Below are 124,315 nucleotides of genomic sequence, written 5' to 3' on the forward strand. Positions count from 1 at the left end.
GTATTGATCAAGACTTGATCATCAGATTCACGCTACTGTGAGTTCAGACAAGACCATTTGTGATCAGCAAACATTTTTTTTTAATTGCTAGATCAAAGAAAATTTGACTTTTGCATAACTGAAGTGTTTATTTCAATTTCAGAAAAGGGAAAAACGTGTTAAGTACTCGATAAGCGGTCATTATTATTTTTCACGAAATAATAAAAGAACTCCATTTGACAGGCCTTGATGTAGAGTGCAAAGTAATTACTTTTTTTTCTTATTCATTCATTCTTGGGGTAATCTATTATTCATAACCCTTGACTCTATTTTTCTTGTCCTCATTAACTTGCGTACAGATGAAGGGAGGAGAATGTATGGTCATAAACAATATCACGGGCAAGAGAGCCAAAAATGTGAAAAGGAAAAAAGGAAAACATGAATTACTACATCATTTTCTAAATATCGTCGAAATCTATCAAAAAGTAAGCTTGTTTTTTTGTGAAATGTCATTTCTTTATTCACTTGCTACACTCGTTCGCATTTTTTTTTTTTTGGGGGGGGGGCTTTTGCTCCATCACCATGTCCGGCCCCTTCAACATTTTGGACCAATTGCGCCATCCTCCTATCTCGATAAAGTGTACATTGACTCTAATTAGTGAAATAGTTTTATTAAATTATAGAACGTCATATATAATTATAGAACGTAAATATACAACTTTTCTATATTTCTAACATATCAAACAGACACTTTTTTTAATGTATCATCAGAATTGCTTTTTAATTGTTTAAATAACAGGACCCAGGTGCCAATTTTCCCCCAGGAAATACTTATAAGAAGGGAGGGTTTAGACGTGGTTCTGAATTTCAAGCAGTGTATTATTCAAGTTAGAATCGTATCGGCTGCCTGCCATACCTCGAAATACCCAAGGGTCCACTACAGCACTTGCAGAAATCCTTTAGAGCTTGAATTACTTTCTTTATTTCAAATAAACTATGATTCATTAACATTCAAATCATTCTGTGCTTTCCAATTTGAATTATCGCCAATTATTCCATAGGAAAAGAAAACTTTGCCTTTTTCGTGCTGTATAGCGTTGGGTCCCTCGCGGATTATGCTTTGAAAATGTTAGATGATGCAGACGCACTAAATGCTATTTCTTTGTCCTACTATTTCCTCTTTACTAAAACCTCATTTCCTATGGCTTTGGAAACAGCAATCGTTTTTAGAGCCAAAGGAAATTAAACTTTGTTCGTTTTCAAAGCCATTGGAAATGAACGTGTTTTTTAAGGAAATGAACATAAATTGTTGATATCTTTGACCGTCTGACAGAGCAATGTGGACCGACATACCCTTCAAATTAATTTATTGAAAAGTCAGTCACTCGCTTTGTACCATAGGTCAAGGTTTTAAGCTCGGACATTGATGGTTCGCCGTATTAACAAAAATAAATCTGTAAACTTTTTGCAAATAATGGTCAATGAATTACTTGGTTTACCTTTCGTTAACCAAAAGAATGAAACGTGAAGCCGATGTAGTAATAATAGCAGGGCCCGCTGGGAGAACAGTTTTAAAAACTGAAATGGCTTTCCTGGGTAAATATAACTATATCATTATTGATATTATTATTATTATCATCATTTTCATTATTATTATTATCATTTAACATGAAAAAACTGTTTGGTGAACAGAGTTCTCGTGGAGTTGGAAGTAATTATTGCTGTATATAATAACGTTGTAATGTTTAAAATTATATCACAATAAACATATAATTACAGCTGATATTGTTTGGCCGAGTATTTGGGTGTCGTTTAAGAACTAAGAACTAAACCTCTATGTAAAGGGGTTGTGAGCTTAAAGGGGAAGTTCACCCTGAAGAAAACTTTAATGTAAAAATAGCAGAAAAAATAGTAAAAAAATATTGGTGAAGGTTTGAGGAAAATCCGTGAAAGAGTAAGAAAGTTATTAGAGTTCAAAGTTTTGGATTTGTGACGTCATAAACGAGCAGCTGCCCCATGTGTTATGTAATATAAAATGCATGAATTTCAAATTTTGTATGGTTCCTGATGACTTAATTTTGTTTTCTATTCATGATCGGGTGTGAAATGATTTGTTTATTGATATACAAAAGGTACAGTGAAAACCATTTTCAATTTTCTGAGAAAATTACATTTTATTGATGTTTTACCATTCGCTATGTAGGAATGATGCTCGCATATGATGTCACAAATCAAATAATATAAAATCTAATAACTTTTTAATTATTTGATGAATTTTTCTCAAACCTGCAGCAATATTTTTTATTATTTTTTCTGCTATTTTTACAATAAACTTTTTGTCAGGGTGAACGTCCCCTTTAAGGAGGACTGACAGTGCCATGGGAACGTTTTTTTTTTGTTAGTAAGGTGATGAAGTAAATTTGAAAAGCAAAAAAAAGAGAGAAAAATTGGTCGCATTGTTCCCAACAAGTTTGAAAAAAAGGGGGAAGGGGGTCCACTGCAAAGTAGAGATCAAATTGGTTCCGATAAATTCAAAAAGCAAAAAGAAAAAACGGGGGTTTCCACTACAAAATGGAGATCATATTAGTCCAGAGAAATTTGAAAAGCAAAAAAAAAAAGTTTCACTACGAAATTATGGTCGCTTTGGCTACATTTTTTGTACATTGTTGCACATTCGATACCTGGGGGTGCTGCCTATAATGAAGAATAATACACGCAGCCCCGAAGTGATTTTCTTTGGGGGTGCTACAGCAATCCAAGCATCCCCGTCTCCCAGGGCCATAAGGACTGACTCATTTTTTGTACGATTTAGGTGGTTTGAATACTTGAGAGTGATTACATTAGGTTTGTACACACTTGAAATGTTTGGAAACCAACCGTCCACTTTGTTGGGTTATGTATGTTCACTTGGTAAAAGAATGTATATAGTGTACATAAGTATATATATATATATATATATATATATATGCATTCTGGGCAATTGCTATCCAATCGAGCAAATTTACTAACCAATTCTTAGTGTTTCTTATCCAATTTGGACAGATTTTAACCAATAGTTGTGTGGACAGTATGTTGCCCAGTGATGATTAAAAAATTGACCATTTTTGCCCAGCTTTTTTTTTAGAGTGTAGTATATTTTGTATCGTAAACATCATTTCACGTTGTTGCTACACTATATACCCTGGAGTCATATTTCCTCTTCGCAGCAAGAAAAAAAAATCATATTTATATAGTAACTTCCGACATTGTGTACGGTGTGGATCCCTTGCAGCATTGTAATGTGTATAAATTACATCAATGGTTTCAACAACTATTGTGTGCGTAAGAATACTCTGTTAAATTCAAACTTATTGAATTTTACTCTCATCGTACTCATATTTAAATTCATATACCTCTCTCTCTCTTAGAACAATACCGTATGTCACAGTTTTCTCGTGTGGCGGGAAGTGTGTTTTGGTGATTTTGTACATTTTACCCGTCAATCGGGGACGTCCTATAACCAGGGACGCTTGCGATCCAGACAACCATGTCGACCGCATCCTGACCTCATTTTAAACATTTTCATAATTCGTGATTTTTAAAAAGTCCCGTCCTGCCATTTAATCTCAAGTTGTGTGTGTAGGGTGACACGAAACCTCCTTCTTAAAGAATAAGTAAATTACTGCCCCTGCATAAAATTTCAGTATAGCTCCATCTTGTGCCCTGAACTCATCGATTCAGTCACCTTTAGATATCCCGAAATGCACCATTCTGCTCTCAAGAACACGTAGTCTTACAAATCATAAACGCTAAAATTCCTTCAGTTTCAGTTGGCGATATCTTTTGCTACATCAAATTAAAATGCTACACAATATTATAACACTTTATTCTATCTACTTGAATTTGATTTTTTATGACTTATCATTGACTGAAAACGATATTTCTTGACGCATCTGATGAAAAATGAGTACAAGGTATTAACAGTCAGACTAAGGTCGATCAAGGGACGTTGGGTCCTATCGCAATCCAATGCTCTCGTATGTACGAAAATCAGCCCGCTTAGTGGATGGAATTAAAAATATTGAGAGTGTATGAGCCCGCAGATACACGTCCCCACTTTGGCGATTAATGATAAGTGAGTTCCCGATCGTCAAAAATAAAAGGCTGTGTGTGGCGATGTGTGTGCATTTATAACTGAGTGTGTGTTGTCCACATAACACATGTGTTACATAAAGTAGACACTCGTCAACATCCGCTTACATATATACATAAACACAAAGTATGTGTGTATGGGTACCTCATCAATTCAAATGTTCATGCAGATTCCAAAATTATGGTATACACATTCTGATGACGTTGTAATTTATTGAAAATTGAGTGGAATTTGCTAAAACCTATAATTTACTTTAATTTGGGCATGGTCAATTTAAGTTTTCACAGAACTATCATTTGGTCCCCTCCTTTAAATGATGCGCGAATTCAGCAAACGATGTCGTTCGAGGGTGATTAGGGAGTTTTCGATTTGCACGTCGACTAGTGGACTGCGACGAAAGTACGTCATAATAGTCTGCTTTGTGTTGGTGGTATACAAAGTCAGTCAAGCCCATGATTGGACGACACCGAGCATGTCCAAGCCATTCCTGACACGTCAACTTTATGATGACAACCATGGATTTCGCTCAGATCACGCTCGTTCGAAATGTAGTAAACGAACAATCAAATCCTTGCCCATTGATTGAAGCCACGTGGTGATTTACTCTAGCGGTAAACACAAAGCAGACTATTATGACGCACTTTCGTCGCAGTTGACTAGTCGACGAGCAAATCGAAAACTCGCTATTATTATTATGGACGATGATGGAATCCCGATGAAGATGACAGGTCTTCTAGTGAAAGTCAACATAAAACAGTGTGTTTAATCCCGGCGCAGATGAAGATCGGCTTAGTAGAGAACATCTGGCCTCTTAAGAGCCAATCGATCAAAAAAAATCTCAAAACGGTATATCCCAAGGAGACAGAGAGAAATCGTTTTAAGTCCCCATGAAGGTAAATTGCCAATCCGTCCATTGTCAACTCGTACACTCATCACATGGTCTATCTTTATTTAGCAACCATTTTGTCCAATAACCACTTGGTCAAATTATCGCTTCGTCTAATCACCATTTCGTCTATTACCATTTCGTCTATTACCATTTCGTCTTATATCCAGTTGGTCTAATACCCATCTTTTTTTATTAACAGTTAACATTTCAGTTTAATTAGACCAAATGGTATATGGACTAAAAGGCTATTGGACCTATTGGTTATTAGACGGAATGACATTATATTATACTAAATGAAAGTAGACCACTTGGTGAGTAAACGAACTGATGATAGACTAAATGGTAGTAGACGAGTTGGAAATTAGACGAATTGGCATTAGACGAATTGGAAATATACATCCATGAATACGACGGATGAATTCACTCCTCTGGTAAATTATGTAAACATATACATAAACAGTAATAACCTCATAGGGCTGTCGCATGCAAATTCATGTTATAGGCTTCATGGAATATCGGCTCCCGCCATTAGTACAACGATCAAAAACTTCAACTCTTGTCGGATCGAATGGCAGCCGTGGCGGATCGGGGGGGGGGGGCACATGTAGCCCGTGCTGTAGGTGCATAAACGATAAAAAACAAAAACATCTGAATTTCAGACAATTTGAACCCATTGATATGGACTTGGTTTTTGTTTTCATTCATACATTAAATGTCGGTTTTAGTTCCAGACTTTCATGCGACCTATCTGGAACAGTCCCGATTTATTCCTGCACAAAAAAAGAGTATGAGTGCATCATTGATTTTAGATGGTTTGTGTGTGTGAGGGCAGGCGCATATCCAGCAACAGATCTCACAATTCATTTCATGTCAGGGGACAGTAGTGACTCAATTATATTATGCTTCTGCATGGGCCCACACATTTCTTTGTCATACTTGTCATGCTGGATACGCTATTGTGTCTGGGTGTGTTTGGGTGAGTGTGTGTGTGGGGGGGTGAATGTGCGGGGGTGAGGGAGGGTGTGTGACGTCGAGGGAAATTCCCTGATATCATTGGACATAAATATGATTGGTACGACCTTCATAAAGTCGTGGATTTAAAGAAAAAGACAAATGCCAAAATATCGCCGTCTTCAGGTATAGCTCCGAAATAGCTTCCCTAAGGGCAGCCTCGAACAATCACGAACTGAAAATGGAAACATAAATGTCGATCAATTTATCAAATAAGTACGATCATTTCCTTGGTTTCCACGAGGGAACAATCCTTTGAAAGAGAGAAGGATCACTATATGGGACCTTTATATTGAACGCGATATCACAAGGTGGAGGGTTCCATGACATTTGCTTCGGCGACAATCGCTCCGCTATATATCCCACGCAATACCCTATTCTAAACTTAACTCTTAGCCTAACGTAAAACCCTACTGCAACCCTAGCCATAGTTGGACGAAATAAAGCCCCGATAAATTGTCGCTGGAGCCAATGTCTTGTCACCATCACGGGGAACCAAGCAGTCACCCAGGATCTAAAGACAACATTGGCGGAATGCTGCGTGCAAATGCCAACGTGTGAACAAAACGACCTAAGAACTAATGTCATTATGAACTGTGTGTATAAATAACAAAATATGTGCCAAATAGCTCTGGAAGCAAATGCATAATCGCTAAGAAATGTGCAAAATAACCGCGGAATTCCTTCATATGTCGGGTATTTTTCGAAGCAATATCAATATACTGTCCCATGTATGCTTTTCTTTGTTAGATCAGAATGGTCGATTTTCAGCCAAGATTTCATGATTTTACACAGATACGTTTCCATTAATGTACCAGATCTAGATGAGATATAGTAATATTTTGACAATTAACCTTAATTGATAAAAATTACTTTCTCGTGAAAATATTGTTCGCTGCAACAAATTTCTTTTACCTTTAAAAGACGCCCATGACCTACTGCCCCGAGGCCCTTGTGTGCAATGTCCAGGTGCAATAAAAATAATGGAAAGGATGTGCGGGAAACGTTCTTAAGTTCACTAGAAGGCCATACATGGCAAATCGAACTAAGATTTTTTGTCATAATAATCTACTAGTTGCCCCCCCCCCAAAAAAAAAGGAAATCTTTCCGCCATGGGTGTCAACGCTTCGGTCACACCAGATGCGCCGTGTCAAGACCGACAGAAGCTATTGCGTCGTCACAAATGCCAGAACGTTGGGATGTGTGAAGTCTGTTTCGTTGGTACGACTGCGGCATAACTCCGTCTTTTTCAATTCGCAAGTAGGACTGATAGTGACATTTGGACAGTAGACATTCAAATCTACACAAGCCTAAAAAAAATCATCAAAAGTTGTATGACATTCTCAATATACACGTACCCGAAGAGTTCTCTTCCGAAGTACAAAGTTGCAAGGTAAAAATGTTTGGGTTGACCCTTCTTGTGAGTGATCCTGACCGATATCACGATGTTTTTTCCAATGGTTTCGCGCGGATCGCCATGAAGGAAACTGTCCTACGAGAGGTTTCTCAATACTTTGATGAACATGTGATGACGAAATTGACTGCCGCATTTCCAGCTGACGATCGGTTTAATCTCCTTGGCGTTGGTGTAGGGGAAGGTTTGTAATCTTTCATTCCTTATCCACGTTGCCATAATTTCATTTGATGAATCCCATGGTGTATTATTCTATGAGGATTTGAGGGGGAAAACAGAAAAAATTAAAATATTCTGTTGGCAGTGGGAACAGCGCGGAACACAATATCAATGTACTTTACACTGTTAATTTTTAGCATTTTAGAATTTGAAATACATTTTACATGATACATTCTGTGAATCGAAACTTTTGTTTGTACCTCTAAACGAAGAATTTATTCATAATTCATTACATAATTTATGTCATATTTATCTGAAGATCAAAATACATTTAACGGTTTCTTCGCTAATCTCTTACCTGACTTCGATTTTCCATTTTTCTTACAAAAAGGGTATCTTAAACTTGAATGTCTTACGTCTAAACCATATCTATTTCTATTAAGCCACAATTCATATATCATACACCAAAATGCGATTGTCATCGTCATATCCGTGTTTTATTGATAATAATTTTATATTTTTTTAGTAAACAAAAAATTATTCACATATTTCGACGTTAAAAGTATACATCACTACATTCAATAAAAGCACCAAGTCTTATTTAACATAACAGTGCCGACAATATTTGTTGTCAGCAAGATCCCATTTAAAAAAAATAAATCTAACGGGCAGAAAGTTCTATATAAGTTTTAAATCAAACTCTCTTATAAAGCTCACCCATGCATGTAAAAAAAATTAAAACACAAAAACATTAAATATCAGTCCACAATATTTTTTTTCCAAAAGACGCATCTATTCGTAAAATTCGGTATTAAATCAGATTAAAAAATAAAAAGTTTAATACTCGACACTTCGACACAGTGCGAACACTCATCACACCGCCGAGGTGTCGTCCAAAGTGTGAAAAATATAAAGGTCAAATCTACCCCTAGAAAAATGTTGACTTGAATCAATTGATATTAAACAATCACGTGTAATTCTGGAACAGGCGAGCATACACAATCACATGTAAATTCGTTTTGGGCACTGAAAATGATCTTTCTTTTCGTCGAAATTATTGTAAGTTAACAAAAAATTGAGATTTTGGATCCAATTTTGCATTTTTCAAGTGCCTTTTGGGGATTTTCATCGACTCGGTCCTTACAACACCGGTGAAATGTACGGGATATCCAGATCCAGATCATGAAAACCTTTCTTAAACAAATGTCCATTTCATTTTGTAGGTCATCATGAACAACATTTTCTGAAGACTCTCGGTTCCCATTTCTCATCAATAATGAATGTAGCTGTTGATCGTAACGAACGCTTGCTAGAATCGTTCAAAATCAACGCATGCGGGTCGACACCGGATGAGAAATCGCATTGTGATATGCGATGGTTCAACGGTACTCTCCAGCAGTTCTTCGACGAAAGTCCTCTGGCAAATTGCAAGTACAACCTCATCAGCGCTATACATTCGATGTACCACGTAGGTGACATTGAGACGATCTTCACCCGGCTGGCTTCGACGCTGAAAGACAATGGTGTCATTATAGTCGTACTTTCAGGTACAAAAACTCCTTTTATTCAATATCAATACGATTAGTATTCAGAGAATAAGTAGAAACTACAATGAATGATATCAATAATAACCATAATGACCATAGGCTTGCCAAGTTATGATTGATAAAGCTTAAAATCATTTTGTTGTATAGATTTTGAGATTTTTGTCATGAGGATCTGTATACCTGGGATAATCTAATTACTTAACACACACGCGCTCACTTATTTTCAACATGTTTTTATTAAGGATTGCATTCAAATAATTTACATACACTGAAGGTAAATGATTACAACGAAATAAACAAATCTTCATTTATATTAACAAGAATCTGCAAAAATATTTTCCCCAATATTGAAGCAAAACATGATGAAATGAAATTCATAAGAAAACTAAACCGAGCCACGACATTCTATGTAAACCTGAAAATGAAAATTAATATGTCAGTGATATGCAGGGAAAATAAAGAAGCTGCAAATCAGAATATTATAAGGGAAGGGGAAATGGAAAAGAACTGGTACAAACAAAAACTTGCACCCCACAACACCAATTACATTTAAACAAACATTTAAAATCGCACCATAGTATACACATCATACCTTTTACACTCTCTGCATTCAGTATATCCCATTTATGTATAATCTTACCTTGTTTGACTTCGTTGCCAAGCGACTTTCTTCGTCTATACAACCCGTAACATATTTTTGCATTTTGATGAACGAGTGTACCCGGCTTCTAGTTTTGTAATTAAAATTGCATCGTTTATAAATAAAATCACCGAATTAACACATTTGTTTATATCAGAATTTCCAGGTAACCGCAAGAAAATATCCCTCCAATCCATAGTTCTTAATTCAACTACACAAAAACAATCAATAAAAAAATGGCCCCAGATATTTAACTTTCATGATAAAATTCATGAGTATACGAAAGTATTATTCTGTGTACAACAAAACGAACAGTAATTACATACCACAAAAACAAATATCTTCAAATTTTGTTTGTATATATTGCCATATGCAGAAGCATTAAGTGAAATTTCCTTTTGTTTTCTATTAGAGTCTTACTCCTAATATGTCGTCAAAACAAATACAAATTTCTACATCGGTAATATTAAAATCAATGTGACTATCCTTGAGTGTTAATTTATACAATTCTTGGTGATACACAAATTTATAAATTGTTCTTGACATGATTACCTCGAATATTGTTTCATGTCTTCCAATATTCAAACTTATCGTAAATTCTACACAGTGGCGTAACTACAGAGGGGGCAAGGGGGCACGTGCCCCCCCCCCCCCCATCGTCTGGCCCAAAAAACGGAAGAAAGGAGAAAAAGAGGGAAAAGGAAGGGAAACGTGGTGGGGAAAGAAGAAATTATTGTTCATTTAAGAAGCATTTTTTTCATAACTTTATGAAACATTATTTGCTTCATTGTGTCTTCATTGTTCCTGGTGCTCGCATAGACTATTTAACGAGTTTATCATGATTACAAAAAAAATTGCTTATAATATCCCTTTTTAGCTCTGAATATAAAAAATTCTCAGCTCGCGCTTCGCGCTCGCATTATCTAATCAGTGAGATACATATCCGTTTAATGGCACTGCATGTCCTTAAAATATCTATATTAGGTCAGAATACCTGACAAACTCGAAATTTTTGCTGGTGCCCCACCCCCCCCCCCATGCCGTGACCCACGGTACGCCACTGAGTCTACAAATCATTTTCTTAAAACTTGATTGAACCAGTAGAATGTTTCCAACTTCTTGGTATAGCGCGAATGATATTATTTGGAGAAGTTGATTTGCAGTAATACCCAAGATTTTGGGGGAATGAGGTCACAGGCTTAATGTGTACATTATCACAAATTTGATTCATCCTATAGTCCTTTATTTAAAAGATCATTGTCAACAATCGTTTTACCTTTCATACAAATATTTTTTTATTGAATATAATGGGATTCACCTCCTCTTCAAATGTAATTTAGAAAAACTATTTAACGCGCAACGCACAGACACCCTAAAAATATAGTTGCCTGAAGAGCGCACCTCACGTAGCTTGCGTGAAACTCCGAGTTGCAATCAAATTTGATTGACCTCGAGTTAACCTTATGATCTTGTATCTATTAGTCAAAACTCTTCCTGTGAATGACATCTAGCACCCTATACAAGGATAGATTGAGAAATCACCACTAATTATAATGTTTGTCAGAAGGTTCCTCATGTCTAATCTCCAAATGGTAAGATATCTTGCCAAAGGCTCACTTTGTCAAAATCATATAAAGGTATTAATGAGAAAGGGCGCTAACTACACATCTAACAATTAAATTTCTAATGTCTCAAAGAATCACCCATTGACAAGGATTTAAAATCCACTCCAGTCACACAGCAAAAACTGTGGTGTTAACCGGTGTACATAGAGGACCACACCAGTTATTTTACAACGGTGTTAAATTTGTGGTGTTAGTTTTACACCTATAGTTGTTATTACAACACCCATGGTTGTTACATTTACACTCTTTGGTGTTATGTTCAATCTCTAGGGTATTATTTTAACACCTCAGGGTGTGGTCCTCTATCAACACCAATTGGTGTTAGTTTTAACACCACAGTTTTTACAGTGTAGGGGCCGCGGAACGTTTTTTTTTTAAGTGGGGGAGGGAGGCCTGACCATGCAAAATCACACTCAGGTTGTCATTTTTACGTTTTTGTGTACTGTTATGGGAAAAAAGTAGGATGAGGCTGAATCCCAACCCGGCACTGACCCCCCCCCCCCCCCTCATCCACAGCCCCTGCCACTTTCTTAGTTTTGTACATGTTAGATGATACAGCAGTCCTACCAAACAAACATTTACATTATAGGCTGCTGTGTGTTTATTGCCGGCCAGTTGATTTGTAGAAAAGAAATTTTAAAATGTGTGGTAGTCCGTGAATTTGCTTTTCTCATATTCTCATTCTTGTTGTCATTTCCTCTTTCCAGAAACAACACTGATGAGAGAGACTCTACTCCGAAATACATGGCTCCCTGCAAGTCACGGTACTCATAAGGAACCAACTGAAGACAAGGTTATCACGTTTATGGAGCAAAGGAGTTATACGATCGATGTAAGAAAGATAAATATCAAGTGGGATCTCACTGACCTATTCGAAGAGAAATCCGAACTTGGTGATAAACTTGCCGATTTCTTTACCTCAGTGGCGCACTTCCGGAGAACAGCCCCCGCTGAAAAGCTAAACGAATTGATGTCGTTTTGGCGGTCTTTTTGTTCAGAGGGTGAGGATGGCCGTCTATATGCCCCGGCAGACGATCTTATCATAACTGCATCAACATGAATATTGTGGAATTTGTAACACAAGTTAATGGCCCGAGCTGATAAAAAGTGGAGGGAATTATTAGACTCCCGCCGCACTGAAATTAACACAGTTATTTCCCATGTGCGCTCGTACAATGCATGGGTCATATCAAAAGTGCGCCAACTCATAAACCCTTGGTGAGATTAAAGCTAAACGTAAGTAGTTGATCTCGAACTGCTTTTTTAAGCCAATAAACTTTGTCAAATCATGAAATGTATTGAATCTTAAAAAAAAACCATCATACTGTAGATCGTCAACGCAAATAGGCGCATCCATGACATATGGGACAATTGGTCAGATGCATAAAAACTGCCAATGGCTCTTGCTAGGCTTTTGCTTGGCTTTTGTTTGATTCCGTATACATAAAAATGAGCAAGCAATAATACTTTTGCTAGTAAGTTCAAGCAATCGCTAATTGATTGTTGGCATTTCCTTGACGATTAAGCTGTTGCCAAAAAGCGTATGCATAAAGCGAACATTTTGCTTGTGCACTTCCTGTTTTTTTTTCAAGCTTCGTCAGAGCAGCTTGAACGTTCCCTTAATCTGGGCGTTCCCGTTTTTATTAAATATTTATGCACCTGAGAGAGAACCCAAAGGTGTACCGTAGCCTAAATGTACATGTTTTCTTCCTAATAAGTGAAAACCAAGTTTGAAATATCTAATTCATAAAAAAGAGTTAGTTTGACACCACGTCTTGGGAAAAGATTTTAAGGGAAAGAATCGGCAATTTGCACTACCACACATTTGCCTTCGAGTCCTGCCTTGAGTCGTGTTCGCAAGCAATCGCTGAATCCTTATCTTTTGCTTGGCTAGCTATTGCTAGTGCTTGAAGCAGTTGCATTTCCTTGATTTCGTATACATAAGCATAAGCGAGCAAATACTAGCACTTATTTTTATGCATACGGAATCAAGCAAAAGCCAAGTAAAAGCAATTGCTACTTTTTATACATATGACCAATTGCCAAAAAGCGTATGCATATAAGAGAACATTTTGCTTGTAAGTTTAAGCACTTGTTGGGTTTTTTGTCAAGCTTCGTCAGAGCAGCTTGGGCGTTTGCTTGATCAGGGCGTATGCGTTATTTAATCATGCATGTTTCTGCAAATGAGAGTGAACCACAAGGTGTCGTACTGTAGCCGGTTACACTTCGTAATTCCGAAGCTTCGTAATTCCGAAGGTTCTTTATTCCGAAGGTTCGTAATTCCGAAACACGTAAATTGCCTATACCTCGATGTTCGTTAATCCGAAAACGAAAAAGGGTTCGTTAATCCGAACATTTGTGGCGTAATTCCGACGATTCGTTATTCCGAAGGTTCGATAATCCGAAAACGAAATAAGGTTCGTTGTTCCGAAGGTTCGTTAATCCGAAAACGAAATGAGGTTCGTTGTTCCGAAGGTTCGTTAATCCGAAAACGAAAAAAGGTTCGTTATTCCGAAGGTTCGTTGATCCGAAAACGAAATAAGGTTCGTTTTTCCGAAGGTTCGTTAATCCGAAAACGAAATAAGGTTCGTTTTTCCGAAGGTTCGTTAATCCGAAAACGAAATAAGGTTCGTTAATCCGAAAACAACATAAGGTTCGTTAATCCGAAAACAAAATAAGGTTCGTTAATCCGAAAACAACATAAGGTTCGTTAATCCGAAAACAAAATAAGGTTCGTTAATCCGAAAAAATGAAAACCGGGAAACCAGAGGCAGAGGCAAGGGTAGGGGGGCGGGGGACACTGTTGCCGTTCAATTATCATATGAGGATGGGAAGGCAAGGGCGGCCGAACGAATTTTCGTTAGGGGTAAAGCCAACAAATGAAACTCATACGTCAAAATGGGCACTTTGGTCATATTTTCACCTTAAGACTATCATCTGCTTGAAGTCATTGTGTGTTTGATAGTGATTAAGTAGAGAAAAACTTTTTCGAAGTGACTTCTTATTATGGCAAAATGTATATTTAGGCTTTATTTTTCGGGAGAGATTATAATGAGCGAGCGGCTTGGTAAAACAAATTCAAAGGTGAAGTTGTATAACGTTTTTTTTGTGGTCAATTATTCTTTAAATGGCATTATTGCGAGGTGTTGCTAGCGTGAATCACAAGCTAAAACTTTAGGTTATTTCAATAAAAAATGAAAATTAGTTTTTTTAAATCCGAGCAGATTTCTGCTGTCATTAAAAAGATGTGCATCTAACTAAAGAATTAACACGAGCGCAAAACGCGAGCTTAAACATACTGACCAGAAAAGGAACCTGTTAAAGAAAGCATTTAGTGACCTCTTTAGGATGCATATTTCACCAATCGAATGAGAGTGCGAAGCGCAAGCTGAAATTTTTCAAAATTCCAGCCTGAAAACTTAACTTAACTTGTATACTTTAAAAAGAGTATTTTATTTCGAAAAAAACATGAAAAACGGCATATTTATTTTTGAAAAAGGTACTTTCCCATTTTGGAAAATATTAATTCCCCAGTTTTTTTTATTTCATTTTGATGCCCCCTGCCTCCCTCCCGGCGGATCCAACTTTCGTCAAATAGAGGGGGGGCAATTTTTTTAGCCATATTTTCCTTGATCGGCAGTTTAAAGTTGATATTTTTTGTTTCTTTGAAAGGGTAGTCCTACACTCTAAAAAATGAAGTGCTAATTTTGCTCTTAAAGAGCGTGTATAGTGACCGCACTTCGAAGTGCTGATTTGTCTAGTTCAAATTTGAACTAGACAAATCAGCACTCCGAAGTGCAGTCACTATACATTTGTGATCTTCAAAGCGAGATGCCTATGTAATTAAATTTAGATAATAACTGCTAGCAAGAAGCGCGAACAGAATTTTTAAATATATAAGCTCTGACCTGATCTAAAGGGGACATTTTAAGAACTTTTTGCAGTTAGCCATGAAGACGATGCGTGTTTTAACCAATGGCGGCGGAACGTATTATTTTTTTTGGGGGGGCAAAGCAAAAAAAAGGGGGCCAATAGGGGCAATTTGGTGCAAACGGATATTTTCACCATTAGATTATCATCTGTGTAAAGAGGTTGTGTGTTTTGTAGTAACTAAATTGAGCACAATTTTTTAAGTGATCACTAAAGTTATATATTTACGTTTCATTTCTGCGAGCGTAGAGAGCAAGCGGTTTGGGGGAAAAGTCAAATCTGAAGATGTAAAATTCGCCTTTTTGGTCAATTACTGTTAAAAGGGCATCCTTGTGAGATGTTGCGAGCGAATCACGTGCTCAAACTTTTGGAAATTTCATGTGGGCCTAGAATGATAATATTGATATAGATATCATTTGCCCAGGGAAGCCACTTCAGTTCTGAAAACTATTCTCCCAGCTATTATTATTTTTTTACAAGAATTCTTAGAACACGTAGAATGTCCAGTTTTCAGGTTTGAAAATCGGAAAAATTTGGCTCACGTTTCTCGCTCGCATCAAGTATTGTTTATTGAGGAACTCATTCTATTCCTGGTTACAAAAAAAAGAAGTATGAAATGTTCAGTTTTCAGGTTGGAATATCACAAATTTTAAGCTTGCGGTTCGCGCTCTCATTATTTAGTTCGTGAGATATCTATATTCTATTCATGATTCACTAAATGCAGTCCTTAAAAGATTACTTTCTGAAGCCTGTTGCATAAAACTTTTTACCTGAGAAAACTCTGGTAAAAACTAAAAACTATAAGGTTAGTCTGATTTCCGCCATTGACTTTAGCACAGGGCAAAAACTTCTGTAAAAACAACCTGAGTTTTCTCAGGGAAAAGTTTCATGCAACGGGCCCCAGGTCAGTATTTCAACAAATTACAGCTCGCCCTCGCATTAATTCTTTAGAAAGATACACATCTTTCTCACGATTACAAAAAAAATGCTCCGAATGCTCACTTCACGTCTTGTTACATGAAATGTCTACTAGTTTCAGCTTGCGATTCGCGCTTTCAACATCTCACAAGGATCATTATTAGTATTATTTTTATTACCAGCAGAAGCTGTTATTAAAAATGACATCCCCTCCAATACAAATCCTATTATCTAGAGGTTGCTCGCGCGCTTCCAACACACTTGATCCCCTGCATCTTTAATTCAACCATTTGCTTATAGGCAGCAATTGCTCAGATAAAATCGAAATTAGCCTATGCTTGATCAGGGCGCCATTCTTAATGAAATACATGTTTTGGCCCCAACACACGCATGTATCATCGATCATTATTACTATCATTGCATAATATCGTGTAATCTTGTAATGACAACATCGTTTGTGTTACCAAAATGAATTGTTTTCATTTTCGGAAATACGAACCTTATTTAATTTTCGGATTAACGAACCTTATTTCGTTTTCGGATTAACGAACCTTATTCCGTTTTCGGATTAACGAACCTTCGGAATTACGAACCTTATTTCGTTTTCGGATTAACGAACCTTCGGAATTACGAACCTTATTTCGTTTTCGGATTAACGAACCTTCGGAATTACGAACCTTATTTTGTTTTCGGATTAACGAACCTTCGGAATTACGAACCTTATTTCGTTTTCGGATTAACGAACCTTCGGAATTACGAACCTTATTTCGTTTTCGGATTGACGAACCTTCGGAATTACGAACCTTCGGAATTACGAACCTTCGGAAATACGAACCTTCGGAATAACCGAACCTTCGGAATTACGAAGCTTCGGAATTACGAATGTATGCGACTGTAGCCTACATGTCATGATATGTAAAATGTTGCGCAACATACAGTCCATACAACAAGTGGTCAAAATTTTATCCAATTCTCGGTAATTCTAAACCAATAATTAATGTGTGTTTCGGTCGGAAACTACACAGTATTGGTTGAAAACTACCAAGAGTTGGATAAATATTTGACCAATCGGTGTAACAGTATGTTACCCAACATTTAAGAATGAAGTCAGTGCAAACCAAATGTCAAAATATATATATTTATTAAAAAGAAACAAGTTAGTTTGACACCACGTCTAAGGAAAAGCTATTAGATGAAATCATCGGTAATTTCCTCTGCCAGACCTTTCCGTTCGAGTCCTGCCTTTTCTGTGAATCGTGTTCGCATCAGCGTGACGTCGCTATTGTTCAAACAGCTAGAAGGCAAAAAAAGGGTTCAAGCACTAGCAAAGGGTTATGCATATGAAATTAAGCAATTGCTGAAGCATGCTTTTATGCTTGGCTTGCAATAAGCCTGTTCATGGTTGGAAACTGCGCACGAGCAGAAAAGGGCCACTTGAGATAAACCATGAAGGTGGCTTTCAAATTCACTGACATAGGCATTTGTGATTTGATGATTATTCATGTATTCCTTTCAAAATATTCATTTTATCACATCCAAGCTGAAGAGTAATAAATAGAGCCTTCATAATCACTGGTATTTGACAGAAGCCTAAACAATAGTCAAATGTGCAAAAGGCAGACAAAAAAAAAGATTTTCAAACTTCAGATGTACTATTCTAGTCACCTGGTCTATACAATGCCTTTTGTTCTTAGAATTTGAATACTCTACCGGTAAAGCTTACGCAACATCTACATTTGAAAATGATAGTGCTTATCCTAATGAAAAATCACAAAGGTCATTTGAGAAAAGTTGATCATGAGCTAACTGTGAACTGGCTTATTGCTTGCCAGCAACTGCTACTTTTTATGCATCTGACCCAATGTATTATTATTGCAAAGATAAAGAATCGACATTTTGCTAGTTTCTCAGCAATTTCTTCCACAATCCCCTGTAATATTTTTTTATATATAAACAGACCGACACTTGGGTTGTTATTCCATGTGATTCTTTACGAAGTGATTTCGAAATCGTTACAACTGGAATTTATTTTTCACACTTCATTATCAATTTGGACCAGTAAACAATAATTGGCTCCTTGATAATAACAAAGAATCATACGCTTTGGCCTTACCAGTCAAAAATTATTTACAATTTTCTCTTTTTGTTTATAATGTGAAGATGTTGTATTTTTGGGGAGTCTGAATTTAATTTTATTTCCAGCCGGAAGTAGTCCTTAGCGCATGAAGCATACTGGCTAATGTTTTTATGAAATAAAAAAAAAACGCTTTGGCCCATATGCTGAAGTCAGGTTTTACTTAGACCATGGTCTAACTCTGTGCTAGAATTATGGGAAGCCAAAAGTGTCATTTTTTTTTATTAAGTGGTATGTTTCTTATATTTACTATGCTCTTTCCTGATTCACCGATGGTGAAGACAATCATCTATTTATACTTCCTATACACAATTATGAATGATTTGAGAGCCAAATGAGCTGCAATATGATATCTCTATATACTGCCAGTGATTAATGTAGCAATTGGCTATATATCTATACTTAAACCACGATTTCAAACCTGAGTTTAACTTTAACCCGACTTCAGAATACGGGGCTTTGTGTATTGTATATGTCGACTAGTGTTAGTTATAAGTAGATTTAGAAATTATTCGATGTTGTGCGAACTTATTTATTTAGGTTATATATTGAAACATGTTAACATAGTATAATAAATTTGAATATCGACAGTTTCAAGAGTAAAATAAATGCATTGAATCGAATCCCCTCCTCCCCGGTATGGAATCATGTTCAGTTTGTGTACTCTCTAAACATGATTTACAGTCAAAATTCAGAGCCATTCTGTAAATCATTTTATAAAACGGGTTAAAGGATGTAGCCAATAGTGAGTGCGTATTCAAGTCACGTGTTCATGCTTTAATTATGCGCAACCTTCCAGTCGTGCTTTTTTCGTGTAGCACTGCATTTTTTGCAGCATTAGTTCCAATATAGCACGTAAAAACTGATACGCGTTCAGTAAAAGAGGCTGGCTAGGATTTTGATGCGCTTAGTCGCGCATAGTAGATACGCCTGTGATGTCATAATTGACAGTCTTGTGATCTCTTCTTCTGTGCGATCGTACACAAGTTGGAGGGATTTGAACAAGATTTCCATGAAAAATTCATTATGCCGACCCGTTTTATAAAACAGTTAATGCACATTTTAAGATTCGTGATGTTAGTGACGATGCGAGCAACTCTCGGGCATTCACAATATTATGCAAAAGCACTCGGCGCAAACGCCTCTTGCTTTCGCATAATTGTAAATACCCTCGAGTGTGCTGCATCGTCATAACACACTCATTAATGTGCATTAATTGTATGGTCAGTTCCCCCATGTCTTCGCGGTCTCCCAAGTCTGCGCACCCGCGTATCTGCGGGATTCTAGTAAAAGAAGATACGCAACGAACACGAACTTTACACATGCAATACATAGACAGGTATTCATTAAAAAATCCGACTCAAAATGGTGGAAAAATAATGAATTCAGTGCATTTCATGTGACAGCCTCAAAATGCAGCCTTTCTCATCAAAATCCCCGAATCGTGTGCAAAGTGAATGAGTGCGCAGACATGGTACCATTTTTTTTTTCAATTTGAAAATGACTGCCCGAGGTTTTTTTTTCCAAGAAAATCATATATTTCTTTCACATTTTTATGAGATATTTGGCACACTAACTCATGATATGATGTAAAGAACATTATCAACTGAAAGATTTTGTGAAATAAGAAATTCATGTTAAATCTTAACTCAAATTGTTAGGTGCGCAGACTTGGGGCCCACCATCATATAATAACATGAAATGTACTGCAAATTCAAAGAATAGGTCAATTAAAAACAAAAGATGTGTAAGGTTACATACCTAATATACAAAATGTCTGTATTGTTACAAATTGTAAGATACATCTGGGCCCTGTTGTACGAAGAGTTACGATTGATCCGATCAATCGCAACTATGGACGGCCAGCAACGTCAACATCTATTATGCATGTTTGTTCAAAATATTTTCTAGCTGTGATGTATATTCATGCATTCATTGTTTTCTTGAAAATTTACAGAGATTCTCTTTGCATGAAAAGGACATTGTGCACATTTTTCGTAGAAAAAATTATGACACTAATGGATTTCCATAGAGTGGCGATTGGTGGGATCAATCGTAACTCTTTGTACAACAGGGACCTGGACCCCGTCTTGCAAAGACTTACGATTGATCCGACCAATATCAACTGTATGGAAATCCATCCATACCATATTTTTTCTCCTGAAAATTCTCAGTAAGTAAAAAGAATCTCACTGAATCTTCAAGACAATGAGGAATGCATGAATGTAAATCACATCTATAAAATGTTTTCAACCAATTTGCATTTTAGATTTTGGCGTTGCTGGCCGTCCATGGCTGTAATTGATCGAATCAATCGCAACCCTTTGTACTCTTTTGAAGTATTTTTAAGGAAAAAATGTTCTAATAGTGCAGATTATATCATTTGGTATTAAAACTTAATTCTACACTATTCTACGTTATATCCTGAGTTCAGTACATTGCGGCGGGACCAAAGTTATTGCAGACGCTATAGAGCCCTTTATTGATTTTTATAATTGCTTGGAATTTTTATCTTGATTCTGATTTTTTATTCATCTTCCTCTTTTGTAACACAACATTAAGACGTAGGTTAATGAAGGTATTGAATAATACAAAAAAATGCATCGGAAAAATCACCCACGCGATTGTCTTTTGCAAAAGAAAGAGAGAGAGACAAAGTGATAATACAGAGAATTGGGTCGTTCGGTCCCGCATACATTCGTAATTCCGAAGCTTCGTTATTCCGAAGGTTCGGATATTCCGAAGGTTCGTTATTCCGAAGGTTCGTATTCCCGAAGGTTCGTTAGTCCGAAAACGAAATGAGGTTCGTAATTCCGAAGGTTCGTTAGTCCGAAAATGAAGTGAGGTTCGTAATTCCGAAGGTTCGTTTGTCCGAAAATTGAAATGATTAACGAACCTTATTTTGTTTTCGGACTAACGAACCTTATTTCGTTTTCGGATTAACGAACCTTCGGAACATCGAACCTTATTTCGTTTTTAGATTATCGAGCCTTCGGAATAACGCCACAAATGTTCGGATTAACGAACCCTTTTACATTTCCGGATTAACGAGGTATAGGCAATTTACGTGTTTCGGAATTACGAACCTTCGGAATTACGAAGTGTAACATCAAAGGGGACAGTCTCTTGACATCTTGAAGTGAAAGGGGAGAAGGAACGCTGAGGGGGCAGTAAAGACCGTAAGTAACGTTATAGTACCCCAGACATCTTATTGCTTCATCAAAATAAAATATCAAAGATAATAATATCCAACAAACATGACAAGGACCATTTTTTTACATGTATCGAACTATCGCAGTTGTAGTTACAATGTTTTCACCAAGACATTAAAAGATTCCATCATAATTTTGGAATTTTCACAATACTAATCAGGCGCTTTCTGGAAGGTAGATAATGTATTGTCAAAAGCCCTTCATGACGTACAAAGAAAATCGGTGAATCAAAGCAGCAGCTGCGACATAACGAACGCAATAATAATTGCAATTTTTCGTCAGCTCCAAATCTTGGAAAGATCTGGGGAGCGTTCCATCAATATTTTCATCCGACATGTTGTCAGATCTGACATCTTTCTATGATTTTGATTGGCTAAAAGGCACTGTTCCTATGTTAACTGTCGGATAAAATGGGACTTGTCGGATAAAACGTCCGACAAGTCCTTTCATGAAACGCCCCCTGCTCTCCCGGTTCACCATTTCTCGACAAAGACATCAGAGCTAATCATAGTTACTGTGATTTGACAGGCATTTCCAAAGTATTTATTATGCTCTTGAAATCCGTCCCCCACTGCAATTGCGAAAATTCGCTAATAACATTCAAAACGTGGTATCATTAGGACTGGAAAGAGTTAAGGTGGTTCTGACTGCTGACACCGCATCCAACTTCTCCTTTAGTCAGTGGCGTAGCTACGGGGGGCATGGGGGGGCACGTGCCCCCCCTGAGATTTGGCGTGCCCCCCCAGGTGCCCCCCCCCCAGAAAAAATTGGCAGAGCAAAAAAAAGAAAAGAACAAAAAGGAAAAAGAAAAAGGAAAAGAAGAAGAAAGACAGAAGAAAAAAGAAGAGGAAAATACGAGTTGGAAGACGACTGAATGAAATAATGTGAGGGGAATACTTGCAATTCAAAAAAATCTTTTCATTACTATATAAAATTTTTGCTGGCGCTTCGCGCCATAATTGCCTGTTCGATGGGATCCATATCTTGCTCAATAGGCTGATGTGGAGCAAGTTTTGAAGTCAATATGCAAAACATATTTTAGCTCGGACATCGAGCTTTCATTATTTATTTTTTTTTCATTTATAAATTTAAGTGCTCTGTAAAATGTCCGTTTTATGGTCTACATATCAGCATTTTAAGCTCACGCTGCGTGGTCACATTGTTTGGTTTGCCAAGTTCATATTGTCTACGTGTATTCCATAATGTTCCATTAAACAAATGTATTCAGAATGCCCAGATTTTAGGTCTAAATATTTAACATGGGCGATAGCGTGCATGTTCTTTATTTAAATTGTACTTAAATTATCCAGTTTTACATCAGAATATCAATAATTGTCTGCTCACGCTTCACGATCGCATTATTAATGATACCCAATTGACTATATCATATTTATGACTTACAAAATATGAATAGAGTGTCCCGCTTTTAGGTCTAAAATCTAAATTTTCTTCCTCTCGCGCTTCGCGCTCGCATCAATTGTTTAGTTACATACCTATAACATTGATTAATACAAAAAGTGCTTAGAATGACCATTTTTTGAAGGTGGGAATGTCAAAAAATTTGCTCGCGCTTCGCGCTCGCATTATTGAAATATATACCGTCTTCGTGGGTAACTGTAAGCAGTCCTTAACAGGTCCCTTTCCGATAATGCTAGAACAGTTGATAAACATTTCTGTTCGCGCTTGGGGGTACATACGAATCTTGTTCAGGATCACACATAACATTGCCCAGAAAATTAAATTTCCGGAAAAAATACATTAAAGTAAAAAAAAAATCGCTCGCGCTTCGCGCTCGCACTTTTTATAAGGCTTATGAGATTATTTTATGTTTATGTTGTTTTATAAGAATAAAACTAACAAGTGACTGATATAGGTGAATATATAATTTCGGGCCCCGTCCCCTATTGGCGAAAGTCGGATCCGCCCTTGTGGACACATACACACACACCGGAAAAATGGCCGGTGCCCCCCCCCCCTGAAAAAGCAAGGACCCCCCAGTGCCCCCCGGAAAAAAATCCTAGCTACGCCACTGCCCGGATGGCCCCTAGAAATTTGGGAAGTCAAATATATTGATGTACACACGTGTGACAAAAAAACGCGTTTCAAGATTCAATAAGTTTAATTTCATTTCCATAACAAATATAAATCAAATACAAATAAAAATCAAAGTTCGAATACAAAATCATTTCAACTTAGCATAATTATATAACAAACGCTTGTATAAATAGTAAAAAAAAGCATATATGGAAATGAGGGGATCCACTAAAACATTGCTTGTAGAGCGTGGATCCCCTATAGCAAGTTGAATAAAAAATTTATATTAAGCAATTGAGACAAGGTAAAGCAATAAAAATTAAGTAAATATGGAAATTCATTCGAATGTACAAATATACAATATCATAAAATGGGAAAGCAAAATGTGATAAATATGATAGGAAAACTATTTAAGAGAAAAGGAAATGATAGCAAAAAGTGGAAATGAGGTGACAGAAATACGGGACGACATGCATTATCAAAGACACACACATACATAGACACACGAAACAAAGAAAAAAATACAGTGACATATTAGAGGATGAAGGAGAGAAAATAATTAGGCTGACCGATAGAGGGAGAGGGAGTGAGAGAGAGGTAGAGAGGGGTGTGTGTGTTCTTTTAAAGGGGTGTGGTTTTTTTCAGTTTTGGACGTGGACTCGTTAAAGATATCAAAAACACCGGTTTTCTAGAAAAAGGGTGGTTTTGAAAAACCGGTCAATGGACAAACGTATTTAGGGTATGTTTTCCCCCAAAGCTTTTTTTTATGACTAGCCAATATCCCAGAAGGAAAAACCAGTTCCACTGGACCAGTTAGACCAGTAGCTCTGGAAATTGGAACATCGGTTTACTGGTGTAATTGGTCATGCTGGTCATACTTGTCCAGTTAAAAGTGTACTGGTCCAGTTACAAATGGAACTGGTATTGAGTTACTGGTAGTTGTTACTGGTCTCATTGATGTTCATACTGGTATCCAAAAAACTGGTCGAACTGGTCCCCGTACTGGTCTTACTGGATCAATTTATTATATGCATTTCATTTTGTATATACCATGGTCAGTGAATGTGATGGAAAAGATGGTTAGTAAGTTAATCTTTCTACTGTTACTTTAAATGTGACATATGAAATTACACATTTTCATTGCGAATTAGTTAACACACATTTAGAAAGTTTTTAAACAACAATGAGTGCCATTGCAGGGATATTCTATTTTAAATCCTGATTTATTTTTCAATAGGAAATATGGAAATGAGGTAAACCACGTGATCAGCATCATCAGAATTACTGGTCTTGACCAATTCAATTTCAAACAACGAATTACTTTTAGACCAGTTGACTATATCAGAGGAATATATCTTGCTTTGATCTTAATCATGATTAAACGAAATGATTATTTCAATGATAATGTTAATACTTGATAATTACGATAATATTAATAATAATAATATCAATAACAATGATAACAGTAATAAGAATGATAACAACAATGATCATCATAATAATAATTATAATAACACTAATAATAGTGATAGTGATTATTAAAAGAAGAATGATGATAACAATGATAAATGATAACGATAATAACTTTCTCTGAATTGCAAGATTCATTTTCCGTAATTCGTCAAATGATCTGACTAAATATAAAGTCATTATTTATTGGACCAGTAACACCAGTTACAAAACAAACTGGTATTACTGCTTGTTTCAACTAGAATGCAATTGTTTGAACTGGTCTCAAGTTGATTTTTACTGGTCCAGTTAAAAAATCAACTGGTACAGTAAACATATACTGGAAACCAGTAAATATCTACTGGAAACCATTTATTGGACCAGTTACACCAGTTTGATGAAAAACAATTAAACTGGTATTACTAATTGCTTCAACTGGAATGCAATTGCTGGAACTGGTCTCCAGTCGATTTTTACTGATCCGTTTACAAATCAACTGGCCCAGTAAAAATAAACTGGAAACTAGTAAAAATTCTTACTGGTCTTACTGGTTTTTTCTTCTGTTTAGGCTATTTTTTCCCCAAGCTTTTCCCCGAGGTCATATTTTGGCGACATCTTGTTTAGGGGCCAAAATGTGTAAATAAAGCACGCTAAAAACATTTTAGGGGGTTATTTTGCACACAGAGAAAAACTCGATATCGTTCAGGGGGTGCTTGGAAATTTCTTGGTCACGCGTGTACAGCAATATATTTGACTTTAAACAACCGGGTCTGGAAAAAAAGACTTTGGATTTATATTATGATTTTTTAAACAACCGGGTCTGGAAAAAAGACTTTGGATTTAAATTATAATTTTTGAAACATCTGGGTCTGGAAAGAAGACTTTGGATTTATAATTTTTGAAATAACCGGGTCTGGAAAAAAGACTATAATTTGTTAATTAACCGGGTCGGGAAAAGAGACTTTGCGCTTTTGTGCTATATGAACGCATTACTATAGGATTTTACTTTAGAACGGAGTTGCCAAAAATCCCTTCAAATTTTTAACATTTGTGGGTAAAGTCATTATTACATTTGTGGGCGATCAAAAATTATTAAATTTGTGGGTAAACTGCATTACATTTGTGGATATTATTACATTTATGGGTAAAGTGTTATTACATTTGTGGGCGTTATTACATTTGTAGGTAAAGTGTTATTACATTTATGGGCGTTATTACATTTGTGGGTGCAACAGGGGGTGTCACACCCCCTACCACCCCCTCCCCCCTCTAGCTACGGCCCTGATGCTGTTAATGCTATAGTCACACCGTCTGAACAGCATCAAGACCGACGGAAGCTATTGCGTCTGTCTCAAATGACAGAACATTAGACGGTTTGAAGTCGGTTTCGTTGGTATGACTGTGGAATACTCCCTCTTTCAAAGTAGGTTTGATATTGACATTGGGACGGCAAACGTTCAAATCCAAACGAGTCTCAACAAATCGGTCTCATGACCTTCTCAATATACCCATAGCCTCTAGACGTTATCGTGAAATTAGTCACCTCTCTTCTCGTGTGTGTCGGTGTGTGTGCACTCGTGTACAAAGTCAATGAGAGTGGAAAGAAGTCACCAGCGCTGACGAAATAAACGGCAGTGAATGGACTGGTGACTTATTAAAACCCTGGAGATCTGTGTGTCGGTGTGTGTGCACTCGTGTACAAAGTCAATGAGAGTGGAAAGAAGTCACCAGCGCTGACGAAATAAACGGCAGTGAATGGACTGGTGACTTATTAAAACCCTCGAGTTCTCTTCCGAAGAAGTAAGTTACAAGGTAACACCATGTCTGGGATGACCCTTCTTGTGAGTGATCCTGACCGATATCACGATGTTTATTCCAATGGCTTCGCTCGGATCGCCATGAAAGAAACTGTCCTACAAGAGATTTCTCAATACTTCGATGAACACGTGATGACGAAATTGACTGGCGCATTCCCAGCTGAAGATCAGTTTAATCTCCTTGGCGTTGGTGTAGGCGAAGGTTTGTAAACTTTCATTCCTTTTCCACGATGTCATAATTATTTTCATTTGATGAATCCCATGGTGTACCCTCCCAGAAGGAAAAAACCAGTTCCACTGGACAAGTTAGACCAGTAGAATTTTAACTGGTAACTCTGGAAATTGGAACATCGGTTTACTGGTCTAACTGGTCATACTGGTCCAGTTAAAATTTTACTGGTCCAGTTAAAAATTAAACTGGTCTTGAATTACTGGAATTTTATACTCATTTTATATCATCAGAATTACTGGTATTACTGGTCTTGACCAGTTCAATTTCAAACAATGAATTACTTTAGACCAGCTGACTACATGTATATCAGAGGAATATATCTTGTTTTGATCTCAATCATTATTAAAGGAGATAATTATTTTAATGATAATGTTAATACTTGATAATTATGATAATATTAATAACAATAATTACAATATCAATAACAATGATAACAGTAATAAGAATGATAACAACAATGATCATAATAGTTATAATAATGATAATTATAAGAAGAATGATGATAACAATGATAAATGATAACGATAATAACTTTCTCTGAATTGCAAGATTCATTTCCATAATTCGTCAAATGATCTGACTTGAAATAAAGTCATTGTTTATTTGACCAGTAACACCAATTTGATGAAAAAAAAAACTGGTATTACTACTTCGCTTCAACTAGAATGCAATTGTTTGAATTGGTCTCCAGTTGATTTTTACTGGTCCAGTTAAAAATCAACTGGTCCAGTAAACATATACAGGAAACCAGTAAAAATCTACTGGAAACCATTTATTGGACCAGTAACACCAGTTTGATGAAAAACAATTAACTGGTATTACTAATTGCTTCAAATGGAATGCAATTCTTGGAACTGGTCTCCAGTTTATTTTTACTGGTCCAGTTACAAACCAACTGGCCCAGTAAAAACATACTGGAAACCAGTAAAATTCTACTGAAACCAGTAAAAATTCTTACTGGTCTTACTGGTTTGTCCTTCTGGACTATGAGAATTTAAACGGAAATAAACAGAAAAGAGAGAATGTTTCACATTCTGTTGGCAGTGGGAACAGCGCGGAACACAATATCAATGTACTACACATTGTTAGTTTTGAGCACTTTAACATTTGAAACACATATTACATGAAACAATCTCTGAATGGACACTTTTGTTTAGATCTCTAAACGGGGAATTTATTCACATTTCATCACATATGTCATAATAACCAAAAGGCGATCATTATTGTTATATCCGTGTGTATATTGATACGATTTTTAGTAAACAAAAAAAATATTCTCATGAATTTCGAACATGTTGAAAATAAATATCACCACATTCAATAAAAGCGTGTACTAAGTCTTCTTTAACATGTACAAGGCAGACAATATTTGTCGTCAGTAAGATCCCATTTGAAATGATTACATCTAAAGGGTTGAAAGTTGTATAGAGGTTTAAAATCAAACTCTCATATAACGTTCACCTATACATGTCAAATTTCTTTAAAATACAGAAAACCATTAGATATCAGCCCGCAATATATTTTCCCAAAAGACACATCTATTCGTAAAATTCGGTCTTAAACAAACCAGATAATATTAAAAAAAAAACGTTTAATACTCGACACAGAGCGAACACTTATCACACCGTCGAGGTGTCGTCCAAAGTCTAACCAAATACAGGTCAAGTCAATCCCCGGACAAATGTTGATATTTAACAATCAAACATAATTCTGGAACAGGCGAGCACACACAATCACAAGTAAATTAATTTTGGGCCCTGAAAATGATCTTTCTTTTCGTCGAAATTGCTGTATTTTTTTTTTTAATAGGTATTTTGGATCCAATTTTGGATTTTTCAAGTGCCTTTGGGGGATTTTCTTCGACTCGGTCCTAACAAGACTGGTGAAATGTACGGGATAGCCACACCAGACGTTTTTATATCAAACCATCCAGATACAGATCATGAGAACCTTTCTTAAATGTTTATTATATCTTGTAGGTCATCATGAACAACATTTTCTAAAGACTCTCGGTTCCCATTTCTCATCAATAATGAATGTAGCGGTTGATCGTAACGAACACTTGCTAGAATCGTTCAAAATCAACGCATGCGGGTCGACACCGGATGAGAAATCGCATCGTGACATGCAATGGTTCAACGGTACTCTCCAGCAATTCTTCGACGAAAGTCCTCTGGCAAATTGCAAGTACAATCTCATCAGCGCTATATATTCGATGCACCACGTAGGTGACATTGAGACGACCTTCACCCGACTGGCTTCGATGGTGAAAGATAATGGTGTCATTATAATCGTACTTTCAGGTACAAACACTCGTTTTATTCAATATTATTTAATAATATTGTAATACGATCGTAATACGATTGTAGTTCAGAGGACGAGTAAAAATCTATGATGGTGATAATGATAATAATAACCACAGGCTTCAGTGATTGATAAAGCCTAAAATAACTTTATTTGATAGATTTTGCATTTTTTTTCATGAAGATCTATATACCTGGGATAATCATGTCTTTGCTTCCAAGCAGTCCGCAAAAAAAACTTGTTTTGAAGAAGTGCTTGTATCTTGTTTTCTATTCAACTTTACAACTCGAAATCTTAACAGTATGAAGGAGAATGATTAGCCTTTTAATGAGTATTAAGGATCTTGCAGGACAAGGATGGTGCTTTTACATGTGTTATTTCAGGAGAACCATCAACTTTTTGTTTTCTGACTCCTGTTCTCAACGCTACATGGTAGCCATACTTGAATTTCACCATGCACATTTACTTTGCACTCCACAACCTATAGCCTGCATTCAACCTTTAAGAGGATTACCTGTGTGATTACCTCTGTGTGAACACAAACAATTACATTCACTATCATTGTTATCTCACTTTCACAATGGAGTGGTATAAGTTTCTTCCTTTTGTCATCCTGACCATTTTTGTGTGTACTGGACTGCAAGAAAATCAAGTAACTCACTACTCTTGTTCTATGCATAATTCAAGTACCTTCGACAACATTAATGTGACCAGGCACTTTCGATCTCGTATACCCTACTACAGTAATACCACTGCAACTTTTCATGTTGCATTACTGGCTTGTGGTGATATACAGTCAAACCCAGGTCCCCCAGTCAACAATGAAAGAGATCATTGTGTAAACTCACATAGGACTATGCTAAACTGCCGACTGCTTGATGCTCGTAGTTTGGGTAACAAACTACAGGAGTTACAAGTCTTGGCTAAAACTGAAAACTTGGATATAATTTGCATTACAGAAACATGGTTAAACTCAGATTTTCATGATAGTGAGCTTTTAGACACGGATGCTTATCAAATCTATCGAAAAGATCGAAATCTAAATGGAGGTGGAGTACTATTTGCTTGTAAATCTGACTACCAGGCCACTCGTCGGGAAGATTTTGAAATACCCAATTGCGAAATGCTGTGGGTTCAAATTGCTATGCCGAATTCTCAAGGAAAATTGCTGATTGGGGTGTGCTATAGACCTCCATCTTCTAAGGTGCAATTTAATGAAGCTTTTGAAAACTCTCTCAATCGTGTTGTCCCATATATTTCTTCCTACAAGACAATTCTCTTGTGTGGAGATTTTAATCTCCAGCTACCGATTACGACTTCTGAAGATGATGTACCTAATTTGAATAAAAACACAAGGGAAATTATAGACATAACCTCCTCACTTGGCATGTCTCAGTTGGTATCCTTTCCCACTCGTTCTGATTCCCTACTAGATCTTGTTTTCTGCAACGACCCCGATCTGATATCCAATATGAACCCTGGTCCACACATTGGCAATAGTGACCACGAAGCTGTTTGTTTCTCTATCAACTTTCAGCATTCTCAGCAAACGCTTCCTCGTCTGTTTCATCAGTTCCACAAGGCTGACAAGGCTGACTTTCAGAGAACAATAGAATGCATCCCGTGGGATCTTTTTTTTGACAAAGATAATATTAACGATACGTACGATAACTTTAAGTTATTGATCCATGCAGCTGTTAAAGATGTTGTTCCCATAGCGGTATCAAAAGGGAAACGCCGAACTCCTTGGATTACCCAAGAAATTGTTAACCTCTCAAGAAAGAAGAAACGTGCGTACAGAAAAGTGAAGAGATGTAAATCTGCAACTGGAAATCCTGCTGTAATCGAAAAAAATAAGAGACTCTGGACTAAATATCAAGAGATTTCTCGAGAAGTGAAGCGCGTATGTAAATTTTCCTACAATGACTATGTACACAACCTTGCCATAAATGCCAACAATGATCCGAAACGGTTTTGGTCGTTCGTTAAGGCGAAACGTCGAACTTCTAATGTCAACAACTTTGTTTATAATGGTAACTCGTATGATTCTGCTGATATGATCGCAAAGGCATTTAATGAGTTTTTCTGTAGCAATTTTTCTGATTGTACTGGATCTGTTTCCGATGTTAATGACATGACCAATAATTGTAATGCCCAACATGTTGGTCTAACCCCTTTCTCACAAATTCAGATTGAAAATGCAGATGTTCGAAAATCAATTGAGAATCTTAAATCTTCCAAACCTCCTGGCCCAGATGGTGTTTCCCCGGCATTTCTCAAACTTGCCGGTAATTCAGTTGTCCCCATTCTAACTCGCATTTTTAATCTCAGTTTGAATCTAGGCACTGTACCGAATGATTGGAAAGCTGCTCATGTTATCCCTCTGCATAAAAGTGGCAAACGGTCTTCAATTGAAAATTACCGACCTATTTCACTCACATCTGTACCATGTAAACTCCTTGAAAAGATTATAGTGCGCAAACTAATTGATTTTTCTTTGGACCATAAAATCATCCCTGACACTCAACATGGGTTTTTACCTAAGCGGTCTTGTGCTACGCAAGCCTCTCCGCCGAGAGTAGATGCAATATTTCTAGACTGGTCGAAAGCGTTCGATAAAGTGAGTCATTCGGTACTTATTCGTAAACTACACAGTTTTGGGGTATGTCAGAATGCTTTGAAATGGATCTGTTCTTTTCTTACAAACCGGGTCCAGCGTGTTTTGTTCCAAGGTGGTCAGTCGGATTGGAGTTCTGTAACCTCTGGAGTCCCCCAGGGGAGTGTCATTGGGCCAATTCTTTTTGATTTGTTTACCGCAGACCTGCCTAACTTAATTTCTGCAGGTACTTGCTTGCCCCAATATGCTGACGACACAGTGCTTTATCGCACAATATGTACCCAGAATGACATTGAAGTTCTCCAATCTGACCTAGACTCCATAATCATTTGGTGCAATAATAATTCCATGGAATTGAATGCATTGAAATGTAAGATAATGCACATTACTAGATCTCGAAAGGTTATTACAGATCAATACTTTGCTGGTAACCACGCTCTCGATGTTGTTGATTCTTATAAATACCTTGGCTTGGTTTTTTTTTCACATGATTTGACATGGTCAAAGCATGTGAATCTTGTTGTATCCAAATGTTCCAAACTATCAGGATTTATCCGCAGAATCGTGAATTCACGAAATCCTTTCATTCTGAAACGTTTGTTCTGTTCACTTTGTCGGCCTATAATTGAATACGGTATACCAGTCTGGCTACCCCATCAAAAAACCACATATCCTCTCTTGAAGCAGTTCAACGTCGTTTCACCCGCTTCTGCTTTCCTTATGATCAAGCAAATTCACTCTCTTATGATGAAATATTACACAGCTTAGAACTCCCTCCATTGTATAACAGACTGGTCTACCTATCTACCGCCTTTGTTGTAAAATCGTTGTTTAGAACTTACGACATACCTACTCATATCTTACCCAGGCCAAGAACTCGGAACTGTCACAAGCTACTCTTCATCCATGAATTTGCACGATGTAATGCCCTGAAATTTTCTTGTTTCTTTTCTTTCCCCAGATTCTGGGAATCTATTCCTTCAGAGATCAGAGATCTTTGCCTTGGTGTATCTGTCACTCCTTTCCTTAATGCTCTACGTGAACACTTATTCTCCATGCCTCCAATTGAATCTGCGTTTTAATGGGACATGCAGAGTATTGTTTTTGTCTTGTCTCTGTTTAGACCTCTCCAATTTCTTTCTTTCCTTCCCTTCATCTTACTTCTCTCTGTTTTTATCATTCTTTGCAAGCTAAATGTCACGTATTTAGCCTTATATACTTGGCTTCAATATTGTACCCTTTGTTATGCATTTTGTTAATTACTGCCATGAAATTATTTGCTCTTGCACCGTTCATTATGTTTATTCCTATGCTAGTTTACCAACTGTACTCATGCAGATTTTTGTATGTCGATCATGCTTCGTCTCTTTATTGCCCCTCTCTCTCTCTTTCATTTCATTCTACCCCAGTTCTCTAAACTCTTTATTCCTCTTCTACTTCTTCTCTCTCCCTCCCCATCTCTCTCTTTCTCTCTATCTCTGAATATTGTATACATGTATTTGACAGTAACTTTGATGCTATATTTTTGCTTTTTGTGTTACTTTGTAGCATGATAGTTATTGTCAAGTTCGTCTATTGTTTATTTTCTGATATGGTAACATTTACGTTTTTACAATATATTATACAATTCCACCTCCTCAGGCTTTACTATATATCTGATAATTGTTTGTTTAAATAAATACACGAACATTCCATATTGACTGGATATTATAATTACACATGAAAACAAACACTCCTTATTGTTAGGTTTTTGTTTTAATAAGTAATGTTTCTAAACATACATGTATATTGTCATTTTATACCGATTTTATTTTTGTATATTTAATTTTGTAAACCCCGATTAGTGAGGAGAGCTTAATAACAGAAACTAGTTTTTCTTTTAGTCATCCTCAGGCACTAGTCGGTGGTAATTTCTCCTTCTTGTACTTATTCTTGATGTCTTTTGCCTGGAAATAAAATAAATAAAATAAAATAAATAAATAAAAATAAAATTCCACAGAACAAAGACTAGTGAAAGACCACAGAAAGACTTAATATTGGTGAGGTCTTACAGCGGTCTTCAAGATCACTGAAATTTGTCATCTCTGTGGAATGGCTCAGAAAGAACTCTCAAAGAACTCTGAAAGACTCATGGATATTTCTTATCTTAGAGTAGTCCTTTAGAGATCTTTCAATGGTCTTCCAGAGATCTTTTATGCAACTAGTGATCTTTCAGAATTCTTTCCATGGACACTGCCTGGTCTTTCAGTGATCTTTAAATGATCTTTCAATGAGCTCTCATGAGTCTTACAGTGATCTTGAGAGACAGCCGAAAGATCATTGAAAGGCTATTAAGGCCTTTGAAAGTTCATCGAAAGACCGCTGAACGAGACTGCTGAAAGATCACTGAAAGACCATTTTCCTGTAAGACCGTTGTAAGACTGTTTTGAACCGTTTCAAAACGAAGACCACTGAAAGATTGGTCAGGACTCGTGAAAGACCTAAAAGACCATTGTAGGTTCATTGAGAGACCTCTGAAAGATAAACCAGAATTCATGGTCTTTCAGCAGTCTTGTTCTCTGTGGAATGGGGTTTTAACACACGCGCGCACACCCACAAACCAACACACACACGCGCGCGCACACTTTTTTCAACATGTTATTATTAATGATTTCCTTCAAATAATCTACATAAACCAAAGCTAAATAATCACAACCAAATTAACAAATCTTCTTTTTATATTAACAAGAATCTGCAAAAATGTTTACCAAAAACTGAAGCAAATAGTGATGGAATGAAATGCCTATGAAAACTAAACTGGGCCATGGCCCTCTTTGTAAACCAGGTAATCTAATTATGAAAATTAATATTCATTAATGATTCGCAGGGGAAAAAACAAAGAAGCTGCAAATCAGAATATTATAAGGGAAGGTGAAATGGAAAATAACTGGAACAAACAAAAATTTGCACCCAACACCACCAGTAACATTCAAACCAAGATTTAAAATCGCACCATACTATACACATCATACCTGTTTACAAATCTCTAGTCACATTTAGTTCATCCCATTTATGTATACGTAATCTTAACTTATTTGACTTCGTTGCCAGGGGACTTTCTTCGTTTATACAACCCGTAACATATTTCTGCATTTTGATGAATGGGAGTACCCACTCTCCAGTTTCGGAATTGCATATTTTATAAATAAAATCACTGAATTAACACATTTATTTCTATTTGAATTTTCAGGTAATCCTAAGAAAATATCCCTCCAATCTATAGTTCATAATTCAATTAAACAAAGGTACTCTATACAAAGTTGCCACAGATCTTTAACTTTCATGATATACCACAAAAAAAACTCTTTTAATGTTGTTTTTATATATTGCTCCATGCAGAAGCATAAGCTGAAATTTATATCTCCTGATATGTCGAAAAAAAAGTACAAATTTCTACATCGGTAATATTAAAATCACTGTAACCACCCTTAAGTGATACTTTATTAAATTCTTGTAGATTGGTGATACACACAAGTTCTGAATTGTTTTTTATTTGATTACCTCAAAAGTTGTTTCCTGTCTTCTAATATTCATACTTATCCCAAAGTCTACAGATCATTTTTTTTTACTTTATTGAACTAGTAAAATGTTTCCAACTTGTTGGTATAGCGCGAACGATGTATATTATTTGGAGAAGTTGATTTGCAGGAATACCAAGATTTTTATCTAAAAAAAAGTCACAGGCTCCATGTGTCCATTATCCAAAATTTGATCCACCCAATATATTTCTTTATTGAAACGACAATTTTCAACAATCGTTTTACCTCTTATCCAAATATTTGTATTAAAAAATACAAATATTTGTGTAACACAATCATTCTCCTGCATTTTTTTGTTTAGAATGACTTTTTTTATCTTTATGATTCACACCAAAATCAATTACCAATTTATCATTTTTGTTACGTAATGAAAATTGTATTGAATAGGAATGTTATGAATGCAGAAAAAAAACAATAAATCAAATCAAATTAAAATATAATAGGATTAACCTCCTCTTCAGAATTTCGATATTTTTTAAGTCTTGCCAAGCTTTAATCCTTTCTGAATAAAATTTGGTTATTTTCAAATGTAATTTAGAAAAATATTTACTACACACACACACACACGCACACACACCCTAAAATGTATATATAAATATAACGTGTTTAATGTCGTGAACGGAATGAATGAAGAGAACAATAGTAGGCGTAGCTTAAATCAAGGTTCCCCAGAGCTATCTGCCCTATCTGGCTTTTCCCTGTCCAAACATGCCAAAGGGCAGATAGCTCTGGGGAACCTGATTTAAGCCACGCCTACCATTGTTCTCTTCATTCATTTCTTTCACAGCGTATGTAAATACAAGATTTGCTAAAGCTATTGGACGTGTATAATTTTTCACATCTATAGTCAAGCAAGTCAGTCGATTTGTAGAATTAGGAGAAGTCGTAAAATGTGAGGTAATCCGTGAATTTGCTTGTTTTTGCTCATGTTCTCATTCGTGTTGCCATTTCCTCTTTCCAGAATCAACACTGGTGGAAGAGACTCTACTTCAAAATACATGGCTCCCTGCAAGTTACGGTACTCATGAGAAACTAACTAAAGAAAAAGTTATCACGTTCGCAAAGCAAAGGGGATATACGATAGATGTAAGAAAGATGAATATCAAGTGGGATCTCACTGACCTATTTGAAGAGAAATCCGAACTTGGTGATAAACTTGTCGATTCCCTGACGTCAGTGGCGCACTTCCGGCGAACAGTCCCCGCTGAAAAGCTAAACGAATTAATTTCGTTTTGGCGGTCTTTTTGCTCAAATGGTGAGGATGGACGTCTATATGCCCCGGCAGACGATGTTATCATAACTGCATCAACATGAATGATATGGAACTTGAAGCACAAATTTTTGGCCCGAACTCACTAAAAGTGGAGGGGATCATTAAACTATCGCCGCACTGTAATTAGCACATTTATTTCCCATGTGCGCTCGTACAATTAGCATGATTAGTATGCTTGCGTCATATTAAAAGTGTGCAAACTCATAAAACCTAGGTGGGGGTTAAAGCTGAGCGAAAGTAGCTGATCTCGAACTGATAAAGCCAATAAACTGTGTCAAATGATGAAATATGTAGGGCCGAATATAATGCACATAAACAAATCAAGCTCAACTTTAGTCTTGAAATTGCTGGTAAAAATGTGGGGATGGGGAGGGGGTCCTTACAAGGAGTATATATGGAAGCATAGGCGGCGGAAGCGGGGGGACGGGAAGGACGTGTCCCCCCCTAAATTTTAGGTGGGGGGACGGACCCCCCCCCCCCTAAAATTTTTTTTGATAACCTTTTTTTTTTTTTGCTTGTCAAAAATTTTTTGGTTAGCAACTCATATAATTTCTGTTGATAACCTTTTTGGGGGACGCTTTTCAAATTTTTTACCTGTGTCCATCCCAAAATTTCAGGTGGACACCCCCTAAATTGTTTGGCTTCCGCCGCCAATGTATGGAAGAGACTGTCCCTTTAAAGTGAAAGGGGAGTATAGGATGACAGTAAAGACAGTAAACTCTATCAAAACAGATGGTTTGGTTAAGTAACGATATAGCACTTTTACATTTTACTGCTTAATCAAAATTTGAATAACAAAAATAACAAGAGTCAACAAATATGACAAGAACAATTTTTGACATGTTGACAAATTTAAGTTTTTGTTAGCGCCCAAAGAAACGAATATAATTAGAAATGCATCTCTTGGACAAATAATATGTATGTTTTGCGATCCAAGTAGGCCTGTATTAATTATTTGGAGGTGCCGTGGCCGAGTGGTCTAAGGTGCCTGGCTATACATGGAAATTCCGGGGTTCGATCCCCGGCCGCGGCACCTATGCCCTTGAGCAAGGCATTTAATCAACAATGCTCTTTTATCCTACTTTCAAATAAATGGAAATGCTATATGCATTATTAGGTGTGCACTTGTCTGAATATTTGTAGTTGTTTGTCAGATTTAACTAATTGAGGCCATGCAATTAGTTAAATCTGACAAACAACTACAAATATTCAACATATTTGATATACAGTTGATATTCAGAATTTAGTATGATTATTGCCATGTTATGAATTATTATGTTCTGTAAATTGATTGATAATCGAGAGTCAAACAGTTTCTGACAGCATATCGCATTTTTCATTTGTTTCAATATGCGTTTTGCTTTGTTTAATTTGTGACTCTGTTTATTCTTCAAAATGTTAATTGATCAATGTAACTTTTTTTTTGATTTTGTAATTTTTATAATTTTATTTGATTGATATTCTTTGTTTGGATTTGAAATCAATAAATAAACTTGAAACTTGTATCAAACTATCGGAGTTGGAGTTCAAATGTTTTCACCGAGACATTAAAAGACTCTATCCTCTAAATGTATTATTACGGAGTTTTTGCAACACTACACAGACGCTTTCTGGAACATAGATAATCTATTGTCAAAAACACTTAATGACAAAGTAGTCTTTGTCGAAAATCGGTGAACCGTGATTCTAGCCATACAACATAACTCACGCAATAATTTACAATTTTTCGTGAGCTCCACATCTTGGGAAGATCTGCTCTCCCGGTTCACCATTTCTCGACAAAGATATCAGAGATGATCACTGAGATTTGACGGGCATTTCCAATGTATTTACTATAAATGTTCTTGAAGGCGTCCCCAACTGCAATTGCGAAAATTCGCTAATAACATTCGGACCGATCATGCTTGGAACGTGGTTTGCTGGGCAAACCCTTCACTCCGGATTAAAGGGTCTGAATGTGCAGCCTACTCATGCCTTGTGTACTGAAGGCTCTTGGAACAGCAAGTTGTGCATGTGCTAGTCATTTGTGTCGAGGCACACTTGTTGATCAAAGTTCTATTCAGGGTCTGTGTCTGCAGACTACTTGGAAGGAGTTAAGGTGGTTCTGACACCGCATCCAACTTCTCCTTTAGTACGCAGACTAGAGATTTGTTTACTTACAATTTCCCGCTTAGACTACTTTACGTATACTTAAGTTGTCTTGTTTACACATCCGCTTCCATATACGTGTGACTTCGGCGAATGGTACGAGTTCACTCGGTACGCACGTATACGTTGAACATGACTGAACGGTACGTACACTTTAATTCAGATTATTGACCTCCAGAGGCGTCGATTATGGGGGGCAGGGGGGGCGATCGCCCCACCAATGAAAATATTGGGGGGCAAACCTATCATTTTGCCCCCCCCCAATAATTCCGCATGTGCTAAAAATAAAATAAGATTGTAATGTTACACAGAAATCAGCAAGCGAGATTGAGATACACAACTCGTTCTTCGTTTAAAATCGTGCTCAAAATGTCCACTTTTCAGATTGGAACATCAAAAAATTTCAGCTCGCGCTTCGCGCTCGGATCATTTTTGTAACAGAAACCCATACTTTCCATGATTAAATAGGTGATATGGTCCCGTTTTCAGTTCTAAACCTCAAAAGAACTCCCACTTCGATTTACAATAATTTTTTGTGGATATATATATCTCGTTCTTTATTTTAAAAAGTCCATTAAATTTTAAAAAAAAAATTCAGATCAAAATATCAAAATTTTCAGCTCGCGCTTCGCGCTTGCATTAATCTGCTGGTGAGATATATATGTATATATATATATATATGTGTGTGTGTGTGTGTGTATGTGTGTATATATACACATATATATGTACACATATATATAGGCATATGTGTGTGTTTGTGTGATCGAGCGCCTTTGGAAAATTGATTCATGATTTTGCCCCCCCCCCCAATCTGAAAAATGGATCGACGCCCCTGTTGAACTCCATGTGGTTTTGACCCCACTCTGAACTTAAACTTCGCTTCAGCACGGAGGTGGATTCGAGCGTGTTAACACAAAAGATATTGGATATTTCACTTGACTCATTCTCGACCCGCACTCCAGCATTGTTATACCGAATCTACATAACACCAGCAGCACTCCTCAACGTCATAACATCAACCCACCCAGTGCAGTTGGGAACATTACCAGACTACCATCATGGGCGGAACACGTCTGCTTCGATGGAAGCTCCTAGGAGTGGCAGGACTAACCTTCTGGGTGGCTTGGTGCCTCCTACAGATGGCTTCTGAACACCAGGAGCATATGTGGAAACGCATTTTGGCAGGTAAGAGCCTACCTCTTAGCTCTTCCGAAAAAAAACTCGCATCAGAAGTTTCAAGAAAGTGGCTTATATACTATCTTAAAACAAGAACGGGTTAATATGTATTTCATATCCTTTATTACTTTAATATCATATTTGTATTTGTAAATTAACACCACAAAAGGTTCTGCAACTCAAAGATTGAGGGGCGCTATATTTTTTCAATTAATCCTGAAAGTGAACTTTATGAAGGGTTTACAGCTTATCATAATGATGATTTTCTTGAAAATCATTAAAAAAACACTAAAGCAAAATACTGACTATGATGTACCTTGCAAATATATATACATTCATATTGATGCGATGCAGCAAGAATCCCTTCTGAAGTTCTAATCATATTTCCTTCGTTGTTATTTTGTGGAGCCCCTAAAGTGAAGTGACATGTTTTTATTCCTAACTCGTTCGCGTGAGTACCAACTCGTTTTCTTTACCGATAAAAACTTGTTCACCTCCACGTATCTCGCGTTCCCACGATCTATAAGTCGAGGGACGTAGTTAGGAAGACGAGGGAAAGAAATGAATGAATTAGGACAAAAAGAACTTGTCATCCTCGGCATGCCTGGGCTCTGCACACAGCAAAAACTATGGTGTTAACCGGTATACATAGAGGAACAAACCAATTATTTTACACCGGTGTTAAATTGGTGGTGTTAGTTTTACACCTATAGGTGTTATTACAACACCTATGGTTGTTACATTTACACTATTTGGTGTTATGTTCAATCTCTAGGGTGTTATTTCAACACCTCAGGGTGTGGTCCTCTATTTACACCAATTGGTGTCAGTTTTAACACCACAATTTTTACAGTGTTGCCATGTGACCTCGAAATCAAGAAATCGATTATTTATATGATAGCATTTAATTGAAAAGGGAAAACAACGCCCCGGCTTCCAGAGAATTACGACTCGGCGTGCTGTTGTAAAAAACACGACTGATGAAAGGGGTTCTATCAGTAGCACAATGAGACAAAAATAGTACATAAATAAAAACTTTGCGGGAGCACTATACATGTATTGACGTTAGGGCAAAATTTCATGAGAGTCGCGAGCGAACAAGAATGTCGATATTTCTACAATGTAAATCAAACTATAGTGATATGTCAGGGGTATTTTACACATTTTAAGATAGTGATATCACCTTGACTCTGCCCCCCCCCCCATTTTTAATCTTGCTCTTTAAACCTTTGGGGTGTAGCTTGCTACTTCCTTGAGTCCTTTTTTCTGAGGAACCTTGAGTAGACTTGGCATACTATGAACGTTCCAATAACTTTTCTTCGTTTGGCATCGCAACGTAATGATAGTATCGTCCTGAACTGTTGTTATAGACAATTGTCTATGATTAATCCTCATTACTGATTTTTACCGAATCTTTAGCCAGACTTACAAGGCTGGGGCCCGTTGCAGAAAGAGTTGCAGTCAATCACAACTCTAAAAATCATGCGCAACTTGATTTTCAACCATTCAACAGCGCATATTTTGGACTTGCGATTGATTTTTTGACCTGCGTTTAAACGCAACTCTTTCTGCAACGGACCCCAGGTCCTCCACATTTTAATATTGATTTGTACAAAATAGAAAATAAGTCTTTACCCAGTTGTAATTAAAAACGTTGATTATGTTGTACATTTTTTTTTAACCTTTACCCAAATCATTATCCAGATTCAGTATTTCCATTCTTGAAATATTGTTATAGGAAATACATCGTTTTTCAATGTTTCCTTTATTTTTTTTCCTGTTTATTTTGCATAATACTCTAGTGAATACCAAGATTCTTCATTATTGCTTCATAAGTTCATGAAATCACTCTTACCATGCTTACGGAAGGAAATAGTATACAAAAAATGGAAATTCATTATCATGACTAAGGCTGCGTTTTGATATACTTTGCGTTGTTTAACCATTTGTTAAACGTTAACTGTAATGTAACGAGCTCGTATTTCTTCAGTACACGATAATTACTGCCAAGTGCCACTGCATTCTTATGGATTCCCAAAAAACATGTTTCCGATAAAAATTAATGAAAGGAAATCTTTCAACATGACAATGAGCATGTTGTCATGGTAGTGGACTTTGGAACCGGATTTGTTATGATGTGATTATTTATTGATTTCTCTTTTTTCATATATGGGATTCTATTTCAGCGTCAGATGATCTCCCATGCCCCCCCCCCAAAAAAAAAAGCAAACAAATAATATAATCAAATATGATATTCAGGAGTATATTCATATGATTCGCATGTAAAACTTTACCATATCAAAATGAAACTCAGGGGAAACGTCAGAATATTCAGATAGGGGCGGGCTGGCACGACGACCTAGAGGTACAGTAAAATATTACCTCCATTGAATTCTATGAATATTGTAGCGTTCTACGACCAATTACTATATTTTCATGCTTTTCTTCCTTCGTTCGTCACTTTCCAACACCCCCTCCCCTTCCTCGTGCTCCCCACTTTCTCACTTATCGACAAATCATTGGGTGGGTGGTCGACCCCTGTCCCCTTGTGGCACAGCCTTTTAATTAGATTATGATGAATGAAGACAATTAAGTCCACGATTTCATACTACACTGCAATTGGGGCGTATTGCTCTGATAAATTAAACGTAGGCAAATATAAAGTGTGAATTGAAAATGCTTCTCTGCAATACAAATTCTGTTAAAACTGGAATTCGAAGGAAACTTTATTTAACGTTGATGCACAATTTGCTCTAAATCTTCCTCTGTCAATTGACACAGACACAGAGCAAATATTTGTTTTGTTGAGTGTCGTAACTACATTACACAAGGGTATGTGCCAAAATGAAAGAAGCGATTCCAGTAAGGTGCATGCACTCCCATTTTTAATGGCTATATATAGCATATGTTATAATGTCATTTGATTGCCACATAATCGTAGCAGTAGTGATATCATAAAAACGTTATATTTACTCAGGGTTCAGTTTAAAGGACAGGTCCACTCCAACCAAAAGTAAATTCTAATAAAAAGAGAAAAATCGAACAAGCATAACACTGAAAATTCCATCAAAATTGTAAGTAAAATATATAAGAAAGTCATGACATTTTAAAGTTTCGTTTAATTTCATAAAACAGTTATATGCACATCCTGTTCGGTATGTAAATGAAAAGACTGATGACGTCATCCACGCAGTACTTCTTTTCTATTTCATCATATGAAATATGAAATTTACTTCTCGTTGTCAAGTGAAGCAACGACAATTCCTCCCTGATCATATGGAATTAGCATTGTTTAATACTATATGGTTTAGTCAAGTTGGTCCTTATGGTCACATTAAAAAGTGAAATATTCATAATTCAAACAATAAAAAAAAACAAGAAATAGTGAGTGAGGGACATCATCAACTGCCTCTTTTGCATGTCACTGAGTTGTGCATATCACTTTTTTTGTGAAAAATAAGCGAAAATATAAAATGTCATAACTTTCATATTTTACATCCGATTTTGATGTCATTTTCAGTGTTATGCTAGTTTTATTTTTCTCTATTCATTCAAATCAACATTTACCTGTGGTAGACTTGACCTTTGTTTAAAAAAATCTGGCCCAATTAGTTAGCTGGGTTGTTTACATGTAGGTGCCCAAGCATTCGTGGAATTCCTACCGGGTACCCATTTATCGCCCCTCGGTTGAGAGTGCCAAAAGTAGACGAATGCCTAAATTGCCAGAGGGTGCCAGTTTGACTCGTACATGGCAGGGAGGAGATGAATAAAGGGATAAGATTTCTGCTACTCTATTGCTTATCGGGCAGCATTGGCATCAAAAGAATCAATTTGACCCTTTTCTTCTTGACCAAAAAACCGCCGAGATGATATGATTTTGCTCCAACTTTGGGTGTCATTTTGTCAGACTCAAATTTCCGGCAAAGTTTCGCTTAAGAATAAAAGCAGATTACTCATCTCTGAATAAATGGGCATTAAAATCATTTTAAAAAATGAACACGTATAGTGTTCGGAATTGGCCTGAAAACGTGTGACATTGAATTTGCGTGTGCCAAGAATCAATATCCTATAGAGGCCACAGGAAAAACCTTTAAAAAAATGCAAGGTTTTAACATTGCTCGTTTGTAATTGTTATTCAAAAGGTTAAAAATAGTATTTCTTGATCACTTCAACATTTCTTATGATTTTATCATTTGCTAATAAACAGCTAAATACAGGATATTATTATCATTTTTTTAATAATTATGTCTGTTTAAATATTCTTCTTATTTTCAAATCTAGTATTTCTTTCTTTAGTTGAAAATACAAATATATTATCACCGCAATCTTATTAAATTTTCCTTTAAGAATTTGACGTCTTACACACCAAGTGCATTACAGAATTTATACATACATGTACATGTAAGTTTAAATAATTTATTTGGATTGGTCGTTCTGGAGTTTCCCGTAACAATGCATCATAAAACTATCGTCGAGAGAATGTGTGCCTTCTTATCACCACTGTCATCATCATGATCGTCATCATCACCTTCATCATCTTCGTTCGTTACCATTATAATCTTCATTATACAGTGCGTCCAAGAAAAAACGAAACCGAGATTGAGCGATGATTTATCATAACTTAATCACAAATACAATAGACAAATGACCTACCATTGTAAAGCTTAGAATCGCCTCTTTCATCTGAAATTACCTAGATTATTTCTCATTCACACATGAGTGAGCAAAAACAATTTGAAGAGGGGATACCAAAAAGTCATTTGGCGGGCTGCATCTGTGTTTCAAAAAGAAAACCACATTTTCAAAAAGTTCAATATCTGGTCTTTAATTTGATACCTCAATTACAGAAAATGTTCAAGAACTAACAAAATTTTGGTTATTTGAATTTAGGCTTGAATTTCAATAATTTCATAGAATTAAGAGGTTCTACAAGCTAGCGTTCAACGATCAGCCATGCACTAAGTCTTTTTTTTTAACCATGCGATAGCTTCTGTTGGAAATTATGGAAATACTAGCATTGTTTCGAGGGATCATAACTTTTTTTTACTTCTTGACCATTTTCAGTGATTTAGGTTTCAAATAAAAAAGCAGATATTGAACTTTTTAGGCATGTGATTTTCTTTTTGAAATTCAGATACCCCCCCCCCCCGGCCAAATGAGTTGCTGGTATCCTTTATTCAAATTGTTTTTGCTCACTCATGCATGAATGGGGAATAATCTAAGTAATATCAGATGAAAGAGGATATTCTAAGCTTTACATTGGTAGGTCATTTGTCTATTGTATTAGTGATTAAGTTATGATAAATCATCGCCTAATCTCGGTTCGTTTTTTCTGGGACGCACTGTATTGTCATGCACGGAGATTTCATGGGGTTCTACTGTTCCATCAGCCATTCTGTCATGTCTGTAGGGAGGGGCGAAATTATTTTATAGAACCATGATCTAAATAAACCAGCTTGTAAATGAGCTGATTTCCTACAATAGCTGTGATATCACTATTTTAAACGCAACGCCGTTCATTCTTGGCTTCTCTATAGTCGGACCATTTTCCCATTTGTAAATTAAGTTATATCCAGGAAGTTTACAACAATATCCTTTTTCCGAGAGGGGCTTAACTTTTTTACACCCGAGGCTTGTTTTTATTAGAAATGGGAAATGCGTTATTTTCTCACTCTGGAAATTCATATAAAACACGAAGAAAAACCGCATTCAATACAAAATGTCTCAGAGAGCGAGCATCAGTTATAACAACAATATCATTGAAGGTTTAAAAAAAGATTAAATGTTGCTTTAGGGTTGTTTTTATACAATGGAAAAGCATGGATTATCGTTTATCCTGAATTCCTACACCTTGCGCAAATTTGGTTCGTCTCTTCCCTCTGACGTGATAAGGGAAACGTGATATTCAGATTTGAAAGAACTGAGCAGTGAGCACTCTAAAAGCGCATAAATAGTTACGTTCTCAAATGGGCCTAAGAACTTTTTTTAAAGATGGGTTGCTAGTTGATAGAAAATTGACAAAAAAGGTTTTCACTACAAAATAATTGGATTTTCATCCAGCAACTATAACGTACATCGTTTCCACCCCCGCTCTCCAGGGCCATGTGTCTTTACCACTTTGACATGTTTGATGTTTTCCTTAAACATGTTAAAGTAGGGGTGTTTCCAGCTTCAAGTGCTGTTTTCGACGTGTTTAATTCTTTAACGAGACAAACTTTTTTTTTATTCTAGGGATTTAACTCACCTATCCTTGGCTGATGTAACGATAGAGGTTCAAGGCCATCTTAGAGGTATTTCTTTTTCGAAATAAGGTAGAATACGCCATGAACATGATAAAGGGTCTATTTTCAAAATGTGTGGACGTGCATGGGTAGCTCAAATTTGGGGGGAAAAGATGTGTGAAAAGGCTTCAATACAACTTAATTTTGATTTAACTGCATATTATTTTCTCTCTCTATCTCTCTCTTCCAGGTTTGTTTGGTGTTCCGAGTATCTTGGTGACCGTTCTATCACTGTGGATGTCTACATTGCGCATATCCTACGGACATGGGCTTGTCTCATCCTACCTCCATGTTACCATTATATCAATCCTTTTTGTGACTCGTTTCCCTGTGGTGTGGAAGTGCAAGAAGGCCTGGAAGAACCCCAGGAAATCACAAGAAGAATATCTGAAAGAAATCATCAAAGCAAATGCGCAATCCGAATACTCAAAAGACTTTGGACTCTGTTCAGTGACATCTTTAGCGGACTTGAGGAAGAAACATTCATTAACGGATTACGAACGGTACAGGCCATACGTAGATCGTCTGGAGAAAGGTGAAACAGGTTTGTTGGCATGTGATCCTGTTATACGGTTCGCGCTCACTTCCGGAACAACAGGGAAAGCTAAGATGGTGCCGTACACAGAAGCCTATCAAAAGAATCTCTTCAAATGGGCATTTGGAATACACTTCGATGTCAGGGCGAACTGTTTCGGTCATGACGGTCTCCAACGAGAGCTATTCATGTATACAGCACCAAAGGTAAGGCATTCAGAAGGCGGCGTCCTGATGGCCCCAGCATCAGTAATGACTAAGACCTTAAAACGACTCTTGTTTTTGTACTCAACACCAGCAGTTGGTTACGACATCAGTGATCCTATTGATTCCGTTTATGTCCATCTTCTTTTCGGGCTCCGTGATCCCAACCTTCGTAGCGTTAACGCCAATTTCACTTCAAACCTGATGTCAGCAATGCGAATGGTCGAGCAACAATGGCATGAGTTTGTTCGAGACATTGAACTTGGAACCGTGACGACAACCAATGTCCCACCTGAAATTCATAGAGCACTTGTAAAGGAGCTTGGAGGAGGGGATAAGGCCAGAGCTACAGAACTGAAGAAGGAGTTCCAGAAGGGTTTCGAAGGCATCATGAAGAGGGTCTGGCCACACATGAAATCTGTTCAAGCAATAGATTCAATAGGCCTCAAGGATGCTCTCCTGAAATCATATGCGAAAGGTTACTCTTGTGTAATGTCATCATCGCTATAATTCATACCCAATATATATATAAAATTATGTAAAAAAAATCTAGATCCAGAAATCACCCCAGAACAAAAGAGATAAAGAAAAATCAAACAATTTTTTTTCATCAATTGTAAATTGAGTCTTTTGTGACCTTTAGGTTTCCAGTTGTTCTTAAAGTAGAGATCAATGATGTAAGCTCTGTAATTTCTGGAATATTACGATCATGATGATGAGCATGATCTACGAAGTTAAACTCATACAGAAGAAAATATTGGACTCTTTAAGCTTTTACCAAGTCTTATTTCCCTGTATTAAAAATAGAATCTTCATTTGTCATATTCATCCGTCTCTTCAAGAGTTATTCGTCTTGAGGGAATTTTGTCTTTTCAATTTCTCTAAAGGTTTGACGCTGTATGGTGGGGTGTTTGGTGCTTCTGAGGGTTTCTTCGGATATAACCTCTGGCCAAAGTCACCGGGCAAAGATGAATTTGTTCTGTTGCCAGGCACAGCAATCTACGAATTTATTCGACAGGATAATATGTAAGTGCTTACTAACAACCATGAGTTTATTTCAGCAAAGTGTGTTCAAAACTTAACGGACAGCGGACATAATAAATAACGCATTTCCGTAATCATTCCCGTACTTTTTGTGGTTCCACAGGTCTACATCGTCGACCCACTATTTTTTTTTTGCTCTTTACACGAGTTCATTGTCCGAAATCATTCAATCCCACCAAGGTGTTGGGCGTGGCTGTGCTGATGACACAAATATCTATATTTCAAGCTACAGTTAAGCAGCTTTGATGTCATTTAGGAATTGTATATGTATATACAGGACAACAAACTAAATATGAAATACATGTAATCTTCTTATCTTCCAGAGTCAGAAGCACCGCGTTTATCGCCAACTTAGCCACTAATGTTTAACTGATAGTTAGTGATTGTGGATTTATGTGATGAATGACTATATTTTCTAAAATCCACTTCACTGGGCAATAATGGGTAAAGCTTTTCTGCGAGACTCGTTTCTCGCCAATGAAAAATAGTATAAAGAGAGAAATGCGTGCGTATTCTTGCTTTGCTGTTGGTTATTTGTAAATTAAAGGCCAAACCTAACGGCGAATCAGCGTTTGTCTCAAATTGGTAAAAAGAGTATCATAGGTGCATTATAAGCAGGACGTGAGCTTGATTGCATTTTTTCATCAATATCGCAGTACTGAAGTGAAAAAGATATGAACCTTGGGTGAATCTTTGGGAAACGTTGGACTTTGTTGACAGGGGTTAGATGAAATTTCACATAACAATAGAGAAGCCTTTCCACAAAGATTGACCGACATTTGCTGTTTCGAAGCCTGTTTCTCGATACCTAATGATCTGTGAATGTACGTGTTTTGTTTTGTTCCTTTGGGGGATGTGGAATCGCCCAATGTTATATGACCTAGTCTACTTGGCCGTCACCAGTTGCCGCCAATGCAAAGCAGCTGTGGGTCCTATAGTGTCGCCAAAAAAGGTGCATATACATGTGGTGACGTACAGTGGCTCAAACTCTGCCTCCCAACTAAAGCGTGGTGGTGCGTAACGGGCGCCAAAAATTAAAATTGGCAAGATGAAAATTTCGAGTAACGGCACAAACTATGGAATGTGGCGCCACCACACGCCAGCTGGGAGGCAGTTGGTCGCTGTACGCCATTGGGCACATTTTTTTCTTGCGACACGAACCGCTACAGCCGCTTCGCATCGGCACGAAGTGGCGTAAACTGCCCACTGGACTATTAGCATTTGTATGGTTATTCCGACTCTCACTTTGTAATTAAATGGCCATGAGTTGTGTTTGTTGATTGCCAAACCCCATCATTACTTATTCCATACAATGCTTTGTTCCAGAACTGAAGATCAACCGGAGACTTTCTTCCTAGATGAGCTCCAAGTTGGTGGTATTTACGAGGTCGTCATTACTCAAATGTTCGGTTTCTACAGATTCAGATATGGTGACGTCATCCGAGTCCGGCGATTTCACTTCAATTCTCCCGTTGTGGAATTCATGTACAGGTATTACATTTTCTGTGTTTGTTTCATTGAGGTAGCTATAAGTGAACCCATCAAAAATAGAAAAATGCTGAACATGTTTTATGATGTTTCTTCTCACAATATGTTTAATTTGGATAGCAGTAAATTAAAAGGAATTTTGTTTGGTGTCAGTTTAAGCCCTGGAATGAAATGAATGCTGCAGGTGGTGAATGAATTTATTCCCAGTCTTTACATTCAAGAAATATTGCAAACATTGCTAATTTACTGCATGATTTGTTTTTCTTTTAAATATTTAGCGTATTATTACTCATGATGTTATCTACATTCAATAAATGTACTTTAAGTTTTGTTTTCAACTTTTTCGTTCATTGATTTATTCAACTTGAATTGCTCAGTCATATGAACCTATTTATTCATTCGTCAATCCAATCAAGATGAACCGGGACTGCTGATCGCCGTAAGATTCTGAGCTTACTGAAAGATGCAAATATGTCGTTTATTTACAGTCCCAGGCGAAACTGCCACTTTGACTCACTGATTTTTCACAAAGACTTTTTTTCATTTGACAATTAATCTGCCCCGTCGCGAAAAATCTCGTCGCGTCACGAAAATTAGATATCAGCGATTGATAATGGGCTTATTCCTGCGAAATCTTGTATTGATCATTGTGTATGATCAATAAAAAAAAAGTCAGCCCCACAATCAATCAGTAAGCTTCTTGTTACGGAGGCCTGAACTCAGCCAATGTTACAATACATGGACATGTTGGGATTGATTAGCAACTGTTAAATCATTTCCGTTGTCCAGGTCAGGTCAAATCCTCAATGTGCATGCAGAGAAACTTGACCAGCATACTGTGAAGACTGCCATGGATGCTGCCGTTGGCCACTGGCCCGGTGCTTCCCTTGAGGAATACGCTGTAGCCGAGAGTACTCTCCTTGATCAACTAGGTAAGAAGAGTTTCACGGTCAGACTGTTCCAAAAATATCCTCAGACATTATGGACATCGGGATCAAGATAATAGTCTATTGAGCGTCCACCTCATGAACGGGAGGTTGTGGGTTCGATCCCCGGCCGAGTCATACCAAAGACTTATAAAAATTGAACCTTCTCCCTTCTTGTTTGGCGATTAGCATTGATATTGGAGAAGGGTAATAATACCATATTATGTTATGCAGAGCCCGCTGGAAGAGCAGTCTCAGGATTGAAGTGGCTACCCTGGGTAAATAAAACGTTGTTATTATTATTATCACAACATTCAAACTTGTGTGATTTCTCAGTCTCTGTGTTTACTTTAAGGTCAATTCCACCACCAAATCATGTTTATTCAAATACCAACCAACTTCCTATCACGCACAGGAATGAAATCACCATCAAAATCCGTTGTAAAACAAGATAGTTATGATTGTTTTCAGGTTTCGCTTAATTTCACAAACGGCGATGACCGATCGGATAAACTGTGGATACAATTTCTTTTGTCTTCTAATCAAACAGTAATATAATTATCATTCTCCTCATGCAGTGAAGACTGATGCTGATCATAGACCGTACTATGTGGTATTTCTTGAGCTGCTTCCTCCCCCGGAGAGAGACTCTATAGACAGCATCACACTGGAAAAGGTAATATCTCCCACCACCATTTCATATTTCCGAAGATTCTTTAGTCCGAAAAAAAAATGAGGTTCGCAACTCCGAAGGTTCGTCAGTCCGAAAACGAAGTGAGGTTCGTAATTCTGAAGGTTCGTTAATCCGAAAAAAAATGAGGTTCGTGATTCCGAAGGTTCGTTAGTCCGAAAACTAAATGATTAACTAACCTTATTTCGTTTCCGGACTAACGAACTTTCGGAACAACGAACCTTATTTCGTTTTCGGATTAACGAACCTTATTTCATTTTCGGATTAACGAACCTTCGGAACATCGAATCTTATTTCGTTTCCGGTTTATCGAACCTTCGGAATTACGAAATGCAACCGTTATTTCGACGCACACAGAGTGGTACAGATAAATTTACCTAACTGATCTTCCTAATGTTTAAGGTGCCTGACTGGACACTGATAGTCGCGGCCATAATACCTATGACCAAGGCATTTAATCAACATTGCACTTTAAACCTACATTCAATTACAAGAAAATGCTATACTTTCTTGGAAACTATGTGGGCACTTAAAAAAAATCTATGATTTTTAAATACTGCAATAGATGTAATACCATTTTAAAGGAAGGTTAGTGTCTTACATGGAATCGAACCCCGGTCCTTAAGCCATATCGTATTTTTATGCGATAAAGATATCAGTGCATTATCGTGATTATAGCCTTCCAGATCCATCCTTTTCCTTTAGGAACAATGATTGTTACTGAAACATATTTTCAAAGAGCCATTTTCCCGATTATGTTCATTATCATTTTGCTTTTAGTCTAGGAGCCAGGGGGCTTTATTCAGAATTTTTGGTGGGGAAGGTTTGACAAGCTTATCCGGGGTAAAATTGTGCGCTGATTCCAAAAATGTCACTCTTATTGACCGTACTCACGCCATTTTGGCCAAATTTTGACCAAAAATGACCATTTTGACCACTCTTTGGAAAATGGTCCCTTAACAGACTGCTTTTGTAGCCACATGCAATTAAAAGGGTCTATCTTAAGTAAAAATGCACACAGATTTCAGATAAAGTGCTTTCATTTGCCAAATCACAATAGCAGTAGTCATTTTGGCCATAATTTGGCCAAAAATGAAAATTTTCATGATTTTTTTGGCCGAAATGTGTTACAAATATTGATCAGAGCTACGACTGGATGTTTTTAGAAATCCACATTTATTTTCAAAATGTGCGCTGGATCATAACCATCAACCTCATGTAATTTATTCCGTCAGTTTTGACCTATGAGGGTCATTTTGGGTACTTTAGACATAACTGACCATTCGCGCAGTTTGCATTATTAACTGTTCAAATAGGCAGGAAATTGAGGTCTTCAGCATGTTTTTTCTTCTTCCCTTATAAAATGAGAATGCATTTAAATGTCCTTCATGTGTAAAATTTTATGCTGATTCCAAATATATCAGTCATAATAACCCTATTTAATAGCTTGTGGTAATTTTGACCACTCATGGCCCTCAAAATGGCCAATGACATCAGTTGATTTTACCCCCAAATACTTCGAACGTTACCAGAACCATAACAAGGTGTGCTGCGACACCTAACATTGGTGTGTTAATCCTTTAAATTGAACATCTCACAAAGTATTTTGACCTTATGTAATTTATTATATCAGTTTTGACCTATGAGGGTCATTTGGGGTACTTTATACATAACTGACCCTTCACGAAGTTTTGCATAATAAAGTGCACATATACATGTAGGCAGGAATTTGAGGTCTCATAGCGTGTTTTATCTTCTTCCCAATATAAAATGCAAATGCATTCAAAAATCCATCTTGTGTAGAATTTTATGCAGATTCCAAATATATCAGTCTTAATGACCCTATTCAATACAATGTAGCTTATGGTTATTTTGGCCACTTATGGCCCTTAAAATGACCAATGACATCAGATCATTTTACCCCCAAATACTTCGAACGTTACCAGAACCATTACAAGGTGTGCTGCGACACCTAACATTGGTGTGTTAATCCTTTAAATTGAACATCTCAAAATTATTTTGACCTCATTCCATCAGTTTTGACCTATGAGGGTCATTTTTGGTACTTTAGACATAACTGACCATTCGCACATAGGCAGGAATTTGAGGTCTTCAGTGTGTTTTATCTTCTTCCTTTATAAAATGGGAATACATTTAAATGTCCATCTTGTATAGAATATTATGCTCATTCTAAATATATCAGTCTTAATGACACTATTGAACACCGAATGGTCATTTTGGCCACTTATGGCCATAAAAATGACCAATAACATCAGTTCAATTTATCCAAAATACCTCAATGTTACCAGAATCGTTTCCAGGATGTGCTGTGACATCTAACATTGGTGTATTAATCCTTTAAAATGAACATTTCAAAAGTATTTTGACCTCATGTAATTTATATCATTAGTTTTGACTTTTGACCATTTTGGGTAACTGACCATTCGTGCAATTTTGCATAATAACTGCAAATCGGCAGGAATTTGAGGTCTTCAGTGTGCTTTATCTTTCTCCTTTATAAAATGGGAATGATGCATATGTCGTTCTTGTGTAGAATTTCATGCTGATTCCCAATATGTCAGTCTTAATGACCCCATTTAACAGATTATGGTCATTTTGGCCACTTTTTGGCCCCCAAATGACCAATACCATCTGTTCAATACTTCAATTTATCCAAAAATACTTTGAATGTTACTATAATCGTTACAAGGGTGTGCTGTGACACCTAACACTGGTGTATTAATCATTTAAATTGAGTGTCCCAAAAATATTTTTGACAACCTTGGTCATTTTGGCCAGATTGTCCCCTGCCCAATGTGTATACTAAATTAGCCTATATTGAACATAGTGAGGAGACAATTCAGGATTGTGTTAATATTAGCATCAATTATTGTTAAATTGGAAAAGTTTGAAAGCTTTTGGGTGAAAATCAATGCAATGATTCCATATAAATCAGTGTTATTGGCCGATCGAACTATTGGACTTTGTGGTAATTTTGATCACCTTTCCTCAATAATTTCTCGTGACCACACATTTGATTAAAAAAGGGCTCAAATGTTGCTTAATATTATTTTCAGCTTGAACTACTACACCAATAATCAAGAGTTTAATGAATGTGATAAAAACCTTTACATCAAGTACACTAAGGTTGTTTGACCATGCACTTTGGTCATTTTTATGATTTAAGGCACATTAACCATTTTGTAATTCATGGAAACGAATTCAAGAATGATGTTAGATAGGACATATTACAAAAACTTTCTGCACCAGATTAATACAATGATTTAGAATATACTAAGTGATCATTTTGGTCCCTACAATTAGCAATGACAATTACATGTATCAAAAGTATTCCAATGTTCTTGCTCTATATTTTTGTAAGATTTGTTGTATCAATCATAATCAGTGACAAATTATTCAATTCAATATTATTCAATACATTCAATATTACTAACAGTACATAATCAAAATGTGACCATTTTGGCTACTTTGACCGTTTATCCAATGTGTGAATTTTGAAATAAACATGACTTAGCAGCAATTGTAGGTCTATGAACATGATGAAATGCGTTCAATCCCTTTTCATGGGAAATATTAAGGCTCACCTTGAGTAAAAATTGTGCCAAATATCATGTGACTGTCTACTGTGGCCCCTTTGATCACTGTATGTTCCTAAATAGCCAGAATTTTTTTCCTTCTTTAAAGTCAAATTGTACTGAGAATCATTACAAAGCAAAATAGGTCACAGTGAAGTTCACAAAGAGTTTTGACTATCATTCATTTTTACAATTTTTGTTTTTTTTCTTGTACAGTGATTCACAAAGCTCACATTGGCATGATTGGTGAGCAGCAAATTTACCCTTAATTCTTTTGAAGACGTACTGGGTAATAAAATACATTCTCTATATGAAATTATTCTCTGTGCCGAATTTTGGCCACTCTTTAACAATTTAGGGCAAGTTTTCCACTTTCAACTTTACCAATCATGCCAATGTGAGGTTTGTGAAACATTATACAAAATGGCAAAGGTAATAAAAATGCATCATGGTTAAATCTATTCGTGAAATCCACTTTGACCAATAGCTTTGTAATGACGCACCTTTGAGTTCAGGATTAGTGCCTTCCTCTAGAATATAGTTATCTGTATAATTTAAATAAAAAAGGAGGGAATGATGTTATGGCTACTCAATGACCATATAATGACCAAATGGTGAGGTATTTGGCACAATTTTTTTACTCAAGGTGAGCTTTTAATATTTCCAATCGAAAGGGATTGAACGCATTTCCACCATTGCTCCTGTCATGTTTATTTACAAAAGTCATACATGCGATAGATAGTCAAAATGGCCAAATTGGTTTCAAAATTTTGATAATGTGCTATTAATCATATCATAATAAAATCAATAAATGATACAATACATCTTATTAACATTACGGAGCGACAACAACATTTGAATCCTCCAAAAGCGACCAAAATGACCACTAGCTCATAAATGGTCATTAAGACTAATATATTTGGAATCATTAATCTACATTAATCTAGAAAAGTGTCTTAAAATAACATGTAAATGATGCTAAAATGTCTCATTCCTGAATTTGCTGCCCCATATATGTGAGGTTTCCATAAACATTTACTGTGTGGTCAAGATGGCTAAAATCATGTAAATGACCACACTGCCATGGTCAAACAACCTTATGTATGCACGATGTAAAGGATTTTATCACAATTATCAGCACTCTTCACCGATTATTGGTAGCTCATGCTGATAATGATACTGACCAGCATTTGAGCCCTTTTTGACTCATCAAAGCATGCGAGGTCTCTCTCTTAGCTGATCTCTCCACTAATTGGAGATTCCTAGGGTCCATGGTCACTGGTCAATATTGAGGGAAACGTGGTCAAAATGACCACAGGGTCCAATAGTTATGGTCTGTGTGGAATAATTTCATTGATTTCCACCAAGAAGCTTTCAAACTTTCCCATTTAACAATAATTGATGCTAATATTAACGCAATCCAAAATTTCTCCTCACCATGTTCGATATCACCTGAATTAACATACACAATGAGCAGGGCTGGCCGGGGGGTCAAGGTGGCCAAAATGACCAAGGTAGTCAACTTTGGGGATGCTCAATTTTAAGGATTCATTCACCAGTGTTGGGTATTACAGCACACCCTTGTTAAGATTCTGGTAACATTCGAAGTATTTCTGGATAAATTGAACTGATGTTATTGGCCATTTTAAGGGCCATAAGTGGCCAAAATAACCTAAAGCTGTTAAATAGGGTCATTAAGACTGATATATTTGGAATCAGCATCACATTTTACATAAGATGAACTTTTGAATGCATTTCCATGTTATATGGGAAGAAGATAAAACACGCTGAAAGACCTCAAATTCCTGTCTATGTGCAGTTTATTATATGCAAAACTGCGTGAATAGTAAGTTGTGGCTAAAGTACGCCAAGTGACCCTCATAGGTCAAAACTGATGAAATAAATTGCATCAGGTCAAAAGACTTTTGAGATGTTCAATTTCAAGGATTAATACACCAATGTTAGGTGTCACAGTATGCCCTTCTAACGATTCTGGTAACATTCAAAGTATTTTTGGATAAATTGAACTGATGTCATTGGTCATTTTAAGGGTCATAAGTGGCCAAAATGACCTTAAACTGTTAAATAGGGTCATTTAGACTGATACATTTGGAATCAGCATAAAATTCTACACAAGGACATTTAAATGCATTCTCATTTTATAAGGGAAGAAGATAAAACATGTTGAAGACCTCAATTTCCTGCCTATTTGAACAGTTAATAATGCAAACTGAGCGAAAGGTCAGTTATGTCTAAAGTACCCAACATAGGTCAAAACTGACGGAATAAATTACATGAGGTTGATGGTTATGATCCAGCGCACATTTTGAAAATAAATGTGGATTTATAAAAACATCCAGTCGTAGCTCTGATCAATATTTGTAACACATTTCGGCCAAAAAATCATGAAAATTTTCATTTTTGGCCAAATTATGGCCAAAATGACCACTGCTATTGTGATTTGGCAAATGAAAGCACTTTATCTGAAATCTGTGTGCATTTTTACTTAAGATAGACCCTTTTAATTGCATGTGGCTACAAAAGCAGTCTGTTAAGGGACCATTTTCCAAAGAGTGGTCAAAATGGTCATTTTTGGTCAAAATTTGGCCAAAATGACCAAAATGGCGTGAGTACGGTCAATAAGAGTGACATTTTTGGAATCAGCGCACAATTTTACCCCGGATAAGCTTGTCAAACCTTCCCCACCAAAAATTCTGAATAAAGCCCCCTGGCTCCTAGACTATTTAAAGGCCCAAGATTAAGCTTTTCCACATTTTTAATATTTTTTTTTTAATCTGAGTCGAGATTAAAGAATCATGTCTGTTGCGGATTTGAGAAGGTCTTTGTCGAAAATTGGGAAAACTGGGACAGGTGATTGTTTTCAGTTTCAGAGCTGACAAAAACTTTCACGTATGTTGTTTGTCCAGAGTCACGGACCAGGGGCGGGACCAGGATTTTCCAGAAGGGGGGGGGGTGTACCGGAAAACGTAGACAACCCTAAGAAATAAAAATCACTACTAAGTCAAGGTCATTTGTTCGTGGAAAACTTCGACAAAGAAAACATGAAAAAAATTAAAGTTTTCACTACTAAATCGAGGTAATTGTGCAAAGAAAAATGTAAAATAGCAATAAAAAATGGAACACAAAATCTATATAAAAAAACGGGCCTCACTTCTAAAATGCATAACATCTTCCACTAGAAAAGTTGTTGGTGTCTCTCAAAGGAGGATGGGAGGTACACGCCGGATAGCCCCCCCCCCCTTGATTCTCCACTGTCACGGACGGTGGTGTTGTTTCGATTCACCAATTGTCGACAAAGACTGCTTCACCATGAAGGCCTTTGCAAATAGATTTACTACGTTCCAGGGAGCGTTTCATCAATATTTTCATTCGACAAGTTGTCAGATCTGACATCTTTCCATGATTTTGATTGGCTGAGAGGCACTGTTCCTATGGTAACTGTCAGATAAAATTGGACTTGTCGGATAAAAAAACGTCCGAAAAGTCTTTTCATGAAACGCCCCCCCCCCCCCCCCCCCCCAGAAAGGGTCTTCGTACTCACAACAATCTGCCAGAGATGGACAATTCAGGTAATCTGGAGATTCTCAGTGAATATTTTTGATCAATGATACATTTTTTTTTGTAGGTTGACGAGGAGCTCTGCCATCATTCCTTCACGTACAACTCGTTCCGCGAAAAGGGAGCCATAGCCCCTCCCTTGGTGCACATCGTGAAACCCGGCACATTTGTTCGTCTGCACACTTTCATCCTGAATAACAGCACGACATCTGCCAACCAGTACAAAGTCCCGCGGAAGCTGCGCACGAAGGAAACCCTCCAACTCATGCTGGATAACTCCATTTATCATCGTTAAGTGAACGCAAATTCCAAGTGAAAACAGTCAAGAAATTGTTATATCATGCGAATGATCATTTTCGTTTGTCTTCCAACTACCATTCCTGCCATATATGTCCTTAATACAGGGTTATGATTCATGAATCGAAGAATCGAATTAAGTTTAACATTTTCAAATTATCAATGTAACTTCTAAAACAATGGAAAGGACTACTTCATAGAACTCATGGCTAGGTGTTCATATGCCAAAGATACACATACGTCGAAAGTGGACTGACGCCGGCCCCATATGCGCGTCGAAATAATGTTATCAGCTCCCTACTTTTGATTGCAGAACTGGACTGAGTCCACCTTCAAGGCGATTACGCATCTGCAATTACCTCCAACTGCGGCTTAAACCAAAGAAGTAGCGAACAATTTATTGTTAAGAAAAGTTCAAAATGTTGACGCGACGTGGATAAAGAATCTAAAAGCGGTTTCAGTCTTTTCGCGTATGTGTAACACCACCCATCGCATTCTTGAGGCCGACTCGAAAGCCAGAGGTGGAGGAAGCATGTGTATCTCGGACCATGGTGTTATAGAACATTGCATTCTAGATGATAACGTCTCCAATTGAGGTTGGTGAGATCCGGTGGGCAGGTTTTCAGGGTCTTGATGATGTGAATGAAAGAGCGAATAAGCACCGCTGGAATTGTGATGGACAAACAATATCTTCCGCCGTATCTGAGTCTAATTGAGTCTGAGTCTCCTTTCTAATCAAGCTTTACGATCGATCTGATCAACCTCATTGTTGTATAATTTCTACTTCATAAAATTCACAAATGACCTTTGTACATAAAGAGAAGCACACTGAATTTTCGAGAAAACCATGTGTAGATATTCATCGTATCTGGAAAATATTTTTAACAAACATGTATTTTAGATATTGACGTTGCTGGCTTTCCATAGTTGTGGTTTATCGGATCTATCGCGACTCTTAGAAAGACGGGACGCATGAAACGCTGTGACCTTATATCGGTTCTATCAGGACGTCTGTCAGCACATTGTTAGCGTTGAAAGCGTTTCTGTGCGATCGGTATACAGGCTATGCTGATCTGAGTGACGGTGAAATACTTCAATTTATTTGATAGTTCAGAAGACCAAAAGTGTCCTTTACACAAAATAACAAGTTGTCGATATTATCAGGAACAGTGATTAATTTCGGTCCCAACATTGATTATGATTGACTATGAAAGCGACCTTACCAATCGATTTTACATAAGTTTTAATGTATAAAGATATGAAGTATCCAGGTATTGTTCGTAGCAAATATTCTTACATTTTGATTGGAAAGGTGGCATTTTCTTTCGTAACAATAAACTAAATCCTAACAGTCATCCTGAATTCCTGTGTCATGTTATAATCTCGATCTAATATCTTCTTTTCTAAAGGGAGAGTTTTCGACGATTTTATTCCCTATATCACTGACATATGGCGTTAAGAAAAATAACTTTGAATTTATTCATTTATTTATTCATTCATTTTGGTATAAAATATACATTGCACATAGCAGCTTTACAGCTTAATTTCATACAATTTACAAAAATGATTGATATATGCAATACACATACAATAGTTGATCAGAAAAATATATTGAAATAAGACATAAATAACTAAACTCTGCGGAAGCGCCGTGGTGTAGCGGTTCTGACTCTCGCCTTGTGATCAGAGGGTCGTGTGTTCGAATCCCACTATGGCCTAGCGCCCTTTGGCAAGGCGTCAATTCACAATTTGCCACTCTCCACCCGGGTAGGATGCGAAAGTCTATGTAGTATGCCTAGCAATTGAGTATTGGAACTCTTGTTGGAATGCTCCCCAGTGGAGTGGAGAAGGTGCATACATTGTATGCAGGCATGCAAGGATCCGATGACCGGGGTAATAATATATCTGAAAAGCGCTTAGAGACGTCGGTCCGATGTGTTAAGCGCTATATAAACATGATAAATGCGGAATATGATTTATTATATTTAAACTCTGATCTAGATTCAATGAATATTGGTAATAGGACTTAACAAATGATTTTACTCGATGAAGATTTTACTACCTAATTCAAAACGGTTGATTTGGGGGGTATATGGCATGCCATCTATCATATAATTCATGTACCCCATGCAAACCAATCACCTCTGCTGCAACAATTATACTGTATGGTTACAGCAGAGGTAGCCAACTGGCCTGCATGAATTAGGCCATTTTCAGCTGTGATGGAATTGGGACGTCTCCTTTGTAAGGTTACTTGCTAGTTTCAGTGATAACGTTTCCCTTCCCCCTTTCAATGTTGGGAGGTGGAGAACAGTGAGGGCATCATCATAACTGGTGTACCTATGGCCAAGCATGAGGCGACATGCACGTTTCTGAATTCTCTTTTTTCTCAATCTTTTTTTTCTGCGTTAGGCCAGAATGCCAAACCGGGGCGCAGTATTCGAGTTTCGGGCGCACATATGAACAATATACTACTTTCAAATCTTCAACTGGTAGCCGAAATCCTTTCGCCATCACATTATGTGTAGCCTCATACTTGCCGCCTTGACCATTTCTGTAACATGGTGTGGTCATTCTAAATCATCTTGTACGAACACACCTAAAAGTTTTACAAGATGGACTTCACCTAGTTCATGGTCATTTTTTTTTACTTTTGGGAAACGTGTTGGGTTTCTCACGAACTGAACGTCCATTACCATGATTACAACACATTTCTTAGGGTTCAGTTTCATGCAGTTGTCTTTGTTCCATTTCCCAAGTTCATTTACTTCTTCTTGGATTTTCGGTTGGTCCGTTGAATTCCTACATTCACGCAGGGAGATGTCGTCGACGTATTTCCAATATTGGTGGTCGCTATCCTCGAACAAGTGGTTGATCATGCAGACGAAGATTATCGGTCCAAGTCGAGTGCCTGCGGCACTCCGCGGCTTGCAGCTCATCTCCGAAGACCGGAGGAAGGAAATATACAAGTACCAGTTGCCTAATTGTGACTTATCAATCACCTTGCCAATGTCACCCACAAACCACTTCGCAATAAATTTCCCAAGGATCTTTGCGAAATGGTCTGTTAGCGAAGCTGGTCTCAAGTCTTCTATCATGTCTATGGTAGGGTTTGTCGTTTTCGGTACCACGATTGCTCGCTTCCAACTATGTGGCACCATCAAGCCAAACCTTAGAATAAAATGATTGGTTAAACCAAATGTTATTGTCCATTTATCAACAAAAGCTGTCATTCGTCGGTAGTTTGTACAGAAAGTAAATGGTGCGGTGTTCAGAAAATCAATTCAGCGTGCAAGCTTTGGAATGCGCTTACGCGTAAAAAGTACAAAAAGTACCACAAAAGAGAAAATATGTGTAAACTTACAGAAAAATGCGAAAACATGCGCTTTACAAAGGTGAATGGACTTTCCAAAAAATAGTTTTATTCGATGTGGAGTTGTTTCACTTTTTGCGTAAAACTGCATTATTCACTAAAATGATATTAATGTTACAATTGTGTATCATCTGCAGCATTCGGTTAGTACTAGAGTTTTGTATTCGTAAAGTAAGGTTAAATGTAAGTTTTGCGAAAGATCTTTGTAGATTTATGTCTAAATTCATTCTCTCTCTCTGTCTCTCTAAAATACCGAAAATGTGTAAGGTTACATAATTATACCTAATATACACGATTTCTGTATTATTACACATTGTAAGTTACATCTGATCTCGAAAATCTTCTGCAGGAACTTTTTTTGTTTTCTCTCTTTGAGGAGAAATGTTCTAATAGTGTAACATTGGCATAGAAACTTTATTAGTGTAGTAGGTTTCACAGAACACGGTGTTCCGTGAAACTTACTACGTACAACATTACTACACTATTCTCCTTCGCCAAGGAAATATTCAGAAGCTACATTGTCACGTGGCGAGTGACTTTTTCTACTATTTACCTACTGCTGCTCGACACCAAATAAGGAATACGTAAAACTGATGAATCGGTTTATTAAAAGATTTAATCAAATCTCTTAAATCATTATGTTGTTTCCTTTTGATTTGTTTTACAATAATTTACATGGAAATATACTTGGATATTGATAACAAAATATAACTTAACTTAACAATAATAATAAACTCGAGCCCCCATCATCTCTGCTGGACTGACATGCCCCACACGGCCCTGGGGGGTCGGTCCAGTTCCTGGCCTCCGCAGCTTGCGATGTCTCTTCCACTCGGCCTCTGCAGACTGTGTATCCCCTTGATGAGTAGCCCCCAAATCAGAGAGAAGTGGCTTCAACTAATTAGTGGACGAGATCGAGCCCCCAATGATGACATGAATTTTGACGAATCATGTCGGTGGAGAACCGGCGGCAGCTTGGGTCGTTATCTCTTCACTGACGTTGTCCCTAAGATCTAACTTCATGAACTTGGACTGCCTATACTAACATCTGTGGACTATAAGCCAGTTCGTAGTTCCTTTCTGAGAAAGGTCAAAAGATTCTACGCATGATCAGAAGAAGGTCATTTGTACTAAAGTGACATGGTGCTTTAAAATCTAATGAGATAAGCACCAACTTTGATGTCTTGATTATTCATATATTCTTTTGAATTGTCGTTTTCATTTACATCCACAAAACACAACAATGCTTCCACGAACGACTGGTATTTCACAGTTTGTCAAGTACATTGTGCAACATGCTAAGATATGCATTCAAAGTAGGAATGCAACAAATACCTTCGTTAAGTGTTCATTGGTGTGCTATTCTAGTCACCTGGTCTATTCAATTTCTTCATCCTGCTATGCAAGGCAAGCTTACGTAATATCTTGCTTTGAAATCTGCCTATCATAATGAAAGAAATGAAAGGTCATTTGACCAAAATTGCCCATGAAGTAACTACGAACTGGTCTATTCTAGCTTATGTGGTTCTCCCTGAATTAAATAAAATACTGAAATTAACCTCATAATCTACTCTACCGTTACTAAGACTAACTGTCAAATTTCTATAAAGTACATGTAATTCAAAGAATTTCAATAACAGATGAGTACATAAAGCAACACATTCTATAGATAAAAACACTTCCTGTGCATCTGTACACCTACATTCATCAATACTAGAGCACTATTTGCTATTTATTAATTCACCTCCTGTACTCCTGTACATAATACCCTAACCTGGACCAAATAAATATGTTTAACACATGTTTAAACTTTAACTGAAACATATCTATAATTACATTTCTTTCCTGACATACATAAATTTTATTCCACACTATTCTACGTAATGCTAAGAGTTAAGCATATTTCTACATGGTCAAAGCAATGTCAGACGTTAAAACCCCATTTATTGATCATTGTTTTGATCGTGTAATTGCTAGGAATTTCATATCTTGTCTTTGATCTTGATTTTTTCATCTTTCTCTTTTGTAACACAATATGTACAGGGAATAAATTGAATAAACTACAAAAAAGCAAAATCACCCACGCGAGTGTTGTAAAAAAGAGAGAGAGAAAGAAAGAGATAACGTGATTTTTTTTTAACACGTGAACACGTTGGTATCATTTTAATTCATAAAGCATTTCATTTATTTTATGCAAAACAAGAGCAATGATAATAAAAGAGGAAAGGGGCCGTTTTGGTTCCCCTCCCCCACAAGTCTTCTCCTGAAAGCTCCGAGCTCATACATCCAAGAAGGCCACTTATATTATCAGGTCTCCTCAAACAATGATGACAAAGGATCAACGGGATTTTGACTAGTTATACACTTTTAAAATATTTGGGCGAAAATGTCCAACTATTAAACAACCTTAGGCAACATACTGTCCACACAACTATTGGTTAAAATCTGCCCAAATCGGGTTATAAAACTAATAATTGGGTAAGAAATTTGCTCATTTGGATAATAATTGCCCAGAATATATATATATATATATATATATATATATATATATTGTGACGGCAACCCACGGGCGGCGTGGGTGGTCCGGTCCGCCAGCAGCTCTCTCTTGTCAGGATGCCACGTCGATTTCCAAACTTTTAGTCGTGGATCCGATTGGCAGAGATATACTGCCGCAGTTGACACTTGCACAAGCCTTGTTCCTCCCAGTACCACCACCACTCAACGTCTGATACCGTACTGCAACAACGTCTGTTCATCACTGCATGCAACCACGTTTGTTCAGTACCACGACGACGTCTGAGTCCGTACTGCAACCACTGACATCTGTTCAGTACTGCAACCACGTCTGTTCAGTACCACGACCACATCTGAGTCCGTACTGCAACCACTGACATCTGTTCAGTACTGCAACCAAGCACGTCTGATTCCGTACTGCAACCACGTCTCTTCAGTACCGCAACCTCGTCTGTTACCGTACTGCAACCGGGACATCTGTTTAGTACCGGAAACTACGTCTGGTTCTTCGACCATATGTATGGGTCTTTCTGCAGTCAGCCTCCCACGACCATACCCATTGCCTCTGCTCTACTTGTAGTTTTCCCCGTTGTCTGCTCCGGACCTCCGACCGTCTGCTCCCAGACCAGCAACCATCCGCTTCGCCGAACCAACCCGGCGGACCAACCCGTCTGCTCCAGACTCCGAACGGTCCGCCTCCAGACCAACCAGACTACCAAAAGAGCAAGCCCAGGTATAGTCTCTTGCTGGCGTGATACAAGGAAATCTAACCACAGTCGTCGCCTAGGACTCTAGGTTTCCCGTGGAAAGACATGCGAACGATCTTACAAATCATTTCGATCTCATCCACCAACTTTATTTATTGGATAGCGAATCCAAATCGATCTGCATACTTTCACGTGCAATGCACCCCTTAGGTGCTGTATTTCAACAGATCATCGGCAAAGCCTCGCGAATACACCAACTTACTGTACTCATCCATTAATAATACAATATCTGTTACAGTTAACCTCTCTAACAATCTTAAAACAGCTATAACTTTACTCTCCGAAACCGGATATGCATGAGTGACATATCAAATTAAAGCATTCATTTAGATCAAGCTAGTGATAACCATAATAATCAGTTAAGCATCTCCAGGAAATTGTTATTCCACAAAAACGGTTCAAAACATGCATAACTTTCAATGTCGTATCTACGTCATTATTACCGTAGAAACATGCATGTAATATCGCCAGCTACGACAAAATCATTATAACTCAACCAAATATAATTTTCTAACACGAATATATATATATATATATATATATATATATATATATATATATATATATATATATATATATATATATATATATATATAAACATGTTGTCTAGGATATAAGTTTAGTCAACCATTTAATCCAACTAGCCCATGTTTCTAGGGCACACGAGAGTAATTAATCTGCGCGCAAAGCATGCCGGACAGGCGTAAGTAAAGATCACATGATTATATTGATTAAAATAATTCATTAAAAATAAATTCCAACTCAAGAGGGCGCATATTGCTACAACTCTATAAGGTTTCATATACATTAGTTGGAGGTCAGTTAGGACCAGATTCTTACTGGTATAATCTGAAATTTTCATTTGAAAACTTGCTCCAAATTCAAAAGATATTTTCAGTGATAACATAAGAGTGGATAAAAGCTAATTTCATGAAAATAGACACAGACAACCTTGAAATTGAACTGATGATATTTGGGCATGTTCAGAAGCTTTGTGATATAAAATCTAGAGAAATATAATCATGACTACTTCATTGAAAAATTTCAAAATGATTATGTATTTCATGTTACAGATGGGCAATCCGAACATGATCTAGCAATCGGGGAATTTAATAATCGAATTCTTAATATCTAGAAATGGTTTTGTGTTTCATTTTTTATATCAAGAAATTAATTTTTGATATCAAGCTGGGGCTGCGGAAGCTTGATATCAACAACGAAGACGTAGACCTACGCACGAAAATACAGCCAGTCTAGGTGCTTCTTTGGATAATGTCGACTGGTCAGTTGTATACAATTCTGTAGATGTTAATGCGTCCTTTAACCTTTTTATGAATATAATAAATGAGAAATTAGACCTGCATATACCCTTAAAAAAAGATAAGCGTAATACATACAAAACGATTTCTAAGTCACCATGGATATCGCCATCTATCTTACGTTCGATTAATAGAAAAAATAACTTATTTTATAAATTCAAAATGAAAGGTACAGAACAATCAAAAATAAAATACACATCTTATAAGAATACACTTACTAAAATATTACGCATTGAAAAGAAAAATTACTTTGCGAGGCAGTTGGCTCTATATAAACACGACATGCAAAACACATGGAAGGTTCTAAAACAGACCATGAATCTCTCCAATAATAAATCAAGTATTTCCAAAATTAGATTTAATAATGTCATTGTTGATGATGGTGACAACCTTTCAAATATTTTTAATAACCATTTCTCTTCCATTGGCGTAAATCTAGCTAAAGATATTCCTCCCGCGACGAAAAGTTTTTCGGACTTTCTCGGCCCGCCTAATCCAAATTCAATATTTTTTGCTCCAACATATAATCAAGAAGTTATGGATATAGTATCTGGTTTGAAAAATAAAAAAAGCCCTGGCTTTGATGAAATTAATAATTTTATTTCAAAATCCGTAATAAATTCTATTGTTTCCCCGCTGGTGCATATATTCAACCTTTCCTTAGAAAATGGTACAGTACCAAATCAAATGAAGATAGCCAAGGTAATTCCTTTATTTAAAAAAGGTGATAAGTTGGATGTGGGTAATTACCGACCTATTTCTCTTTTGTCCACATTTTCTAAGATCCTTGAAAGAATAGTATACGTCAGAACAGAAAAATTTTTGTCAATGCATAATATTTTATCTGATGTTCAATTTGGGTTTCGCGACAAGCACAACACCACTCATGCCCTGATGAATTTTGTCAGCAAAGTAGTCAATGCTCTAGACAAATCTAGTCACCTTGTGGGTATTTTCCTGGACTACTCCAAGGCCTTCGATACCATTAATCATGAAATCCTACTTAAAAAAATATCTCACTATGGTGTGCGAGGGAAGGCCTTGGAGTGGTTCAGGAGCTACCTACTTAACAGACAACAATACGTGTTTGTTAAAGATCATAACTCCAATTTGAAATATGTTAACTGTGGAGTCCCCCAGGGTAGCTTATTGGGCCCACTTCTTTTCACAATTTATATAAATGATTTCTGTAGATCATCCAAAATATTATCCCTTATCTTGTTTGCAGATGATTCGACCTTATTTTTTTCTCATCAGAATCCACAAACTTTAGTTGATGTTATTAATTCTGAACTTATTAATGTTACTGAGTGGATAAGAGCCAATCGATTATCTTTGAACCTTAACAAAACAAAATACATGTTATTTAGTAATTCCATAGACAAGTTACCGATGAACATTATATTTGATAATACCCCATTAGAAATGGTACCTTACACCAAATTTCTTGGAATAACAGTTGACAGTAAACTTTCTTGGAAAAATCATATTGAAAATATATCCAAAATAATTTCACGAAATATTGGTATTATTAATAGGCTAAAATTTTGCATTCCCTCCACATCATTAATCATGCTCTACTCATCCTTAATCTTGCCTTATTTGAACTATGGGATTCTTATTTGGGGTGATACCCATCAATATTTATTAGATAAATTGTTGCTTTTGCAAAAGAAAGCACTTCGTATTATTCATAGTACATGTTTCCGTTCTCATACGGACCCACTTTTTCTAGAAAGTAAACTGTCGAAAGTCAAAGATCTGTATTTACTACAGTTAGGGCACTTCATGTATAGTTATAATAATAATGCACTTCCCCATATTTTTGATGCCATGTTCCCTAAAAATCAATTTTATCATAACTACCCCACGAGACACTCTGACGAACTTCACATCCCACTTTACAGAACTTTACTGGCCAAAAATACATTCCTATTCAACGGTCCTAAATTCTGGAACTCACTCGCTAATAATGTTAAAGACAGTGTCTCCTTGAATTCATTCAAACGTAAACTCAAACGTATCCTGCTTAATTCCTATAATTCTTCTCAACGGAACTAACACTTCATTATCTTGATTATAATCCTTACATTTTTCACTTTTATTTTATCTTTTTTCATCTATATTGTCCAGTCATATCCTTTGTTATTTCACCAGATCAAGCTGGTTCATGGTCAGCCCTTTCCCATTCTTAGTTTTACTCCTTTTTAAAAACTAGTTGTCTTGTACTGTCCTGTCTCTTGTTTTGTCTTGTCTTCTACGTCTTGTCATCATCTCTCTCTGTTTTTTTTCCTGTCTTGCGCAACATATCCTTTGCAACGAAGACCTCTTTGTGTGAATAGCTTTGCATTTGTTCAGTTTTTATGTTTCCGTCAATATGATTTCTTTTTCTCTTTTTCTTTCCTGTAATACATGCATGTACGCATATAGTAAATCGACTATAATTTCTTCTTTTCCAAGGGGGATCCACAATTTTACAAGCTTTGCTTTTTAGTGGATCCCCCTCATTCCATATCCATTTATGCTCTATATTATACTGGTTTTTTTTTTACGAAGTAAGAATGCCCTTCTGTAAAATTGTATTTGATTTGTATTGTTTTATATTACTTTGTATTATGTTTTGAATGGAAATGAAATAAAAAAAGAATTGAATTGAAATTGAAAAAACATGAACGCAAAACTGACCATAGGATTGTGATCTTTAGCATGATCAGCCCCCACCCCTTGAAAACCGTTCTGCGGCCCCTGTCAAAAATAGCCTCAACTGTTAAAACAGCTTGCCTTACGCACGTATATGTTGAACATGACTGAACGCTACGTCCACTTGAAATATGATTATTGAATTCCACGTGATTTTGACCCCACTCTGAACTTAACCATCACTTCAGTATGGTGGTGGATCCAAGCGTGTAACACATGAATATTTCACGTGATTCATTCTCGACCTGCAATCGACCATTGTTATAGCGACTCTACATAACACCAGCAGCACTCCTCAATGTCATATTGTCAACTCACCCAGTGCAGTTGGGAACATTATCAGACTAACATCATGGGCGGAACACGTCTGCTTCGATGGAAGCTCCTAGGAGTGGCAGGACTAACCTTCTGCATGGCTTGGTGCCTCCTACAGATGGCTTCTGAACACCAGGAACAGGTGTGGAAACGCATTTTGGCAGGTAAGAACCTACCACTTCCGGGAAAACTATCATCAGGAGTAGTGTAATCAGAAGTTTCAAGGAAGTTGCTGATACTATATGCCTGTTTGACATGTTTATTTCATATCCTTTTTACTTTAATTTCCCACAAAAAAGTTCTGCAACTCAAAGATTGAGGGGCGATATAAATATGTTTTTTGTATTAATGGTGAAACTGGAATCCATGGAAAGCTTTATTCAGTCCTTCCTCATTGATTTGCAATTTTGTGTGATAAAAGATACAAAAATATATACAATACGAACAAAGAAATAGACTTGGGAATTACAGAAATGTGCAATTACCCTAAGTAAAGGGCAAATTCATGAGAAAGATTTTGTAAAATGCACTGTTTTCTGACAGTGCATTTTCTTTAAAATTGTTTTCTTTAGAATTCTGCCAAGGATGCAGGTGACAAGGAATGTTTGGGTTATCTTCATTAGTGTGTCATTAAGGTTGAAAGGAATTGTTTGTGTCGTTGGATTAATAGAGATGCGTATCGACTATTTGCTTCAAGTGAAAGCTTTCATAAATTTAGAATGTTCAACAATAATGAAACCAACATTTTCGTCTCTTATAAATTCAACATCTTAAAAACTTTTTGAAATGACAGGGTTCAATATTCCACACTACCACCCCCACACATTGTTAAAAAAAGTCAAAAAAAAATAAGGGGAGTCCACCTGAAAATTTGTAATGGACACATGTAAAAAATATTGACAAGCAAAAAAAAAGTCATCAACTAAAAATTTAGGGGATCCTCCCCCACCTCAAATTTAGGGGGGACCTGCCCCCCCCCCGCTTCCGCCACCTATGCCCCCACACACCTGGCTGAAATCCGATCCTAAACACGTAGTGTAGCGCAAAATTCTTTATAAAGTATCCTCGCAAATTGGACTGTAAACACGTACTTTTCTTGCAATAGTTAAGCTGGCAATGATGCGAGCAGATTATTTTGTCCTGTACTGAACATAAAAAGATGTTTCATGCAACGTTTGATTATGAACTAGATTATTTTAGTGTACTCGACTGAAAAAAAGGGACCGTATAGGCAGCGCTTGACTTTACGAATTTAACAAATATCATAACAAAACTAATAATACAGGTATAGATTTAAAATTGAAATTTAAGTTTATATTCCTATTGCATTTTAAGCACTTTGTTTGATCATGAATGAGATGTCATTGATAAGAAATAATAATAAGATATCGCTTTTCTCAGAACGGCTCAAAACAATTTCCCCAAGGATTCATTTCAATCCTGCATGAAAAGTGCACAATTACCACACCCTGGGAAGCTTTGCTTGCATTCATCGCAGCCTCAAAATGGCGCTGGCAAATTCAAGCATACAATAACTTTCGCATCCAACCGGGTACCCATTAAGCACCTGGGTGGAGAGTGGCAAGGTGTGCAATACGTCTTGACAAAGGACGGTTTATAGACCGCGGTGGTAATCGAACACACGACTCTCCGTTTACAAGGCGGGAGTCAAAACCACTACACCACGAATCTTTAAATAAAAATAGTCCTTCCTGAAAAAAGTCGTGCACAGAACATGTTTCTCATAAACATAGAATATGAGTGCGAAGCGCGAATTTACTTCTTTCAAAAATCAAGGACGAAAAATGAAAGACAAAAAGACTTAAGTATTTTTCGTAAAAAATGAACAGCGTGCACAATCTTCTTATAATTAAACTATTGAAAGTATGAAGCGCGAAATGAACCATTACAAATTGACCTAGCTGAAACGCTGATATTCTCCCCGTCTGCATGTCTGTCAATTTATTCACTCTCCATCCTTCCCCCCCCCCCTCTTCTTTCGTTATTCCATTTTTCCTTTTTTACGCAGCCAATAGGGCGTAGCGATCGCATTCGGCCTCCTGGAATTGTCATTTACGTTTTCTTTTTTAGTCTATTTCAATTGGTACACAGGAGGCAAAGGTGATTAGACATTGGATTCACATTTTCGTCCAAAAATTAAAATGATATTTCTAATCTTACACATTCATAATCTCGGCCAATTATGTTCTGTTCATTATCGCGATTTTCTTTCCTACTTGATTCTATTTCACCTCATTTCATTCTTCTCATTTGTTTATTCCTATTTCTTTTGTGTTGTTTGTATATCTCTTTAATACTGGGAGGGGTAAGCCAGCAGCAGGGAGAGGAGGGCTGTATCAGCAGGGCACCCCCCTTTTCTTTTCCACCATATAATTTTTTTAAGTTTTCGTTTCCATTTTACTTGGTTTTTTTTTCTGTTTGTACTTTTTTAAAGGGGGAGCTAGACCACCTCACCCCTTGATCCGCATGATTGTGCCTGTCAAATGCAATTTGCATTCTAACTTCCTGTTTTCTTCCTCTTTTGTAATATATGTATTAATTTGTGGAAAAATTATAAGAAAGTAATGTTATAAAGAGAGCCCCGACTTTGCTTAGTCAAGTTAATCAAGATGCAAGATAATTTATTGTTATGTATAAACATACAGTATCTACTTTCAAAAAATGAATACTACATTAACCGACAAACACACTTTCCTTTAGCCTACATATATCAACAATCTAACAATGCGAGCGCGAAGCGCGAGATGAACATTTTTTTACATTCCGACCTAAATACTGGGCATTCTAATCACCTTTTAAAAGCACGAACAGGATAGGGGTATGACTATACGCTAGCCGAAACGAAATTCGACATCTCACGTTTTGTAAATCAGGAAAAGGATGGTTAAATGGATAATAGCCCTACATTGATAATTTGATTATCTGATCTGAACTGGCACAGGATTTGTATTTAAATAAACACGCGCGCGTGTATACCTAGAATCTGGACATTCTAATTACATTCTTTATTATAATATCAATAATAAAAGCGCGTTGAGCGAGCTAAAGATATTTGATTTTCCGATCTAAAAAAGGAATTTTAGCGCAGTTACGATTTGGATATGGATCACGCTTAAGAAATGATGCGAATGCGAAGCTCAAGTTGCTATTTTTATAGTTATATATATTTTCAGTTGCGACCGGGACATTTTAAGGGCATTTTTTGTCTTCATATGACTATGATGACTATCTTCCTAAGCGAGAGATGAAACTTGTCGATATTCCATTCTGAAAAAACGGACAATGATTATTAGGATATCATGAAAATATTATTATCTTACTTATTAATCTAATAAGCCCAATGAGGGCGCGAAATTGATATTAACGTCAGAAAGCTGGACATGTTGTAATTATGAATACGATGCATGGGTCAATATATCTTTAACGAAAATAATGCGATTGCATATTTTGAGCCAAAAGTTTTGATAAACTGTGATGAAAGAGGAATTTAAAATAATTTTACAATTACAATTGATACAGGTATACATAACTCCGCAATCAAAATGCATGAGCGCAGCTTTAGCTGATACTATTCACAATTAGACCAGCCTAAAAGGGGATACTTTTCAAAAAATTATGGAATACACGAAGAGAATGGTTATTTGACAAATCAAATAATGCTAGCGCGCAGCGCGAGCGGAAAATATTTATATTTAGACCATAAATATAGTTATTGGACAGAAAACTGTAAAATCTATTTGTTAATCAAACAAATTGAAAACTTAATGTCCGAGAAATGTTTTGTATATTTACTTCAAAACTTGAAGTTTTAAGCTCAATATAAGTCTATTGAGCAAGTTGTGAGTTGTGTGTGTGTATTTAAGTTTTGCCAGACGTGTATCAATCAGATATGATTATTTACGTCTGGGACCGACCTTTAACGTCACCATCCGAAAGACGTGACCAGGGCTCGAACCTCGGATCTCTAGCATTAATTTGTAACTTCCCACTTTACAGGCGCACGCCACAACGCCCAGTTGTGAATTGTGTGTATTTTGAGTTTTTGACAGACGTGTATCAATCAGGTATGATTATTTACGTCTGGGACCGACCTTTAACGTCACCATCCGAAAGACGTGACCAGGGCTCGAACCTCTGCATTAATTTGTAACTTCCCCACAGCTTGGATTACAGGCGCACGCCACAACGCCCAGTTGTGAATGAGCGTGTTTGCTGTGCTTATATACGGTTGTGCTCACTGGCAACTGGCAACTGGCAACCTTTTGTTGCTTTGAATTTGTGGCGTTTCGATCGGTAGCAGGTGTGCAACCCATACATGATTCCTCAGATTAGGCTTTACTTCGTAGAATCATAATAAAACTTCAATAATAAATTTCATTTAAATCTTGTTTAATTTATTGATGATTTATTAATGTATTTATTTACGTTTTACGTATCTAATAACTGTGGTGTTAACCGATGTGCATAGAGGACCACACCAGTTATTTACACCGATGCAGGGCCGTAGCTAGAGGGGGGGTATGGGGGTGTGACACACCCCCTGTTACACCCACAAATGTAATAATCGCCCACAAATGTAATAACGCCCACAAATGTAATAACGCTTTACCCACAAATGTAATAACACTTTACCCACAAATGTAATAATTTTTGATCGCCCACAAATGTAATAACACTTTACCCACAAATGTAATAACGCCCACAAATGTAATAACACTTTACCCACAAATGTAATAACGCCCACAAATGTAATAACACTTTACCCACAAATGTAATAACGCCCACAAATGTAATAACACTTTACCCACAAATGTAATAATGCACTTTACCAACAAATGTAATAATGACTTTACCTACAAATGTAATAAATTTGAAGTGATTTTTGGCGAATTCGTTCTAAACTAATATCCTATAGTAATGCGCTCATAGCACAAAAGTTCAAAGTCTTTTTTCCAGACCGGTTAATGAATATTACAGTACAAGTCCAAGTCTTTTTCCAGACCCGGTTTTTCAAAATTATAATATACGTCCAAAGTCTTTTTACCAGACCGGTTGTTTCAAAATTATAATATATATCCAAAGTCTTTTTTCCAGACCCGGTTAATTCAAAATTATAATGCAAGTCCAAAGTCTTTTTTTCAGACCCGGTCGTTTCAAAAGTTATAATATACGTCGGTGAGGGGTAAAGACAACACTCTAAGCCCAAGCCTTAAAATAGGTTTAATTTTGAAGATTGGTCTCAGCTGTCATTTTTTTCAATATTTCTTTATGTTTTAAATAACCGGGTCCAGACGAAAGACTAAGCATAATACTCGTGTTATTCCACAAGAATAAGAATATGAGTCTTTTGTTTTTAGGATTGTTTAAATCATTTTTAAATCACCGGGTCTGGAATAAAGACAACGTTCTAAACATGTGATTTTCTACATGCATGATCTTAATTTGGAGGATTGTTGGTTCTTAGTTTCGTTGTTGGGGGGGTTGAGTTTTATTGATTTTTTATTCCTGAAATAATTGTGTCTGGAGGAAAGTCGATCTTCGACAATCGGTCTTCATGTTGTTCCACAGTAATTAGATTATTGGGTATTCGTTTTAGAATATTTGTAAAAACTATTTTATTTTTCAAATAGTAACCAAGTCTGGAGAAAGGATGTATGCTTTACCCACGCGTTATTACAATGTTTTGTAGGGGTAGTAGTATTATTTTAAAAAAAGACATATTTTTACTGGGTGAAACTTTGGAAATTTGGTCTTAGATTTGAAGTTTTTCAGTTACTTTTTTTTAATAGCCGGGTCTGGAGGAAAGAGTACGTTTTAAAACTCGTGTTATTCCACGAGAATAAGAATATAAGGTCTTATGTTAGATTTTTTTTCGTAACTGTTTAAGGTCTGGAATAAAGACAACACTCTAAACCTCTTTTAAAACAGGTTCTTAGGTTGAAGGTTTGTTTGGTCTTAGACTTGAAGAAAAAAATGGTCGGGCTGAAAGACTACGCTATATTTTTAAACTGTTATTCATAATGTTTAAATAACAGGTAACCGGGTCTGGAGAAAAGACTACGCTTGATTCTCAATTTACTCTTAGTGCACATATTCACAATATACACCGTATAAGTTGAAACAACAACAAAGACATTAATTCCACCAGTTTTAATTAACTGGGTCTGGAGAAAAGACTAAGCTCGATTCCCATTTTTTCCACAGGAATATCATTATCGTATCTTAGTTTGGACTTATATTATAAATTTTGAAATAACTGGGTTTGGAAAAAGACTTTGGACTTATTAAAATTCTTGAAACAACCTGGTCTGGAAAAAAGACTTGGATTTATATTATAAGTTTTGAAACAACCGGGTCTGGAAAAAGACTTTGGACTTATATCACAATTTTTGAAACAACCGGGTCTGGAAAAAAGACTTTGGACTTGTACTTTGATGTTTTATTAACCCGGTCTGAAAAAAGACTTTGCACTTTTGTGCTATATGAACGCATTACTATAGGATTTTAGTTTAGAACGGATTCGCCAAAAATCCTTCAAATTTATTACATTTGTGGTAGTGTTATTACATTTGTGGGCGATCAAAAATTATTACATTTGTGGGTAAAGTGTTATTACATTTGTGGGTAAAGTGTTATTACATTTGTGGGCGTTATTACATTTGTGGGCGTTATTACATTTGTGGGTGCAACACCCCCCCCCCCCCTCCCCCAACATTCATGGCAGTCGGCAAAATTATGTACCAGTCGGCAAAATGGAGGATAGGGGAGAAAAAGAAAGAAAGAAAGAAAGAAAGAAAGAAAAATAGGGGTACTAACTTCGAAGAAGGTTACGACTTATAGTGTAAAGACAACGAGTTGGGAAATCAAAGTTCATGTAGCCAGGCTTACAGCCATACTTGTCATCAAAATAAAAAGGACAAAACAGATGGAGCTGTAATAACACACCGACAAAGTAAGCCCCGGTCCTCCCCAATGTATACATGCTTGTGAGTTTGCAAATTATACCACAATTACTGACGATTTAACAAACACATTTTGTAAAATTAGAGGAAAGACTAGATAAATCAGTAATGTATGTAATGTATGTTGAACTTAGATTTTTGTAAAGTATTATATATATATGTATATTAATTTGTTATTGTAAAGCGCACTGAAATGTTAATGTAATGCGCTATATAAATATAACTTTTATTTATTTATTTAAAGAAATATGGGGTGGGATGAATTTCCAATGTTTAAGTTCAATAATCAAAGCCAAAGTCCCGGGCCAAAGTATAGTTTTCAAATTATAAAGTGGGTCTATTAACATATAGCAAAACACTTTACGCTCTACCAGTCAGCAAAGTGATGTATACTGCCCCGTTTCAGATCTGAAAAGAACAGAACACAAGAATTTGCACTACTTTATGAAACATTATTTGCTCAGGGCCTATTTCCTCGCATTGTCAGTTTATGGAGATATGCAGTGCGGCCCAGAAAAAAACGAAACCGAGATTTAGTGATGATTTATCATAACTTAATCATAAATGAAACAGACAAATGACCTACCAACGGAAAGCTTAGAATCCCTTCTTCCATCTGGTACTACTTAGATTAATCCTAATTCACGCATAAGTGAGCAAAAGCAATTCAAAGAAAGGATGCCAAAAACTTATTTGGCGGGGTGTACCTTCATTCCGAAGTTCAATATCTGCTCTTTTATTTGATACCTTAATCACAAAAAATCAAAAAAAAAAAATTATAGTCCCTCGAAACAATGCTTGTATTTCCTTAATTTCATTAAATAAACGTGTTTTCACCAGTTTCCCACAGAAGCTATCGCACTGTAACAAAAGAGTTAATGCATTGCTGATCGTCAACAAAACGGAGTGTCGTGTGAGTTTGAACGCTAGCCTGTAAAACCTCTTCGTTTTATGAAATTATTGAAATTCAAGCCTTATGTCAAATAACCAGAACTTTGTTATTCCTTGACCATTTTCTGTAAATTGAGGTATCAAATTAAATAGCAGATATTGAACTTTTTTACAATGTGGTTTTCCTTTTAAAACCCAGATACGGCTCGCCAAGTAACTTTTTGGAATCCCCTTTAAAATTGTTTTTGCTCACTCATGCGTGAATGAGAAATAATTTAAGTAATTCCAGATGAAAGGAAGAGACTCTACGCTTTATAATGGTAGGTCATTTGTCCATTGTATTTGTGATTAAGTTAAATAAGTTGATAAATCATCGATAAATCTCGGTTTCGTTTTTTGTGGGACGCATTTTATAGTCATGTTGTACTAAAACGTCCTGTTTTCAAGTCAATATGCACCAAATATATTTCATCGCACTTCGAGTTATTATTGTTTGACGTAGTGACATATGCTTCTACTTAAAGAGAAATGCCAGTAGTTGCAGTAAAGACTGATTTTATGAGAAAGTCTGTAAAACCAAGCTTAATTGTCAGAATATCATCGAGGATCTAGATCTGGTACAGTTACATAAACTGAACTTTGTGAAATCTTGAAATCTACGCTGAAAAATGTTCACACTGAAGATCACCAACACAGATAGGCACACGTGGGACAGTGTATTAATATTGCTGGAATAAAGACCCAACGGAAGGGACCGAATCCGCGCTTATTTTGCTAATTTCTCAGCAATTACACAATTTCTTCCAGAATCCTTTGGCACATATTTTTTATTCATACAAACAGACACTTGGGTGGTCACTATATTAGATTCTGTAAAAAGTCATTTTGAGATCGTTACCAAAACTGGAATTTATCTTTAAAGTGATTGCCCCATTTTTAGGTCTGCATATGAAAAATTCCTCCCTGTACTTACGTTCGAATTGATTGATTAAATATGTCTGCTCTACATGAATTCCTAAGATCATTCCTTGAAATGTCTCTTTTTGTAATCTAAATATCAAAAAAATTTAGCTCGCGCTTCGCGCTCGCATCATTTGATTAGTGAAATACGTAAAGTCTTAGTAGATTCCTGCAAACAAGACTAAGAATGCCCCTCTTCAGATCTGAATTTCTTATATCTTTAGCTCGTACTATGCCCTAGTGAGATGCGTATGATAATCACGATTACTACTACTACAACTAATAATAACAACAATAAACAGTTCTCGTATTGCACATATCACGAACATGAATAATATGCACTTCCGAAGAACTTGGATATTATTTGGATACTAGGACTATGACTACAAAAAGCTCTACATGTGTTTGGATGTGATTCTAACAAAATCAGCAATCGCTTAGCACTCGCATTATGGATTCTAAAAAAAGGAAATAGTCCTTAAAATGTCCCTGTTTAGGGTCAATATATACAAATTTCCAGCTCGCACTTACGGCTCGCATCACTTTGTTATTGAAATATATAGATAGGATCTTCGTAAATTCCTACAAACAAGACTTAAAATGCTTCTCTTCAGGTCTGAATTTCCTAAAGTTTCAGCTCGCGCTTCGCGCTCGCAATATTTGATTAGCCAGATGCGTATTTTAATCATGATTACAAGGACTACAAAAAGTGTTTCATGTTTTATAACAAAATCGGCAAGCGCTTGGCACTCAAATTAGATGAGTATGGTGATTTGTGTATTCTCTTATTTGATTCCTAAGAATAGTCCTTAAACTTTCTCTGTTTGGGGTCAGTAAGTACAAAAATAATTATCTCGCACTTCACGCTCGCATTGTTTAGCGAGACATCGCTCGCATCATTTGATCAGTGAGATACATTATTTTCGGTTTAATGGCACAATACTTAAAGATAAGGTCAATAGGCCTATAGTGGCAATTGAGCGCGCTCACCGAGTGACTCAAAATCTTAGCTGGTGACCCCCCCCCCCCCCTCCTGCCGTGACCCACGGTACGCCACATTAGGGTATATCATTATACTGCAAGTTAGCAAATACGGCACACTAGCCTTTCTATTTTTATCAACAATGTTTATTTTTACAGTGCAAATATCTTTATATATCTTGGTATAATTTACCTTAAAGTATTCATCAAATGCCACTAATTCAATTCTAAACTTTCAAAATCTTTTAGCATGGTGACTATTGTAGGGGGGCACATCCCCATTCAGACTCCCCCTGTGCTCACGTTGGCGCTGTCACGCCAAATTTAGTTGGCAAATTTAGCTGGTATACCCCCCCCCCACACACCCACCCCCACACACACACACACACACAATGGTTCTGGCTACGGCCCTGAGCGTTAGCTTAGCACCTCCTATAGGTGTTATTACAACACCTATTGTTGCATTTACACTCTTTGGTGTTACGTCATGTAATTTGAACAGTTCAGGGTGTGGTCCTCTATCAACACCAACTGGTGTAAGTTTTAACACCATATGTTTTACAGTGTAGATTTTAGCAGTTGCCTTCACTGCTACTTATGTGTTCATGAACGAAGACAAATTCAAAAATACAAAATAACATTTCTTCGCATCCCATTAAAAAACATGAGGTAAACTGTTCATACATGACACCCGTGGTGGGGGTGTCGGGGGGGGGGGCATTGAGCACTTTTTATAGTGATAATAAAGACGTGCGTCCACAACAAAGCGCAGAAAGTTATGTTATCATAATATGGGCCTAAGAACGTCTTTTTTAAAGATGGGTTGCTAGTTAACAGAAAATTGAGTAGGAAAAAAAAGGTTTTCACTACAAAATAATTGGATTTTGGTCCAGCAAGTATAACCTCTACATCGTTTCCATCCCCGCTCTCCAGGGCCATATTTTCCACTATATACATGTTTGATATTTTCCTTGAAGTGGGGATGTTTTCAGCTTCAAATGCTGTTTTTGACGTTGTGAGTACTCGAACTTCAAACTTTTTTTGTTTACTTCTTGGGATTTAAGCCACTTAGCCTTGGCTGTTTTGACGGTACGGGGTCTAGGCCACTTTAGATTTATTTTTTTAAAGAAGGTAGACTCTTACTTGGCGTGGCGTAATACACGGAGAGTCTATTCTCCAAATATGTGGACGCGCATTGGTGGCTCATTGGGGAGCAAATGATTTGTGAAAAGGCTTCAGTACGACTTAGTTTTAATGTAACTGCGTAGGCCCGTATTCTGAACTCGGGTTTAACTTAAACTCAGGTTTAAAGTTGTGGTTAAAGTATAGACAACCAATTGTTACATAATCACTAACAGAGATATCATACTTTCAGTTCATTCGGCTCTAAAATCATTTATAATTGTGTAGGATGTATAAATAGATGATTTGTCTTCACCATCGATGAATCAGGAAAGAGCACAGTAAACATAAGAAACATACAACTTAATAAAATTTTGATGCTTTTGGCTTCTCATATTTAAACCACAACTTTAAACCTGAGTTTAAGTTAAGCCAGACTTCAGAATATGGGCCATAGTATTTTTTCTCTTTTCCAGGGTTGTTTGGTGTTCCGAGTATCTTGGTGACCGTTCTATCACTGTGGATGTCTACATTGCGCATATCCTACGGACATGGGCTTGTCTCATCCTACCTCCATGTTACCATTATATCAATCCTCCTCGTGACGCGCTTCCCTGTAATTTGGAAGTGCAAGAAGGCCTGGAAGAACCCAAGGAAATCACAAGAAGAATATCTGAAAGAAATCATCAAAGCAAATGCGCAATCCGAATACTCAAAAGACTTTGGACTCTGTTCAGTGACATCTTTGGCGGACTTGAGGAAGAAACATGCATTAACGGACTACGAACGGTACAGGCCATATGTAGATCGTCTGGAGAAAGGTGAAACAGGTTTGCTGGCATGTGATCCTGTTATACGGTTCGCGCTCACCTCCGGAACCACAGGGAAAGCGAAGATGGTGCCATACACTAAACTCTATCAAAAGAATCTCTTCAGATGGGTATTTGGAATTCTCTTCGATGTCAGGGCTAATTATTTCGGTCATGACGGTCTCCAGCGAGAGCTGTTCATGTATACAGCACCAAAGGTGAGGCACTCAGAAGGCGGCGTCTTGATGGCCCCTGCTTCAGTTATGTCTAAGACATTAAAACGACTCTTGTTTTTCTGCTCAACACCTGCAGTTGGTTACGACATCAGTGATCCTATTGATTCCGTATATGTCCATCTTCTTTTCGGGCTCCGTGATCCCAACCTTCGTAGCATCAACGCACATTTCACTTCAAACCTGATGTCAGCAATGCGAATGATTGAGCAAAAGTGGCCCGAGTTTGTTCGAGACATTGAACTTGGAACCGTGACGACAACCAATGTTCCACCCGACATTCATAGAACACTTGTAAAGGAGCTTGGCGGAGGGGATCATGCTAGAGCTACAGAACTGAAGAAGGAGTTCCAGAAGGGTTTCGAAGGCATCATGAAGAGGGTCTGGCCACACATGAGATATGTTCATGCATTAGATTCAATAGGCCTCAAGGATGCTCTCGTAAAATCATATGCAAAAGGTTCTGACTTACTCCTATTTACTTTCATCTTCGTTATAATTCATACCGAAATCTATAAAATTATCTTTTAAAAAATTCTATCTAGGTTCGAGACCCCCCCTCCCCCCGAGAAAAAAGAGAAAGAAAAAAAAACGTTTTCATCAATTGGAAGTCTTCAAATAGGAATCGATCATGCAAGACCTCTCATTATCTGAAATTTAACGATCATGATAATGAGCATACAGAAAAATATCGGTCTCCTTTTTCTTATAACTTGTTCCCCTGTATATAAAATAGAACTTCATTGGTCATTATCCGTCTGGACAATAGTTATTCGTCTTGAGTGAATTTTATCTTTTCAATTTCTTTACAGGTTTGACACTATATGGTGGGGTGTTTGGTGCGTCCGAGGGTATCTTCGGATTTAACCTCTGGCCAAACTCAACGGGTAAAGATGAATTTGTTCTAATGCCATGCACAGCAATCTACGAATTTATTCCACAGGATAAAATGTAAGTGCTTACTAACAACCATGACATAATTTGTGTCAATACCTTCACGGACAGCAGTGATCATAAATAAAGCGCTCCCTTAATCATTCCTCTGATTTTTGTGGTTCCATAGGGGTCCGTTGTCGACCTACTCCAGTTTACTCTTAAGGCCAGGTCATTTTCCGAAGCTGGTACCAAAGTGTTAAGCATAGCTATGCTGATGATACCATTTATATTGCATTAAACTAAATTTAACCAGCTTTGATATCGTCCAGGTATGTTCCAAAGATAATAAACGAAATCTGAAATAGTCTTCATATCTTCCAGACCGGGCTTCCAGAATAAAGAAGCACTTTGCATTTATCCAAGACCTGATGCTTCTTTGAAGGGTAAACATTGTGGACCTGTGAGATTAATAAAATAGTCTCAGCATGTATTTTCTTACCTCTATCGTTCATACTTGCATCCAATCCTCTGGTTCATGATAAGGAAAGCATTGCTGCAGACTCGTTTCTTATCAATCATGTCAATAAAAAGAAGTTGAAAAGGGAGAAAGGATGTACCGGTGTATTTTTACTTTCCTACTGATTATTTACAAATTCAAGTTCAAACCTTACGGCGAATCAGATTTTGTCTCAAAATTGTAATCATGTGTCATACATGTATCTGCATTGTTAGTTGGAATTTACTGACACGTGTTTGATGAAATTTCCCATAAGAGAGGTCTGTCCACAAAGATACTCAGATATGTGCGAAATCTGTTTCTCCATACCTTCAACGATCGGGTAATGTCAGATTTTGAGAGAATGTGGAATCGCCTTAGATATCGTTGTTCCCGCCGACTCTCGCCTTGTAATCAAATGGCCAGGAGTTGTGTTTGTTTGCTAAACCCCATCATCACTTATTCCATACAATGCTTTGTTCCAGAACTGAAGATCAACCGGAGACTTTTTTCATAGATGAGCTCCAAGTTGGTGGCATTTACGAGGTCGTCATTACTCAAGTGTTCGGTTTCTACAGATTCAGATATGGTGACGTCATCCGAGTGCGGCGATTTCACTTCAATGCTCCCGTTGTGGAATTCATGTACAGGTATTGTTTCATTGAGGTAGCTATCAATGAGAGAACCGGTCGGAATAGAAAAATGCTGAACGTGTATGGTGTTTCCTCTCACAAAGTGTGTCATTTGGATAGCAGTAAATAAAAGCGAATTTTGTTTGGTATCAGTTGAAGCCCTGAAAAGAATGATGCAGATGATGAATTTATTCACAGTCCTTATATTCAAGAGATATTGTTAATATTTCCAACTTATTGCACGGTTTTTCTCTTTCTTTGAAATATTTAGATCATTATTACTGATGATGTTATCTACATTAAATAAATGTACTTTAAGTTTATTTTCATCTTTTTTCGTTTATTGAATTATTCGATTTCAATTGCTCAGTCATTATTCATTCGTCATTTTATCGCAGCTCATACCAAGATGGTCTTCTCAAGGAGAGCTAAATTATATGATAAAGTCCGCGGGTCATGAAGCTATAGGGGGTTTTCGCAACTGCGACGGGGACAACTTCTACAACATAAAACATCTAGTGAAGAAGGCCCGTCAAATCACATTGAACAGCTGAGAGGCCTGTGTCGGAAATCAAGGTGAAGCGGGACTGCTGTTCGCCGTAAGACGAAAAATGCAAATATGTCGTTTATCCACAGCCCCGGACGAAACTGCTGTTTCGACTCACTGATTTTCGACAAAGACTGCTTTGTCATTTATTGTCATTTTGATTATAGATTTTATATTTTGTAGAATCCGTTGCCGTTGCGATTGTGAAATTTGCCCATCAGCGATTATCATGGGCTTATTTCTACGAACTCTTGTAATGATCATTGTGAATGATAAATCAAAAAGTATATGCTTTTTGTTACGGAACCATGAACCCAACCAATGGCGCAATACTTTGGACTGATTAGCAACTATTAAATCATTTCCGTTGTCCAGGTCAGGTCAAATCCTCAATGTGCATGCAGAGAAACTTGACCAGCATACTGTGAAGTCTGCCATGGATGCTGCCGTTGGCCACTGGCCCGGTGTTTCCCTTGAGGAATATGCTGTAGCCGAGAGTACTCTCCTTGATCAACTAGGTAAGAAGAGTTTCACGGTCAGACTGTTCCAAAATATCATTAGATAATCAGGATCAGGATAATAAGCTATTGAAGAACATTCAAACTTGTGTGATTTTCTCTCTCTGTGTTTACTGTGTCAATGTCAATTCCACAACCAAATCAAGTTGACATGGTTGATGTGAATACCAGCCAACCCCCTATCAAGCACAGCAATGAAAACCCCATCAAAAACAAGAAAGTTATGATATTTTCAGGTTTTGCTTAATTTCACATAAGGCGATGACCAATTGGGTAAAATGTGGATAAAATTTCACACGTCTTCTCATTAACTAGTTGCAAGATTGTCATTTTCCTCTTGCAGTGGAGACTGATGCTGATCATAGACCGTACTATGTGGTATTTCTTGAGCTGCTTCCTCCCCCGGAGAGAGACTCTATGGACAGCATCACACTGGAAAAGGTAATATTCTTAAGGGAATCTCGCAAAGGCAATATTCTTAAGGGAATCTCGCAAAGGCAATATTCTTAAGGGAATCTCGCAAAGGCAATATTCTTAAGGGAATCTCGCAAAGGCAATATTCTTGAGGGAATCTCGCACCACCATTCAATGATTTATCGCATTTTTATTCACTCTTTTATTTCAACGCACACAGAGTAGTATAGATAAATTTACCTAACTTATTTTCCTAATGGTTGTTTATGGTGCCTGACTAGACACTGATAGTCTGTGGTTCGATCCGCGGCCACGGAACTTATGAGCGAGGCATTTAATCAAAATTGCACTTTATACCTACATTCAATTAAAGAAAATGCTATACTCATTCTTGGAATCTATTTGTGCACTATTGTAAAAATCTCTTTGATTGTTAAACACTGTAATAGATGAAATAAATTTTAAAGGAAGGTTAGTGTCTTACACGGAATCGAACCGCGGTCCTTAAGCCATATCACATGTTTATGCGATATCAGTGCATCATAGACTAGTCTTCCATATCCATCCTTTTTTTGAGGAACAATGATCATTACTGATACATATTTTTACAGAGCCATTTTCCTGATTATATTCACTATCATTTTGTTTTAAAGGCCCAAGCTTCAGTTTTTCCACATTCTTAGCCGTTTTTTTTTAATCCGAGTCTAGATTAAAGAATCCCGTGTGGTGCTGACTTCGGAAGGTCTTTGTCAAAAATTGGGGAAAAACCGGGACAGGTGATTGTCGTAAGTGTCGGAGCTGACAAAAACTTTGAAATATGTTGTTTGTCCAGAGTCACGGACCAGGGGCTGGTCCAGATTTTTCCAGGGGGAGGGGATTTGTACCGGAAAACGTAGACAACCCTAAAACAGTTCTTCACTACCAAATCGAAGTCATTTGTTCATGGAAAAATTTCGACAAGGAAAAAATAAAGGCCTTCATTGTTCCAGGAAAAATGTATAAAAAAGGTCACAAAAAATAGAACACAAAATCTAAAAAGGGTCCTCACTTCCAATATGCATAACATCGTCCATTATAAAAGTTGTTGGTGTCTCCCAGGGGGGAGTACGTGCCGGATGTGCACCCCCCCCCCCCTCCCCTGGATCCGCTTCTGTCACGGACGGTACTGTTGATTCGATTCATCAATTTTCGACAAAGACTGCTTTATCACGAAGGCCTTTGCAAACAGATTCTCTACGTTCCAGAAAGCGTCTGAGTAGTGATTGCAAAAGCTCCCCAATAAATGGTCATCACAACAATCTGCCAGAGATGGACAATTTAGGTAATCTGGAGATTCCCAATGAATATTTTTGATCAATAATGAATTATTTGTTGGTAGGTTGACGAGGAGCTCTGCCATCATTCCTTCACGTACAACTCGTTCCGCGAAAAGGGAACCATAGCCCCTCCTTTGGTGCACATCGTGAAACCAGGCGCATTTGTTCGTCTGCACACTTTCATCCTGAATAACAGCACGACATCTGCCAACCAGTACAAAGTCCCGCGGAAACTGCGCACGAAGGAAACCCTCCAACTTATGCTGGATAACTCCATTTATCATGGTGAAGTGAATGCATGTTCCAAGTGAAAACAGTCAAGAAAGGGTTGTATCATTCGAATGAACAGTTTAACATTTTGGTTTGTCTTCCAACTACCATTCGTGCCACATCTGTTCTGTGCCATATCTATATATCTACCATATTTGTATTTAATGCAGGGTTTTGAATTATCAACCAATAAAGAATCAATCAAGTTTAAAATCTTAGAATTGTCAATGTAAGTTTTAAACCAATAGACAAGACTACTTCTTAGAAGTCGCGGCCAGGGGAGCGTCTCAACATGCCCCAAATAAAGTAATGTTAAGTCTTCTTTATACACAAACCAGCACTGTATTTTCCCCAATATACTTTGCATAGTATACACGTTAAACAATATTGGGCCGACCACAGAACCCTGTGGAACAGAAAAAGAAAAGGTTTAGACCGAAAGACGATGTACCTTCATTAGAGCAAATCCTTTGCTATCTTCTACACTAGAGAGATATAAACATAAAACAATTCACAAGCATACGAATCTGCATGTCTAAATATTTACCACTGGTGTCGATACGTGACGTCATACTAATCAAGTGGGGGGGTGAAACAATAGATCATCGCCCCTGAACTAAATATCCACAACACACGAATCGACACCCATGATATTTACCGGGTGTACCTTAATCTATATTTCGCTAATTCTAGCTAAGTCATTGCCTTCCACACTGTTAAAAAAGCTGTGATTTTACAGATAAAAAAAGAAGACTTTGCAGAAAGCAATAACAGAATCATTCTGTAAATCCATAAAACCGGAATTTTTCTGCAATTTAACGGAACAGGTCTGTTTAAAAGGGGGGAAAAGTGTGTTTTATTCAAGGAAATTGGTAAAATTCCATACACCAAATATCAATATTCTGTAAGATTACGCAATCTGGTAAGATTACAGGTGTTCTTGAGACTCTCCTGCAAGAATTTCTTTTATTTTCAGGATGAATTTTTTAACAGTGCAGGTATAACGCCACTTCCATCCTGTGCATTCCGTAGGGCGAACGGAAAGGCAACAGTTTATTCTCATTCTTCTGGTAAAATGCCGATCGCCGCAAAACAACCCTTTTAATTGAGCGCCTCAGTATTCCAGATTGGTCTGTAGTTTTACAGGGACGATCACACACACCACCAGTATAGATGGTGGTTTGTCCCCGAAGACGGATGTAATAAGAGCCCTTTAATTCAGAGATTTTAGTTTTATTTATTTGTTTACTTATTCATTTATATATTTGTTTGTTTATCTATTTCTGATAATTATAGAGTGCCACCCATCACCAATTTGGTGGTCTTCCATGTTGCCCTGTTAACAAAGAGATAAAAAAACAATATCAATAATGAAAATAACAAGTAATAAACAAGTTATAATAGAGTACCTAAACAATATGTACAGGTACACAATGTATGTAAAAATGTCACTAGAAATATTAATGGTATCCTTTGGAATTAAGTTAATTTGATAATCAACGTCGACAATTTGAATCAAATTTGTGAATTTAGATTTTGAAGTTAGAGCATGAAATAACTTAACAATAAAGTAGAACGAAAAAGAAATTACCAAATGGCAAATTCATGTTCAATTGTTTACAACAAGGTGAATATTGCTTTCTTTTTGGCAATCACAATTTAAAGAAAAATACAAACGTTGTTCCCCACTGAAAGTAAAGCAATATTCACCTTGTTGTAAACAATTGAACATGAATTTGCCATTTGGTAATTTCTTTTTCGTTCTACTTTATTGTTAAGTTATTTCATGCTCTAACTTCAAAATCTAAATTCACATATTTGATATTGATATTGTTTTTTTATCTCTTTGTTAACAGGGCCACATGGAAGACCACCAAATTGTTTTATCTGTAAAATCACAGCTTTTTTAACAGTGTGGAAGGCAATGACTTAGCTAGAATTAGCGAAATATACATTAAGGTACACACCCGGTAAATATCATGGGTGTCGATTCGTGTGTTGTGGATATTTTGTTCAGGGGTGATGATCTATTGTTTCACCCCCCCACTTGATTAGTATGACGTCAAGTATCGACACCAGTGGTAAATATTTAGACATGTAGATTCGTATGCTTGTGAATTGTTTTATGTTTATATCTCTCTAGTGTAGAAGATAGCAAAGGATTTGCTCTAATGAAGGTACATCGTCTTTCGGTCTAAACCTTTTCTTTTTCTGTTCCACAGGGTTCTGTGGTCGGCCCAATATTGTTTAACGTGTATACTATGCAAAGTATATTGGGGAAAATACAGTGCTGGTTTGTGTATAAAGAAGACTTAACATTACTTTATTTGGGGCATGTTGAGACTCTTATAGATTGATATGTTCATGAAAATAAGAATTGTATAGATGACATGGCTGATGTAAAGAGTAAGATGACTTGGAATTGCTGAAACTGTATACTGATAAAAGGTAATGAGTAGGGAATGTCATCAGTTATCTCATTTTCATATCGACCATGATCTACATATACATTTTGGGAAATTAAGCTAAAGTTTTTATATTTCATAACTTTCTTATTTTTCATCCGATTTTGATGAAATTTTCAGTGTTATGCTTGTTGAATTTCTTTTTTTTATTCAAGGCAATTTTTTGTTGGGAATGACTCGTCCTTTGATATTAATAACAAATGTAATAAAATATTTTATATGATTTAATTTTTTCATCGAAATGAATTGACGTAGAATGAATTCACGTGTTTCTTAGGTATGAAATGATGCTTATATACCACTAAATCCTGTACTGGGTTGCTTTGGTTTCAACTTTGCTTATTATGGATAACTATGTTAAACGGTCTCGGTTGTCTGTATGTATAAATCGATGTGTATGTATCGCGATACATATTGTTTTTATCGACTCCTAGTACTAAACGATATATTGAAATATTACTTTGTATGTATTTCATTGTTATAATAAATGAAACGCAGAGGTTCTGCATAAAGTGAAGAAGCTTCAATCGAATTCTAATTTTATGCGTGAATTTAGCATAATCAATAATTTCTGATATTTTTATGACAATGTTGAATAATCAGAACTACACATTCTACCATTTTCGTGACGTGAGTTCCCCAGGAGGCGCGATAGCTCAGTCGGTAGAGCGGGGGTTTCGGATTCCGGTGACCCAGGTTCGATTCCCAAGTGGTTCGCTAGTGCCCTTTGGTAAGGCATTTATCCTCATTACCAGGTCCCTCGGAGAGGACCTTAAGCCGTCGGTCCCCTGGTTGCTTGCTCACAGGCATTCGTGCTTTCTTATCAGTCAGGTAAAACCTCGGTATAACATGACAATATTGATTTATGTCATTTTTTTAGATATGATATATGATTAGACGAAGGGGATCCTTGGTCAGAGACCTTCATACTCTTTTCGTAACATTTTTATTCATTTTATTTTAAAAAGAGGATTGTATAGGATATTTTGTTACAATAAATATTGTGTATAGGGAGCTGGTAGTATATGACCTTGTGTATTAAATTCTAATAGATTCAGAAATTTGTTGCGATTCTTTGATTGATTTTAATCACACATTAACCAATATTTCCTCCATGTTTCTTTGCTTTTACAAAAACCAACTTTTCATCACTGGGATCTTCCCCTATTAAAATGTTTAAAGGGTTAGGAGTCCAGTGTTCCAGTACACATCAAGCGTGGTGATATATAGATGTATCTTTAAAGTTCAAGTCCATACTAGAAAAGATTTGAAATGTTGGTTTGAATAAACAGAGAAAAATCGCTGAAAATTTCATCAAAATCGGATGTAAAATAAGAAAGTTATGACATTTCACAGTTTCGTTTATTTTTCACAAAATAGTGCACATGCACAACTCAGTGACATGCACATGAGACAGTCGATGATGTCCTTCACTTACTATTTAGTTTGTTATTTATTGTTTGAATAAATTATACAATATTTCATATTTTACAAATTTGACAATAGGGACCAATTTGAGTGAACTATATAGTATTAAACAATGCTATTTCCACACGTTCAGTGAGCAATTAGTCTTTGTTTCACTTGACAATGGGGAGAAAATTAGAATATTTCATATTTCACATAATAAAATACAAAGAAATAGTGAGTGGATTACGTCATCAGTCTCCTCATTTGCATACCGACCAAGATGTGCATATAACTATTTTGTGAAATTAAGCGAAATTTTAAAATGTCATAACTTTGTTACTTTACATCCGATTTTTATGACGTTTTCAGTGTTATGTTTGTTGGATTTTTCTCTTCTTATTCAAATCATCTTTTTGTTGTGGTGGACTTGTCCTTTAAACTCGTTTTCAACCCTCGGTCCTGTCAGTTCGTGTTTCTATTACAATAAACTTGATAAAAAGAAAATTGTCACTGCACGTGACATTCATGTACATGCACATAAGGTAGTTACTAAATATTAAGCCAATTGAGCAACATAATACAAAAATTCTCTCACTGACCGTTTAGCAAAATAGAAAAAAAATGATGAAAATCTTACCTCAACGCACCCCCCCCCCCCCCCACTCTAAAACCCGTTATCTCTCAACCATTTTTTATGAGAAATTGAAAAAAAGAAACTTTCACAGGCTTTCTCCTGGTACCATATTTTAATCTGCATGTAACGTTATCACTTAGGAAGCCAACAACAGGAGAACGGAGTTTTTATAAATTGCACAATTTGGTAAATTAAACTTCTGTGGCCTGTTTCACTAAGCGCTAAGATGCGTCTTAAGCATCCATAAGTTCGGTTAAAGGACTTAGTGTAAGATGCATCTTAGCGGGAGTTTCACAAAGACCGCTAAGACGCGTACCGTACTTAGTACCCATTTAACTAAGTTGCATACAGAGCATAGCCTACGTCTCGTCGAGACGAAACATAGGAACTTACTGTTCTTAGTGTAATGTCAAGTTTCCTAGTGGCCACAAACTGTAGGATCGCTTCGACTTCGACCCTTTGGAAGTCCTTATGAATTGCCCAACATCATGTCATTGCCTGTCTGTACACTACCAAATATGTTTATAGTAAAGGGGGGGGGGGTAATGAGCACTATTTTTTGTACTCAACACCCCCTCTTCCCTTGAGAAAAAACAAAAAGGTAAAATTTTGGTTAATCTTTTGTTTTCGTCGAGGTATCAATTACAACTTCCACTGCATACATTTCACTTTCAATATTTTACTTCTATGTTGTCTTAAGAAAAAGGTTAATACCATACCTTCCCCATTATCCTCCTACAGTAGTCAAAATTATGTTAAAGTGACAAAATTCCTCCTCCTTCAGAAGCGGATCTAGAGGGGGGGGGGTGGGGGTTGTAACCTCCCCCCAAAAAAAAAAAAATCCGAGGACCATTTTTTTTTTATCTTATCTTTTTTTTTTAAACTTGTAATTTTATTTCATTCTATTTCTATGTATTCATTTCATTTATTATCACTATTATTTCTTTTTAGGCTAACAGTGCTTATTCCAAGGTCCCCAATTCTTTGTATCTGTGTTGTTAACTGGCCTTACATTGCAGGAAAATGCAACTTAATTTTACAAATTTTCATGGGGGTTAATTTTGCAACGACCTCGATACCAAAAATAGTGGTGTTTTAGGTGCAAGAAAACGCCATTTTCACACACAGATTTTCAAAAAATTTCCCTACGGTGGGAGGGGGGACACCCCCTCCCACACCCTCCCCCTCGCTCGCTCCGCTCGCTTGGACTCGGTCGCTACGCTCCCTCGCATACCAACCCAACCCCCCCCCTTTATAAAAAGCTGGATCCGCCCCTGCCCTTTCACTTTTTAGTCGCAGACGATGCATACGAAAACTTGCGGGAAATTACTACCTTTTATCTTCACACTAGGTCGAAGGTCACGAAATTAGGCTTCGTAGACTCAAAATCGAGACGTTTTATTGTTGAAGACGCGTCGCACACAGGACTTAGTAAAGAACTGTTTAGTGGAACTGACGCACCAACAGGACGTCAGTAAGACCCGTCTTAGTTTATGACGCGTCGCAGCGACACTAAGTCCCGTTACACTAAGTACTGTTTAGTGATACAGGCCCCTGGTGTTAACGATCCCACTATTGATTACATGGAAAGTAAAGCCTCAATTATGCAACGCATTATGTCATAAAAGGCTGCACGTAGTCTGTGAGCACAGACCCCAAAAATGATACTGTATTACCAATTACACCATGTCTATCGAGAAGAATAGACTCCAAACTCTCTGTGTCAATTAATTCGGCAGAGGCACCAGCAGCAGTACATAGATAGTAAATCTAGTCTCACGTATTCAGCCTCTGCATTATGCACTAAGTCAATGCCTGCAGACTACGCTGCACGTACCCTTCACTATTATTTCGCACTGGATGTACGCATCACAATGCATGCATGCTTGTTTCGTGCAGGTCTCCCCCATACACTATTTCTATGCCCGAACGGGCATTATATTCACTATCCAGCACGCTTACAGGGCCCATGGTTATATACTGTGCATTATTTATATAAGCCTGTAATCATAATAGTCATCTTACCGTCCAGGTCAACAGTCAGGGTTATGATCGCTCATATGGAGCTAGAACACTTGACCATGTCCATGCAGTATGATATAAGGTCGTGATGCTGATATCACGTACATTCAACACGGTTTTATTTCAGAAGAACTTGTGATTGAATATAGCCATGGCTTATCGTGTTGCAGTGATCGGGGCAGGGGCTTCCGGACTTGCGTCCATCAAAACATGCCTTGATGAAAACTTGGAACCTGTTTGCTACGAACGGTCATCACATTTGGGTAAGTGGCATGAAGTTCTCATGAAAACTGGGTTCATACGGTTTTACCTTTCCGTCATGGATCGACCCTTAATTCCGAATGCAGATTCGCTTCGACCGCTTCGTATGAGATCGGTGTCAGGTGGAATAATCAGTGTCATAACATTCTATAGATACAGTTGAATGCGCATGTATGCTGATTCAAGTTTGATATAGCGGCGCGTTTTTAATCCAAATGTGCTCATGTAATTACTTTTGTGTGATTCTTGAGAAAGTAATTAAGTGCACTTCACAGTTCACACACGCCCATGTGCACACCTATTCATTTCTCACATGATAAGCAGTGCAGGCGGCGCCATGGCGTAGTATTAATTAAGCCAAACTTTTGAGGGGGCCAGATATATGGCGGATGGAGCCAAAGTAATTCTAAAAGAATGCAACCGAGCGAGCCCAAATTTTTTATATAATCAATTAATAGTGCCAAATTTTGAAAATTCTGGTGCCGTCCCCGTACGTACCCCGGTGATTGGCGCATATCGTTAGTTAAATAGGAATAAATTTCGGTATCGCAGACAGCTGCTATTGTTGTGGAGGTGCCTGGCCGAGTGGTCTAAGGCGCCTGGCTAAACATAGAAAGTCTGGGGTTCGATCCCCGGCCGCGGCACCTATGCCCGTAAGCAAGGCATTTAATCTACTATGCTCTTTTATCCTGCTTTCATATAAATGGAAATGCTATAGGCCTATGCACTGATGCACTATTGGTAACTATGTGTGCAATTGTTTTAAAAATAAATAATTATAGGTAAAACATGGACCTATAGTAGGAGGTCTATGGGTAAAACGAATACTGAAATCGGATGGGTGTAATTCAACCTAGCTCTCTGTGTATATATTATACCTATAACTGAGGGAGGAAAATTCATATTCTAAATGAACTATGGCTCTGCATGTACCGAGAAAGGAAAGAAAGATTGCTTTATTATTATCTACACACCTCTTTCCTCATGTTCCTTTTGCAGACGGTAATTGCAAATTTGCAATGGGTGGTGTTGTGCCACCTCCCAGTTCTAATGCCCCCCCCCCCTGCGCGACCATTGCCATAAATAATATTATCATGGTGTGTGGTGGTAATATGTCTAGTTGTGTTAGCTGATGTGCATATAGTTTGTAAACATATCTTTGACGCATGTCAGAGAAAATCTGTCAACGTGTTCTGGGTCAGGTACTCAGGTACGATACTCTCCTCCATACATATAGTAAATGTTTAAAAGCATGTTAAGGAACTGTTTCCCGTCACGCAGAAGTGTAGTTCAAGATACTAACTGCGTGGAATTCGAGATGCAACAACGTTGTGAGAATTTCGTTATATCATAGTTTTATGCCAAGGTGCAAGGTTTCGAACTTTTGATGAATTGAAACATCCGGAAAAGATGACCACTTGTCCGGCCACTTGTATGCAGCAAAATTACAGTTCAATGACATAGGCACACTTGGGGTTTTAGTCGAGGTTTATGACTGTATTACACTTTGCCAACATATCTAGCAGTTCCGTTGTGATTTGTTCTTTTTTGTGAATACCTGTAGATTGATTTGAATATACAAACAAAACAAAAAACATAGGAGGCATGACACTGTAGGCAAAAAACAATTAAATCATTGAACCATAATAGTAGGGATCATTTTATCAGTCTACAGGAATTTATAAGTTAAAGGTCTAGTCCACCCCTGAAGAATGTTGGAAAAAACTTGGAATAAATAGAGAAAATTCAAACTAGCATAACACTGAAAATTTCATCAAAATCGGATCTAAAATAAGAAAGTTATGACTTTTTAAAGTTTCACTTATTTTTCACAAAACAGTGATATATGCACAACTCAGTGACATGCAAATGCGACTGGCGATTTTGTCCCTCGGTCATTTTTTTTTCTTTATTGTTTGAATTATTCTAAATTTTATTTTTTTACAAAATTTGACAATAAGGCAACTTGAGTGAACCATATGTTATTAAACAATGCTAATTCCATATGCTCGGGGAGGAATTAATCATTCTTTCACTTGACAATGAGGAGAAAGTTTGAGTATTTCATAATAAAATACAAAAGAAATAGTGAGTGGACGATGTCATCATAACTTTCTTGTCTTTCATCTGATCTCGATGAAATCTGTATTGTTCTGATTGCTTGCTTTTTTCTTTTTATTGAAAACGACTTTTGTCGGGATGGACCTGTCATTTAACAGGCGCGGATCCAGGAGGGGGCCGAGCCGGCCCAGGCCCCCCCCCCCTATTTTTTGACAACATGCACAAAAAAGTGTACTTTTTATCTTGATAGAAACTACAAAAGCAGGAAGAAAAGTAGGAAAGAGCTATTTTACCCATTATGTGTAATTCACAGCCTCGTAACGGCCGGCCCGACCCCGAAAGGAAACAAGAAAAAGATGAGGGAAAGAATTGGAAAATAGACTTTATATTAAAAAGAAATTCGCTCGCGCATCGCGCTCGCATTGCCTGTGTAATGAATCCCATTCAAGAGGATTAAATGGCACTTTATATATCCAGTTCTGAAATCAATTTGCACACAATATTTTAGCTCACACATCAAGCTTTCATTATTTTGTTTGATTTACACAAATTGTTATATAAAAATTTTCAGCTCGCGCTGCGCGCTCGCATTGTTTTATTTGTGAGATACCTATCCTCTTTGGAAATTCTTCCCAAAATTTGTCAAAATGCTCCTGTATCAAGTCAGTATGTCAAAAAATTAAGCTCGTGCTTCGCGCTTGCATTTAACATGTTTCTTTAATTGTTTGAGACACACAAGCTTGTTCTTTACTTTTAAATAAAAACGCGCTTAGACCGTCCAGTTTTCAGGTCGGAATATCACTCTCATTATTTAATTGGTGATAATTGTATCCTCTTCATTAATCACTAAAAACAGTCCTAATTGAGTCCCTAATTTTCACGTTACTGAAATAAAATTTCGACTCGCGCTTCGCGCTCACATTGTTTAGTTGGATACTTATCTTTGTTCATGATTATTTAAACTGCTCAGAATCTTCAGTTCTAAGGACATGAAATATCAAAGAATTTTTTGCTCGCGCTTCGCGCTCGCATTATATATTAAGACCACACGAGATACCTTATCTTGTTTAACAATAAAAACTAACGTATACTTAAAACTTCAGTCTTTAGTTAGGACTACCCCTTGAAAAACCAACAAAAAATAGAATTATGGCGGCCAATCGAGAAAAATATTGCTGAAAACATTTTTCGCCCCCCCCCCCTATTGGCGAAAGCTGGATCCGCCCCTGTTTAAAGATGTCATACCATACTATTAAACGAAAGAGTGAATGCTGATGTTAATTGTTAATCTTTTATTTCCGTACCACTGCTGTTTAGCATATGCTAGATAGAAATAAGCGGCAATGTGTTAAATTTCAATGTTGATGTTGCAGCTGCAAGTGTCAATAATTGTTTTATTTTCCTCTGATTACTTAATCAAATTTGCTGTTGGGGCGGACTCGGCAAAAGGGTGTTTTTCACGATCACTATACACAGACGCTTTCTATACAAGTCACCAGTTCGTTTGAAAATGCAAGTCAAATCACTTGTGATCTTGAGGGGTCAACTTCGTGGTCAGGCGTTTACTGAAGAAAGTCGCTAAAACTCGTGGTTTTACAATTAAACCATTCTTGGATTTTAATATAGGTTTCCCGTCCAATTTCATCAGGGTTGCATTTAAATTAATGAAAGGACTTTCAAATTCGAAATATTTTGTTAACCCTCTGGACACATGGTTCATTTTCATTTATTCATCATTTAATTCCGTTCTATATCATTCCTTTGAACTTGGTAGAAATTCAATTTAGGGAGAAATTCGTTCGAATTAATGGCCCAAAGTCGTCATTTAATTTCGCAACGACGAACTGATCGTTTAATTCCACCCAAAATACCATTTTCAATTTCATTAATCGGCACACGTATTGGCACTTTAAACGTCCAAATTCAGATGTCATGTTTCTGTGTTCATTTTTCTTTTATAACGTTATACAATTTTGTCCTCCAAACTTTACCCTACCTTTTTTTCTGATCTTTTAGTTATAATAATTTTATTCCATTATGTTTGATAAAGACGTAATTCATGTAACACTTATAGGATATAGGATATGGTTGTGAACGGTTATTCTTTTAGTGATTAATGAGTGGGTGCAGGGGCGGATCAAGGATTTCCAAAAAAGGGGGGCATTTTCCCTAGGAATTTCAAGAGCAAAACCGAAGGTTTTTATCCAAAGAATAAGGGACGGTCCACGATTTTGTTAAATTGTGGCTCTCAAAGGGGGGGGGGCACGGACACGAGCCGGGTTTCCCCCCCCCCCCTGGATCCGCCAGTGAGTGGGTGGATGACCTATACCAATGGTAGGTATTTTTTTTTCATCATCTTGTTCTTTTTTTATTTCACATAATTGTAAATTATATCGATGTGGGGAAGGGATGGTATTGACCACGTTCTATAGTTGAATGAAAGTGGAAAAACGAGTTGTTGTTCCGATGATGGTTTTTCAGATGGATGATACATTTCAGTATAATTGTAAACATCCAATTAAGAAGTAAAACCCATTTCCATAATCATTCAAATGAAGTAAAAAAAAATAAAAACGAAAAACACTGTGCATATCCTATAAGTGATCGCATATTAATGATTTTGAATTCCTAAACCTTCGCAAGGAGGGTACCGTTGCGAATTTGAAAACATCTCTTCGGCTATTTGAATTTGCTCGATCTTTATACTTGTTTAAATGAAATAACCATGAAATCGCATGCAAATATGATTAAATCAAATAAAGTATATGGGTATTTATATGATTATCTCATTGGTCATTCGAATTAGTTGCAAATTGAATTATTACATCATTAAATCGGTTGAAATTTTGACGAAATTGGACGGGAAAACCTATACTTGGATTTATAGACTTGGATTTTTATGCATTGGAGTGAACTGCATTTCTGAGTTCAACTTTTCATCTGTGGACATACCTGCGGATTATTTTATTCGCGTTTTTCGTGTGCCACAGAGGAGCTTCAAATTGATTTTCTTCTTTTTCGCGGACAAGATAACGCGACAAGTTTTCTGTTGTGTTGGGATTGTGCAATAACTTTGAAATTTACTTTCGCAGTATAAAAATATTCAACGTTGATGAGTGCGATCGTTCCGAATATTGCATGAGTGTGTAAGTTGAATAGACTGTTTCAACAAATTCAACTTGCAACGAATGTAATATTCGGAACGTCGCACAAATACAACATTGAATATTTGTCTTATACAACACCGATAGCTTACAGTTTAGACTAGATCTAGATAGGCGAGATATATATGACTAACGCGCGTTAGGTCTTATTACTTTCACCTTTCAACATAGATACATGAAGGCCAATATATGAACGAAAAAATAGGCAGCCGTACCCTGCGAATAATTAGCTTAGCAACGTACGTACGCGCATTGTGTTCAGCTTAGCAACATGTATGCGCAGTGCTACGTATATCGGTAAGTGTTACGAAACGTGATTACGTATGCGCGTATACCGCTAATTCACTTAACGTGTACGGGGCATGATGCATGTCTATGGGTTCATTGTGTGCCCAGGTATCATGCAGTGCTGGCTCATTTACTTCAGCGTGCTATAGCTGATTCATCTGAATGTCATGTGACACGCTTTCATCCAATCAGCTGTCAAGAATCTATCCATAATTTGTATAATGATTAATATCTTCCGCGCTTCGGTCATCAACTAGAGCTCTAGACGCGATTCGTTGTACGCCCTCAACGGACTAAATCGCTAGCTTCCATTACTATATCCGTGAATCAACTCAAGTGTGCTTTCTGGATTAGAAGTCAGACAGTTGGTGAGTAGAATAAGTAGAGAACATAGAAATAGTGTAGTTAGGAAATCATTTCATATCACATCCTGTCAATTACTACTAAACATTATTTACATCTGGGATCAACGCTTGAAATTACAATCTGTATATCGTTATTCATTAACAAATCAGCTACTGTAACAACTTGGATAACATGATCACACAGAAGGCACAGAGAGCACTGTTAGGGCGCCGTTAGGCCTTAGTATTGTTAGGGGATTTGTGTTAAGCAAAATCTACAAATTGTGCATAGTGATCTAGATTTAACTTAAGATTTAGTTATGATTATTTGCACATCCTACAAGTTTAAAATCTAGTCTAGAAAAGGGTAAAGGAATGTAGGCCGACAAAAATGTCCTTATTATTTCATTTTAAACATGAATGACAGCAAGTAGTACATATATATTTACTAATTTATTTTTTTTTAATATCGAATAAGCTTTAAAAAGATCAAGAAAATTAGCCTATCATGATATTACGATGGAGATTCTGTACCAAAAGAAAATGCAATCCCATTTTTCATCAGTTTCTTTTGTTTGAAAATGCTCTTCACAGACTTGATAGAGTATTTGCCAGTGATGATTATCATGCGATAAATTTCATCAGCTATTGTTCTTCTTTCTAATGTTAGGGTCTATTCTTAAAAACGTCTTCAAACACTTTTAAAAAATAATATATCTTGGAAGAAAAAAAATATTGATGAAAAGGATCATACGTTGGCACTAATCAACATCCCCCACTATATACCCATTCTTAAAGGGGTACTCCAGGCTGAAGAAAATAATACGGTTTGAAAAGTAAAGTGAGACAAACAAAACACTGATAAATTGATAAAAATTGAAAATGAATACAAAAAAAATTATGCTATCTTAAATTTTAGCATTACTGAGGCCCTATTTCGGTGAAATTTATATTCATGTCTTCGGGAATATGCAATGAAGGTCTGATGTATCATACAAAATTGGGTGTATTTAAATTTTGTCCACCCAGAATATTGCTTCAAAGATCATCATTTTGTATTACGGGTGACATACACACATTTTCAAGCGACAATTACGAGTTCATTTCATAAAATAAGATAAAGGGGAAAGAGCTGGAGGATATGGCATCATCGTTCCATTTATTGCATATTCATGGCCACATGCTGCTCAGTAATTGCAAAATATTGTGCTAAATTTTTAATATTCAAGAATTTTGTTATTTTTTATCAGATTTTTATGAAATTTTCAAAAAAATTGCTCATCTAATTTTACTCCATTTATTCATATATTGTTGTGTGGCCTGGAGTACCCCTTTCATTCCGTCGAGGTCTATATCAAATTACTTGGTATAAGAAAGGGAGACAAGTTTTAGAGGGAGAACTTATTCACTAACATCATCACTATTGGTGCCCTTAGCACTGTTAGTTATTTGTATTAATATTAGCGCCACTTTTAGCTTCTGCTGGGCCTTTTATTGAGACTATTAGGAATTCGGCTAAGCTTCTGTGAGTTTATTGATACTGATAGGCCTCCTGTCAGTGCTCTGTTAGTGAAAACAATGCGTTTAGGCGATGGTCGCCGTGAAAGATGTGACTGGCCCTACTGTTAGCGTTCTATTACGCCGCTAACAGCCACCTTTCGCAAACCTCTACCATGCGACATTAGAGTCCGGTAACACAAAGTTAACGATTAATCATAGAATCGATTTTCTAGATTGATTGTACATTATAGTCAATAATTAATTATAATCGAACGTAGAAAACTGATCTACAATCATTGCTAAGCTTTGTGTTACAGGCCCTATAGATCTTGCTTTCCGTGTGCAAAATTCTTTCATACGATACCAGCATGCCATGCCATTTGCCTGCCTGAGCTTGCGGCGGTACTGTGCTATCATGACTCCAGCTGGCTGGAGATACATATTGAGTACATATTGAGTGAGGAAAAACTTACTGAATTCAGACTTAGATATTAATCATTATATAGTCCATCGAATCGATGTTGCATCTAATGTGGATTATTGGTGAATCACTGGCAGTTGATTCCATGGGTCAGATCACCTCTCCAGCTGAACCATTTTTGCATGATATGTACACAGCATTATGCAATAGGCTTATTCGTCTGAAACTCACCCAACTTTGCGTTTTCCCCCCTTTCCCTGCTCCTCCTACACAAACGATATGTCTCTAGCACACAATGTAATGAGCATTATGTTTACTTTCCCCCGAAATGGGTGATTAAATTCAAATTTTCGGGGGGAACCACTTCCATTGACAAGTGGATACCAGGCGCGACCACGGGGTTTCGAAAAGCACCCTAAACAAGGGAAGCAAGTCTTTTCCAGATTATGAAATTGCATCCCTTAACAAGAATTTGGCCTGTGAAACCCTACCTATTGGAAATGAATCCCCTTTTCAGTATTTTCAACATCGTTTTTGACACCCTAAACGTTACATATGGGCCTATACGTAACTGACTTGCGCACTCATTCCCTTTTTACGCGTATTCGCGCCTGGTATCCACTCGTCAATGGAAGTGGGCCCCCCGCCCCCCCCCCCCCCCCGGGTGGCCTCTCGAGCTCTGGGAGGAACCAAATGTGGCTCTGGAAAGTCGTCCTAAATCGGATATGTCGCTGATACCATAGTATTTTGCACACAAACCGCAGATTGGTGTTTCTGTTGCAGATGCGAAAGCTAAACAAAATCCTCATGTCACATAATTTAGATTGCAGGACAGCCTTTTAGGACGGGCCCAAAAGTCTCTTCCAAAATCAACTACCGTCGTAAATGAGCGTTCGCGTTCTCTAACGAAAGGTCGGGAACAACGCTTCTGTGCGTCCACCACAGGACGACACTGCTGTTTTGATTCACTGATGTTTGACAAGGCTGTTATTGAAAGGATTATGAGGGAAAGTGATCTCTGCATTATAAAAAGCGTCTGCGTAGTGATAACGAAAATGACGGACTTGTGGTTGAAAACATGAGTAAAGATTCTGAAAGTACTAGTCACCAGCCGAGAATACTATAGTAAACTGTATTATAATCAGGGCTCCGTTTACACAAAGCTTAGCGATGAATAGAAAATATGAAAGAACACTTTTGACTGGTTCCTGGTCAGTATTTTGGGCTAAATGCGTAACATTGATCTTGTTTGTTCAGTCCATTTTGCGATTGACCGCTAATCTTTGTGTTACGGGGCCCTGGAAATCGGGGGCATTACATCAATATTTCGTCCGATAAGTTGTCAGATCTGACAACTTTCCTGGATTCTGATTGGTTGAGAAGCACTGTTACTATAGTAACTGCCGGATAAAACAGGACTTGCCGGATAAAACGTCTGACAAGTCCTTTCATGAAACGCTTCCCCGGTCCTCTGAAGTCGAAGCGTAATGTTTTCGAGCAGCTCTCGTCCATGTCGTATATGAATGTATCATTAACGTGAGGATAAAAAAAATCTGACCTTCCCGCCTCGAATAATTATAACTTCCCTGTTTTAATGTACATGTGAGTTACACATCACTCGACTGAGAAATATTTTTTCAAAACTCCATTATGATGTTTTTTGACAATCTTGTCACTATTATGTTGACATCGATCTCTTCCTCCCCTTTTATTTTCTTGCCTGTTCTTAGGTGGTTTGTGGTATTATTCTGATGATGAACCTCGCTCCGATCCTCATGGAGCTAGCGCTATCTACCATGGCCTCCATACCAATGTTAGCAAGGAAATGATGGCCTTCTCGGATTTCCCGTTGGCAAAGTCTTTGCCACCGTTTCCAAAGGTAGGTCAACCTCCGCACAGTCTCATTTCCTTAAATGCTGCTCATTTAATTAATTTCATCTACCGCATATAAAAGTCTGAGCAACTTTGTCAAACTGCCGCGGTTTTTTTTTTGTTGAGTGTGCTATACCCCTTATTTTAATCCGACCCCAATCCTTTACCAAACTCTCCTTGCGCCGCCCATGGGCACAATTGCTTAAAAGCTGCCATCCAATGGTAACTTTCATGAAATCCTTGATTTTGATTGGCTGATGATCATTATTACCATAGTAGTAACCATTGGATACCAAAATTATGCAACGGGCCTCAGCACATTAGTTTCAGATTGGTCGATCTCACTGCATTATCTTTTTTTACTCCAAAAGGGAAGTGACATACAAGAATATTATGAGCGGTATGCCGAACACTTCGGACTTCTCAAGCACATCAATTTCAATGTGGAAGTGGTGTCCATCGACCAGGACGCCGATTACGAAGGCACCGGGCGATGGAAGGTGACAGTCCGCCCAATGTCGGGTGAGATTAGAAGTGAGGTCTTCGATGCTGTGATGGTGTGTACTGGTCTTTATCCCAGTGGGCACCTGCCGGACTATCCTGGGTTAGATTCTTTCAAAGGACAGATCATGCACAGCTGCCAGTTCAAAAGAGGGGCTTACTTCACGGACAAGAGGGTTCTGGTCGTAGGTAATTACGATTGTATCAGATGTTTGAACTTCTGTCAAATGATTCAGTCGGCGGATATTCCATGAAAACCAAAACACCCGGCCAACATCCAATTATTACCATGCCCTCTTAAATAATGTTAACAGGTACTTCAATTCAGTTGCGTTATAATGAAATCAGCCCCAGGGCTAAGGACTGAAAGGTGCGCTTCTGTCAAAAATATAATCTGAAAGGGGGAGGGGTAGTTGCTGAAATCACCCCCTTCTCGACGTTTGAGCTCTGTGGCTGATATGTTATCCAATAAAACCCTTTTCAACGGTTTTTTCCCTGCATGCTTTTACTCCCTTTCACTTCCCATTTCTAGCAACCTGTAGTGTCATCTGGGGGCATGAGACCCCCACCCCCGCCCCCAGATACGCTTTTTGTATATAACAGGAAATTCATTGTCTTAGCTAATCAACCAAACAATCCTCACAACCTTTTTTTTACAAGAGACTTTATATAAAAATGTCAACCTTATTGTAGCATGTGAGACAGACATAACAAACTCAGTCCATAAAATCAACCTTCAGATCGACATCTTTTATTGACTTTCATAAATTATATCGGTGCTGCTACTACGACATATTGTGAACTGACCTTAGCTATACACTTTGCACTTCATTGTGTATGGTATCTTTTAATGGACACTACACTTATTATTATTAGTATTTGATGTTCGCCCAGATAAGTCAGGAACTCCACATTGGCATATGTCTTATAATATTAACCATAAGAGTCGGAATACTCACTTAATTCTTAATCGACAATTCTACCTAAATTGAGTTGAAAAAATATGGATTTTACATCGCGATGATTATTCTTATTTAATTATACTCACAGGCTCGGGTACTTCGGGAGGAGACATTTCCAACATTATCAGTCATCACGCAAGTCAGGTAATTATTAACTAAAGGTTCAGTCTGATGTTGCCAACCCACTTTAAAATGTTTTTCAACGTATTCATAGGGGGAACGCAATTTCCCTTGCCCAAATTTACAGTGAAAATACCGTTCAATGCGCAAAAGTTTTACGGTAAACCTTAAATCTTACGTCGGAATGTCACATATCAAGTTGCCAGAAATCTGCCATAAAATAGCTCATAAATGGTCTTGTCTGGTCATATCTACCAAATCAGTTTGAAATAAATCTCAACTGCTTATGTAGTATTTCACTTGTACGCTACACATGCTACACATTACACTGTTATGTGAATGTTTCTTGTGATCATCAGGTATACCTCAGCTTGCGGCACGGAGCTTGGTGTGTCCCTCGATTCTTTTACAACAAGCAGACCTTGCAAGATTTTTTCAACCAGAGGTGGAAGACATGGATTCCCTCGAGACTCCTCAACAAATGGCTGATCAACAAGATGAACTACCATATGGATGGGAAGATTCTTGGTTTACAGCACTCAAAGCTTCCGTTCAACGTCCATTGCATGGTTGACGAGGATCTCCCCGCCAGCATCATGGAGGGGAGAGTGAGAATCAGGAGTGGAATTGACAGATTTGAAGGCTCCAATGTCCATTTTGTAGACGGTTCCGTGATAGAAGACATTGATAATGTAATATTTGCCACCGGCTACGACCTCAAGCTTCCCTTTTTAAAGAATGAAATCGTACCAGGTGGGTTGATTCGGCCAATCTATTCTTCTTTCATCTTGGGCGACATGTTTGCTTTACTCAAAGCGAAAGAAAGAAGACGACAAATATGCATATTCCAACAAGCCTGCGAATGCAGCAGTCTAACACGTTATTATCTCTTTGTTTTATATAAAAAGAGCCTTTATTTTCGTCTAAACTCTGGAAACCATTAATTTGTTCTATATAACTACTTCTATTCTCCATGTCATATATATTTATGATGTTGGTTGTCCTCTGATTCAGCACTCTGTCATCCAGTATTTTTCCCATTCTTTAGACGGTTACGATAAGATTGAGCTGTACCAATATATGATTCCGATTCGGCTTCGGCATCCAACCCTGTCTTTCGTGGGGCTGTGTCTTCCTTACACAATGGGTCATAACGCGCTCTGTGAGATGCAGACAAGGTACATCACCAAGGTCTTGAAAGGAGAGGTCAAGCTACCCAGCTTTGAAGAAATGCAACAAGAGGTCATCTCTAGAAAGGATCTCAACTACAAATTATTTGAAAACCACCAGCCCTTCATTGTAAGTTTATTCATGCAATCCCTCTGGAGTCTGTTTACATTTTATAGAAGTTGTAAAACTCTGAAACCAAAGTAGAGCCCAACTAAGGTTTGAATCTGGCTGAAGTGGAGAAGAATACTGCTCCTGTAGGCCCATGTCCATATCTAGGAGTACAATGTCATGCAGATGACTGGAATAATTATTTGGTGGCATCAGATGCTTTGAAAGCCACCATTGGTATTTGTGGGTGGATGGGTTGTGTGAGGGGTACGACAATTGAACAGCACTGACTCTTACACGGCTTCTTGCAGTCTAACCCCGGAACTCTTTTTAAACGTGGTGTCGTAGTTTCCGGCTGCGACCGAAGATTGAAAAAAGTGTTCTAGGACTTGCACTCCAGCAAAAGATGATACGAGGGTTATCTATTTGATCGTTCCTGATTCTGATCTGGCGACCAGTAATAGGATAGTCTGATGGTCTGGCCATCATTTGCGTTATGATTGTGGTCTGGTCGTGTATATGTACATACAGACTGGTAGTTGTGGTATTTCCACAATAAAACACGCGCTGTTAACATTTGAACAGTGCTTTAAGGAACATGTTATACTGTACATATTTTTTCGTAGATTTCACGTTGCTGTACATATTTTGTTCTGCCTTCGTGTTTTTTTTTCAGACGGACCCAACTGCCTACCGCGATCAGCTGGCCAAAGCAATCGGTGCGCTACCAAATTTGACGAAGCTAATCTTCACCGATCCTGTGCTCGCTTATCACTTCTACTTCGGAGTGGCATATCCGCCTTGCCATAGGTTGGTTGGCCCTGGCGCCACTCCTGGGGCGAGACAGGCTCTTATCGACTGCAAGGAGAACCAGGTACATGGTATTACACTGACAACAGTGCGTAGGGATGCGAAAGATTGTCTGCAAGCCTATGAAGACGGCCAGAAATCCTCCTTAACTGTGTATATCATGATCGTCGGTGCCATTTTGTCTGTACTTGTCCTCATGGCTATATTTTAATGTGTTATCTGGTGAAAAGAGAAACTTAATTTAAAGAAATTGCCAAACGTTATGAAGGGACGTATAATGTTTCGGGTTTTATATTGCTTTTATGACGGCTCCCAGCCTCCCATCAAGTTCATAAATTCACTTGTTGATTGATTCTGAATTAACTGGTTCATCCCATTGCATTAGCAAGATGAAAGTCGTGGGAAGATAAAGTGTAAAGCGGCAGTCTATGCAAAGTGACTTCTGTCGTTGGACAACTTTCCTTGATTTCGATTGGCTGAGGACAGGGAGTATTTCATCAACATTTTTGTCCGACAGGTCGTCAGATCTGACAACTTTCCTTGATGTTGATTGGATAAAAAGCACTGTTACTATGGAAACTGTCGGATGAAATAGGACTTGCGGATAAAACGTCTGACAAGACCTTTCATGAAGCACTCCAAGGGTGCTGACTCTTACTATGTCACTGAACAATGAAACAGGCGGCGTATGAAACATCTGCCAAGTTCGTGAAACGTTATCTTGAAAGACTGATGTAGGGTTATCGTCAAAGGCTCGCGTGTCACCGCGAAAGAATTCCCCAATATTCAAAATCAAGATTAATTTCAATTATGAAAGGCCAATTGTATACAAGACAATACCCATCAATATTGTTTTTATGTTCTTAATGACACCCAACCACAATGAATCACGCGTAGAAATGTAATTCTTACGTTGTTTAAATGGAGGGAAGTCTTGTAGAAAAGATTACGGAGATGAGAAATGTGTCTCTTTTATGACGTTAAACAGTCACAGTAGTATTTTAGTCAATGCCATTTCAATACGTACTTGAAAATAAATATCAAGTCATTCCATTTGCTTCCAACTGTTTTGCCAATATGGAAAGTTATTGGAAGTTAAGTTCATAACATTTCAATAATAATAAGTGATTTCATTTTTCTCTTAATGACACTTAGATCCTTGTGAATTGATTGGTTGTTTGATATCGTTCATTCAACCCATTTGGCAATGACATCATCAACCGTGCAATTTTGGATCCATACGATTTTGTCAATTGCACGCGCACCCCGAGACTGCAGCTGCAGGCACCGGTAGTGCGCATGATGTAATGACGTAGCATTTCGATAATAATAGGTCTCTCTTTTCGATAAAAAAAATGCTATGTGCTTCCTTTTTCCTCTATAAATTGCTATTCAGATTTGGTCAAACATTGAATATATTTGACAAGTCATGAGGGGTTTCTCGCTCAGCTATTGTTGAGGGCATTTATTAAGTCCGACCTTTTCGCCTATTTCACTTCCTGTTTCTCCTTTAATTCCTCTATATTTGTAATTCACTGTTATGTTTTAGAGCGGAAGTTCACACTGGTTAGAGGTTGGTTTAGAAAAAAATGTTTTAAAAGAGTGTATAAGTCCGATGAAAGTCCGTCAAAGAATTATGCAGTTAGGAAGTTTTAAAATGTTGATATTTTGAGGTCACACACGAGCAGCCCCTCCACACTTGAGTGGAATAAATTCCCAAAACTGTCATTTTCTTTAAAAAAATGAGGAAATGATTTGTGTTCATCCTATTGAAATAGGTCATTTGAATTTTAGGAATTTTCATCACGTGATATATGGGGAAGTTGCTGGCAAATGACGTCACAAATTAAAAAACTGAAGAAAAAAATCACGACTCTCGTATGCTCTCATAGCATTACATGTACGCAATCTTGGTATTTTTTACATCAATGGTTGTTGCTAATCTTTTGTATCTAAATAAATACAATCATGTAAAAAGAAAAAGAACTTTATCTGTAATGATCAGAGCTCGTTACAAATGAATGCCGAATGATAAGTGGTCGGAAGCGGAGACATACCAGCTTAATAGGCATAGGCAATGATAAATGTATCATGTTGCTAGGGGGGGTGAAATGAAACTGATTTCAAATCCAGTCAAAGTCCATTTTGATAGCTAGTAACTGCTTGTAATTCACTCATTTGAGATATAGACATTTGCTGATAGACTCGGTCGAATGTAGCATAATTACTCTGACTTGTTTTTAAAAAGATACTAACTGAATAACCGGTCAAAATACAAAAGACAAGAGGTACAGTAGCAGAAAAGGAATAACTGCATTTTCTCTTTTTTCCCCAAATAAGTGTTTATTCAAAACAAACATGAAACTGTAGGAACCAAAATAAACCAACATTTATTTTAAATGTTTACAGCATGGCGTATGTGGTCATTAAAGTGATTGGTTAACATTGGTTTGACTTTTAAAAAATCTGAGCTAGAAGGTCACACTTGTCACCTGTGTCTGTTATATGTTACAAAAATGAAGCCCAGAAAAAATTGCGTTCAAAAATAATTATTTAGTGCTTCAAAAATTGAATATAAAGTGACCGGAAACAACATCTTAATTTCATCCCATACACTCATGTGTACTATTTAGGCGTCTATAAGACGCCTATTTACAAAATCGGGGTTTGCCTTGTTGTTTTAGCTTTTCATCCTCAATTATGGTTGTTTTCAGGGTTTATTAGTTCTAATACATGAACTTGTACACATGTTTCATCTTGGTTTACGAATCTTTTAAATCGGCTGCTCAAAAAGTTAAACAATACATTTAATATAACACCTACTAAGTCATTTAATTGAAATTCAAAAACCATTTCAATGGGCCTATTCCCACCTACGAAGTCATTTAATTGAAATTCGAAAACCATTTCAATGGGCCTATTCCATTTAATTTTTCCCTTCCACCCCCCCCCCCCCCCCCGCACAAATTGCCGGACTAACTAAAATATCCCATATCTGCTGAGTCAAGTACCATTATCCGCATACATTCGTAATTCCGAAGCTCCGTATTTCCGAAGGTTCGGTTATTCCGAAGGTTCGTAATTCCGAAGGTTCGTCAATCCGAAAACGAAATAAGGTTCGTAATTCCGAAGGTTCGTTAATCCGAAAACGAAATAAGGTTCGTTAATCCGAAAACGAAATAAGGTTCGTAATTCCGAAAATTATATAAGGTTCGTATTTCCGAAAATGAAAATAATTCATTTTGGTAACAAAAACGATGTTGTCATTACAAGATTACACGACATTATGCAATGATAGTAATAACGATCGATGATACATTCGTGTGTTGTGGCCAAAAGCATGTATTTCATTAAGAATAGGCGCCCTGATCAAGCATAGGCTAATTTCGATTTTATCTGAGTAATTGCTGCCTAAGCAAATGGTTTAAAGGTGCAGGGGATCAAGTGTGTTGGTCGCGTGCGAGTAACCTCTAGATAATAGGATTTGTATTGGAGGAGATGTCGTTTTTAACAACAGCTTCTGCTAATAAAAATAAAAATAATACTAATATTGATCCTTGTGAGATGTTGAAAGCGCGAATCGCAAGCTCAAACTAGACATTTCATGTAACAAGACGTGAAGTGAGCATTTGGAGCATTTTTTGTAATCGTGAGAAAGATGTGTACCTTTCTAAAGAATTAATGCGAGGGCAAGCTGTAATTTGTTTATATACTGACCTTTGTATAATGAACCTGGGTCCGTTGCATAAAACTTTTTTACCTGAGAAAACTCAGATTGTTTGTACCGGAGTTTTTGCCCTGTGCTAAAGTCAATGGCGGAAATCAGCCTAACCTTAGTTTTCAGTTTTTACCGGAGTTTTCTCAGGTAAAATTTTGTATGCAACAGGCTTCAGAAAGTAACCTTTTAAGGACTGCATTTAGTGACTCATGAATAGAATAAATATCTCACGAACTAAATAATGAGAGCGCGAACCGCAAGCTTAAAATTTGTGATATTCCAACCTGAAAACTGGACATTTTATACTTTTTTTGTAACCAGGAATAGAATGAGTTCCTCAATAAACAATACTTGATGCGAGCGAGAATCGTGAGCCAAATTTTTCCGATTTTCCAACCTGAAAACTGGACATTCTTAGCATTCTTGTAAAAAAATGATAATAATAACAGTTTTCAGAACTGGAGTTATCTTTCTAGGCCTATATGAAATTTCCAAAAGTTTGAGCACGTGATTCGCTCTTAACATCTCACAAGGATGCCCTTTTAACAGTAATTGACCAAAAAGGCGAATTTTTCATCTTCAGATTTGATTTTTCCCCCAAACCGCTTGCTCGCTACGCTCGCAGAAATGAAACGTAAATATATAACTTTAGTGATCACTTAAAAGATTTTGCTCAATTTAATTACTACATAACACACAACCTCTTTACACAGATGATAATCTCATGGTGAAAATATCCGTTTGCACCAAATTGCCCCTATTGGCCCCTTTTTTGCTTTGCCCACCCCCCCCCCCAAAAAAAAGAGGAAAATACGTTCCGCCGCCACTGGTTGAAACACACATCGTCTTCATGGCTAACTGCAAAAAGTTCTTAAAATGTACCCTTTAGATCAGGTCAGAGCTTATATATTTAAAATTTCTGTTCGCGCTTCTTGCTCGCAGTTATTATCTAAATTTAGTTACATAGGCATCTCGTTTTGAAGATCACAAACATATTGCCCATCATATTAAGGAAAAAATAAATAGCTTATTTTAAAAAGGGTTTATCATGTTATTACATATTTACTTTATTTTATAAGTATAAAGCTAATTATTGACTGTTAGGACTACCCTTTCAAAGATGCAAACAAAAATCAACTTTTAGCTTTCGATCGAGGATAATATGGCTGAAAAAAAAAATTTCCCCCCCCCCTCTTTGACGAAAGTTGGATCCGCCGGGAGGGAGCCAGGGGGTACTTGCGCTCCAAAAATGAAACAAACAACAGGGAAATTAATATTTTCCAAAATGGGAAAGTTCCTTTTTCAATAATAAATATGCCGTTTTTCATGTTTTTTTTCGAAATGAAATACTCTTTTTAAAGTATACAAGCAAGTTAAGTTTTCAGGCTGGAATATTGCAAATTTTCAGCTTGCGCTTCGCACTCTCATTCGATTGGTGCAATATGCATCCTAAAGAGGTCACTAAATGCTTTCTTTAACAGGTTCCTTTTCTGGTCAGTATGTTTAAGCTCGCGTTAATTCTTTAGTTAGATGCACATCTGACAGCAAAAATCTGCTCGGATTTTTTAACACTTCTTTTAATTTTTTATTGAAATGCCCTAAAGTTTAAGCTTGTGATTCACGCTCGCAACACCTCGCAACAATGCCATTTTAAAAATAATTGACCCCAAAAAATGTTTTACTTCACCTTTGAATTTGTTTTACCAAGCCGCTCGCTCATTATACTCTCTCCCGAAAAATAAAGCCTAAATATACATTTTGCCATAATAAGAAGTCACTTCAAAAAAGTTTTTCTCTACTTAATCACTATCAAACACACAATGACTTCAAGCAGATGATAATCTTAACGTGAAAATCTCACCAAAGAGCCCATGTGACGTATGAGTTTCATTTTTTGGCTTTACCCCCAACGAAAATTCGTTCGGCCGCCCTTGCCTAATTCCCACCCTCATAATAATTGAACGGCAAGTGTCCCCCGCCCCGTCCCCTTGCCTCTGCTTTTCCGGTTTTCATTTTTCGGATTAACGAACCTTATTTTGTTTTCGGATTAACGAACCTTATTTCGTTTTCGGATTAACGAACCTTATTTCGTTTTCGGAAAAACGAACCTTATTTCGTTTTCAGATTAACGAACCTTCGGAAAAACGAACCTTATTTTGTTTTCGGATTAACGAACCTTCGGAACAACGAACCTTATTTCGTTTTCGGGTTAACGAACATTCGGAACAACGAACCTTATTTCGTTTTCGGATTATCGAACCTTCGGAACAACGAACCTTATTTCATTTTCGGATTATCGAACCTTCGGAATAACGAACCGTCGGAATTACGCCACAAATGTTCGAATTAACGAACCCTTATTCGTTTTCGGATTAACGAACATCGAGGTATAGGCAATTTACGTGTTTCGGAATGACGAACCTTCGGAATTACGAGGTGTAACCCCATTATCAAGTTTCAGGTAATCATATATTTATGCTAATATATCATTTTAGTTTTGCTACTGAAAAAAAAATCAATTAAATCTGTACCTCCATGAGGAGGCTCAATCAACTTGCCGAATTATTATAAAATCTTCATGTAATGTATTACCTTAACGCTAATAAGACTGGGTGTCTCATAAAGCCCCCCCCCCCTCGACATTTATCGCGAAAAACCTTTAACTTTCAAGTCTCGCACAACTTTTGAGACCAAAATTGCGACCGCCGGGTAAGCGGTTCCGAAATTACGCAACGTTTCGTAAGTGCAGACCAAAAATTGCTCAAAAGCGTGAATTCGTGCACAAATCCAATGCAAACTGGGCCCTGGGAACGATTTTTTTCACTGGGGGTGTTGATGTAAATTGAACAAAAAAGTTTGATCACGACAAAATTGGTCCGAAAACAATTTGGAAAGAAAGAAAAAAGGGGGTTCACTAAAAAAAAATGACTTTTTTTTCAATTCTACACATCTTCTAGAATACCTAGGGGTGCTGGTCTATAACGAATAATACACACAGCACCCCGCTTCCCACGACCATGGCATGGCGGAGAGTCATGGTTGCTCAATCAGGTTTTCGTTGGATAATAGCCTCCTGCTTAACTTGGGAAATATAAGTTTTCGTATTTACTACGGGGAAAACTTTCTACAACGCATCGATTCCTTTGAAAATTAAATTGAAATCATAATGGAGAGCTAAGAGGCTTTTGTCGAAAGTTGGTGGACTGGGACAGCAGATCATCTGAAGATTTGCACCGGTCGAACTGAAAATATGCCGTTGTCCAGAGTCAAGAGATTCCGATGCTGTCCTTGTCCACCAACTTTAGACAAATGCCTCTCCGCTCTCCATTGTGATTTGAATTACATTTTCAAAGGAATTGGTACGTTGTAGAGGGTTTCCCCGTTGTAAATGCGAAAAGTCCTGCATAAGTGAGAGTTGTCTTGATGATCGTTTGAGAATAAGGTCATTAGTACCAGCTCAAAGTTGTCTGATTTCGGCATAATACTACACACTCTTGCCATTCCCATGTAAGGTTTCACTTTCACAGGTCCTCTATCCGTGCTTTTCTTTCTTTTTTTTTCTTCAGGTGGGAGTTTCTGTTATGTGCCAGGTTGATAGGTCAACGAGAACTCATTCATCATTTGATGTTGATTGTGTTGAGGTGAATTGTTGAATGTATATAATAATGGGTTGGGAGAAATTCCCTTGACACTGAAAAAACCATTCCTCCATCCCCTTTTCGTGCTTCTTGCTTCTCGCTTACTCTTAATAGAAAGCAAAAAATGTTGCAAATAAAGATCATAAAAGCCGTTAGATCAAAGGTTCAGCGGTTAGGGGTATGGAAAAATGCGGGTATCGCCTAGGAGATTCAAAGCAAGCCCGAAAGCAAGCGAGGGGAGACAGACGAGAGTTTTCAAATCAGTATTAACCTACATTGGCCTTCACGAAGCTGAAGTGTTTCAGAGGGTTTCGTTTAAATGGGTAATGGGATAATATTGGCCTACGACTGTGCTGGAGCTAGGCGGCTTGGTCTTGTTTTAGTTATGATTTAATGGAATTAAAGTAGAATGAAACCATTGGAACAAGATAGCTTGTGTGAAAACAGAAAAATCAAAGAAACAGATCAACAAAAGTTTGAGAAAAATCGGACAAATAATGAGAAAGTTATGAGCATTTGAATATTGCGATCACTGTTGCTATGGAGATAGCAAATTGGCAATGCGACAAAGATGTGTGATGTCACTGATGAACAACTCTCCCTATTACTTTAGTATATATTTCACTTGATTTGCCTCTTTTATCACATCTATCCATAGATCATGTGTTCTTTCTACATGAGGGCATGTAATACATATTTTTTAAGAATACATAATGGATAAAGAGTTTGTATCATCATAAGATAAAGCAAAAAAACTCAAAAAGAGACATTTTGAGGGTATTTTATAGTCCACCAAAGGGAAAGTTGTTCATCAGTGACATCACACATCCTTGTCGCATTTCCAATTGGAGGATTTCCATAGCATAGTGATTGCAATATTCAAATGCTCATAACTTTCTCATTACTTGTCTGATTTTTCTCAAACTTTCTTTATTCTTATTCTTTGATTTTTCTGTTTCTACACAAGCCTATTTGTTCCAAAGGTTTCATTCCCCTTTAATGTGCATTAATCAGAGTTGGTGTCCGCCAAACTGGTGAGCGAAATGACTGGTCGGATAGCGGTGATTGGTGCAGGATCTTCGGGGCTGGCCGCCATTAAAACATGTCTTGAAGAAGAATTACTACCTGTTTGCTACGAATGATCGGCGCACTTGGGTATGTCAAAATGAGGAACGTATAGCTGATCCTCGCCATTACTCTAACGGAAGCCACTTCAAGAAATATGTTCATTCATACATGAAGGGTTTACATGCAAAAGGGACTTAATCCACTTTTTCCTCTTCACAAATCAGAGGTATCTCTCCACCCAATTCAGGTTATTATACCATGTTTATAAGAGACATAAATGTAGGTAGCAAAAAATGACCATTTACAGGCAAAGATGCCTTTTATTTCTCATGATTTTTGTTATAATCTATTCGTTGCATGAAGTGCTTTGGATTTATTCCCTTTTGCATGAAAACGTGAATTCCATTTTTTAATAAACTTCTGGAGACTTTGGGGAGTTAGTTTATATTTTGTATGCACAGGGTTAATGTCTGTTTTAACCTTCCAAGGAAAGCGTGAAAAGAAAATTGGATTTAATCTCTTATGATGACGAGCAAAGACTATTTAACATGGATATGATGTTATGTGCATGCTGTGGGTTAATCTTCATTGTCCTGTTGAGTGTTTCATAAAGGCCCCCTCACACCTAACCGAATTGCCTGAAAATATGCCTTGCGATGGCTGGCGAAAGGCATTAAAAAAAATGTTTTCAATGGTAACTAATAGTAAATCATCTATACTCTTCGTGTTTGGGTTCGTACATCTTCTGAAGTAACAGCTGCGATTGGTCAAATTCGCGCGGAAATTTTGAAGTTTAAATTTTCCCGACGAATTGAAAAATCGTTGGTTATCTGTTTGAATTCCCATCTCTTTTTTTTTGTCTGTTGTAATCATTCGTTTATCGTTCGTGTGTTTTTGTTGCGCATAGTCCCTTTTCGCGCTTTTGCCAAAGTGGACCGATCTCGGAAGAACCCGTAACGAAGCAACATGATGACACAACGAACAAGATTGCCCGATCTATTCCCTCGTCTTTGTTTCTAATTGCACGCCATATCAAGCCATTGCTCACTGTTCGTTCGTCTTATTGGGTGATATCACCCCTTCTCTCGCCCTCGGTTGCAATTTTCTCGAAGATGTGAACCGAAAAAATCGATACCCTCTGCATGTCATATTTATCCTTCGCTTACTGTTCGTTGATAAAATTTGAGAAAAGTTACTGATCGCATGATTTGACGGAAATTTTATCTGAATTCGTTGAATTCGCGTGCATTTCGTTCATTTTTCCCATTCGTCACCTTTCGTCCGCCTACATTCGGTCAGGTGTGAGGAGGCTTTTAAAGTTTGTCAGTTACGAATGACTTAACGAAGAACTAGTGATCTTTTTTATTATTATTATTTGTTTGGCGTCACCTGTGTCTTATACGAAGAGTGCAGTGGGTTCTTAACGTGCAAAGGTGGTGACTCTCCTCTACACGGGACCTCCATTTAACGTCCTATCAGAGGGACGGAGTGTTTTCCATTGTAACATAGCCTGCATCTATGAAACATGGGAGAGACGTTTATACACAACGCACTGGCTTCAGTCATCCGCCCGGGGTGGACTCGAACCCACGATCTTTGGTTCGACGGGACGCGTTACCGACTGAGCAAACACCGCTTTCTTGTGCTAGAATATATACCTGTGTAACTGACCTAAGCCCGTATTCTGAAGTCGGGTTTAATCAAAACTCCTGTTTAAAGTTGTGGTTTAATATGGATAGCCAATAGTGGCATAGATCGCTTACAGCAGGCCTAGATGTTAAAGAGAAATGCCAGTAGTTGCAGTAAACACTGATTTCATGAAAAAGTCTGTAAAACCAGGCTTAATTGTCAGAATATCATCGAGGATCTAGATCTGGTACAGTTACATGAACTGAACTTTGTGAAATCTTGAAATCTACGCTGAAAAATGTTCACACTGAAGATCACCAACACAGCTAGGCACACGTGGGACAGTGTATTAATATTGCTGGAATAAAGACCCGACGGAAGTGACCGATTCCGCGCTTAATTTGCTTATTTCTCAGCAATTACACAATTTCTTCCAAAATCCTTTGGCACATATTTTTTATTCATACAAACAGACTGGTCATTATATTAGATTCTGTCAAAAGTCATTTTGAGATCGTTACCAAAACTGGAGTTTATCTTTAAATGTATCAACTCATTTTTCTCTAAAATTCATTCTTAACCATTGTCATGATTGTTAACTGTTTCGGAAGGATAAATAAAATAGCTTTCCTCGCCATTCACGAATTCATAACAGCACAGTAAACATAAAAACCTACAATGTAAGTAAAATGTTGACATGTTGGGCTTTCTATAATTTTACCAGTTAAAACCATGGTCTAAGTTAAACCTGACCTCGGAATACAGGCCAATTGTATCCAATAGCAATTAGTTGTGGAAAAGTTGTGGGAAACTTTATGAAAAGCTTGAAGAAACGCCCATCTGCTCCATGATTGACTGCAACTTTCTTGACTGAATCCCAGGACACTCCCAGGACAGTGCAATCGAATATCAAGTTTTTTTGTGGATGATAGAAAAAACATAGCTTTATACCCGCTCGGATCTACCTGGGTCTTGCCAGGAACCTCAGAATGACCTGTCACTGTTAGAAAGCTGGGCTGAGAAATGGCAACTTCGCTTCCATCCAGACAAGTGTACTGTTCTGAAAGTTGGTCGTATGCAGTCTGCATTTGAATATCATATGGGCAAAGAAGATTCTGTACTTCTTAGTGAAAGTCACGTAGAAAGGAACTTGGGCAGTGGCGTACCTAGGATTTTGCAGAGGGGGGGGGGGGCAAATTCGTCCGCCAAATACTTTGACATGCAAAAGGAAAAAGGTCTTCAACTACAAATATAGAATTTCGTACCAGAAAAAAAATGACATGCAAAAAAACGGTCCTCAAGTACAAAGGAGCTAGCCATTCGTGGCTCGTCAGGGGGGGTCCATTTCATGGGTTGTGACTCTCAGGGGGGACAGTCTGCCCATCTGCCCCCCCCCCCCCCGTAGGTACGCTAATGGACCTGGGTGTACTAATTGATGCACGACTCACCTTCAAAGACCATATCTAACATGCTGTCTCTAAATCAAATAAATTGCTGAGCTTAATGAGGAGGTCTTTGTAAGTTTGGATGAAGATACAGTGAAGCTAATGGTTAAGGGTCTAATAAGACCGCTTGTAGAATATGGCCATTCAGTTTGGTCACATTTTAGAATACGTGATCAGAAACGGCTAGAGAGTGTGCAGCGAAGAGCTACCAAGCTAATCCCTGGACTGAGGAACTTGTCCTATTGAGAGCGACTGCAACACACGAAACTACTATCTCTTCTACATAAACATAGAAGAGGAGATATGATACATGTAGTTGTTTATAAGTTTATACATGGTATCTACGACACTAGCATAGATCTGCTTCTACGAAGTATTTATTTATTTATTTATTTGAATGTATTTATACAGGATAAAAACATGATCAGCACAGCTGTTTTACATCATGGTCCTGATACAACAGGTTAAAAAATTGAAAATATATTTATATAAATTCATCAAATAGATCAAAAATACCAAATACAATTTAAGGAAGTAACTAGGGAATTCATAATATAAACTACAAAATATAATATAGTAATCTAAGAAAATTAAAAGTTAATAATAATTCACTAAAGAAAATATGTAGAAATGAGACAAAAATAATGTTCAGGAGATAAGGTAACAATTGATAAAAGAATGATGGCAGTTAAAAAAATATAAAATATTCCGAAAGCTGAGTGACACATGTATTTTTCTTTCATTTGAACAAAATATGTTTAGTGGTTGCCCATTCTTTCTTTTTAGAATCAGTCTAATCATTACACATACTCTTTTTTGTAATCAGTTTACAAAATAAAAAAAAATAGAATGGGTTGGGTCGAATGAATATATTTAACCTTTTGTTGTAGATCGTCATATCTTGGAGAAAAGATGTCGACGTATATCGATAGAAAATGTATTGTCAAAATATAAAATATGAGTATGAAGCTCCTCTAATCTTTGAATGATTGTCATGAGACATTTTCTTTTGCATGTGTAGCTTTCAATTCAATTAATCAGCAAGGAGTAATACCCCTCCAATAAAACTTTCATGAACGAAAATGTCTCTTTTAGACAATGTCGCGTGACTAACTTCAAAGCTATTGATTGATTGATTGATCGACTAAATTTCCAAAGCGACTATCACATAATTAGAATTTAATTTCAAAATCATTTTAAAAGGCCAAATTTTTCTAACTCGCTTCGCTCGCTGGCGACTTTTTCAAGTTATTCCACATTTGCTATGTTGTGGTGCCTTAACATATTTCGTTTATTATCCGCAACTGCGTTGAACTTAATATAATTGTGGTGTATGTACCCGCGATTTGATAAAAGAAAATTGGCCATCTGCAATATTTAAAAATATCACGAGGTTTCGGGGGCTCCGCCCCAGACCAGTGGCGCCACCGAATGGGGAGGCCCCATTGAGTTGCCCCCCCCCCCCCCGAAATTTGAAGAAAAAGTGTGTTGTAAACGTCATAATTCTCCAAAAATGTTTTTTGTTCTTTAAGTTTTAAAAATTTTATCCTCCATTCACCGTTAGCATTTAGCTCCCAACAATTTTGGTCACTATAAAATAAATCTTTTAGGCCATTTTATAAAATTCAAAATGTTGCTCGCGCTACACGCTCGCAGTTATTAATGATTGAGATAAGTAAATTATCTGTTCACATGGGGCTTAAAAATCATATGTTATTAGAGTTTTCATTATTCGTTTTAGCGAGATACACATCCTGCGCATTCATAATTTTCATAAATGAAATATTTTCAGCTAATTAGATAGCCATTCAGTTCATGATTAGTATTACAAAAAGTGCTTAGAACGTCCAGGTATCATCCCGGATATCAAAAATTTTCAGTTCGCGCTTGGCGCTTGCATTATTTATTTGGTGAGATATCTTCATGACCCAATCAATGCAAACAGCTAATCCTTAACAGGTCTTTTTTCAATTCAGTAGGGACTACATTTTCGAGATTGTGTGTCACCACCCCCGGCCCCAAAATGTTTGTTTTTCCTCCTCCTCGGTTAAAAAACTTGGTGCCGTCATTGCTCCGGACCCGATCCGCATAAACACTCCCCCCAAAAAAAAAAAAAATCTACAACCGAAAACAAAAAAGAAATGATAAAAGGGAAGAAAGGAAAGGAAGATGAAAGAAATATGTCATTTTCTGCATACCATGTCAATATCAATCTTAAAGATAAAGGTGATTTTTTTGTCTCGCTCACTTCGCTCGCCTGAGATTTATTATTAAGCAAATTTTTGCTGCGTGCGCCATGGTGTGTCCCCTCTTTTTTGTCCTTATCACGCATTGAGCCTCGCCCTTATGCTCGGGGCATGATTATAAAATATCCTGTTTATACAATGATACGATCAACCAATCCGTTCTCCCTTTCCTTTCTCTCCCTCCCCCCCCCCCCTTTCTTTCCTATTTCCCCCTTTCGCTTCCTTCTCTTTTTTTCTATCTTTCCTTGTTTTTTTTACTGTACCCATTGGCGGTACTAAGGGATGGGGAAAAAGTCACGACCGTGGTTCCCCACGCTTGAAATAGCCCTATATTCCTTTAATTTTGTTCATTTAAGCCACCAAAATTTGCATGCACCAGATGAAGTTAGTGCAAATCTGGTTGCCCGGGTCAAGTTAAGTTAGGATGCCTGGTTGCCCCGGCTAGGCCGTTGGATATCTCTGGGGGCCCCTTGAAAAATATACTTTTTTGAATTAAAAAAGATGCTCTAAATAGCCCTTTATTCCCTTTAATTTTGTTAATTTGAGCCCACTAATTGTGCATGCGCAGGGTCAAGCTAGTGTTTATCTGGTTGCCCGAGTCGAGTTCTACAAGTCAAGATACGTGGTTACCCTGGCTCAGCCGTCGGGATATCCCTAGGGGTCCCTCGAAAAAAAGTCAAAAATTAAAAATCTCATGCCCTTTTATTCACTGACCTTGTCCCCTAAATGTCCTCATATTAGGGCAAGCCAGTGTATTTATGGTTGCCCGAGATGTGCTGCACCTGTTAAACCCCCTATTTAGCTTTGAAAGCCCCTAATTTTGAATATCAACAAATAACCAAATTCACACGCGTTTGAATATCGAACCAACTTCACAGTTTGAATATCGAAAATCGAATATCCAACCAACTTCCTCCCGGTGTTAATGCGTGCAGGTGCAAGCATCTTGTCAGATCATCTCATCTAAAAGATGTCGATATGATGAGATCCGAGATCTTGTCATCTGATCATCTCTTCTATAAGATGTCGACATGACGAGATCTGGGATCTTGTCAATTGATCATCTCTTCTGAAAGATGTCGACATGACGAGATCCGGGATCTTGTCATCTCATCATCTCTTCTAAAAGATGTCGACATGACGAGATCCGGGATCTTATCATCTCATCATCTCTTCTACAAGATGTCAACATGATGAGATCCGGGATCTTGTCATCTCATCATCTCTTCTACAAGATGTCAACATGATGAGATCCGGGATCTTGTCATCTCATCATCTCTTCTAAAAGATGTCAACATGATGAGATCTGGGATCTTGTCATCTCATCATCTCTTCTACAAGATGTCAACATGATGAGATCCGGGATCTTGTCATCTCATCATCTCTTCTACAAGATGTCAACATGATGAGATCCGGGATCTTGTCATCTCATCATCTCTTCTGCGAGATGTCGACATGATGAGATCCGGGATCTCGTCATCTTATCTTTTCCTATCAAGATGTCGACTTCCCAAGATAATTATCTCAACATCTCGATGGCACTTTTAAGCTTCCATAGACAAGTACAATGTAAGAATAATGATTTCAAGTCTGCTTCATTCACCCCAACCCATCCATCAGCCCATCATCATGCGGAACCCAGTGCCCTCTAGCTGCCCCGTTCACTGACAATTTAAGGGGTAAACCCAGTCAGTACATAACTCACAGGAGCTCTAGCAATCTGAGGACACCGGGTCCCACATGAACAGCCAGTGAACGGGAAGGGATGAATCGTCTTTCTTTTAATCATAAATGAAATAAAACAAAATACATTTAAAATCAGTTACAATTTAAATAGGTATGTCTTAAGGTGATCTTTGAAAGTAGTATATGTCTTGATGGAGCGAAGTGAGAGAGGAAGCATATTCCATAACCTGGCTGCTGCATTTGAGAAAGCATGGTCTCCCCAGGAATGATAGGTACGGGGAGTTTGAAGCAGCTTACAATCTGTAGATCGTAAAGTGCGGATAGGATTGTGTGGCCTAAGGGAATCCTGGATATACTGTGGTGACAATCCATTGAGGGCTCGATATACAAATAATAAAAGTTTAAACTGAACTCGTTTGTGGACAGGAAGCCAATGAAGAGAATGTAAAACTGGTGTGATTGGGTCCATTCTCGGTGTAAAGGTGAGGAGTCTGGCACTTGAATTTTGAAGAGATTGCAGTCTATTAAGTTGTTGTTTTGTGAGTTCATAGAAAAGAGAATTACAAAAATCAAGCCGAGATGTGATTAAAGCATGAATTAACTGTTCACATGCTTGTTTGTTTAAGAATTTTCGAATAAACCCTAGGTTCCGCAATTTATATCTCACAGTCTTTGATGTGCTAGATACATGTTCAACAAAAGACATTGGTATCAAATACCACACCTAGGTTACGTACCTTAGAAACTGGCCTTATAACTTTATCGTCAATATGTACAAGCAAGCGATCATGGTTAATTTTCACAATAGACTTTTTCGAACCAAAAACAATGAATTCACTTTTATTTTCATTAAGTTTAAGACTATTTGAATCCATCCAGCACTTCATGTCATGGATGCAGGCATCTAAAGACTCTTAGAGCACTGGCAATCGCATCAGGGGACGGATGTACAGAAATGAATAACTGAATGTCATCAGCATAGCAATGATACTTAATAATTATGTTTTTTAATAATTGTACTGATAGGCTGAAGGTAAACAGAGAACATTAATGGGCCACCTACAGACCCTTGTGGCACACCATACGAAAGGAGAGTTCTATCTGATTGTGAATTATTGACAGACACATATTGGGTTCTTTGATCGATGTATGAAGAAAACCACTTCAGTGCCATGCCCGTTACTCAAAGCGAGTGTAGTCTTTTTATTAGTATAGAGTGATCAATGGTGTCAAATGCAGTCGACATATCAAGCAGCACGAGAAAAGTTATATTACGTCGATTAAGTCGAAACTGTTTTCATCCATGTACGAACGTGATACTGAACGAGCGGTGTCACCACTTCCGGTGAACTAGGAATACGTTGCAGTCGCAGACAAATGTCAAAACCCTCAAATACGAGTCACATATTTGGGCAGTGCATGAACGAGAAGGCTCGTCACAGATTACTTCGCGCATGCGCAGCGCTCCCAAAATTCCTCAATCTCGTACGTTCACATGGTTCGTCACAGAAAACGAAAGGTTGATTCCGCAACACTTCCTTTCTGGTTTTGTTCACGCTCTGGTGGACGGTCGCCTTTACGTGTTTTAGGGGGTGTGCGTGTTAAAGAGAAATGCCAGTAGTTGCAGTATTCCAGTAAACACTGATTTCATGAGAAAGTCTGTAAAACAAGAATTAATTGTCAGTATATCATCGTGGATCTAGATCTGGTACCGTTACATAAACTGAACTTTGTGAAATCTTGAAATCTACGCTGAAAAATGTTCACACAGAAGATCACCAACACACATTAGCGCACGAACGTGGGACAGTGTATAATCATTGCTTTGCCGAATGTCGGGCACGACGCTTGACCCGAATCCTGTGCTTATTTGCTGAT

At 37.3% G+C, this 124,315-nt stretch overlaps 5 protein-coding genes across 6 annotated transcripts; all 5 read left to right on the forward strand.

Moving 5' to 3' along the window:
• Nucleotides 1-7,308: 7,308 nt before the first annotated feature.
• On the forward strand, nt 7,309-12,586 carry LOC121425928 (histamine N-methyltransferase-like). Its single transcript, XM_041622036.1, has 3 exons — nt 7,309-7,609; nt 8,808-9,131; nt 12,104-12,586. Exons 1-3 carry the CDS (start codon nt 7,411-7,413, stop codon nt 12,454-12,456), a joined length of 876 nt encoding a protein of 291 aa, XP_041477970.1. The 5' UTR covers nt 7,309-7,410; the 3' UTR covers nt 12,457-12,586.
• Nucleotides 12,587-26,757: 14,171 nt separating this feature from the next.
• On the forward strand, nt 26,758-36,984 carry LOC121426552 (histamine N-methyltransferase-like). The gene is made up of 3 exons (XM_041622898.1): nt 26,758-27,092; nt 29,102-29,425; nt 36,583-36,984. Exons 1-3 carry the CDS (start codon nt 26,894-26,896, stop codon nt 36,933-36,935), a joined length of 876 nt encoding a protein of 291 aa, XP_041478832.1. The 5' UTR covers nt 26,758-26,893; the 3' UTR covers nt 36,936-36,984.
• A 2,929-nt stretch (nt 36,985-39,913) lies between these two features.
• LOC121426711 (putative indole-3-acetic acid-amido synthetase GH3.10) lies at nt 39,914-60,207 on the forward strand. Of its 2 annotated transcripts, none has more exons than XM_041623085.1 (8): nt 39,914-40,227; nt 46,690-47,715; nt 48,125-48,263; nt 49,608-49,772; nt 50,559-50,701; nt 51,274-51,371; nt 58,629-58,869; nt 59,531-60,207. In XM_041623085.1, exons 1-7 carry the CDS (start codon nt 40,101-40,103, stop codon nt 58,854-58,856), a joined length of 1,926 nt encoding a protein of 641 aa, XP_041479019.1. In that variant the 5' UTR covers nt 39,914-40,100; the 3' UTR covers nt 58,857-58,869; nt 59,531-60,207. The 2 variants fall into 2 exon arrangements, with proteins under 2 accessions (XP_041479019.1, XP_041479020.1); XM_041623086.1 differs by having other exon boundaries at nt 58,629-58,865; nt 59,527-60,207.
• Nucleotides 60,208-69,658: 9,451 nt separating this feature from the next.
• LOC121425877 (4-substituted benzoates-glutamate ligase GH3.12-like) lies at nt 69,659-87,155 on the forward strand. The gene is made up of 7 exons (XM_041621962.1): nt 69,659-70,010; nt 81,260-82,285; nt 82,638-82,776; nt 83,683-83,847; nt 84,752-84,894; nt 85,238-85,335; nt 86,687-87,155. Exons 1-7 carry the CDS (start codon nt 69,830-69,832, stop codon nt 86,933-86,935), a joined length of 2,001 nt encoding a protein of 666 aa, XP_041477896.1. The 5' UTR covers nt 69,659-69,829; the 3' UTR covers nt 86,936-87,155.
• Nucleotides 87,156-93,309: 6,154 nt separating this feature from the next.
• Nucleotides 93,310-107,534, forward strand: LOC121426476 (flavin-containing monooxygenase 5-like). The gene is made up of 7 exons (XM_041622796.1): nt 93,310-93,688; nt 103,195-103,343; nt 103,708-104,026; nt 104,888-104,943; nt 105,279-105,672; nt 105,968-106,218; nt 106,874-107,534. Exons 1-7 carry the CDS (start codon nt 93,577-93,579, stop codon nt 107,216-107,218), a joined length of 1,626 nt encoding a protein of 541 aa, XP_041478730.1. The 5' UTR covers nt 93,310-93,576; the 3' UTR covers nt 107,219-107,534.
• The last annotated feature ends 16,781 nt before the right edge of the window (nt 107,535-124,315 follow it).

The sequence above is a fragment of the Lytechinus variegatus genome, chromosome 13 (assembly GCF_018143015.1).
Source record: "Lytechinus variegatus isolate NC3 chromosome 13, Lvar_3.0, whole genome shotgun sequence".
In the NCBI taxonomy this organism is placed as follows: domain Eukaryota; kingdom Metazoa; phylum Echinodermata; class Echinoidea; order Temnopleuroida; family Toxopneustidae; genus Lytechinus; species Lytechinus variegatus.

Coding starts and splice junctions, on each gene's coding strand:
- LOC121425928 (XM_041622036.1), top strand. CDS start 7,411: ATGTTTGGGTTGACCCTTCTTGTGAGTGATCCTGACCGATATCACGAT. Junction 7,610..8,807: donor TGGCGTTGGTGTAGGGGAAG/GTTTGTAATCTT, acceptor TTCATTTTGTAG/GTCATCATGAACAACATTTT. Junction 9,132..12,103: donor CATTATAGTCGTACTTTCAG/GTACAAAAACTC, acceptor TCCTCTTTCCAG/AAACAACACTGATGAGAGAG.
- LOC121426711 (XM_041623085.1), top strand. CDS start 40,101: ATGGGCGGAACACGTCTGCTTCGATGGAAGCTCCTAGGAGTGGCAGGA. Junction 40,228..46,689: donor GTGGAAACGCATTTTGGCAG/GTAAGAGCCTAC, acceptor TCTCTCTTCCAG/GTTTGTTTGGTGTTCCGAGT. Junction 51,372..58,628: donor ACAGCATCACACTGGAAAAG/GTAATATCTCCC, acceptor TTTTTTTTGTAG/GTTGACGAGGAGCTCTGCCA.
- LOC121426476 (XM_041622796.1), top strand. CDS start 93,577: ATGGCTTATCGTGTTGCAGTGATCGGGGCAGGGGCTTCCGGACTTGCG. Junction 93,689..103,194: donor CGAACGGTCATCACATTTGG/GTAAGTGGCATG, acceptor GCCTGTTCTTAG/GTGGTTTGTGGTATTATTCT. Junction 103,344..103,707: donor CTTTGCCACCGTTTCCAAAG/GTAGGTCAACCT, acceptor TTACTCCAAAAG/GGAAGTGACATACAAGAATA.
- LOC121425877 (XM_041621962.1), top strand. CDS start 69,830: ATGTCATATTGTCAACTCACCCAGTGCAGTTGGGAACATTATCAGACT. Junction 82,286..82,637: donor CGTAAAATCATATGCAAAAG/GTTCTGACTTAC, acceptor ATTTCTTTACAG/GTTTGACACTATATGGTGGG. Junction 84,895..85,237: donor TACTCTCCTTGATCAACTAG/GTAAGAAGAGTT, acceptor TTCCTCTTGCAG/TGGAGACTGATGCTGATCAT.
- LOC121426552 (XM_041622898.1), top strand. CDS start 26,894: ATGTCTGGGATGACCCTTCTTGTGAGTGATCCTGACCGATATCACGAT. Junction 27,093..29,101: donor TGGCGTTGGTGTAGGCGAAG/GTTTGTAAACTT, acceptor TATATCTTGTAG/GTCATCATGAACAACATTTT. Junction 29,426..36,582: donor CATTATAATCGTACTTTCAG/GTACAAACACTC, acceptor TCCTCTTTCCAG/AATCAACACTGGTGGAAGAG.